The sequence below is a fragment of the Apium graveolens genome, chromosome 3, assembly GCF_009905375.1.
Source record: "Apium graveolens cultivar Ventura chromosome 3, ASM990537v1, whole genome shotgun sequence".
Lineage (NCBI taxonomy): Eukaryota > Viridiplantae > Streptophyta > Magnoliopsida > Apiales > Apiaceae > Apium > Apium graveolens.
Genome location: NC_133649.1, coordinates 1,423,809 through 1,557,184, shown reverse-complemented (window position 1 = coordinate 1,557,184; position 133,376 = coordinate 1,423,809). Strand labels below are relative to the sequence as shown.

At 34.3% G+C, this 133,376-nt stretch overlaps 11 protein-coding genes and 1 long non-coding RNA gene across 16 annotated transcripts; 9 read left to right on the top strand and 3 right to left on the bottom strand.

Moving 5' to 3' along the window:
• The first annotated feature begins 945 nt into the window (after positions 1 to 945).
• LOC141711351 (uncharacterized) lies at positions 946 to 4,130 on the top strand. 2 transcript variants are annotated; one of them, XM_074513749.1, is made up of 6 exons: positions 946 to 1,319; positions 1,731 to 1,826; positions 1,935 to 1,976; positions 2,068 to 2,197; positions 2,972 to 3,073; positions 3,188 to 4,130. In XM_074513749.1, exons 1-6 carry the CDS (start codon positions 1,020 to 1,022, stop codon positions 3,277 to 3,279), a joined length of 762 nt encoding a protein of 253 aa, XP_074369850.1. In that variant the 5' UTR covers positions 946 to 1,019; the 3' UTR covers positions 3,280 to 4,130. The 2 variants fall into 2 exon arrangements, with proteins under 2 accessions (XP_074369850.1, XP_074369849.1); XM_074513748.1 differs by having other exon boundaries at positions 2,957 to 3,073.
• An 816-nt stretch (positions 4,131 to 4,946) lies between these two features.
• LOC141711350 (pyridoxine/pyridoxamine 5'-phosphate oxidase 1, chloroplastic) lies at positions 4,947 to 12,749 on the top strand. The gene is made up of 14 exons (XM_074513747.1): positions 4,947 to 5,205; positions 6,215 to 6,418; positions 6,499 to 6,537; positions 7,066 to 7,233; positions 7,324 to 7,429; positions 8,052 to 8,206; positions 8,335 to 8,577; positions 8,758 to 8,846; positions 9,671 to 9,721; positions 9,830 to 9,920; positions 10,389 to 10,493; positions 10,579 to 10,649; positions 10,933 to 11,028; positions 12,323 to 12,749. Exons 1-14 carry the CDS (start codon positions 5,041 to 5,043, stop codon positions 12,387 to 12,389), a joined length of 1,650 nt encoding a protein of 549 aa, XP_074369848.1. The 5' UTR covers positions 4,947 to 5,040; the 3' UTR covers positions 12,390 to 12,749.
• Positions 12,750 to 18,198: 5,449 nt separating this feature from the next.
• LOC141711349 (transport inhibitor response 1-like protein) lies at positions 18,199 to 21,415 on the bottom strand. The gene is made up of 3 exons (XM_074513746.1): positions 20,535 to 21,415; positions 19,778 to 20,273; positions 18,199 to 19,669 (listed from the first exon to the last, which is right to left on the bottom strand). Exons 1-3 carry the CDS (start codon positions 21,086 to 21,088, stop codon positions 18,902 to 18,904), a joined length of 1,818 nt encoding a protein of 605 aa, XP_074369847.1. The 5' UTR covers positions 21,089 to 21,415; the 3' UTR covers positions 18,199 to 18,901.
• A 30,338-nt stretch (positions 21,416 to 51,753) lies between these two features.
• LOC141710498 (uncharacterized) lies at positions 51,754 to 54,235 on the top strand. The gene is made up of 2 exons (XR_012570950.1): positions 51,754 to 51,934; positions 53,561 to 54,235. It is a non-coding gene; the product is annotated as an uncharacterized LOC141710498 (long non-coding RNA).
• Positions 54,236 to 72,636: 18,401 nt separating this feature from the next.
• On the top strand, positions 72,637 to 73,745 carry LOC141710497 (zinc-finger homeodomain protein 1-like). Its single transcript, XM_074513062.1, has one exon. It carries the CDS (start codon positions 72,754 to 72,756, stop codon positions 73,492 to 73,494), a length of 741 nt encoding a protein of 246 aa, XP_074369163.1. The 5' UTR covers positions 72,637 to 72,753; the 3' UTR covers positions 73,495 to 73,745.
• Positions 73,746 to 80,026: 6,281 nt separating this feature from the next.
• Positions 80,027 to 81,825, top strand: LOC141711238 (protein FAR1-RELATED SEQUENCE 5-like). Its single transcript, XM_074513644.1, has 4 exons — positions 80,027 to 80,136; positions 80,220 to 80,391; positions 80,488 to 81,072; positions 81,175 to 81,825. The coding sequence occupies exons 1-4, from the start codon at positions 80,027 to 80,029 to the stop codon at positions 81,823 to 81,825; spliced, it is 1,518 nt and encodes a 505-aa protein (XP_074369745.1).
• Positions 81,826 to 84,082: 2,257 nt separating this feature from the next.
• Positions 84,083 to 85,105, bottom strand: LOC141710496 (ubiquitin-like-specific protease ESD4). Its single transcript, XM_074513061.1, has 3 exons — positions 85,034 to 85,105; positions 84,561 to 84,926; positions 84,083 to 84,475 (listed from the first exon to the last, which is right to left on the bottom strand). The coding sequence occupies exons 1-3, from the start codon at positions 85,088 to 85,090 to the stop codon at positions 84,179 to 84,181; spliced, it is 720 nt and encodes a 239-aa protein (XP_074369162.1). The 5' UTR covers positions 85,091 to 85,105; the 3' UTR covers positions 84,083 to 84,178.
• Positions 85,106 to 93,953: 8,848 nt separating this feature from the next.
• LOC141711348 (transcription factor bHLH94-like) lies at positions 93,954 to 96,696 on the top strand. Its single transcript, XM_074513745.1, has 3 exons — positions 93,954 to 94,552; positions 95,500 to 95,937; positions 96,317 to 96,696. Exons 1-3 carry the CDS (start codon positions 94,082 to 94,084, stop codon positions 96,404 to 96,406), a joined length of 999 nt encoding a protein of 332 aa, XP_074369846.1. The 5' UTR covers positions 93,954 to 94,081; the 3' UTR covers positions 96,407 to 96,696.
• A 7,442-nt stretch (positions 96,697 to 104,138) lies between these two features.
• On the bottom strand, positions 104,139 to 105,817 carry LOC141711347 (RING-H2 finger protein ATL54-like). Its single transcript, XM_074513744.1, has one exon. It carries the CDS (start codon positions 105,617 to 105,619, stop codon positions 104,525 to 104,527), a length of 1,095 nt encoding a protein of 364 aa, XP_074369845.1. The 5' UTR covers positions 105,620 to 105,817; the 3' UTR covers positions 104,139 to 104,524.
• Positions 105,818 to 106,653: 836 nt separating this feature from the next.
• Positions 106,654 to 109,450, top strand: LOC141711346 (uncharacterized). Its single transcript, XM_074513743.1, has 4 exons — positions 106,654 to 107,061; positions 107,181 to 107,347; positions 107,827 to 108,026; positions 109,139 to 109,450. Exons 1-4 carry the CDS (start codon positions 106,874 to 106,876, stop codon positions 109,229 to 109,231), a joined length of 648 nt encoding a protein of 215 aa, XP_074369844.1. The 5' UTR covers positions 106,654 to 106,873; the 3' UTR covers positions 109,232 to 109,450.
• A 5,386-nt stretch (positions 109,451 to 114,836) lies between these two features.
• Positions 114,837 to 121,273, top strand: LOC141711345 (uncharacterized). Of its 4 annotated transcripts, none has more exons than XR_012571315.1 (5): positions 114,837 to 115,190; positions 115,271 to 115,446; positions 116,785 to 116,984; positions 118,366 to 119,932; positions 120,086 to 120,244. XR_012571315.1 is itself a non-coding variant. In XM_074513741.1 (4 exons), exons 2-4 carry the CDS (start codon positions 120,130 to 120,132, stop codon positions 121,036 to 121,038), a joined length of 396 nt encoding a protein of 131 aa, XP_074369842.1. In that variant the 5' UTR covers positions 119,022 to 119,932; positions 120,086 to 120,129; the 3' UTR covers positions 121,039 to 121,273. The 4 variants fall into 4 exon arrangements, 2 of the variants coding, with proteins under 2 accessions (XP_074369842.1, XP_074369843.1); XR_012571316.1 differs by having other exon boundaries at positions 114,838 to 115,190; positions 115,271 to 115,434; XM_074513741.1 differs by lacking the exons at positions 114,837 to 115,190; positions 115,271 to 115,446; positions 116,785 to 116,984 and adding exons at positions 120,397 to 120,596; positions 120,958 to 121,273 and having other exon boundaries at positions 119,022 to 119,932.
• Positions 121,274 to 122,980: 1,707 nt separating this feature from the next.
• Positions 122,981 to 125,871, top strand: LOC141711344 (28 kDa ribonucleoprotein, chloroplastic). The gene is made up of 5 exons (XM_074513740.1): positions 122,981 to 123,455; positions 124,556 to 124,654; positions 124,747 to 125,037; positions 125,189 to 125,386; positions 125,572 to 125,871. Exons 1-4 carry the CDS (start codon positions 123,105 to 123,107, stop codon positions 125,342 to 125,344), a joined length of 897 nt encoding a protein of 298 aa, XP_074369841.1. The 5' UTR covers positions 122,981 to 123,104; the 3' UTR covers positions 125,345 to 125,386; positions 125,572 to 125,871.
• Positions 125,872 to 133,376: the final 7,505 nt, after the last annotated feature.

Genomic DNA, 133,376 nt, shown 5'->3' with positions numbered 1-133,376 from the left:
TAAATAATTTACACAATGTATTTTTACTCTCGATGCTAAGAGAAATGAACCAAAATATCACTTTGGGGTAGAAAAAATGGTTTAAAATGTCACTTCTGAAAATTATGGCAAAAAAATGTCACCTACATCGGGCACCGTTTTGAAAACAAACTAAAATGCTACACGATGTTTTTTTTAAAGGTTTAATATCATGATGCTAGATGAAGCAGTGTTTTGGGGTCAAAATGCTATATGATGCAGTGTTTTGGGGCCAAAACGTTACATTATGCCAGTTTTGCACCTTAAAAGAAAATGTTGCACAACGCATTTTGGGTCTTTTACCCAAACGCTATAAGTAGCGTGGTAAAATAATATTTATGGGTCATAATTTTCGAAATGATATTTTGAACCATTTATCAACTAAAAATGATATTTAGGGCCCACCTGATTTTAGAGGCTAATAGCAACACAACCTTATTACTTATAGAATCTCCAATAGTTTCTTAGTTCATTACCTAAATTTAATATAAAATATTGAATTTTAGTAACTTAAGACTTCAATAATTATTTTCAACTCCAATAATATTCCCTATATTCATTTCTTATACAATATTTAATCATTAAAAAGTAACATTATTACATAAAGTAAAGAAAGAGAAAACATAAAGTAAAGAAAGAGAAAGTGTTTCCTTCAAATATATATTTTTAAAATAAAAGTTAGAAGATGAGAAATGTTAGCTAAAGATAAAGAATGAGAAGAAAATATTAGTAAATCTTAGTGATTTAAGGAATCACTAAGATAGTGTTGTAGTAGTTTTTCTCTCCATATTTCTTATATTTGACTTTAAAACTCCAAACAGTTAAGCTATTGGAGTTGCTCTTAGTCAAACTTTCTAATTTTGATCGGAACTCGTGTGAACAATAAATAAACCTTGTAAAATAATGCTTCTGAAGAAAGTACACAAACTGTGAAAAATGATTATACTGTCTCGATTATTAAACCATTTTTTCTCTCCACGTCATTCTTATTCTTACTAAAAATGATAAATTCGTTCAAATTTCTCCCCACAAGAATCTGTAAATTCGCAGCCTTGAAGAAATACTACAGTACAATGAGTAGTGAAGCTGTGATGAAAGAAACAAGAAAGCCCAAGTTGTTGTGTCTACATGGGTTCAGAACAAGTGGTCTTATACTCAAAACCCAGCTTCAAAAATGGCCTCAATCTGTTCTTGATCAGCTTGATTTGGTTTTTCCAGATGCTCCTTTTCCATCTATTGGTAAATCTGGAGTTGAGGGGTTCTTTGATCCTCCTTATTATGAGTGGTTCAACTCTAATAAGGTCAAACTCATCATTTAAGTTGTGTGTGTGCGAGAGAGATAGAGCAAGTGGGAGAGATAGAGAGAGGGGAGAGAGGGAGAGAGATAGAGGGAGTGGGATAGATAGAGAGGGGGGAGAGAGATAGATAGAGTTGTGTGTGTGAGAGAGAGAGGGGAGAGGGAGATAGATAGAGAGAGAGGGGAGAGGGAGAGATAGAGTGAGAGAGATAGAGAGAGGGAGTGGGAGAGAGAGGGGAGAGGGAGAGATAGAGTGAGAGAGAGAGAGGGAGTGGGAGAGAGAGAGGTAGAGGTAGAGGTTGTGTGTGTGTGTATGTGTGTGTGAGAGAGAGAGAGAGATAATTGTGTATTATTTGACAGAGAAGTTGTGTTTTCTAGAAATGAAGATAACCTTTCTTAATGTTTTATTTTGCAGGAATATGTGTATACTAATTTTGATGAGTCTGTTGAGTACATTGAAGAGTGTATGATTAAGCATGGACCTATTGATGGTCTTCTTGGTTTTTCGCAGGTACATTTTACTTTCTTTGTTTAGATACTTAATTTTCTGTTTAAATTTGTGTACATTCATGTTTGTTTGTGATTGAAATGTATGTGCTATGGCTGGTTTTTTATTAAGGGATCCATGTTATCAGCTGCATTGGCCGGATTACAAGCCAAGGTATGCGATACATTTTTCATTGATGTCCATTTTTTGTTTGGGAGCACTAACTTATGGCGGAGATCAGTTACGGTGTTTGAATTGTTTGTAGGGATTGGCTCTTACAAAAGTACCAAAATTAAAGTGCTTAATCATAATTAGTGGCACTAAATTGAGGAATGAAGCTTGGGCTGAGAAGGCATTCTCAAACAAAATTTGTTGCCCGTCTCTACATTTTTTAGGTACATTACATTTTTCTTTTCGATTTTGTTCTTTGGTCTATATCCGCTAATACTTATCTGATGGATAATTTTATTCGATGCAACTTAAATGATGATGTTTTAAGTTCAATGCATCCCGGATGAGGATACATATATTTTGAAAAAGGTTGATCAATTGATATTGAATACTTTAAAATTTTAAAATGAAATACATGAAACTGGATTGAGTTCGACCTTGTAATTCAGAGTTGACAGAGTGGTATTCTTTTGAGTGAATGTAAAAGACACCAGCCATGGTACAACCTGTCACCGACTTGGCCTATAAACAGTGTCTGAAGCAAATTGCGAGAACCACTAGGGACTAGCAGCCCTACCTTTTCTCAGTGTTGTAAATAGCATTAGCAGTCGTCTAGCACTTCATTCTTGTAATCCGATGTTTAAGCAACATTGAAGAACCTTAAGCGTTTCAAAGTGAGCCAGTCCTTGTGTTTAAATAGCATTAGCAACAATCTAGCGGTCGGGCACTTAGTTCTTCGAATCAGAGGTCTAAGCAACATCGAAGAATCTTAAGCGTTTTAAATTGAGCCGGTCCTTTTGGCGCTTGCGCATTTCAGATTGTCCATACGTTCGTTAGTTGTCATGTATGTTAATCAGACATAGTAATTGAAGAGTGTCCAACCTTCTCTGAGAAAATATGGCTGTATATTGTCATGAATTAGTAGCTGATTTTTGGTGTATCGCGCTTATCTTTTTAGCTTTACTGATGCTTGAATAAACAAGTCTTTTTATTTCCAGGCGAGTTGGATTTCCTTAGATCAGGTGGGGCTTTACTCCTTGAATCATTTGTAGATCCTGTGGTGATTCATCATCACGAGGGGCACGTTGTACCAAGACTAGGTATTATTTCAAAATATGTGCTGTCTGAACTCTGAAGAGATTCAAGTCCTTCTCAAAATAATGTTTGTCAAGGTTATAATATAACTATAATCAAATCGGGAATTCTTATTTCAGATGAAAAGGGTTTAGAGCTAATGCTGAGTTTCCTAAAAAAGATACAGAATGAAGTTACCAACCAGGGAATACAACAAAAAAGCTCCTTATGACACGGAAAGATGTGGATACGTAGTTAAGCTTAATTCAAAAGCCTGTGTACTGTCTTTTATCTTAGTAGATATTAACCGCATCTTGCACCATCTTCTTTGGATATCTAATAGGGTAACCTTCTGGCACTTGATTTTTCTGATTGAAGAACATCATTAAAGCGGGTAACCTTCTAGCACTTGATTTTTCTGATTGAAGAACATCATGAAAGTGGCTTAAGTTTTTTTTTTGGCATTTTGAGTCTGTTGAGGACCTTTCAGTACTTGAACAGATAATGGTCTAAGCAGAGATATTCATCACAGTGCTTTCTCTGACAATTAAAATTTTAGGGGGCGTTCGGATGCATTATTGGAATGAGAATGGGGAATGGGAATGAGGGTTGGAAAGAGAATGAAATGGAAACCAAAGGGCTATGATGGATTTGATTTTCTCATCTAAAGGGAATGAGGTTTCCATTCTACACCACTAAAGTGCTAATCCAAACACTATTACTTGATTTTGAGGTTCCGATTTCAGTTAACAGGGCACATTAACCATGAACCAAACACCCCCTCATACGTTTCATATGAGAAAAGTTCAAAGTTAGTACTGAGCTTCCTTGAAATGAGGAGAAGGAAGTTAGCAACCAGAAAACAATAGAGATGTTTAGAGGAAGCTCCTTAGATGATGGAAAGATATACAGTTCACCCCTAATCTGAAAGATTGTGCAGAATTGTATTTTCAGTCCCCCATTTCATGTGGTTCTTTAGACTTGAGGTCTTCATCTGTATAACCTCGGTGCAAATGGCCTCAAACCATTGTTCTAAAAAGCGGAAATCGGCATTATTCGATAAAGCAATTTTTTAGTGATTAATCGGATAATTAATAGAATGTATTTAATAAAATATAATAATTTATTAAACTAAATATATAAATTTAAGAAAAAAGTGCAGTGATTAATCGAATTATAAAACAAATCGACGGAGCTATTGGAGTGATTAGTCGGTAAAATCGGTGATTTTTAGAACAGGGTATGAAACTGAGGTTTGGGAGTGCTGTTGAAAACTGCTGTGTTGGTGGAAAAAGTGTTGTCAGAAAATTAGATAACTATTTGGTAACTTTTTTAATTTATGCATATTTTAATATATAATTTAGAAAAATAATATTTTTGAGAATGTTTGATGATGAAACTGATAATTACTTCTCGCAAAAGCCGAAGACATCTTTTTTCAAAAGCACGAGGGGATATATTTTTGCTAACAACAACTTTTGAACCAAAAGCGCTTTTCCGGACAGCAGTTTTTGGAACCTACATAACAACATTCTGATAGTTTTCAGCAAAAAGTTGAAGTAACCGTCTGCGACAACAATACCAAACGGAGTCTAGCTATTACACTTCTACTTATTTTTAATCTGTAATTTGTCATAAACTGGACCTTCATCACTGGATTAAACCGCCCTGAAATATATAAAGCCCTTGGCAGTGATAAACCGAAAACTCAAGCGAAATTTCATATTAAGATAGTTTTCATTTTCTAAAATGTTGTTATAATATAAAAAAATTAGGTGGCGTTGAATTAATAAAAAGTCCAAACTACAGAAAATTAACGAATTTCACATTAAAAAATTCAATATTATCCAAAACAATTAGGTGATTTCATTATTAATTTGAAAAACTAAAGATAAAATAAAGGGGGAACCAGTGTCCGCACGCAGAAACACGCAAAACTGGGTAGAAATGAAGAAAAAAGAACAGGAGGGGTGATGGTGATGGTGGTGTTAAAATGCAATTGTTATTGCGGAAATGCAAAACTATGACATGTATTAGTACTACCACTTGTTTTCTCGCTCAATTACTTCTTCTTCCCGGCTCTTCCTCCTCTTCTGCTCTCAACTCTTCTCTTCCCAAATCTCCCCCTACTTCTCTCTCCGTAATCTCTCCTCTCTCGGTAATCTCTCTCTCTCTCTCTCTCTCTCTCTCTCTCTCCCCCCCTCCCTCCCTCTCCCTCCCTCTCCCTGCCTCTCTCCCTCCCTCTCCCTCCCTCCCTCTCCCTCCCTCTCTCGCTCTCTCTAATCTCTCCCTCTCCTCTCTGTCTCTCTTTCTAATCTCTCCCTCTCTCTCTCTCTCCCTCCTCCTCTCTCTCGGTAATCTCTCTCCCCCCCTCTCTCCCTCTCTCTCTAATCTCTCCCTCTCCCGCTTGCTCTCTCCTCCCTCTGTAACTCTCTCTATCTCTCTCTCACTCACTCTCTCTCCCTCCCTCCCTCCCTCTCTCTGCACATATGTTTGTATATAGGGTTTATTATCCAATAATTACCGTCTTCGTGTGAGAAATGTGATTTATGTAGTTGAAATTGGTGATTTCGATTCAATTCAACTCGTAATTATTATTATTATTATTATCATTTTGTGAGCTCGTGATTGTTGATTTGCATTATGTTGCTTGTTTAACCATTAAAATTAATGATTCTCATTTTAAGTTCCAATTTGAGCACAAACTTATATATATTGTCTGAGTGATTCAATTGCTGCTAAGGACTATTATCAATTAGGTAAAACCTTGTAAGTCGTGGATTATGGGCGTAATCACGCTTAAATGAAGCCAAAATTAAAATGAAAACTTATCACAATTCACAAATGTTTATTATTGGTGATGAGATGGTTTTAAGTGAATTGTATTATTATGATCAATAATTTGCATTATTGTACCAGGTGAATCGTATCTGGTGTTTACAGATCTCGCGCTAAATTGGTTTTTAGCCTATAATGATTAACGACCCTGTGTGTGAGAGAGGGAGGGGGGGTGGATGGTTTCATTGCCACAAACTACAGTATTAATTTTTTGTAATTCACTTTGTCTATATGTATTATTTGGTATTTGCACTCTTTCCACACACATGTAGTATTATATCTGTGACGGTTTGATTGTCGTTAACAACTATCTATTTCTATAATTGTAGGGTTTTTTAGGTAAAACTTCCCGATTCGAAACTCGAGGTTTCTGTAGGAGTTCCGGTGGAGGGAGAGTTATGGCAAGTAGAATGGTTTCGTCACTGCAAAGTATAGAGAATTCGGATGCCATTTCTTATTTATGCCAGAAAGAAGCAGCTGAAGTTGATGAGATTCTTATGGGCCCTTTAGGCTTTAGTGTTGATCAGCTAATGGTAAGTAAATTTTTGTCTTTTGGCCTTGCTAATACGATAATCAAGTCTTTTTCTAATGATTAAGTGCTTCATATTTGTAGGAATTGGCTGGTTTAAGTGTTGCCTCAGCAATAGCAGAGGTAAGGGGTGAATGAATTTCACTTCATGTTTCCTCTTAGTTTTAATATGATAACATGAAAACGTTAAGGTAAACAAATTATAGTCCGGATATATGAGAAATAGAGAGAAAAAAAATATTTTGGTTAGTTTCATTTTTCAATCCATGCTGTGGATATTGAGTCCTTTCCAGCATAACAAGTCTTTGCGGATACATGTCATCTATTAGTACGGGTAGAGTATATTTGATGCTTAAAGTACAACTTAAAAAATTTGAGTAACTGTCACTTGATAACCTGTTATTAAATCGATACATGTTACACTAGCTGCTTTAGGTGATCTCTTCCGGATAATCAAATTCTATGTAGAGTTTGGAAATATCTGTGACACTATGTGTCATAGAAACACAGTATCTCAAATATTTTACTTTTAAGGACACCATTGTCGATTCACCGGAATCTTTGAAGTTATATGATCCTAAAGGATGCGTTATACCTTTTTTCATTAAACAGCATTGATGAATTATAACGAGATCCTTTTTTTCCCAAAAGGTCTATACAGCAGACAAATATAACAACGTACTTGTAATTTGCGGTCCCGGAAACAATGGTGGTGATGGTCTTGTTGCCGCTCGTCATCTACATCACTTTGGATATAAACCTGTTATTTGTTATCCAAAGCGCACTGCAAAGACTCTTTATACAGGTTTGGTAACTCAGGTATAGAAATTTAAAATCTCAAATTACAAATCTTATGAAATCCATTGTTTTAATTATCTTAAATGTTCATTTATTTCAATAATTTTGTAGCTCGAGTCGCTAGGAGTTTCTTTCATCCCAGTGGAAGATCTGCCTACGGAGTTATCAGATAACTTTGACGTTCTGGTGGATGCAATGTTTGGATTCTCATTTCACGGTGATTCTTCTTTCTTTATTACACGATGCATCTGTATGTATTTATTACCTTGGAATGTTTCCTGAAAATAATTTTTGGCTTCACATATCTGATTACTAAGTCGACAAGGAAATCTGAAATTATTTTAATAAATTTCGGGGAAAAAAGGGCATGTTGAAAATTAAAATAAGAAAACAAAAAACCAAAAGAAGTAAAAGGAAAAATGTCACCTATAGTATTAATATGTAAAGCGAGCCCTAGTTTATTGTTTTTACACTCTGGTCCATGTCTTGCAACGAGGCCAAAGATTGTTGTTGTGTTCAAGTTAATCCATTTAATTTGAGACGCTCACTCTCTTTTTTATAGTGATCTATATGTAAACTTATTATGATTGCAACCTTACTCTAGTTGGATTTTTCTTGGTTGAAATTATTAATTATCTCATATATCAACTTAAATGATCTGTTGTGCCAGAGTTGCTATACTGTGATGGAAAACTAATACTATATGCAGCCAAAATAAAAATATTGCTATTAGGGCTTCGTACAAAATACAAATTAAGTTGCTTTCAGTACAAGATACACATGGGCACCTTTCTTAGTAGTTTTTATTTCATTAGACCTTATTGTTATCTAATTTTTAGGTACCCCGCGTCCACCTTTCGATGGGCTGATCCATAGGCTGGTGCATCAACGAACTGTAGGTCATGGTTCACCTGTTATTTCTATAGATATTCCATCTGGTTGGCATGTCGAAGATGGAGATATTACAGGGGAAGGCATAAAACCTGACATGTTGGTGAGTCTTTGAGGAATTTATTTAGTATTTATAGTCAACATTTTTTAACGTTTAGACTATTTCTGTTAGTACTCATATGGATAAAAGTTTACAATTATTGTTTTAAGTGTATCATGTCCTTTCTTTAGGTTTCCTTAACTGCTCCAAAGCTCTGTGCAAAAAAATTTGAGGGAATGCACCACTTTCTTGGCGGGAGGTTTGTCCCTCCTTTGATTATCAACAAATTCAACCTAAAGCTACCCCCATATCCTGGCACTTCTATGTGTGTTCGGATGGGTAAAGCCCTCAATGTAGACATATCAGCTTTAAGAGAGAACTATATTTCTCCAGAGTTTCGTGAGGACCAAGTGGAGGCTGACCCTTTTGATCAGGTAGATCTATGTAAACGGTAATTTATCTTTACCGTCTCTAACAGTAAATGGTGCCCCTTCTCGTGATGTACAGCAAATTTCATCTAAATATTAGCTGCTATAATCTTTTCTAAAACTGCAAATTATTTGAAAGCATCTTCGTTGCTTCAGTATTGAAACACTCAATTCTCATTTTTACAGTTCAAGAAATGGTTTGATGATGCAGTGGCAGCTAGCTTAAAAGAACCAAATGCCATGGCATTGTCCACTGCTGGGAAAGATGGCAGACCGTAAGTATTTCTTTTTTTCTGATTTTTTTTTGTGTGAAAAGTGTCTTAATTGAAGATCAATTCCCAGGAAGTCGACACCAGACTAGCAGTCCTTTACGTTGCCTTCTATAGTTTTCATATCGAAACTTTTGTTCCTTTTAAAAGCATCATTTATGGTCTATGGTCCTTTCTTGTGATGAGACGTACTTTTTTTAAATAATATTACATTGATAACTATTAAAGAAGGTTAAGTCATTGTCGCCCCTCCCCCCAAAAAAAACCCAATCCTCAATCTACTCAATGACTGATGTAATTACTCTCTTTTCTCTTCATGTCAATAACTCTCTCGAGGTTCACTCTCCTTCGCTCCTGAATTCTCTTTAATCTAGTGAAAAGGAATCTTGATCCTAGAAAATCATCATGTGACAAGTTAGGATTAAGTACCTTCCTGGCGACATTGCAGAAATTGAACAACATATATGTTCTTCAGCAGAAACCTGCATTGCTTTAGTGCTATATTTGAACATGTTGCAAGAAAAAGCTTTTAGGCCTCGAGGCAAACAGAAAGGTGACAGTCTGTGACTGCAGGGGTTATAAGAGGCCTGTAATTGATCATAACCAAACAACTTAATTTTGTTAAAAAAAGAGTAGTTGTACGCTCATTGCGATTGGAAATCAGACGGTGTCTTGACGATGGCTATTACAGTTGGTGAATTGTAATGAAGACCGCAGACATTTTGAGCAATGTATTAATTTGTCAACATCTCTAGCTCCCCTGTTGTGCAGGTGATTGCTAGTCGTTCTAATAGAAGCCACTTACCTTATCTTTTATCTTTTTGCTGCAGTTCTTCTCGAATGGTATTGCTGAAAGGTTTTGATAAGGATGGCTTTGTCTGGTTAGTCATCTGTTGTAGCTTGTATAATGGAATTAGATTAAAGTTTTAAGTAGCTTAATTATATTACTCAGTATCTTTGTTTAGTAAACAACTACTGTTTATATGCAGGTATACTAATTACGGAAGCCAAAAGGCTCGTGAATTATCTGAAAATCCTCATGCGGCACTTCTTTTTTACTGGGATGGTTTAAACCGTCAGGTAAATTTCTAGTGTTCAGCTGGAGACCGTAATGCATAAGAAGCAATGGCTCCCTACGCTTTAGACTCGTGTATACTTTCTTATGAAATTTTTGTACCCCTGTTAAAATTATTTATTATGATCCTTGCACTTTGCAATACTTCCAGATTGGATTTGTTGAATCAATACCGTGATACTTGTATGCTGGGTAGGCTGGATACTAAAGATAGAAGAGCTTTATCTAAAAATGTTAGTAAAATAGATCTCCAAAATATGTGAAAAATGTAAATATGTTTCCCAAAAATGTTTAGTACAAAAGTCACATTGGAACGCCAAACAGTAAGCTAGAAAACTTTTGTGTAAAATTTTATTCACTTAATTCTTTCATAGAAAAATTCAACCTCGTATGTCATCTAGTGTAAGTAGAATCAACTTCGCAACTCTTCTTTTTAAATGGATTTTAAATCGAGAACGCTACTCTTTTTCCAGGTGAGAGTAGAAGGTTCGGTGCAGAAGGTTTCTGATGAGGAATCTGAACAGTACTTTCATAGCCGTCCTCGTGGAAGTCAAATTGGGGCTATAGTTAGTAAGCAGGTATTGCTAATTCCATTTTGTGTAAATATAGTGTGTCCACCAATAGCAGTCACATCACATCTTAGTCTTGTTAAATATATTTCAGAGCTCAGTGATTCCTGGACGGGATGTTCTCCAGCAATATCACAAAGAACTAGAAGAAAAATTTTCTGACGGGTCAGCAACTAAATTCTCTGATCTTGTGTGGCTTGCTAACGGCATTTATTTTACAAGGCTTACTAACCAACTTTAGTTCAAGAAAAATAGCGACATTTTTAGATATTAGTTTCTTAGAAGTAGTGTAGAATGTAGATCCACATCGAGTTATTGCTAAAAATATTTCCACTCAGTTCTGGTTCTGATTTCTTATGTTTCAAGTGAAGAACAATTTCATAATGGTATTTAGATTCAATTTGAATTTCAAACTGTCTATTTAACAATGTATGTTGTTTATGTGCAGTAGTACGATTCCCAAACCAAAACATTGGGGGGGATACCGGCTTAAACCGAAGGCTTTTGAGTTCTGGCAAGGACAGCAATCTCGCTTGCATGATAGGTATTCCCGGATGTCTTCTATTTTATTCGTCTCATACTTGTGTATGTTATATCCCATCTGATCTGTTTTTATCCAACCATTTTATGAAATTAATTTTATAAGAGAAGTGGGCAGGGCTATGTAATTTGAATCGAAGAATTTGATAATATGGGCTCAAGTTAAGTTGAAGTTAATTTTGAGTTCCCGCTGAAACAAGCATTTTCGCTCATTAAGGAATTTGAGTCGACTTGAGTTTTTAATGAGCTCGACTTAACTGGCCCAAACTTGATTATATTCACATGGAATGTAATGGGTCGGGCTGGACTTAGTAATATTGGGTTAGGGATTAACTTTGAATTTTGAGTAGCTCGAACTCGACATGTTTCATATATGAGCCGAACTAGAACCATCTCAACTTAATAAGATGAACCTCGAAATCAATAATCAAAAACTCAACTCATGTTTCACAGGCTAAAGTAAGGACATTTTACATCAAATGTTGATTGTGATTGAACTAGATTTTAGGGCCATGTTTGTTAAATAATACCTCTTCCAACCAAGAATTAGACTCTAGGACCATGTGGAGGGGATTAAATGATACCTCTTCCAACCAAGTATTAGAGTGGATTATAAATTTATAATCCTATCCCCTATTCTAACATAACAAACATGAGATAGGAATAATTTAAAGGATTATAATCCTTGGATTAGGGGGGGGGGGGTTTACAAAACAAACATGGGATTGGAAAATTTAAAGGATAATAATCTTATCCTATACTTAATACTATGAAACAAACATGGCCTAGGGTTATGCTTGTATAGAAGCTGGCATAGATTTAACTGCAAAAGAGAGTTATAAAATTATGGAGAAAAGAAAGGAGGATCACAAACCTATAATTACCTGACAAAAGTGTGTAATAACTGTCTTTCAAAGAGAATCACAGATCCCTATATTACAATTACATGTCTTGAGCTTTTTTCATCATTGTGAATTCCGGTATGAAATTCGTGAAAACTGAAAATTTAAGTTGCTAGATCGTTGGCATGGCTGCATGAGATTTCGTAGTGTTGAACGGTGTCTTAGGGCTTGTACCCCCAAATGATGTACATCTTAGCACTGTAAAATATGCATAGATATTAGACAAATATGATTTCGGATCTGCTTTGACATGCACTATATAATAATATCATACCTGAACATTGAGATTTTAGTTCTAGGAATGAGCTGCTAAGTTCCATTTCATCAAACAATCAAGAAAAAGACCATCTAAATTATTTGTTTTGGGATTTTGTTGGGTGTCATCACTATCAACAGGTTACGTTATTCTCCAGAAGAGATCGACGGGAGAATGGTGTGGAAGCTTGATAGGCTGGCTCCCTGACTAGCATCTACGTCTTCTTCATTGTGAAAAATTACTGCAGAACCGTTCAATTCTCTTCTGCTGATTGCACGGTCATTATATCTTTCGTACATGGAAGTATACAATTTGTTTTCTGGTCATGAATGATTTGAAAGAGAAGCTAGGAAAATAAAAAATCTGAAGCTATGCTGAGCAACGGGCATGATCACCTCTCCATTGTAACTCAACAGATGTACTTTAATTTTTCTATAGTACTGTTAAAAGTTGGTCAAACTGTTTCAGTTTCTGATTTAAATATTACAACCATGTGATAGATAAGACCGAATTATACATGAAAATTATTATTATTATTTTTAGTATTATTATTATTATTATTATAAATTATACCAGATATATATACTTTAGAATTCGAGTTAGTTTTCCAGTATAGTTCTAGTCTAGTTAGTTTTCCTGTATAGTTCTAGTCTAGTATCGGCCCTGCCGGTATCTTCTGAACGTGTTGTGTTGATCAAAAGGCCGTCAAAATCAAACAGGAAAGGCAAGTGTTATGTGGCTGCAGACTTTGATGTGTTTTGTATCCGTTTGAAAGTGTGACAATATTCGATTTAGATGGTATTTTTCTTCAATATCTACATGTTTGATAGGCTCTTCTGTGAAAGAAACACGAGCAAAGTAATAGTTATTTGCTCTCAAAAATGTGTTTGACCACTTCCAAAGCTATACATCTTTTTCAACATATATTATATGTATGGTCATCACTCATCACTCCACTTTCTTTTAGTTTGGCAGAAGATGACAGCACGTCAGGAGCCAACATCCCCACCACTTTCATCCATACTGTTTTGAATATCCACTTTCAAAAGCTCTCTTTATCACTTCATATTTTTATTTAATAATATAATAGATTTATTATTTGTAAAAATGGCTTCTACGATCGGTGGATTAAAGAAGATAGGCTCTTTTGAGGATGAAGTTTCATTTTAATTTTGATATGTTTTGTTCAAAATCTTATACATCACGGCACCACGAGTTAAAAATATAAAATAATTAATAAATAAGTTAAAAATACAAAATTATTAATATCAAAGTGTATAAGTATAAAAAATACACTTAAATATTAGATTATAAATTTATACTAGATAAATCAACAAACATATCATTCTTCAAAAAGAAATTTAAAACAATTTTGTTTGAGAAATATCATACATTCAAATTCATAGCCATTAAGAATTAAGGACAATGATTAGAAGAGTCTTTTGTGCAATTATGCTCTACCTCCCCCTAAATTATTATTTACAAAAGATTTAACATATATCCAACTTTATCTCTCATTCTTCTGTCCAATCAAATGAATGCATCTACAATAGCTCATGGCCCATAATGTAAGGTTGGTCTTTGAAGGCTGTGTTTGGATGGATAATAAGACTAAAGTGATGAAACTATTTGACAATTATTTCAATAGGTGTGAATTCAAAACAAATGAAGATCATTTACTTAGCTATCACTCTTTTAAAGTGGCCAAAGGAAAACTGTTAATGGAGGATGACTAAATTACTATCTACTGATCATGAATATGACCATTCAACAGATTCTTGATGAGTATTTATATAAAGAGATACTATACTAATTATTAATACTAGTAACAATTTGAAAAATTCCAAAAAATATTTTTTCCGGATAAAATGAAAATTGGATTCATGACACCAAAAAAAAGATTCATATGAGACTAGATCATTAATATGGATCAAAATATTTTAACTTCACAAAGAAAGAATGTACAAAGCATTACATGCCAATTTTTTTCCCATTTTTCATAGTAAACTCACACATATCTCAACCTATGTAGTTCAAGCACTACATTACACAGGCATATGTAGGAGTCAAATTCCTGACTTTCCACAATAGATACAAAGACTCAACCACTGCATTAACGCTTCGAACAACTTTTGTATGATCCATATCATGTACATCATTATATAAATTACAAAGTTTAACAAATTTACAACTTAATTTATATAGATTATTAATTTATTATATTTAAAATTTACATAGTTAAATTGCTTAACCCTTTTTAAAAAAAATTATCAGTTATATCTTGTTAATTTAAAAAACTTACCTACGATCACTACAAGAAAACAGGACAAAACCGACCGTAAAAAACGGTCGTTTAAGAGGCAAAGCGGTCGGTTAAAAGGGTTATAACCGACCACAGGGCGTGGTCGGTTATAACTTTTGGTCGGGTTTAACTCTCGTAATCGACTAACACTGTGGTCGGTTAAGTGCCTGGGCATTTTACTGAAATGTGAGGTCACTGTGTACACGTGTGCACACGTGTCAGCACGTCACTGAGTCATAACCGACCATTGGTGGTCGGTTATGCCTATTTTTAAAAAGTTGACTAGAACTAGAGGTGGCCAAACGTGCGGGTTCGAACCGCTCATTCGGGACCGGCTCGTACGGAAACCGTAAAATATTCGGGTCGGTTCAAACCCGCACAACCCGCCAAAAGAAGCGAACCGAATACGAATTTAATTTTAAAAAACCGGGACCGACACTAACACGCACGAGCCCGCACATGCGAAACCCGCACGAGCCGCACGAACTATGCAGACCGCATAACCCGCACAGCCCGCACGAGTGTGCGTCACGCACTGTAGAACAAATATTTAATGTATTTTTTTTAATGTTTTAATATTATTTGATTTGTAATTTTTTTAATGTTTGATACGGTTTGTTCCATTTTTTTAGAGAGGAGACCTCTCACATCATTTGTAATTTTTTTAATTAATAAAATTTATAAGAGGTACCGTCCTCTTTTTAACCAAAAACTTAAAATAAAAAAATTATTAAGTGTTACATTTTATTAATTATATTATGAGCTTATATTTTAATAAATATTGATATACTAATTTCGAATAAATTATGTAAATAATTTCGAGTTTTCTCACACATTTAATTAAAAAAACAGATTATGTGACATGATGGATAGGGATGCATTTATTCGGCCCGGGGAGATGATGAGCTTATATGTCACATGGACAGCAGATGTCAGCAGACAGCAGATATAAATAAAATCAATTCAAGTGTCAAGCCCGTGAACCCGTGAGCTTTCAGCCCGTGAACCGAGTAACCCGCCAACCCATGAACCGCCTGGCACGCACACGACTTCAGTGCCGAATCCGAGTTACTTCCTTTAAGTTCACGCACAGCACGGCCCGATTCGGTCAGTTCAGTGTCCAGGTTTCCCGGTTACAACCCGCTTCCAACCCGGCCCGGACCGCCCGACCCGCACGGTTGGCCACCTCTAACTGGAACTCATAACCGACCGTGATCAAATTCTGCATATCGGTCGGTTTTACACCAGAAGCTGACTTAAATGTCATAAACGACCGTCCTAAAACCGACCACCCTTTAAAGGAGACGGTCGGTTTTATGAAAAAGGTGGTCGGTTATGTCACCTGACGGTCGATTTTCTGATTTTTGTAATGGTCAAAAGTGGTCGGTTATGTCTATTGTCGGTCGGTTTTAAGGTCTGATTTTAAAAAAAAATTGCAGGTTTTTCTGCAGTACCTATACAAAACCAAATTAAACAACCGAACAACCAAACAATATTCACAACCAAACAATATTCACGACCAAATCTCCAATTCAATCAATAACCTATACTACTCAAAATCATTCCACCAAACTAGTAAATTTAATGATTAAATAATAGTAATTAAATCCAACGAAATCATTTATAAACTCCGATAACCGGAGGATCAAACCATATAACCGACCACTGACGTCGGTCGGTTTTAAGGTGACCAAATCGACGTCGGTCGGTTATGTCTGGTCGATTTTACCCTGTTTTCTTGTAGTGTATATCGTTCATCAAAAAGGATCATACAAATATTCTACATATCTGTGATAAGATTTATATACATATGGTGAGGTCAAATAGATAAAAAGGAAGGATATATTTTCTCTCTCTATCGAGGATGAAAGAATTAAGGAATTATTAATTAAGTGTATAAAAGTGACAAGCATTAAAAGCCACTAAAATGAAATCAGAAAGTGCAGCAGAAAAGGTGAACACAAAAGACATAGATATAGCAATTAATTAAAAACTAATAATGGGAAAAAGTAGAGAAGTGGAGCATCACTTGCTAGTAATTAAGCATTATTTACTGCTTAAACTCTTGCTTACTTCATCCACTGATTTGCCTCAACAGACTCTCCGCAAAAGGGCATAACTCATATTTTCACGTACTCCCTCGGTGCCATTCATCGTGGCCACATTTCCTACTCTGTCTATCCTAAAACTATTGTCCACTTTAAATTAATATGGTAATTTAAGTGTTTGTTATGTTAATGTTTTAGAAAAGTAATACAATTTTTTGGTAACTATCGATTTGTTTAATATGATTGAATAAAAGGTGGAAATATGATCGGTGACAGAATAAGCGAGACCTGATTAAGATGACAAACTAATGGCTGTATATAGAACGAAATGCTGATGGATAGTTCAAATTATTGTTGTATACTGGTGTTCTAAAAATTCTTGATAAATCCCCGATTCACCCGATTAATCTCCTACAAAGTATTCGACCGATTCAATCTTTGAAATCCGATTAATTTTTACGAATTTTTCTTTATTGGAGTATATATAATTATTTATTAAAATTAAACTACTATATTAATTTAATTATGAATAAGTACAGAAATTATGATATAATAAATATATATTTGTAAATAAATAACTAATATAATGATAATAATACATTAAATATAATTTAATATTATAATACATCCGATTTTTACTCCGATTAATTTTTCTGATTAATCCTCGATTTTAAATTAATCCTAAATTGGTAGTTCGACCGATCTTCGCCGATTCCCGATTTTTACAACACTAATACTAGAATAGAAATAGTTATGAAGCCACAATAATATCCCAAGGTTGGCAAGAGCCAAGAAGAATATGAAAGATTAGGATTTGGCCACTCATGACTCACCAACAAATGGTTAGACAAGAAAGGAAAAGCAAAGCTTGCTTCCCATCAACAATTCAATCTGTATATTCAGATCCCACTTGCATTTATAACCTTTGCTTTTACCACTCTTGACATTCCCCATCTGTTTTTATTACTACCTCCCCATTTTCATACAAGACAAGTGCTTGACAGAGGTTTGAGCTGCCCTCTCCACAAGGCAAATACAAGATTATGACTAATCATACAGTATGATGAGCCTTTACCTCAGGAGTATGACATCTCATACCAGTATTAGTACACAACTTCATGCAAGCATATACAGAAATGCGCAGTATACATACATTATACAATACTACAAACCATGCTGGCGAGGACGGTAGAAATCTATCCAGATCACCGCGATTATATGCACTTTTCTTTTTATAAACATATGATGCTAGCTAAAAAGATCGAAATCTATCCAGATCAACACAATTATATGCACCATACTTTTCATAATCACAGGCTTCTCCTTCATTTAAGATGGGGGTGGGGGTGAGGGAGAGTTATCCACACTGCCTGAAAAGTTTCGGAAAATCTCATCACCTAACAAATGGAACCCACATAGTGGAAAAAGGAAGGGCCCTGAATTTTGTACTTGTATGATGCTTTCTATACATTATTAATGGTCCTCACTATCAAACTGATTATTCCAACATTTAATGGAAAAGGGAGGGGAGACACATACATACAGTCACATTAATACACATTGTCCAGATATGCATATTTGGGACTATTAGCATCACATTTCTAACAAATAAAAATAACATGCCAGGAGAGTACTACCAACAGCAAAAAGTAGGCAGAAACAAACATTAGAAAAAGGAAGGCTAGATAGAAGAGAATGCATCATCAAAGTTCTCACCTGCTACAACTTATAATCTGAAAACTAATATTTAAACCAACAAGGAGGCATCACACTACTTCACCTGCTACAATTTAGAATCTGAAAACTAGTGTTTGAGCCAATAAACAGACTTAATTAGGGATCACTATACCATTCTAACCTTGTATGCTTCGATGAATAGACCAGTATAGACCAAAACCACAGGTGTGATCATCTGCACTATGTCGGGATTCAAAACTAATCAACTTCCGCCCTTTGATGACATACATGTACAACAACATATGTGTAACCCGCCTGGCCTGGAGCAGTAAGGCAACTCAACAAGCCTTCCCCTAGGTATCCTCGGAGCCTTCTTTTATTAAATGAATATTGAAAAACAAAATGTAGCTAAGAAATTTGAATTGTACCAATACAACAACAATGGATTCCTCAAACGAAATCAAGATAACACCTCATTCTGACCGTTGTTCACAGGACCTGTGCCATCCAAACGATTTTTTGGGCTTCACTGTTTATTGTCATTCGATAACCCATGTATGGACACAAGGTCCGCCACCGCTTAAAGGCATTTAAGGCATGTTAGAGAAAAAAGTAGAGATTTTTGGATCAATACACCTCCTTGCAGAGAAGAGCCGATCCCGAACAGCTGAAACATTACAAATCCTGCAGAATCAGAGGATATTCACGAATTTTGGTGCATCAGCCCTGGGACCTTCAAGTGACCTATACAAGTACAATGTGTCCACAAGATCAGAATTCTCCCCTTCTTGTATAGACTGATTCCATCTAAATACTTCCACAATCACCCGAGGAACTTGTTGGGCTATCTCCCTGCAACCCTGGCTAGTTACCCTGCAAGTTGACATCCAAAGGAACCTCATATTGTGATAGTGATGCAAACCAGATCGCAAAGCTTCATCTCCAAAAGGGCAATCCCTGATCTCAAGCTTCTCCAATTTAGAGCAACCCTCAAGCACGTATTTCAGTCCCATGTCACTGTCTCCCGCGAAAGCAAATGACAATGTCCGAACCAGTTTCCCATATTGTCCGATATAACTGAAAGCCCTATCAGTAAGTAAACCAGAAACAGCTAACCTTGTAAGCTTCTTACAATTCTTCACAATTGCTCCAAACCCCTCGTCCATTGGTTCTCCAGTACTACGGTCCGGGCGGTATCGCCCAATAATACAAAGTCGGAAAACTTCAAGATCTGGACAGTTAGTAGACATGGATATCACAGCTGCATTAGTCATCTGCTGACAGAAATACAAAATTGACTGCAATTTCTTGCACCCTTCAGAAATAGCTTGAAGACCCACGTCAGAAACAGGACCATCATTAACCTCCGAAGCATCTAAAGGAAATACCCGAAGCTCTCGAAGATCCTTACATGTAGCAGCTACTGCTTGTAATCCTTCATCGCATATAGAATCCAGTACCTGAACACCAAAAGTTTCTTAGGATTAAAATTGAATAAACATATACAAACCAATATAAACGTAAAAATAAAGATTGAAGAGCTCAATTGTAGATGCTTTATTGGGTACCCAAAAAATCTGGAGTTTATGGCAATTTCTTATGACTGGCTTGAGTTCAGCTGCAGTGATGTTTGCATAGCTAAAGTTAAGAGAAGTGATGTTAGCACAGACTGGATACACTGCAGGTAGATAATCTGGTACAGTTTCCCTAAACCCAGAAAGGCAAACCAATGATCTGCAAGCAGCAAAGGCAGATACAAGATCCGGCTCCGGTTCAGCAGGATTCTCCGAAGGACTGAATGAGCCAGTCCCCAAATGAGTCAATTGCGGGGCACGGACCATCAATCGATGAAGCTGATCTAGTGTAACATACCTGTTCACTCTAAGTTTTTTCAAAGCCGGCGACTTCGCAACTATATTCTCCAATGCCTCAAAATTTATAGGACATTCAACACAATCAAAAATCAGAGACTCAAGACAAGTTCCACTCTCCGGGAAACAAGAAAGCCAATCCACTTCATCATCCGATACCTCGGCCTCAATTAGATCAAAAACTTGAAGTTGCCTAAAGTAAAACAACTCCATCAATTACAACATTAAAATAACTTAACCTCAACACATTTACAGAGTATCAATCAACCATTACCATTTCACACCTTTAAGAACAACATTATACAAACCAAATCAATAATTCACAACAATAACAGATCTAAACGCAAATCAATATCAAACTTAAGCAACTAAAATGAACAACAAAACACATCATAATCCACAATTAATATTAACAGATCTAAAAAACATTCGATATCGAACTTAATAAACTCACTTGCACTTAGAAGCAACAACAGCAAGACCAGTAGTACCGAACCCTTCACAACAAACAAGCACAAGCTCCTTAAAATTCACAAACGAATGAGCCATTACCGAGAGATCATCATCCGTAACACTCATCCGTTTCAAATAAAGTTTTTCGAGTCCACAATAAGCATTGATCATTTCCATAACCCACGGTTCAAAGTGAGCGCCCCAATCCGGAGGCATCAAACTAAAATCAGCAAACCTTGGTTTCCCCTTTAATACCACGGACCGGACTCGCTTAAACCGGTCCGTGGCTCGTCTCGGCGAGACCGAGTAACAATTACCGATATAGAGTTCCGATCTAGTGAGTGCTTCTGCACGGTACCATGATTTACACACTAACGACACGGCGTTCCGGTCTCGCCGTGACGTTAGGAAAATAAGCACGTTTTCTAGGACGTTCTCGAGGACTTGATCTGGATATGGAGATAAGTAGTCGGTGGTGGTGCGGATGTTGACGACGGCGGCGGCGGCGGCGGCGGCGAGATCCGCGTCGTCTTCTGACATTTGAGCTTCACTCATGTGATTAGGGTTATGAATCTAGGTCTAATTTATATAATTCAGACACGAGTATAGATACATAAATCTGTATGTATATACGAAGAGAGAGAGAGAGAGGAGAGAGAGAAGAGAGATTGGAGAATCTGATTGTTTTTTAGATCACAGGCATAAGAGGAATCAAAAGAGATTTTTATACATCTGAGACAGAGAGAGAGATAGATATAGAGAGAGAGAGAGATTGGGAGAGATTGAGAGGGAGAGAGGAGAGACTAGAGAGAGAGAGTGAGAGAGATGAGAAGGAGAGAGATGCAACTAGTTGAACTGTGTTGTGTAGTAAGTGAGAGAGAGTGTATGTATAATGTAAGTATAGGTGTGTACTGTACACATTACATACTCAGCTGTCTATGTCCATCACTCTACAGATCAATCTCTTTCTAATTTATTTTATTTTATTGTTTTAGATTTAATAAATAAAAAATGACTGGTAGAAAGATTAATATGTATTATCTGTCCGAAAAGATTCGGTATGCCTCCTCGCAGTGTCTATAGGTCTGATAAATTAATACTCCCTCCGTCCCAATATACGTTGCCTAATTTGACTTTCGGTACTGTTCACGGTAAGCGATTGACTACTAATTTACGTATAATCTATAATATCAAACATAGTCATGAGTGATCTCGTTGGATTCGTATTTATCAGTACTTTAATACAGTGAAATTTTTAAATTTATACTAATACGAATTTAAAGATATTAACGATCAAAAGTGTGCATTGGCAAACGTGTCCAACACAAAGAGGAAACGTTTTTAGGGACGAAGGGAGTACCGGTGCTTTTTGAAAAAAAGGTGATGATGGCATAAATACAGGGGAGGATAAGCCTCCATCGTGGCCGAATTTATGTTGTACATAAATTTTGAACAATGTTTTCCAGAATTTTAAGTACTAGCTTTGTATGTATGGGATTGATTATCATTTCTTTATATAATTTTTTTAAATATTTATTCTCTATTCAATTAATTTTTAATAATATTAATTTTATTTTGTAAATAAATTTTATGTTTTTCATGAAAAATGTAATTTTTTAAAAATTATACTTTTTGTACTTATATATTTAGTTATTATTATGTTTTTATTATTGTATTTGATATTAATAACCTAAATATAACTTACGTGTTATAATTTATTTTATTTCTTTCATTATTTGATTTTTTTCACATTATAAATTTTTAAATAGAATATTTTAATCATATTATATATTGTGTTTACGTAATTATTTTTTATTTATATATATATTTTTTTAAACTTGTGGAGTTTGATAAAAAAAATTAAAAAGTTGTTTAGAATTTGCATCTTGCGGCGTTTATAATAATATTTTACAATTTTTTTGTATTTCTTCCTAATTTGTAGGGAAATTATGAATAGTACCCTCTTTGTTTTGCTTTTCTAAGTGTTACCATTTGACATTGACTTGTAAGTTGTACTAGGGGTGAGCGCGGTGCGGGCGGCGCGGTTTTTTCCTCAAAGCGTAAATCAAACCGCACATGTGGTTTGCTCAAATTTTCAAACCGCAACCGCACCGTGTACACTCGAAAACCGCATAAATCACACCACGAAAATGCGGTGCGGTGTGGTGAGGTTCACTGCGGTTTATACTTTACAAGTTCAAAAAAAATTAATTAAATACAAAACTTAAATTTAATCAAATTTTCGAAAAAAGTTTTAGTCAATCAGAATGCAACATCTTAGTTCACTAGTATAATTACTTGGATTTTGGTTTTCCTAGTGAAGAAATACTAACAAGAGATTGTGTAGTCTCTTTTTTATTTGTCAGAAGATCGTGTGGTCCATTTGAATTCCTTAATGAATTTAACATATAATTCTAACTAATAAGGATGCTATGGCCATCTGGTGAAATTCAGTTTAACTAAGAATATAAAATGGTTCTTTATATTACCCGATAGGAATATAAGTGTGTTTATATATATATATATTAAATAATGCGGTGCGGTTTTAACCGCATTTCAGAAATTTAAAACCACAACCCGCACCGCACCGCGCGGTTTATTAAAAATTCAAACCGCAACCGCACCACAAAAATTAAAAATCGCATTTTGCGGTGTAGTTTGGTGCGGTGCAGACGTTTTTTGCGGTTTTCTGCTCACCCTTGAGTTGTACCATTGTATATAGGATCCATCCATCTAATAGCACTGTGTGTACAAACGTTAAAGGAACGTTATAAAATTATGAATTAAATCATTATAAAATTGACTTTTTTCATTTGGTACCATTAAATGTTTTTAACTTTTATGTTGTGTCGTTAAATATTTTTTACTTTTGTGTGGTATCATTTTTACTTACTAAAATCATATAATCTTTCATTTCACAATTTATCTATATATTTCTCCTACTAAGGAATTAATTCTCTTAATATTAGTATTTCATATAATTTAAATGTGTTCCTTATTTTATAAAATAAAACTAAAAATAATTTAATCAAAAATAATTTAAATCAAATTATTTCATGTATTATATACAATATAATACTTTTAATATTATTTAATCGTATATAATTATAGTTTACATAATATGTTTACATAGTTATTTTTATTTTATTTATATATTTTCTTTTCTTAATATTTTGGAATTTGATAAAAAATTGCAAAGTTTTTTGTCGTTTGCATCTTGCCAATATTTCATATTTTTTTTGGTTTTAGCAATGATTTTGAAAAAACTATTTTACATTTTTTTGTGATAGTACTTTTAAATATATTTTATTAACTTGTTTTTCAATTTTGATTATAATAGTTTTTTATGTTATTATTATATTTCTTCCTAATTTTTGTGTTTTATAAAATTCATGCACTCAAAATTTTTTAAAAGCTAATTCATAATTTACCACTTTTACAAAATGAAACAAAACGCCAGTAATATATATACGTAAATATAATTTCAATATTTTTCTTATTTTAAATGATAAAAATTAAAATGATTTTTTTATAATTTTTTTAATCAAACTCACCCATTCGGATTATTTTTAAAAAAAATGATCGACTTTAACACGATTAACAAATAATTCGTTAATTCTTACTTAGATTTATTTTTATTACGATAATTGTTGTTTGTATTATATAAATATAATATTTTAATATGATTTTATATCAGTTTATAATTGTAATAATAGTTTAATTTCTTAATTAATTATCTTTTGTGTTTATTATACATATTATTAAGTATTAAAATGGAATATTAGAATAAATGAAATAAATATAATATATTTTATATTTTATTCTATTTGCATTCAATTTGAAATTATAATAGTTTTATTATTATTATTATTATCATTATTAAATTTCTTTCTTGTTTTTATGTTTTATGGGATTGATGATGTACTCTAAATTTAATTTTTTTTAAAAACCAAAATACATGTAATATTTATACCTAAATATAATCTAAATGGGTTTTTTTATATTATAAGATAAAAAAGAAAGTATATATTCAACAATATTTTAAATCAAACTTGCACATTTCAATTTTTTGTAAAAAAAATGATATTATTTTAACCCGATTAATAAATAATTTATTAATTTTTATTAATTTTTATTTTTATCAAGATAATTGTTGCTTTTATTACATACACACACGTATATATAATATAATAATTGTTTTATTTTTTTATATTTATAGTTCAATTTCTTAATTACTTATTTATTGTGTTTGTTATACAATTTATTAACTATTATAATAGTATAATAGAATAAATAAAATAAATATATTATACTTTGAAATTAAAAATTATTAAAATTTTGTCGATTTTACTCAATATAATGTTAGTACAATCCAAGAGCGTGTGTGTGAAGTAGAGCTGACAATTCGTTCGTTTCGTGTACTTTCGTGTCGTGTACTTTCATGTTTCGTGTAATGAATGTCTAACCCAAACCCAAACCGTTAAGGTTTCGTTTCGTATTCGTGTACTTTCATTTCGTGTATATGTTTCGTGTCGTGTTTCGTGTAATTTAAAAATAATAATAATAAAAAGATTAAAAAAATATATATTTAAATATTAAGTTTTTATTAGTCGAGTCTTAAGTCAATAAGTCATAAAGACTCAAATGCAGTCAAGTCTTATGAAATTTAAATTTGAATCTATTTTGTATCTATATTTTGTAAATATTATATGTAAACTATTATTATAAGATATATGTATTCATATAATTTAGATAAATTTATTTAAATATTTATTTATTTCGTGTATTTTCGTTTTATGTCGTGTACACAAGTGTAAACCCAAAACCGGCACTAAATTCATCCATGTACTTTCGTGTTCGTGTACCAAAAATGTCAAACCAAACCCGTGTACTTTTCGTGTACTTTCATGTTTCGTGTCATGAATATCTAACTCAAACCCGAACCGTTAAGGTTTCGTTTCGTATTCGTGTACTTTCATTTCGTGTACGTTTCGTGTAATTTAAAAATAATAATAAAAAAAGATTAATAAAATATATATTTAAATATTAAGTTTTTATTAGTCGAGTCTTAAGTCAATAAGTCATAAAAACTCAAGTGCAGTCAAGTCTTATGAAATTTAAATTCGAATCTATTTTGTATATATATTCTGTAAATATTATATGTAAACTATTATTATAAGATATATGTATTCATATAATTTTTATAAATTTATTTAAATATTTATTTATTTCGTGTATTTTCGTTTCATGTCGTGTACCCAAGTGTAAACCCAAAACCGACTAAATTCATCTATGTACTTTCGTGTTCGTGTACCAAAAATGTCAAACCAAACCTGTTATTTTTGTGTCGTTTTCGTGTCGTGTACGAAATTGACGGCTCTAGTGTGAAGTGGATAGTTAACTTTAGTTTTTAAATGACCTTATTAACCCTGACGACCAAACCATCTAGTTGTACCATTTTAAGTGTCTTACACTAATTTTATATAGGATGTAATTTTAACCGATTAATTATCTTTTTGCCAGATTTTTGACCGATTTTTAAAATTATTATTTTTGAACAAATTTCTTCTTAATCGTTACGGAGCACATATATATCGCGATTAATCAAATTTATCGGGCTCTTTTGCTCTCTCCATCCCATAATTTTCATTTTTCTTTTAAAATTTAGAAATTTCATTCAGCTTTTTGGTTGATAATAAATATTAATTTTTTATTAATATTTAAAATTCTTCTTATTAGAAGAATAGTTATAAATTTCGCCCTCTCAAAAATATATATAAATTATATGAATATAGTATTAAAACTAATGATATTTACAATAGTTATAAATTTAGATACGTGAATTCAAGTATATTTATATATTAAAATTGTTAAAAAAAATATTAATTTATTTAATATAAAATAAATTAAAATATATATATTAGTTACTGCTAAAAAAAATTCACCCCCGCAACCTCCGATTTCTATCTCCGCTTATTATCTTGTTGAGATTATTTGGATCGAACTTTATTTCATTCTTAAGGATTACTCCCTCCGTGCCTAAAAACGTTTCCTATTTTTGTTGGACATATTTGCCAATGCACACTTTTGATGGTTAATATCTTTAATTTCGTATTAGTATTTAATATAAATACTTTGTTATATTAAATTACTTATACATACAAATTCAACATAATCACTCATGTTTATGTTTGATTTTATAGATTAGACGTAAATTAGTAATTAATCGCTTACCATGAACAATATAAAAAATCAATATGGAAACAACATTTTGGGACGGGGAGTAATAATCTTAATAATCATCTTTATCTCTCATTAAAAACTCCTTATGATGATCTAAATTGGTAAAATACATTGCTCCAATCACATCACGTCATATTTTTAAACATCTTTCTATTACTGTTGATTTTTTATAATTCCTCTTAAAATAATCAATATGATAACTTAACCATTCTTATATTCTCTTAAAATGTAATTATGAAAGTAAATATACTAATTTAGAGGAGTTTACAAACTTTTTTACCAAATGATCTTAACCATTTTGTGTTTGGATTATTAATTTTTCACAAATATTAATCTTTCAAAAATAAAAAATCGGATTAAACAAATGACCCTATAATATTCTATGGATGGATTTCTTTTTTACATGTATATTGAATTTTATTGTCTCTTCTTACAAAAGTTGGTATAAATTTGTTTCAATACCTAGTATCGTAAATATGCATGAGTTTGTTATATCGATTCATTAATTTGAATTAACCGAGATTACAGTTATGATCGATTGGTTTAAATTTATATTTTTGTAATAAATATACATTGTATACTTGTAAAAATTTATAATATTGATTCTTTAATTTGGATGATCTGAGATTGTAGTTACGATCAATTGTTCGAATAAGTTTTGAAAAATTATGTATCTATATTTCTCACAACTACAACATATGTTACATGAGATGTATCATGAATGATCATCTGGTCAATATGATAGGCGTACCAAGCACGATTAACTTCACAAAAATAGGATATTATCCGTTATGGTCTATATCTACATTTAATTTTTGTCAAAACCCAAAAAATCTCATATTTATGAAGTTGAGTAACTGCTTATTGGCTAGTAATATGTGATAATTCCAGAACACCCCGGGGTCCTCTCCTTATCCTATCCGGACTCAACCTCCATTTGAACAGAAGTGACAGTGGTCTGTGGTGTAGTTGTAGGATGGACTCCTGTAAAACGTTACCGGAGGGGGGTGGCGTCCCTGCGGCACCTCCGATGTGAGAATGAAAAGGAATATCGGAGAAGAAAGGGTATCGAAGAAGAAAGGGTAAAATAGGAATTATACAGATATATGTGGTGTGTGTAGGTGTTTAAATAGAAAAGATTAAGTAACCCCCAATACACCTTTTGTCCAGCCTTTTATAGGCTTCCCATTAGGGTTTAGGGGTTTGTACATTTGATTAGGGTCGTAGGTGAGTTTTTGGACTGAAGGACGCGTGGACGTCTGTGATGAGCCAACGTACCTCCGGATCCGGACCGTTGGAGGTTCTGGATCCGGGTCACCTGGACGGCGGTGATGTTGTCACGTGTCCCGGAGTCTCCTAGGGTTATTGCCAAATTGGGCACTGGGCTCTTGTTAGGAATGTATGTGCATTAGTTTGATGATATGTTTAACAAAATACTTAAGTAGAAATTTAGTGTCTGTAGCCTCAACGGATAAGACCACTTTGGCTATCCGTTGATGGTGTAGCTTTACTTAGAAATAAGTCTAGTGTTGTAGCATATTTCAGTCTCTGTATTTAAAATGTAATTCTTGGAAGTTGAGAGAAACTATGAGTCATGTTGACTACTAGATGATATGCAGATAGGAAGGCCAATTGTAAATACTTCATGCCTTGTAATTTTGTATAAGTGAAGTGGTATCAACGGATGACTTAAAGACCTTCAACGGATGAGAAGCTAAGCTTCAACGGATGTCTCTAAAGCTTCAACGGATAAAGTCATCAACGGATAACATCCTTCAACGGATGATTGCATCAACGGATGAAAGCTTCAACGGATAACATCCTTCAACGGATGAGTGCATCAACGGATGAAAGCTTCAACGGATGTTCTGATGATTAGCCGTTGATAAGGGGTAGTTGTACCTACAAACAGAGGCACATGGGTTGATAGAGACAACTGAGATGTGGTAGCCGAATTTCAGGAACAACAGAAAAAGCAACCGTTCTTCTCTAGTACAAAGATGCAATAGTCAACAAAGTACTGGAGTGAACAGGAAAAGAAGCAAGTGAAGATCTTATTTTATTACTGTATTTTATATTGTTCTTCACTTGTACACTTGGTAATATATAAACCAAGTAGAAGCTAGTAATTAGGTGTGAGATTTTCCAGAGCTGTTTAGAAAAATATTGAGAGAAAATTCATCTAGTTTGTACTAGGATGCAGCTGTGATCAACATTGTTTAATCACAGATTTTCTAAAATACCATCTCTGGTGGAACAACAAATCCACCAGAAAAGTTTTTAAGGTCTGTTGTGTTCTTTACATTTGTGCTTGAATATATATCTGTCTGTATTAGCTTAAAGCAATTCACACACTTGTTCTTCTTGAACACACAACTTTCATAAACTGCTCAAAACTTGAAAAAGTTTTGAGATTTACATTCAACCCCCCTTCTGTAAATCTCATTGTTAGTCCACTAGGAATAACAATTGGTATCAGAGCAGGCTCTTGACATACAAAGAGTTTAAAGATCTTGGAATCTAACAAAGATGAGTAAGAAGGATATTGGAGTAAAGATCCCAGTTCTTGACAAAGACAGTTATCACCATTGGAAGGTGAAAATGCACCTTCATCTACTCTCCCAAGATGAAGGTTATGTAAACTGCATTGAGAATGGTCCTCACATTCCCCACAAAGTAGCAACAGTTGCTACAGCCACAGTTGCTGTTGGTCAATCCATTCCAAAACCTAGAGCAGAATGGACAATGGAAGACACAGAAGAAGTCCACAAGGATAAGAAGGCTATGAACATCTTATTTAATGGTCTTAACATGGATATGTTTGATAATGTGATAAATTGCACAACTGCCAAAGAGGTTTGGGACACAGTTCAACTACTGTGTGAAGGTACAGAACAAGTGAAAGAAAACAAAATGCAGCTTCTCATTCAACAGTATGAATACTTTCATTTTGAAGAAAATGAATCTTTAAATGAAACATTCAATAGGTTCCAAAAGCTGTTGAATGGACTGAAGCTGTATGGAAGAGTGTACCAGGTGAAGGATTCAAATCTTAAATTTTTAAGATCCTTGCCAAAGGAATGGAAACCCATGACTGTCTCCTTAAGAAACTCTCAAGATTATAAGGACTTCACTCTTGAAAGATTGTATGGAATCTTGAAGACTTATGAACTAGAGCTGGAACAGGATGAGGTATTGGAGAAGGGGAGAAAGAAAGGAAGTTCAGTTGCATTGGTAGCTGAAGATGAGAGGAAATGCAGACAAGAAACTGCGAGATCTACATCAAACTCCAAAGATGGTATAAGAAATCAGGAATCTAGCAAGGGGAAAGAGCAAGTTGCTGAAAATGAAGACAACTCCAGCCAAGATGACTCAGATGGTATTGATGAGCATCTTGCATTTCTGTCCAGAAGATTTGCGAAGATGAAATTCAAGAAAAACACTAGAGCCACTAAACCTCACAAAAACACTGTGGACAAATCCAAGTTCAAGTGTTTCAATTGTGGTATAAGTGGACACTTTGCAGGTGAGTGCAGAAAGCCAACTTCTGAAAAGAAGAAATTTGAACAAGTAGATTACAAAAAGAAATATTTTGATCTACTCAAGCAAAAGGAGAGGGCTTTCATTACTCAAGAAAGGGACTGGGCAGCTAATGGAGATGAAGAGGATGAAGATGTGGAGTATGTCAACCTTGCTCTCATGGCTGATTCTGAAGAAAATGAAGTTAGTTTATCAAGCAATCAGGTAATCACTACTGACTTAACACAGCTTACTAAAGAAGAGTGCAATGATGCTTTTAATGACATGTCTACCGAATTGTATCATTTGCGTGTGTCTTTTAAATCTCTTGCTAAAGAAAATAGTAGGATTAGAGAGAACAATCTGTTTTTAAGTAATAGAAATGCTTTGTTAGAAGATAAGATGATTGACCTAGAGAAAACAAAGTTGCATTGTATATCTGTTGAAAATGAACTAGCTGAATCTGTTAAGAAAGTAGAAATACTTTCCAATCAATTAGAGAAAGAGCAAGAGGTGATTAAAGCCTGAAAGACATCTAGGGATGTAAGTGCTCAAATTGCTAAGGTCCAAGGAATTGAATCATTCTGTGAAACTGCCTGGGATAAAAATAAAAAGAAACTGGAATTAATTGATGGGCTGTCAACGGATGTGGAATCAACGGATGATGAAAGTTATCCGTTGAAGGAAGAAAAGGAGCATCCGTTGAAGGTTCCTCAATCAAAACAGGCAGATGTTTCTAAAAGAGAGAATCTAAAGAAACTCAACAAAAAGTTTGGTTCAACTTCAAAGAACTTTGTCAAAGAAGAAGCAAGCACATCCAAAGATGTCAGTAAGGTGAATGTAGGGCACATGACCTTAGAACAGTTAAATAATAGGCTCAAGATGGTTGAGGATAAAAAGGAATCTAAAAGAAAATCCAACAGAAATGGGAAGGTAGGAGTTAATAAACACAACAATTACACACCTGATAGGTATGCTCCTAGAAAAAGCTGTGTGCATTGTAGTAGTGTTAATCATCTATCTGCTAGTTGTAAATCCATTAAGAAGACTCCCATAAATGTACCCTCTTCTATGCCTAATATGTCTGCATCACCTCTGCATGCTATGCCTGTTATGTCTCAACAAAATCCTTATGCACATTTTGTAAACATGCCATATTTTAACAATCCTTATCTTGCTGCATTTAGTATGCCTCAAATGCCATACAATATGCCCATATGGAATAACATGTTTGCACAATCAATGCCTAATAATTTTACAAATGTGCTAAATGATTCTGTGACTAACCCTACACCTCAACCAACTACATCTAAGACCAAGGTTGACTCAAACTTACCTAAGTCTAAAGATGCAGGAGGAATGAAGTCTAGGAGAAAGGCTAACAAGAATGGACCCAAGGAAACTTGGGTACCAAAATCAAATTGATTGATTTTATGGTGTGCATGGAAATGGAAGAAATCTATGGTACTTGGACAGTGGTTGTTCAAGACACATGACAGGAGATTTCTCCCTGCTCACAGAGTTCAAGGAGAGAGCTGGCCCTAGCATAACCTTTGGAGATGACAGCAAAGGGTTTACTATGGGATATGGCTTGATTTCAACAAGGAATGTCATCATTAATGAAGTTGCATTAGTTGATGGTCTCAAGCACAATTTACTGAGCATCAGTCAACTATGTGATAGAGGGAATACAGTTTCCTTCAATTCTGAAGCCTGTGTTGTCACTAGTAAGAAAGACAACAAAGTGGTTCTAACTGGAGTTAGAAAAGGAAATGTGTACATAGCTGACTTCAACTCTACAGATGCAGAATCCATTACTTGTCTCTTCAGCAAAGCAAGCACAGTTGAAAGTTGGCTATGGCACAAGAAGCTATCTCACTTGAATTTCAAGACAATGAATGATCTAGTCAAAAAGGACTTAGTTAGAGGAATCCCTCTAGTTGAATTCTCAAGGGATGGTTTGTGTGATGCTTGTCAGAAAGGCAAACAAAGGAAAGCATCATTCAAAAAGAAGCTTGAAACAACAATTGATGAACCATTACAGCTGCTACATATGGATTTGTTTGGACCAGTCAATGTATTGTATATTGCAAGAAAAAGATATTGCTTAGTGATTGTAGATGATTTCTCAAAGTTCTCATGGGTCTATTTTCTTGGATCAAAGGATGAAGCAAGTGAAATCATTATCAATCACATCAGGCAAGTCAACAATCATCCTGACTTGAAGGTTAGAAATATCAGGAGTGACAATGGAACTGAATTCAAGAATTTGACATTAAGGCTGTTCTGTGAAGAAAATGGAATCATGCATGAGTTCTCAGCTCCAAGAACACCTCAGCAAAATGGGGTTGTTGAAAGAAAGAACAGATCTTTAATTGAAGCTGCCAGAACAATGCTTGAAGAATCAAAGTTACCAACATATTTCTGGGCTGAAGCTGTTAATTCTGCCTGCTTCACTCAGAATATTTCTTTGATCAATCAAGCTAAAGGCATGACTCCTTATCAGTTGTTCAAGAGAAGAAAACCAACTCTAAACTTTCTTCATGTCTTTGGATGTAAATGCTTTATACTGAGGAATCAATCTGACCATAAAGGGAAGTTTGATGCAAAGGCTGATGAAGGGATATTTGTTGGTTACTCAGCTGGAAAATCTTATAGGGTCTACAATCTAAGAACCAACATTGTTATGGAATCTGTGCATGTTGTGTTTGATGATAAAAAGATTGATGGACTAACAGATGAGGGACATAATGAGAGACTCAAATTTGACAATATTGAGATATATTGTGATGATAGTGAAGAGGAGACTGATGGAGATGACACTTCAAAAGGGATTCAAAACATGCCCTTGGATAATGCACAAAATACTGCATCCGTTGATAGAGGCAATGCAGTATCCGTTGAAAGACATAGTGCATCATCCGTTGAAGTACAAAATGAAGCATCCGTTGATCATAGTTCATCAACGGATAATCGATTTACATCATCAGTTGATAGAACTCCAAGTTCCCTGCAAAGGACCAACAACTCAGGGGGAGTTTCAACTAGTCAACACTCTGTCTCACATCATGACAATACTGAGGCCACCTCATCTAGAGCACATCTTCCACCACAAAGGAAATGGACCAAGAATCATCCCTTTGAACTGATCATTGGTGATGCATCATCTAAAGTGCAAACAAGAAAAGCCACTCAAGATGAATGTCTGTATAGTAGTTTTCTGTCTCAGGAGGAACCTAAGAAAGTGGAAGAAGCTCTATTGGATCCAGATTGGATATTAGCTATGCAGGAAGAGCTGAACCAATTTGAGAGAAACCAAGTATGGAAGCTGGTACCCAAACCAAAGAACAAGAGTCCTATTGACACAAAGTGGGTATTCAGAAACAAGATGGATGAAAATGGCATTATCATAAGGAATAAAGCCAGACTGGTTGCTAAAGGCTATTCTCAGCAAGAGGGAATAGATTTTGATGAAACATATGCTCCTGTTGCAAGACTTGAAGCCATCAGAATATTTCTAGCCCATGCAGCCCATGCCAATTTCAAAGTCTATCAAATGGATGTCAAGAGTGCATTTCTAAATGGGAAATTAGAGGAAGAAGTCTATGTAAGTCAACCTCCAGGATTTGAAGATCCAAATTTTCCAGACTATGTGTATTATCTGTTGAAAGCACTCTATGGACTGAAGCAAGCACCTAGAGCCTGGTATGAAACCTTATCAAAATTTCTTTTGGAGAATCACTTCACTAGAGGTACTGTTGATAAAACTCTCTTCTTTAGGGATGTTAATGGCTCTAGTATACTTGTTCAAATTTATGTAGATGACATAATATTTGGCTCTATAGATGATAAACTTTGCAAAAAGTTTGCTAAGCTAATGCAAAGTAATTATGAAATGAGCCTAATGGGAGAACTAACCTATTTTCTTGGTTTACAAGTTAAACAAGTTAGTGATGGAATTTTCATTAGTCAAACTAAATATATTTATGATCTTTTAAAGCAGTTTGACTTAATGGAATGTTCATCTGCAAAAACTCCCATGGCCACTGCCACCAAACTTGAATTAAATAAGACTGAAAGGTCTGTGGATATTACAAGTTATAGAGGCATGGTTGGTTCACTTTTATATTTAACTGCTAGCAGACCAGATATAATGTTTGCTACATGTCTATGTGCTAGATTCCAAGCTGATCCTAGGGAGTCTCACTTAATTGCTATCAAAAGGATTTTCAGATATCTCAAGGGTACACCAAATTTAGGTATTTGGTATCTTAGAGAATCTGGCTTTGATCTAATTGGTTATTCAGATGCAGACTATGCAGGTTGCAAAATAGATAGGAAAAGTACAACAGGCTCCTGCCAATTCCTGGGAAACAAGCTTGTATCATGGTTTAACAAAAAGCAAAATTCAGTCTCTACTTCTACAGCTGAGGCTGAATACATTGCTGCTGGAAGTTGCTGTTCTCAAGTGTTATGGATGAGGAACCAACTCCTTGACTATGGACTTCATGTTGATAGAATTCCTATCTTTTGTGACAACACAAGTGCCATAGCCATAACAGAGAATCCTGTGCAGCACTCAAGGACCAAGCACATTGATATCAAGTACCACTTCATTAGGGAGCATGTCATGAATGGTACAGTGGAACTACATTTTGTTCCAAGTGAACAACAAATTGCTGACATATTTACCAAGCCACTTGATGAATCAACATTCACAAGATTGGTAAGTGAGCTAGGTATGCTTAATTACTCTTAAAATTCATGTCTTTATTGCAATTTGAATTGAAGCCTGAAATATATTAGTTGCTAAGAACAAATTTGACTTTTAACATAGTTTATTCCATCAACGGATGTTCCCTATCCGTTGAAAGTCAAAATTGCTCTATCAACGGATAATCATTATCCGTTGAAAGACAAATACATTTCTGGAATTTTTATCCGTCAACGGATAAAACTGAAGTACCTTTCAACGGATGACAATTTGCCTTATCCGTTGAAATGTCACATCAATCGATTCAGGTGTTTAACAGCCGTTGATTCTATTCTCTTAACCGTTGATACTCATACATACATCTGTATGTATTGGTTTTAAAGGTAGTTTTTAGAATACTTACAGTTTATTCTTAAAACGGCTGAAATTCACTAACGCATATTTATTGATAAATCTTTATTTTATATTTTTGTTTATTAATTTGATAAAGCATATAAGTCCTTCTGATTGTTCATTTTTACTTTACGCTTTCTTAAAATTTCAAGCATTTACCATTTTCTCTCTGCAAAAACTTCAAGTTATTCTCTGCAATTTCTACTCACAACAATGGCACCAGTCGTGAAGATTATGTCTCAATCTGGGTTCATCTATGAAAAGAACAATTTCATAGCTTTGGTAGAAAAGAATGAAGCCCACTCAGACTATCACAAAATGATGGACTTCATCAAAAACTGTAAACTTAGCTATGCAATGCTGGAAGCCCCAACAATTTTCTGTGAAGTAGTTGAGGAGATTTGGACAACTGCTGAGTTCAACTCCATGGATATGACTATCTCCTTCACTCTCAAAGGTAAAACTCACTGTATTAACTGTGATGATTTACAAGCATGTTTTAAATTGCCTGAGAACAATGCCATGACACCACACACTGATAGTGATGTATCCAGCATGTTAGATTCCATAGGTTATTCTCTTAACTCTGCTAATTTAGGGAGTATTAGAAGAAAAGGCCTTAGGAAAGAATGGAGTTTCCTTGGGGATGCCTTTATAAAGGTTTTCTCTGGGAAAATTAGTAATTTTGATGCCATAACTTCATCTCTGGTTAATATGCTCTATATGCTTGTTTCTGATAGGTATTTTAACTTTAGCAATTATGTGATGCTAGAATTAGGTACTAGATTAGGTAACAAAGCTAATAGACCTAATAACATCTATTATGCTAGATTCTTTATGTTATTGGCTAACCATGTTGCTGAAGGTTTAGTCATAATCAATGAGAATAATAAACTCAAGTGCTGGGCACAAGAGAAAAGAGTTCTTGCAGACTTGATGAGAATGGATCTTAACAGCAGTGTGTCATTGGTATATTTACCAATCATGAATGCACCTCAGGTAGGTGAGGTAATTGCTTCTACAACTCCTACTTCTTCCAACCCCTCTATTTCTTTATCTTCTAGTGTGGCCATGAAATCTGTGATGCCCCAACAGATTTCTACCAAGGTCACCAAAATTAACTTTCAAAATCAAAGACAAAGAAATCCACCTCTGTTGTTTCTCAAAAGACAACAGTTGTAACACCAACTATTAACCCTGAGGTGAGTGAACAGGGTGTGAGTGGTGAGGGGAGGGGTGAACTTCAAAGAAACCCCCAGGATAAGGAAGGAAAGTTGAGTGCTTCCCAAGCTAGCCAAGCCACAGTTTCTCAAAAAGCTGTGGTGGTTGAAAAGGTATCTAGCACATCCCTAGTAGCATCCTCCCAAAAGGATGTTACTATTGAAAATAGTTTCAAACCAGGAACACAGAACAAACGAGGGAGGGACACTAAAGCCAAACACTCACCAACAAAAACCTTTATTAGAAGAAAGAAGGCTAGAACCCAATCTTCTACACAGGGTGCACACACTGCACAGATACATCCATCTGTATCTATGCCTTCTCAAACTCAGTTTGATGTGACTCCAATAAATGTGGAGTCACAGCCCCATTCTCTCACAATAATCACACATCAATCACCAAACACTTCATCACCATCTCTGGATGTGGATATGTTATTCCCATCAATTCCTGATTCTCCCTCTTTACAACTCAGGGAGAAGCCCCACTCAAATACAGGTGATCATCATCTCTTGGATGATTTGTTGGATCACCCGCAAATTCTTTCAGATATAATTGAAGGATCTGTGTCACCACATCTCAAATCAATCTACACAGATTCAACAGTTATATCACTTTCAATTTCAACTTCTTTTCCTTCTTCAACGGATATCACTCATCCGTTGACAAGTGGTTGTTCTTCAACGGATAAGCTTAACAGCAGTTATCCATTGATAACATCAGTTTCACCTTCAACGGATATTCCACATCCGTTGACAGTCTCTACACAAATAACTGAATTAATCCCAAGTGTAGAAGACATGAATACTGTGCAATCACTCTTAGGATTGAGGGAAGGGAGTGACAATTTGAGTGAGAGGCTGGGTTGCTCCCAGGCAAAAGGAGAGATTGAGAGCTCAAAAATGCATGCTATTTCTTCCAGCATGGCAAAAGTAAGTGAGTGGAGTACCACCTTAGTAGGTGAAGGTGAGGGAGTGAGTTGTGTGAGCCAGGGGGAGCCCCTGATGCAAGAACATAGAGAAAAAGAGAGAAAAGCAGGTACAGTAGATACAAGGGTGGAACCAGCCATTGCTAATGAGTCAATGATTGTGGATGATGCTGAAAAGGAAAGACAATTTCAGCAACATTACAAAGCTGTAATTGATAACATTTCCTTGGATGCTGACACTTTTACTCATCCTGTGACAGCCTATCAACTGTTGGCTGCTCAGGGCAATGAGAAAGCAGAAAGGTCACTACATCTAGTGCACACAACAGAATCTCTTCAAAGGGATAAAGCTGCCATTAACAAAATGCCTTCTACAGCTGGTGAGCCATCTGAGGAATTTGGAGCAAATTCTGATGATGATGACTCTATTTCTTTTGATGGAAGCATGAACTTAGGGGGAGATGAAGGCCCTAGTTCAATTCCAAATCTACCTGAATGGGCCTTGACTAAGGAGTACAGATCAGGGGAATTCAATGTCTCTTTAGTCAAACAAATCAACACTATTCAACAGGCCATTCAGAATACTTCACATGCAAGTATCAAGGCTATCCTTCAAGCTCACCTGGACTCACTGCATCTCATGAAGCTGCAGCAAGTGAAGCAGAATCTGAGTATGGATGATCTCAGGAAGGATATTGCTGACTTGAAAACCTATACTTCAGAAAAATTGGATTCAGTCATGCCCTATGGTACATTGCAGGACTTGGTTTTGAGATTGAAGAAAGAATCTGTTACTGAAAAACGGTTGGCCAAGTTAGAAGATAGAGTTCAAGTTATTGAAAATTCTGTGGCCACCATTCTTCACAATCAACAATCTCAAACCAGTCTCCTAATGCAGCTGGCAAAAGCACAAGGCTTGACCCCTCTCTTTGATGATAACAAAAAGGGGGAGAGTAAAAGGGAAGGGGAAGGAGAGCCATCTACAAAAGTCAACATATCTAAAGTGCTAGTTCCTGCCATCACTACTTCTCCAATCATTCAAATCAAGGGCAAGCCTGATGGAATTGATTTGATTCAGCTAGCAGCAGCTGAAATTCAAGTGAAAGAGCAAAGGAGGAGAATTGATGAAAGGTTGCAACTGTTGTTTGGTTCTACACAAGACAAATCAACATCTGTGAAATACAGCACAAAAATTGAACCAATCAACATGGAGCTCATGCCAGTAGGGAGTCATAAGGATGGAGAAGCTTCTTCCAAAGAACTACAAGCTATAATTCTCAAGCCCAATGAAAGATCCAATAAGGACTCAACAAAGAATCCTTTAAAAGAAGTGGACTTTCCTCCTCCAAAAGCTGATGAGAACAAGATTTTAGGCAAAAGTATTGCTTATCTCAAAAAGACCATGGATGAGGCTGTAAGGAGAAATAGAGCTATTATCATTAGAGAGGGAAAAAGCATATGTGTGATGCAAGGACATCCCAAATTCTCAATAGCCAAGAAGGAAGAAGACAAGCAATTAAAGGCTGACAAAAGAGCACAAGCAAAGCTTGAACAACAGCTAAAGTCAAGTCTAGTTGAAAAAGAAAAAGGGATTGAAGTCAGGGGTGAAGACAAGACTACAAACCTAGATGAGGTTTTAGGGAGTATATTTGGTGAGAGTGTGGAAGAAAGAGAGGAATGGCAGAAGGAAAACAGAAGAAAGGCCAAGGCACATAGAAGGAGTGGAGATAACACTGAAGTAACCAAATCTATATCTAAACCACTACCTTCCATACCTGAACCCCTTGTTGCTGATCCCACAATAAACATCCATGGTGAACCAATCATTCCAAAAGAGGAACCTATTGATTGGGACACTATCAAATTGCCTACCTTTCTAACCACTCTTCCACTACCAAAGAAACAGAAAAGAAAACCAAAATCTACACCTCCCATAACCTCTAAGAAATTCACTCAAAAACAAAAACCTAAGCCTAAGTCACCCATTTCTAAAGATGATTATGTTCACATCTGTGACATAAAAGAAATTTCAGACATTGAACTCTATCTGGATGAGCTGGAGGATGTAAGGGGAATAGCTGCCTACAGACAGTTACCAGAGAGATTAGTGTTCAGATATAAAGGAGCTGGGGAAAGAACATGGCCTCTCCACAGGATTCTGGATGAAGGCTACTCTACCTTGATTAGAGTCTATTCAGCTATACAAAAGGATTCTGGCTTTACCAGAACTGCCAAGACTGAAATTCTCAACAAGATAGCCAATATAAGGAAAACTTGGAGGGAGCCCAATGCTTTACCCAGGACTTTACTCATTCAAGAAAGGGAAATGAAAATTCTCAAATCACCTCATTGGTTGATGGAATTTAGAGATGATAAAGGAGTCAGAAGATTTTTCAGACTTGAAGACCAACTCAAGATTGCCAGCAATGAAACTCTCAAAGAAATGCAATCTAAGTTGGATGTCAGTGTTGAAGATGAAGCTGAATTCTTCAGACAACTCCAACTCCAAATTGAGGAAAATGACAAAAGGCTAGGAAAGAAAACCAGGGAACAAAGAAGAAAAAGATGATTTGCTCAGACTAAAGGAGTGTCCTTGGAAACACTGTAAATCTTCAATTATCTCCTAGTACATACACTTTTGCAGCATTTTTAAATTTCTACTTAGTTTCAATTCATATATCTGTTAAGTGTTTTGTTATCATCAAGTTAACCCTGAATTTATGCCTACAATTCTTATAGACATAAATAGGGGGAGATTGTTAGGAATGTATGTGCATTAGTTTGATGATATGTTTAACAAAATACTTAAGTAGAAATTTAGTGTCTGTAGCCTCAACGGATAAGACCACTTTGGCTATCCGTTGATGGTGTAGCTTTACTTAGAAATAAGTCTAGTGTTGTAGCATATTTCAGTCTCTGTATTTAAAATGTAATTCTTGGAAGTTGAGAGAAACTATGAGTCATGTTGACTACTAGATGATATGCAGATAGGAAGGCCAATTGTAAATACTTCATGCCTTGTAATTTTGTATAAGTGAAGTGGTATCAACGGATGACTTAAAGACCTTCAACGGATGAGAAGCTAAGCTTCAACGGATGTCTCTAAAGCTTCAACGGATAAAGTCATCAACGGATAACATCCTTCAACGGATGAGTGCATCAACGGATGAAAGCTTCAACGGATAACATCCTTCAACGGATGAGTGCATCAACGGATGAAAGCTTCAACGGATGTTCTGATGATTAGCCGTTGATAAGGGGTAGTTGTACCTACAAACAGAGGCACATGGGTTGATAGAGACAACTGAGATGTGGTAGCCGAATTTCAGGAACAACAGAAAAAGCAGCCGTTCTTCTCTAGTACAAAGATGCAATAGTCAACAAAGTACTGGAGTGAACAGGAAAAGAAGCAAGTGAAGATCTTATTTTATTACTGTATTTTATATTGTTCTTCACTTGTACACTTGGTAATATATAAACCAAGTAGAAGCTAGTAATTAGGTGTGAGATTTTCCAGAGCTGTTTAGAAAAATATTGAGAGAAAATTCATCTAGTTTGTACTAGGATGCAGCTGTGATCAACATTGTTTAATCACAGATTTTCTAAAATACCATCTCTGGTGGAACAACAAATCCACCAGAAAAGTTTTTAAGGTCTGTTGTGTTCTTTACATTTGTGCTTGAATATATATCTGTCTGTATTAGCTTAAAGCAATTCACACACTTGTTCTTCTTGAACACACAACTTTCATAAACTGCTCAAAACTTGAAAAAGTTTTGAGATTTACATTCAACCCCCCTTCTGTAAATCTCATTGTTAGTCCACTAGGAATAACAGCTCTCTTTATTGGACCTGAACTAATATGGGCTATCATTTGCCTCCCACTCCCTTATGCGGGTTTCCCGGATGGGGGAGTAGATTAATCACCCTTAAAATGCGTAGAAGAAAGAAAAATTTTGGGGTTTTTTTTTGATTTGTTGCCCCCTAACCCCGGGATTTCAAGAATATGAGATCTCGGGGTTAGAGCTGGCCAAATGGGCGGATTTGAACCGCTCATTCGGGACCGGTTCGTACGGAAACCATAAAAAATTCGGACCGAACCGGGCCGGTTCAAACCCGCACAGCTTGGTAAATTAGGTGAACCGAACACGAATACCAAGTTTAGAACCCGAAATCGCACGAGCCCGCACGAGTCGCACGGCCAGCCAACTCGCACAACCCGCACGAGCCCGCACAGCACGCCTGCGGGTGTGCCCCACGCGCCAACGTCTTCCTTCCTGCTCTGCTTTCTGCCATGGTTCCAACGTTACACTCTGATTTCTGCAGGTTAACATTACACCTGACTCCACCTCCAACTTCAAGGCTCCAACGGTACTCTAATTTCCTTATAAATATATACATACAAATAACACATTTATTCACAGTTTCTTCGACCTCTCTGTTTCTCTCAATCTCAATTTCTCCGACTTCTTTCTCCTTTCTCCGACTTCTTTCTCCTTTCTCCGACTTCTTTCTCCTTTCTCCATCTACAAACATAACCCATTCGAATATAAAATTTACATTTCAATCCCCATTCGCAATTTTCAATTCAACAACAAAAATTCGAATATTAAAAAAAGGTAACAGATATTCGCGAACAGGAAAATGGAACAGGGAAGAGGGAGCATTTCTTCTCAAGGTTCAACCCCATCGGCTTCGATGCTCCCGCCTCGACCCGGATCCACGTTTAATACTGAAGAAGGTATGTTATTTTCTTGTCGATTTTAACCAAAAACTATGGGTCTCTGCTTCTGTGATGTTAGATTTTGTGTGTTTTTGATTATATATATAGGGCGGCGCCGCGACGGTTTTGATGTTAGATTTTCTGCTTCTGCTTCTGCTTCTGTTTATTGCCTTGAGTTGTTGTTGTTGGTGTACTGAAATTCAGCATTTCAGCTTACTAGTTATTACTAATTCAGCTTCTATAGTTTTATTCGTGTATTATATATATAATATATTGTTTATTCGTTTTGTAAATTCATTTTTTTAATTGATGGTTGTAATTTCGTTTTCCATTCGTTTTTATTCGTTTAATTCATGATTGTAATTTTTTTAATTGATTATTGTAATTTTTTTAATAGATTATAATTTTTTTATTCGTTTTTAATTTTATTCGTTTTTTAATTTATGTTGGTGCTACGAGTTCGAGACAATCATCGCACGTGTGGACATATTTTTCGAAAGAAGCTATGTCGGATAATCCGAATAGATTTAAAGTACATTGTTTGATTTGTGTACAAAATGGTAGACCACAGCCACCATTTAGTTATGCTCGAGGGACCGGCACGGGAACACTAAGCCGACATTTGGAGAATATTCACTCTATTACGAAGGCGGGTCACGAAAGCGGAGAAGCACAAAGAGGTCCACAACAATCACAACTCGGTGGTTTTATGACATCAACGGAAGGTGGAGGTATGCCTTTTTCCTATAGTAGAGATAGAATGATATAAAGTTTTGCTACTTTTGTTACACTAGACGAGTTACCATTTTCTCACGGTGAGAGTGATAATTTAGAATATATGATGAAAACTACGATAAATCCGGCATTTAGAAAAATTCCTAGAAACACACTAAAACGACACACAATAACGCAATATCATTGCGCTAGAGCACAAATAATTGAATTTTTTCGAGAATTTGATGGTATGGTTTCGTTAACTAGTGATTGTTGGAGTTCGAGTCAAGGTGAGCCTTATATATGTGTTACCGTTCATTAGATTGGTGTCGATTACATGTTACAAAAACGAATTATTGCATTTGATGTTATGGACGAATCACACACCGGTTATAATATTATGTCTAGAATTTTAGATACAATTAAAGAATTTAATTTGTTTAACAAGGTATTCATAATTTCCTTAAATAATGCTGCTAATAACAACAAATGTATTAATTATATTAGGACCGAAATTCCTTTAGTTTTAGATGGAGTATTTTTACACATTAGATGTTGTGCTCACATAGTTAACTTAACGGCTCAAGTAGGAATTCAACAAATAACTAATTTATTAGAACCTATTAGGAAGGTAATTAAGTATCTACGTTTGGCGGGTAAATATAGGTCTAGGTACAAGAAATTGTGTAAAGAAAATGGACTAAGGCCGAAAAAATGGGGTTTCGATTGTCCTACAAGATGGAGTTCGACATATAAATTACTTGTTGAAGCAATTAAATATAAACCCATTATTACCATCTTATATAACGACGATCCAATTCACCAATACGAAGGAGGAATTATTACCGAGGAAGATTGGGAATTAGCATCTACCGTATGTGACATACTTTATTGTCTTGCGCATGCTACTAAAGTTTTTTCTTATGTTTATGAACCAAATGTACACCATTGTATCATTGAATGTGTTAGTATTGTTACTACTTTAAAGAAATACGAAGAAAATGATAATTTTAGTGATATTATTAAGGATATGAAAATTAAATGGATCGAATACTTTACCGAATTTCCGTATATTTATGGTATTGCATGTTTTCTTGATCCCGGTGTTGGGAAGGAAGGTTTAGAAAATATGTTAGAACATTATTATGCTGTGTTAGGAGTTTCATATAATCATGTTTTATATGTAACTAATTGTTTAAATTTGTTGTTTCATCTTATAGATATGTATGCTCCAAAAACTCAAAGTACTATACCACCAAAGAGTAGTAATACTTCTAGTAGGTTTAGTAGTACCATTTCATCTATACTAACTAAAAAACAAAAATGTAGAATTTTCGAGTCATCTACCGTACCTTCTTCTACCACTAGTATGGTTCACGAATTTTTTTCATATAGTTATGAGTTAAATGATGATTTTGATATACTAACATGGTGGAAGAATCATGAGTTACAATTTCCGGTTTTAGCAAAAATTGCAAAGGATATTTTAGTTATCCCAGCTTCTACAATTGCGTCCGAGTCCGCTTTTAGTGCAGGCAGAAGAGTTTAGATGAGAAGAGATCCAGTCTTGCGCCAGACGTTGTAAAAATTTTAGTTTGCAAAAAAGATTGGGATCAAGCCGATAAAAGACAACAAGGAAGAAAAGAAGACTCCGACGATGACGACGAGCCATGGATGACAATGGATACTTCATCCGAATCGGGAACCTCAACTAGCGAACAACTTTAGAACAAATATTTAATGTAATTTTTTTAAAGTTTTAATATCATTTGATTTGTAATTTTTTAATGTTTGATGCGGTTTGTTCCGTTTTTTAGAGAGAGAGGAGTCCTCTCACATCATTTGTAATTTTTTTAAATTAATAAAATTTATAAGAGGTACCGTCCTCTTTTTAACCAAAAATTTAAAATAATAAAATTAATTAATTACAACTATAATATTTCGAATAAATTATGTGACATAATAGAAAATAATGTTACATTTTATTATTTATTTTTTAATAAACATTGATATACTAATTTCGAATTTTCTATTAAAAAATACAAGTAATTATTGCTCGAGTTCAGGAAGCCTGGAAGCTGGAACACACAATTCAACTCGCACAGGCCCGCACACACAATTCAACCCGGCTCGCCCAGCTCGCGCACAACAGGCCCGCACACACGGCTCGCCCAGCTCGCGCAATTCGTTCGGTTCGGTTACGAGTCTTGTTTTAACGGTTCAAACCCGGCCCGAGCCCGGTTCGTTATTAAGCAGGCCAGTTCGGTGTTTATATCTCCAGTGCTCAACCCGTGTGCGGCCCGGTCCGGCACGCACGGACCGCACAAGTGGCCAGGTCTACCCGGGGTTGACTTGGTAAGCCTCTTTGATTTATGTCCAATACGGGGTTCCTTAAACTGCTGGATTTTTTTTGGGGTTTTCTTTGATTTGTGCCCCCTAACCCCGGGTTTTCAAGAATATGAGACTCCGGGGTTGACTTGGTAAGTCTCTTTGATTTGTATTCAAGGTGGGGTTCCTTAAACTGCGTAGAAGAAAAACTTTGGGGTTTTTCTTTGATTTGTTGCCCCTAACCCCGGGGTTTCAAGAATATAAGACGTCGGGGTTGACTTGGTAAGTCTCTTTGATTTGAAATTTGAATTGGGGATACGGTTGGATGGATAAGGACAAGCTGACATTTGATTTGACCGGACTCTGAAAAGTGGATGCGGAAAATTCGGGTTGTCAGAAGTCTGTTGGAATTCCAGCTGGACTCACGGGTGTGTATACATATGTATATGTGTATGTATGTCTGCGTGTATTATTCTCCAAACCCCCCTTTTCCTTTCTGAAAAGACTTGTAATGTCATAATTACCTTGTGGTAATTATTAAAGTTTACAGCCGGGCAATAACTGCTATGGCAGTTACCATTCCAAGGCGAATAGGAAGCGGCCACGTGGCCATATTGTCCCTTCACCCTCCAAAAACTGTTCACCTTTCTCCTCTCGCCTATAAATAGCCTTATTCTCTTTTCCTTTTTTCTTTTACACGAACATACAGTTGAGAGCAAACAAGAAATAGAGATTTCATTAGAGATTTTTGGAGCTTTTTGACTTGAAGCCTTTGCGTTTCTCGTGCTACTTGTAAGTTCTTTACTCCTCCATGCTTTTTTTCTTGTTCTCTTTCGTTCTTTCGCCATGCATGCCATCGTATTGTCCGAGTTTTACTTCGATATTCTCTAGCTTTTTGATCGAGTTTTGTAACAATTTTGTTGTGGGCTTGGAGTTTTTGGTGTTGATCTTGTCTTATTGTGGGTTTGTGTAGTGTTTTGGCATTGGTTTAGTGTTTATTTTGTGTAAACAACATTGATTTTGCTATATTTGTGTGCGGTAAAATGATTTTTTGTTAGTGTAAAATGTTGTTGAGCCCGGGGTCTATTCGTGGTTTATATTTTTGGCAATAATTGTATGTATATTGCATAGATCTTGTTTTTGATCTTTGATTTGTGTAATATCTGTTTATGAGTTTTTCTTGTTTTGTTTTTGTTTTTGTGTTTGGGTTCGGGTGTGGCATTAACTCCGGGGTGCGTCTATATTTATGTATAGTATATGCACAGTAGAAGATTTAAGCAGACAGCTAACCTTATAATTCGGTATCCGGAGAGTCCTGATTGTTTAGGTGCCTTGTTTTCAAACCTTTCCTCTTCTTCCTCTAGTAGCAGTTCTTTAGAAATGCCTCTCAGAGAAGAGCGACCGGTCCAAGTTTTAGCCGAGACATTAGTTTTGGGTCCCGGGGGTACTTTGTCCAACGCAGATGGGCGGGGTTTTGATTTTTTTTTTGGAGGATTTGAAGAAAAATGGATAAATTATAGTGGGGAAGTAGAAAGAGATTGAGATGTGTGAAGGTGAAGGAGTGTTCATCATCTTCATCAGTGATGAATGGTGTAAAATCTGAAGAAGAAAGTGGTGGTAATGGTGTTATTGTTAAGAAGAAAACCGCATCTAGAGTTTATAGGAGAGTTGTTGTAACTGCTACTGCTGCTGCACCTGTTGCTCCGAATCATCTTAATGATGATAATAACAATGATACTACTAATCCTAGTAGGCTACTTCAACCTTCTTGCCCATGTCCTCCTTTTCAGTCCCCGAATCGCCTTAACAGTTTAGGCCCAGAAAGAGGAGCCCGGGGCCTAATTGGCAATAACCCTGGGGGACTCCTGGACACGTGGCAACATCACCGCCGTCCAGGTGGCCCAAATCCAGAACCTTCCAACGGTCCGGATCCAGAGGTACGTTGGCTCATCACAGACGTCCACGCGTCCTTCAGTCCAAAACTAGCCTACGGTCCAAATCCAAGGTACAAACCCCTAAACCATAATGGGAAGCCTATAAAAGGATGAACAAAAGGTGTATTGGGGATTACTTAATCTTTACTATCTACACACCTATACACACACCACATATATTTGAGTAATTTCTATTTTGCCTATTCTTCTCCGATCCCCTTGCTCATTCTCACGCTGGAGGTGCCGCGGGGACGCCATCCCCTCCGGTTCTATTTTGCAGGAGCCCATCCTACAACTACACCACAAACCACCGTCATTTCTGCTCAAATGGAGATTGAGTCCGAGTAGGGCAAGGAGAGGACCCCGGGGTGATATGAAATTATCAATATGCCCCTAAAAAAATATGACAACTCATGACATTGTTCTTTAGACTCGACATATGCCTCCTGATTGTTTGAGATGACTCTTCTTAGACCCATAGCATAAGCCCCGTATATTTCCCTCACATAGACTTACTATAACATCTAAACCCACAACTGAATGTATATTGGTCCCAACAATCCACCACATGTAATTTCGAAAAAATTAGCGATTTGGTACATATTAGTTGTTAACTTGTACCTATAAAAATCTCAAACACTCTTATTTTTATCGATGTGGGATATTACAAATACCCTCTTTTATGGGATCGACGTTCTCGTCGATCTCACAAACACACGTACGGAACCCGGGCAGTGTCTCAACACTTTCGGCTGGGCAGAACTCTGATACCATTTAAAACATCCAAATCCACAACCGAATACATACTGACTAAATAATACATCACATGTAAGTCCAAAAAGACTAGCAGTTTGGTACATACTAGTTATTGACTTGCATTTATAAAGATCACAAATACTCTTATTTTATCATTGTGGAATGTTACACTTGCTCTGTCCTTAGGCTCATTTTAGCCTTCCCTTAGACCCATAGACTTGCCATGTTCTTACGCTGAGGGTCGCTCCTGAGTATTTCTAGTCCCAGTGCAAAAAAAATTGGACCCCCGTATAAAAATGTAAAGTCAAATTTGATAAAAGAAAATTATAAAGGGTTTGCAACCAATCCAAGTGCAATACTAGAAGTCTTATCCCAGACCTTGAATTTACATCTAATACATGTAAGTTTGTTACAAAAACAAAATAAAAACAAAGTATCTCTAAAAAGTAATAAGTTTGGTCAATAAAATCCTATAAGCTACCAAAATATTTGGAAATATATCTATTTTCTATACAAATGCCATCAGTTTAATAGAATTTCAAGGACTTTCATCTTCATAAGCTTCAATTGGAAGCATTTCATACAATATCTGTAATTCTAAAAGTAAACTATTGCCATCAATATCATAATTTACAATGTCATCCCTTCATCGTCCAGTGAAATCAATCGTGGTGCATCAAATAAAAAGCCAAGTATATATTTTAAAAATTCCATATGTTCAAATATAGTCTTCAATTGAGAAATTATCGTATCAACTAACACAAGAAAATAATTCGTTCTGAAATTTTCTTGAGCAAATTGTTGTTCTATCTCACTATCAAGATTTTCATCAATGACATAATTCTCTCAATCCTACGTTTTAGTTGAAACATGGGTTTGATTTTCATTTCATCAGCAATTTCCTTGACATCAATCATAGCAGAAGTAAAATCATTTTATCTATATATATCAAAAAATAGACTAATCTTTTCAAAACATCAATAGTTACATCAAGAAGCATGTCTTCAGATTGTAAATTTTTGCTCAACATATTAATTTTGTGTAAAATGCCATATCAAATAAAAAAACTCAATAAAAACCCAAAATTACATAGCTTGTTTTAACCTAACTTTTTAGCATCACAACATATTTTAGAATCATCGAAAACTTCAGTTAGTTTCATCAAAACTACTCTAATTTAGGTGCTTGAATTTTAAATGCTTTAATACATATTCATATAAAAGATCTCATCGCTTGATTGAATTAACAAACACACTATATAAAGCCTATGCTCCAAAATTTATGGGGCCCTTGATCTTAGCGAGTTCAGTGCGCCTGCACGGCTTGCACCGGATCAAGACCAGCTATGCCTAGACTAATTTCGAATTGTTACGACCATAACTTTGATTTGAATTATTTGATAATACATATTAAATATTAATTATTTTTACAGATAAAAGTATAAATTATTAAAGAATTGAAAGTGTTTTCAACAAACTCTTAATCTTTTTGTATAAGCATGCCTCTTCAATGTTTTCAAGACACAAAATCATTCATCATATATCCAACAAAATTTTCATCATTCTCCCTCTTAAATTTTGTTATTTGAGAAATGTAGTTAAAATGTATAGAGTAAAACCGGATATTAGCATTAAGCTGAAAAAAATCAAAAAAATTTAGAAGTTCATTTAAAAAAAATAGAGTTCATCAAGTTTCATGTTTATTACGACCTCCTCAAATTTTAACCAGACCACATTTAGAAAGGGAAAAATACTTTTTAAGTAAGTTACATTTTAATAATTTACAAAAGTTGCAACCATGTATTTTAGTTAAAAACTTTTTATAGCTCGCCCACTTTAGATGAGTGCGCACAAACAAAATTTTGTAAAGAAAAAAGATAATAAAATAGCATGTAGCATGTAAAATCTGTTCAAAAAATAGCATGTAAAATTTAATTTTTTATTGGTTAAAACAACTATTTACATATGAGCAACCCAATATTCTAAATCTTGCTCTTGAGTTTTTTTTTTTAATTAAAAAAAATATTTTATATAGTTTCATCTTTTTTTTTGAGAAAATTTGTACATTTTTATCTTATTTTTGGAGTTAAAGCATTGATGTAAAAATATGAATAATTTGCACTTATTATCATTTAGTTTCGTTACTTTTTAAAACTCATGAGGGGATAATTAGAAAAAATATATGATAAAAATAGTGTTTCTTTTAGAATTTGTGACAATAATACCATTTATGAAAATTTTGGTCAAAAATATCATATTAATACATATTTTTAAGTTGAGTATTACTAGTACGCATTTTACAAATGAATAATTTGTGTGAAAAAAGTGTTAAAAAAATAAAATAAAATTTTAATTTGAGATACGCATTCAAGTAATGCATATCATATATTTGACTTCGGTGATACGCATTTGGGACATGCGTGCCTCTTGTGATGTTTTTTTTTTATACTTATTTTTACATAATACCCATTTCTCAAATGCGTAATAAACTTACTCATTTCTCAAAAATATATAAGTGGAAATTTTTTATCATAAAATCCAAAAAAATAATATTTTTTTTATTATAATTTCTAAAAAAGGCATTTTTGACCATCTCCCAGATAATTAAGAGGCCAAGTGATAATTTAGTTACTGCCGATTTCTTTCCTATCTAAGCAGGGGTAAATTTCATCGTTTCTCTAAAACAAAGCACCTGAATTCTAGCGTGTAAGGGTTGGCTTAGAGTAAATAATTATCCTCTTAGTCAGAGTTCGAATACCAGAATTCATGTCGATTGAATACGGTTTACCTTGATTCACATGCAGGCTATTGCGTGGGAGGAGAACGCATTGTTCGTGCTCACGGTTCAACTCCTGGAAAACAAGAAAAACAAGAGTTCGTGTTCGTGCTATGCTATTATGGGGCGGCTGAGCCATGAATTCGACTTAGGGTGCCAAATTCTTGGCTCAGAATTTTTTTGCTTTAAAATCAATCATTAGGCAAATTTACATAATACAGTACTAGCTTATATGTAGTTTAGTGGTACTTCTGATGGACTCAAGTCGAGGCCCAATTGTGAAAATGTATACCAAGGCAAATCATTCAATCCAGTGCAAAAGAGTCAAATGAGAAGGGAAAGAAAGTACAAAGGGAGAAAATAAAAGGGTTTGTGGCATGCAATTATTGTATATCAATTTTCGAAAGTTTGGGAGTGTGCGGTCATTTTCCTTTTCTAAATTATTAAGTTGTACGAAACACTCTTTTTAATGTGACTTGTGCTAAGATGCAGTTGAAGTAATGGATCAGTCGATTTGTGTGCTTGAATATGGGTTTGTTACTCTTGTGCCCAGTCCAGAAAACAACGCATTACATGTTTACCTATATGTATTATCGGTTTTTCTACGGTGGCACATATGAAAATTTTTAAGTTTGGGTCATTTTGATTGATTTAATTTTTCCGTATGCAGGGGTCCACCACTGTTATAAAAAAGTAAACAATCAAAATGACTTAAAATTATACTTTTCGTATTTATTATGTGTCCATGACACATAATAGAAAAACTATTATATTATTTATACTCTTCTCTGACTTCTGACTTCTAACATGAGCACACAATAAACATGGAAAATTTTAAATTTAGGTCATGTTAATTGATTTAATTTTGTATGCAGGGGTTCCACCACTATTATAAAAAAGTAAATAATCAAAATGACTTAAAATTATAACTTTTCGTGCTTATTGTGCGTTCATGTGCACATAACAGAAAAATCGATATATTCTATTGTTTCTCCTCTTCTCTAACTTCTAACTTCTAGGGCAGCATGTTGATCGTTTCCTGCCTTGCTTGACAGGCTAAAGATCTACTACTTGCAAAAATTGGGCATAAAGAGTTTATGATATTATTCCTTGAAGATTGCAGTGATTGGAGCAATGCAATCTCAGTTCTCAGGTAGTTTGTTATGTTCTTCAGAGTTGATCTTATTTCTAACCAATTTAGAAAAACTAGACTATATCCAAAAAACAGTAACATAACCCATAGTACTTATCTCAACGTGTTAGTAATCACAATGATGGAGTCATGTAATTAGTTGATATTATAGAACAACATATTTTAAGGTGAGTTTTATTGAAACTTTTATGCTGAAAGCAAAGGCTTGATGATTTCACTAAGGCTTCACTGATCGATCCTGAATCTGCGAGTGCTGTGGTTCAGTGGTTGTCTCAACCAAGATTGATACCATAGAAGTTTTCCTTTCGCTGTAATTCGGGCTGAGCAAGCCGAGCTTCGAGCCGGGCGTAATTCGGGCCGAGCAAGCCGAGATTAATCGAGTCGAGTTGAGCCGGCTCGTTTAACTAAACGAGTCTAAACCTCTACCCGAGCTTGACTCGTTTAATTTCACGAGTCGAGTCGAGCCGGTTTTAATGAGTCGGGCGAGCCGACTCGTTTAATTTTAGACTTAAGCCTAAATCTCTACCTGAACTCAGCTCTTTTAGTTTCACGAGCCGAGCCGGTTCGAATAATTAAACGAGCCGAAACCTCTACCCGTTAAACGAGCCGAGTCAAGCCCCCATAAACAAGTTCAAGCCGGGCGAGCTCGCGAGCCGCCCGACTCAAATTACGGCCCTACCTTTCACCTTTTGTCTGCGTTCTTAATGTATTATGTTAGGCGAATTTCCAAAACTCACCTATGTGCCTTTGGGAAGAGTTTATAGATCAAATATATTAACAGGTACACTATTAGCTGACTTTTGTTCACGGTGCCATGTACAACCTTACTTAGAGAAGAAAGATTTTGTGTAGCGTAACAAGTTCTTGTCGAACACAATTTATCAAGGTAAAATGAAAGATATGGCCGTTGTTGTAGGACAAGCTGGGTAGGTTGCTAAGAGAGATTTAAAATGCATAATAGAAGTACCCATGTTCTTGTTGGCTGTTGCTCTATCATTTTAATGGTGTAATAGTTAGAAGATGTAAAGAATTAAGACTCATAGTTTTAGCTATAGATTACAACTAGGTAAGGGCCTGTTGGCAACGAACTTATAAGCTACTTATGGCTTATAAGTCCGTAACAGCTTATCAACGAGTTGGATAGAGCAGGAGTATGTTTCTCTTCTCTGTTTCTACTCTTGGACAACCGAGTCTCTGTTGTTATTCAGATGGAAATTACAACTCTCAAAATCTGACTTGTTTTCCGTTCAAGGGTTATAACCTTTCCTGGAATCTGTGATTCATTATATTATTATCTATCATCAAAATTTCGCTAGGGAGGTAGTTCGTTCAGTTTCTGATTTAAGGTGGCTTCGACGGATTGATTTTTTCTAGATTAGGGGGTCTAGAAATCAGGGACCTTCATGACTTGAACTCTCTTGCCTTCTCATATTTCTTTACATATATGACCTTCTCTCTTGCCTTTTTTACTGTAATATCATTCTCATATGACATTTTCAATTACATTAATTTATCTTGAAGCTTGAACTGAATCGAAGCTTTCTTGCACGAATTTGCTTAATAAAATCACTAAGTTCCACTTCAGCTACTGATGCTGATTGATTAGCATTGAAATTTGTTAATTAGGTGGTGATTAGTGTATATCCGTTGAGGATTACCCCCACCATTGATTCAACAGCAGAGGCGACGATAAATTTAATTGCTGTGGCTGTTTTCTAGTTCATTGCTGGTTAGTAAAGTCTCTTGTTCATGTGCATATGGATGTTTGATGGTAACGCAACCTTCAACGAAATTAAGTCGATTGTCTGTACTTGTACTGATCACTAGCATGAACACTAGAAATCAAGAACATAGTAGAAATTTTAATAATGCTTAGACACTCATATATGATCAAATTCTTGAGTACAGAGACTTCATATTAAATTTGCATACATAGATACCGAAATGCTTAAAGTTTGAAGCTCAATCACGGAGGCCTTGGAAATAGCTTTTAGGGGAACTCTCAAAGGCTTGCCTCGAGATGAAACCATCTTTGCCAGGCGCCTTCATTACTTGGCCTGCAGATCCATTGACCTTTGCAGCACTTACTTTAGTTCCAGAAGACGACGAACCTGCAGCGTTTTGAGAGCTCTAGCATTTCTCGTAAAAGAAATAGTCATGTACGTGGTATAAAGTGGGGTTTTTTTCTTATGTTAGCGGTAAATTCATTGGATGGTCCAATTTGCCGAGTCATAGCTAATTCCCACGGAAAATTTATTAGAGATAATTTGGAAAGTTAACTTGTGAATTGTGCGCCATTTACTGATTTACCCTTCATTTACATACATAGTTATCTCTGATTTTACAATGGAAATTCTAGGAAATTGTTATTTCCATAACTATTTTCATATTTACAGATAAAAAAAAGTGAAAAGACAAAACTGCTCATAAATTCACAATAAACAGTCTTTAAAAAAAATTAAACAAGGGTACTTTGGTAATTTACACTCTTTTATCCGGGAAATAAAAATTGACTCTAAAAATAACATTTCCCAAATTTTATAAAATATTAGGTTTTAATCCTTTTTTTGAAAAACATAATTGATTTTTTATATGTTTAAATGACAAAAATATTTGTAAGTTTTCTCGTTCAAAATTAAGGCTAACTTACTAAAACTCAACTTAAAGAAATGTGCAACTTTATTTTGTGCAAGTGCGCTTTTTAAACTTTTTTCCTGAGCCAAAAAAAAGGAAAGGAATGTATATCAGAGAAATATACATTCAGGCTATCTTAGTGGATAATTACGAAATTTGGTTCTTGGGCTTTGTGGATAATCCTGACATGCTAACAGGTTATAGGTGGGCTCAGGCCCATCTTAAACATCTCGGGAGCATTGGGCTCAGATTGGGTGCTATTTTTTTTACACACATTGAATAAAAAAAAAAATGTTTTTAATAATTTTTTTGCCAAGTATGTTACTAATACTTTTACTAGCACTTAAATAAGTAATGGTTGGAGCACGGTTGGATGATTCAATTGGTTAAGAGTTTATCCTCTGTCGTCTCAGGTACTGGGTTCGATCCTCGCTCACCCCGAGAATTTATGAGAACAAATAATCATTTGTAAGACTATAATCGATATTTATCAAAAAAAATAAAATAAGTAAGTTGATTTTGGATTTCTAAAACGACCCTGAGCGATTTAATTAGGGGGTGTTTAATTTCTAAGATAGCTAAAGTAATGTAGATAATTATACAATTATATAAAAGTCGAAACAGTAAATTTAAAGTTGATATTTAAACATGCGAACAAGGTTTTGGTACTTAGCGACACTACGAGCTATTTGAATTGTTGTAACATTAAACGTTTTGAAGTTGATATTTAGCGACGTCAACAAGGTTTTCGTATTCATGTAAAGACCAATAGGGACACGTGCCCTCGCATAACAAATAATTAGATGTTTTTATTAAAATTTTAAGGTATAAATATTTATAATTTATAAAGTGCCCCTATTAAAAAAGTTTAAATGTCCCTATAATGTTAGTAAATCGTTCATAATTTGAGTCATATTCAGTCTTATTTATAGTTATATGATCAAAAATTGAAAATTAAATAATTGAAAATTTTAATAAAAATGACCAAAATATGAATTTGGACCAGTAACACGTAACATAGTTACTTATGCACGATGCCGGACGGCGGACTCTGGTTCGCCCCTAATTAGGGCCGTATAATCTATATTATACTATTATAAGCAGAACACCTTCTATTTGGTAGTCAGTTGCTCGGTACAGTTGTTTGGTACGACAAATAACAACCGTCAGATCTAAAGTCAGAAAGATGAGAACCTTTAGATGCAATAATAAATTATTATTATATTAATATTTAAACTGCTTTCATGAATTCAGGGTTCGAACCCCGTCAACAACTTATTATATTTAAACTTTTATATTCTTTATTTTAACAATTTCTACAGGTTCAGGGCTCGGGTCCTGTGAACAACATATTATATTATATTATTTATTTTTAGTCAAGTCTCAAATTATTATAAAATATATATTGTTATAATTTATTCTATTTTTTAATTTATTTTTCAACTATTGAAAATTATATTATAAAATATATTATTAAAAACTATCGAATATTAAAAACAATTCGTGCATCACACGGGTTATAGGCTAGTATCTTCTTATATGAAGCACAATTCATCCTTGTTTTACTGTCCGCATCATTTGAGGAGCTCATACTGTATCATTTTTTTGGTTATAAAGAATGTGAAAGACATTGGCAAGTGAATAATAAGGCCTGAATTTTCTGAGATTGATCGTGAGGGCAGCAGGGCATAGTGGGTTCGTTAGTAGGTGAAAAGATGATGAGCTCCAAGTAAGGTGATGGGCCCAGATTGATTGTCGATTCTGAAACTCGTGTCAGGGCCAGCTTGCTCTGTTAATAACGTTCATGTCAACTTTTTAATCCCAATATTTTCTGTGGGCCGTCCAAATCTGCATCTCCCTCATCTGCCAATCTTGGTCGGAGAGAGAGCTTTAGGGTTTCTAAACTAAACTTGTTTAGCCCTCATCTTAAACACCTGATTAGCATCACATTTTACTCTCTTTTGTTTAGCTTGAGAAAATATTTTTCATTATTTGAGGAATTTTTTTTAAAGAAAATGTTGACATTTCCTTGAGAGAATTTTGAATGTTGTGGATTTTAGGGAGGAGATAATCGAACATGTGACATATCGTACATATGACCTCAGTTTTCGTTACTAGATTATAAACTCATCGGTAGAATGTAAGAATCTTTATTCTCAGCCGAACAATAGCGCGTATGTTCTTTATAATCTTTGGATCACAAATAAGATTGATAACATGTTGATCCACTTGACCTCAACCATCTTCACCAACTAACTATTAGGAGACGTTTGGTTCATGATTAATGCATCTGGTTAACGGGAATTAGAACGTTAAATCAAATTGATAGTGTTTGAATTAACAATTTGACGGCGTAGACTGAGATTGTGATACGAGAATCCCATTCCCTTTATGTAGGTAAATCAAACACATCATATAACTTGAGTTTCTAATTAGTTCCCAACTTCATTAACTCTGATTCTTGTACCTTCGATTCTCATTCCCGATTCTAAATGAACGACGTTAAATTCGAGTATCCTGGTTTAATATTTCTAACTAGAACACCACATTTATCATTTCTTTAGTTACTTCCCCAATCCCAGAGCATATAAATTGAAATAAATATACGACTTTAAAGTGAAAAGTTAAAACTGATTATTGAGGAGAGTTGTAAGACAAGCCTGACAAGAGAATAGTAGGGACAAGAACAGACGAGAGACCCCATATGCGTAATAATATTGCTAGGGCAATTGCAGGTAAAAGAGAGGCTAAGATTAGATAGGAGGGAGAGGAATGATACTTTAGTAGCGATTGATTGGTTTGTTTGATTAGAAAATGGGGTGATTAACAAACAAAAAAGCATGAAAAGGCTGCGAAAATACTTGGCATGAAAATGAATATCAGACTTTTTCTACCATCTCTCTCTCTCTTCCTCTCTCTCTCTCTCTCTCTCTCTCTCTCCCCCTCCCTCTCTCTCTCTCTCTCTCTCTCTCTCTCTCCCCCTCCCTCTCTCTCTCTCTCTCTCTCTCTCTCTCTCTCTCTCCCTCTCCCTCTCCCTCTCTCTCTCTCTCTCTCTCTCTCTCTCCTTCTCTCTCTCTCTCTCTCCCCCTCCTTTTCTCTCTCGTCTTGTCAACATCATTACATACACAGTGAAGGACTGAGTGAGTGAGTGTCACAGAGATGACAGAAGTTTTTGAACACGAATCTTTCTGTATTACAGAACGGTTACTTTACTAAATTACATGCCATGATATTCACTAAATTACTACTGTACGTACTTGTGTAAAATTTGTGATAGGAACAGGACTGGAGCATGGAGTAGGCATTGGCTAGGCTCTCACTCTTGAGTGAGTTGATTACTGACGAGTTCTGAGTAGTTCAATGTGTAATACAGCTATTATATTCTCTAATCTTTCTAGTTCTTGTCATGGAAACAGCCCAGAACTTATCAAAAATTCATTTTTAGCATAATAGAAGATACTGGATACTACATCATAAGTTCTAAAAATCAGTTGACTCGGACAAGTATTTGAAAATCAAATATCAACCGGTTTAAATTTAAGTGAGTACTCGAAAACTGAATAAGTACTTGAAAAATCTGCCGATTATTCAAATTTTGAAGACGTAACTGAGTATAACCGATTTCTGAGTTTTATAACCTTCCTAAAGAGACGTTGGGTGTTCGAGTTACATTCTAGTTCCGTGTGTTAAGTAACTAGTCTGTCCCGAACATGATCTTATACTCTTTAACACCGTGAATATATTCCCGGATTTTAGATTTTTTTTCAATTGACCTAACAAAGACTAAACTGAAATCAAGTGCTACATTAGTACATTTACAGTTGACATTATCTTATTAAGAGGGCTAGCTAATTACACTGTAGGACTTACAAAGTTGCAGGTTGCAGAGATGTTTGAGTAAGAAATACAATTTCAGTATGATGGACGTAGTAGTTTACTGTACTGTACTCTATATACAGGACCAGAACTATAAATAATTCTTATCTGAGCGATCTGTTGTCCATCAATTATCCACGGTTACTTTATTTTTTTCACGAATAAACTCTAGGAGTGGCCAAAAGGTCCCAACTTAAATCTAAATTCACCGCTAAATCTCGGTCAAAATTTGAACCGATATTAAAAGAATAATTTTTAGATTATTTACTTTGGTTTATTCAGTGTTAAATATTTCGAAAATCGGAATTATTCGGTTGAGGTACTGATATACGATTTATCGGACGATTTTTAAAAAATCGGATGATTTATCGGCAATTTATCGGAAATCGGTCAAATCGGAAAAATATTTTTGACCGATTTTTGAGTGATTTATCAGTAATTTTTGAAAAATCGGCCGATTTCTATAACAAGGGGTTGTTACATATATATTTGATCTTTTATATTTATCAATGTGTTATTAGTCAAGATCAAGTTTCGGTGAACAATCTTTAATAAAACTCCATTGATGAACTCAGAAGAACATAGTTATATACAGAAGATGAAGAAATGTACTGTATTACAAGAGAGAAGACTAAAACTAGAGAGAGAAAGTGAAAGTCTGTATATTCTAACTGACTAACTAATTCTAATCTATATTATATAAATAAGTTCTCATCTATTTACAGTTATACCCCAAATGATTCTGTTATGTGATTGCTGATGTGGAAGTATCTGAAATGACAGCTGTACCAGCTGGCTGAGCAGCAAGACTCTGTAACTCAACACCCCCCTCAAGATGGGGATGGGAATGCACATACCAAGCTTGGACTTTAACTCATTGAAATGTGGAGATGGTAATATCTTGGTCAACAAATCAGCGAGCTGATTAGTAGTAGGCAAATTAGAGAGTTCGATAAGGCCTTCCAACATTTTGTCACGAGTAAAATGACAATCGATGTCGATATGCTTCGTACGTTCATGGAAGACAGGATTCTTCACAATATGCATTGCTGATTGATTGTCACAAAACAATGTAATAGGCTGAAGATTAGTAATACCAATGTCACCAAGTAAACGTACTAACCAGGCAACCTCAGAAGCTGCAGCAGCCATCGCACGATATTTGGCTTCTGAGGAAGATTTGGAAACCGTGGTTTGTTTTTTTGATTTCCAACTTATTGGAGTACCAAGAAGCAGCAAATATCCAGAAACTGATCTCCTTGTGTTGGGGCATGCCGCCCAATCCGAATCAGAGTATGCCTGTAGAGTTAAAGCATCTGATCCCTTAAGAAAAATTCCTTGACCTGCTGTACTAGCCACATAATGCAAGACATGCTGCAGAGCATCAAAATGATGGAGCTTGGGAGAATGCATGAATTGACTAAGGGTTTGGACTGAATATGATAGATCAGGCCTAGTATTGGTCAAGAAATTGAGTTTGCCAACAAGAGCTCGATAGAATGCTGGATCAGAATAAGGCTCACCCGTGTCTGCAGAAAGTTTTAAATTGAGGGGTAATGGTGTTGCAACTTTCTTAAAGACAGAGATACCAGAATCAACTAGAAGTTCCTTAGTAAACTTGGCTTGTGTAAGAGCTATTCCAGAATCTGTATAACCAACCTCAAAGCCCAAGAAGAAATGCAGATAACCAAGATCCTTAATACCAAAACATTTGTGAAGGTGTTTCTTGAATGCAGTAATATCAGCAAGATTGGTACCTATAATAATGATATCATCGACATACACAGCGGAAATGGTGATATTATTACCAGATTTTTTGATAAACAAGGAGTAGTCATTTTTTGATTGAACATAACCCTGACATTTCAATTCATGAAGCACTTTGGCAAACCACTCTCGACTGGCTTGTTTTAAACCATAGATTGATTTCTTTAAATGACATACTTTGTTTGTAGGATTTGGAATACCCTCTGGCATGGTCATGTAGACTTCTTCATGTAATTAACATCAAGCTGGAAAATCTTCCATTTTTTACTAGCAGCAAGTGAGAGGATACTTCAAACAGTAGCCATTTTTATGACCGGGGAAAAGGTTTCGTGATAATGAATGCCATATTTTTGATTAAACCCTTTTGCCACAAGACGTGTCTTAAACCGTTAAATAGAGCCATCTGCTTTTAGCTTAGTTTTAAACACCCATTTGCATCCAATAGGTCTTTTTTCTGGTGGCAAGTCTACTATATCCCAAGTACTATTTAATTCCAAAGCATGTATTTCAAGGTTTATAGCTTGCACCCAGTTAGGATCGAGGGATGCCTGTTTATAAGAACTAGGTTCTTTGATAGAAGAAGTATGTATTAATAAGGCTTGGTGAGGTTGAGGAAGTAAATCGAATGAAGCAAGATTACAGACATAATCACGCAAGTGAGATGGTGTATGAGTTTGTCGAGTAGATCTTTTAACTGGTATTTCAACTATAGCAGAAAAATCAGTGAAGGGAATAGTGGTAGAGGAAATACGAGGCTGATAAAAAATGTCTGGAACATCAATATGGTGGTATTGATCAGATGTGGCATGTGTAGGCAGAAAAAATTGAGGAGTAGGAAAAGTAGGCAACTGTGACATATGAAATGGAAAGTTTTTTCATGGAATTTGACATCTCTAGAAAAAAAAACTCTATAAGTAACTAGATCAAGTATCTTGTAGCCTTTTGTAGCTGCCGGATATCCAAGAAAAACACAAGGATGTGCCATTGGGTCGAACTTAGTTCTGGACTGTTTAGAAGTAGAAACAAAACAGAGGCAACCAAAACAATGAAGGGAGGTATAGTCAGGAGGGCAGTGAAATAATTTCTCATATGGTGTGATGTTACCCAACTGTTTAACTGGCATTCTGTTTATGAGAAAAGCAGCACATTGAACACAGTGGTCCCAATATTGAGAAGGCAAATTAGACTGAAAAAATAAAGCACGAGCAGTCTCCATGAGATGCTTGTGTTTGCGTTCGACCACCCCATTTTGTTGGGGTGTGTCTGGACAACTGGTTTGATGTAATATTCCAAAGGACTGATAAATTTCTAAAATATTGCCTTGACATAATTCTAAGGCATTATCTGTACGAATGATTTTCACACTAGCACTAAACTGGTTCTGAATATGTTTAAGAAAGGTGTGTAGAATAGAAACAATGTCAAGCTTGGATTTCATAAGATGAACCCAGGTGGCTCGACTGAAATCATTAACGATGGTCAGAAAATATTTGCAACCAGTGTGTGTTGTGACATGATACGGTCCCCAAACATCAAGATGAAGAAGTTCAAATATTCTTGTAGTTTTTGTTTCACTTGAACGAAAAGAGAAATGATGTTGTCGTGCAGCAGGACAAATAGTGCAAATACAATCATTTAAAACCGTAAAATCAATATGTTTTACAATTACACTGAGTTTAGAATAAGGCACATGACCTAGACACGGATGGAGTAATTTGGCCTCATCAATGTGAGAACTAACAGTGGCATGAGCCATAGGAATAGAAACAACAGACGGTGAATCTTTGTTCAACACAAGAGAGTGAACTGCAGTAGTGGAAAAGAGACCTTCATCAACAAAATAAAGACCTTGAAACAGTTTACCAAGAAGCTTGGGTGGACTCATTGAATGCTCCTGAAGCAAACAAGAACCAGAAGTAAAATATATTGAATAAGCAGTATTGTAGACAAGTTTGGGGACTGAAATCAGATTAAATCTGAAGGTAGGAGCAAATAAAACATCAGTAAGTTCAATAAAGTTATTTAACTTGATGTTGCCAATATGTGTCACTCGAATTTTAGTGCCATCAGGAATGGTGATAAAACTACTATATGAGATTTCCTTAACAGTGTGAAAAAAATCGATAGATGAACATATGTGATCTGATGTACCACTATCTATTATCCATTTGTTGGTATGAACTGAGGACATCAAGCAATAAGAAGTACCTGCTAGTAAAGCATTGCCAGAAAAAGAATTGTCCTGGTCTGTATGGTTACTCTGTGCCAAAAGAGACATGAGCTGATTATATTGTTCCATGGAGATAACAGGAGGAGAAGGATTCTGAGAACTAGTGTCAGGTGAATCTTTGATCTGAGACTCTTCAGTATTATCAACTGTTACACATGCTGCAAATTTTCTCTGCTGATTCATTTTAAACCCTGGTGGATAACCAATCAGCTTAAAACATCTTTCTCTGTTGTGTCTTGGAATCTTGCAATGATCACAAAAATAAGTAGGTCTCCTTTGCTGCTGGAATCCTGCAGAATTATTGGTATTGTACCCAGAATAAGGCCTTCCAGTGGAGCTCCTGTTGATTTTCTGTGAAGCAGGCAATTGTTTGAAATTATTTTGAATCCTATCCATGGCAAAAGCAACAGATTCTTGTGAAGTAGTAGTCGCTTTGGATATTTCCTTATGTCTCTGTTCTTGGAGCAACATCCTATAAGCTTGTAGGAGATTAGGAAGATTATCCATCATCAGAATGTGAGAACGAACATTAGCAAACTCATTAGACATCTTCATAAGAAATATCATCAGTCTTTGATCTTGTTGCAATTTCAGCACCTTCTGAGTAATGTGACATGTGCAATTGGCACATGTACAAGCAGGAAGTGGCTTCAGGTTATCAATTTCATCCCAAACCTTCTTCAACTGTGTATAGTAATCAGAAATTGAAACATTGTCTTGCGAGATTTGTAGAATTTCTTGCTCCAAAGCATATAGTTGGGTTGAAGAAGCCTGTCCAAAACGTTCCTCTAAATCCAACCAGATATTTCTCGCAGTGTCCACATAGAGTATACTACCAGCAATCTGTGGTTCTAGAGCAGTAATTATCCAGCCAGTTATCATACTGTTACACCTAGACCAAGACTTGAATTCAGGTGCACTAACATCTGGTTTGAGCAAGGTTCCATCAATAAAACTCATTTTATTCTTAGCAGTGAGTCCTATAACCATAGAACGCTTCCAATTTCCATAAGCAGTTCCACCAAAAGGTGTGGTAACTAGTTTCATTCCAGTATTATCCGAAGGATGCAAGAAGTACACACTAGAAGGATCTAGTGTCAAATCTGTTTGAGTATTCTGATTTTGATTCTCAGTTGCCATTGGAACAGATGATGAAAAGAGAAGAAGAAAGAAAATAAATGATAAAGTTTTTTTAGATCTAGATCGAAGAGATAACAATATATCAGAGAGATTTAGTTATTTAGAGAGATTTTAGATCGATTATTCAGAAATGTGGAATTGAATTTCAGAGTGATAACAAACTCAGAATGAAAGAAGTATAATCAATCAGATCAGTATAAAAACTGCAGTTCCGTACAGTTCTTCATCATTCAACAATTACACAAATCATCATGATTCAGCAATTACACAAGGCATCAAAAGAAAGATCAAGAACAAAATGTAAAATCAACAAATTGTAAGATCAATTATCAAGATACGATTGCGATCACGAAAAGTCAAATCAAAGAGAGAATGTAACGATCTTACTTGGTATGGAAAGGCAAAACGAACACAATTACAAGATCGTACCGCTATGATACCATGTTATTAGTTAAGATCAAGTTTCAGTGAACAATCTTTAATAAGACTCCATTGATGAACTCAGAAGAACAAAGTTATATACAGAAGATGAAGAAATGTACTGTATTACAAGAGAGAAGACTAAAACTAGAGAGAGAAAGTGAAAATCTGTATATTCTAACTGACTAACTAATTCTAATATATTATATAAATAAGTTCTCATCTATTTACAGTTATACCCCAAATAATTCTGTTACGTGATTGTTGATGTGGAAGTATCTGAAATGACACCTGTACCAGCTGGCTGAGCAGCAAGACTCTGTAACTCAACAAATTAACTTAAAATTAGGACATTTATAAATATGCCTGCATTTCTTAAATTCAAATTACAAATACACTCAAACAGTAAATTAAGAATTACGATACATAAAACTTAATTTGAAACAAAATGTAAATGAAGTGTAATGTGAACTAAATTATAAATTTAGTTCGACAAATTTAATCATACGAGATAGTGTAATATATCATATAAAAATAATATATTTATTATTATAAAGACATAAAATATTAAAAATAAATATTTTAATATTTAAACCGAAATTCAGACCGAACTATTAAGTTGGAGAGGGGTTCGGTCTAAATTTGGACCGAGGTGTTGGAGTTGCTCTGGAGATTAATTGTTACTAATATAAAAATATTGAGTTGCACTTGCACATACTTATGAAAATTAGATTAAATGATTTATTGGTTTTTCAGATATGCGGAGACTATTCTTCTAACCGTTTTCAAATACTGAGTTGAAATAATCTAGTTGGATGCAAATCTTCATATCAAAATATAAATAGAGAATTGTTATTTTCAGTACAAAACAAGATTAAAATGACAAAATTGTTCTTACACTCACAATAAAAATCTTGAAAAAAATAAATTCAAGAATAATTTGATCATTTCGCACATTCTTGTTCTAAAAAACAGTGTTCTGCAATTAAATTTCCTTATAAATATGTACTTCGACAAACAATATTTGAAATTTTAAAACAATTTTAAGATCCATAATTAGTTAAATAGATAATTCAAATATTTGAGCTTACAAGTACAAGAAAATCCATATAGTCTCGCTCACCCTTGAAAATGAAGACAAACTCCATGGATTCAGAAATAATAGCTTGGATTTGAAAAGTTGTAGTAATTCAGTGTTTCGCAGGGTGCAGGCTAATTTTCCACTCGCATGTTTACTGAAAAGTTGTAGTAATTCAGTGTTTCGCTACTTTTACCCTCTTTGAGCTAATATTACAATTTAAAATAAACGAAATTGATTCTCGTTTTATTTAATGCGTCCAGAGAATGGTAGTACTATTTGTACTACGATGCTTCAACTATAGAGAATATATGTTCCCGGATATAGCCAGTTTCTTCACTATGTTTGTATTTGTATATTTCACTTTCGCAAAACCCCTTTGTTGTGAATTATTAGGTTATTATAATTCGTTTCGTTCTAAAAAAAGATAAAAGTCTATTAATATAGTTGGATGTTCTTAGCTCCTAGAGTTAACATAATATTGCGATTCCAATTTACATATATGATCGAGTTATGAGTTCGAATTATCATTTGAAGAGAAGAAATATAGATCATTATAACTAATTGCAGAATTTGAACCAGTCAGAATATGTATAAAAGATGCATTTTGATTTAATACAGATTGAGTCATAAATGTTTGATGAAAAGCTTGAATGAAGAAATATAATCGAAAGACATAAAAAATGAGAAACAAGAACAAAATATGATATTGATGCATATTCGATTAAAGAAACAAAGCACAATCACAGAAAGCGAAAAGAAAACGTTAAAATCACGAAAAAAACGAAAACGAAGAAACGAAAGAAGCTTCAAACCATAATTAATGGAAAAATTGAAGATATGAATGTGTTAGTCCTGCTCTGATACCATAAAATATTAATAAAGTTCTAGGCCCGCTTGGCTCCCTTAGGGAGCCATGTGTCGTTAGGGAAATAAGGAATGTCTATTAGTGTGGGAAAGATCAACTGATCAAGGAAATGATAGCTACCAAAGGTTGATATTGTGTCGTCGGTGATTGAGTTTCGGATAAATTAAAGGTTCGACTCCTGAACGTTCATCAATTGGTATATCATTGTGAAATTTCGTAGAACGTGTTCATCCTAAATTCTGCTAATATTAATTTACGATAAAAAGAATGAGAGAGTGCACGCTTGTAGAAAAGCGTATATTTTGGAATTATAAACTAAAAGGTATTCTTGAAAAATTATACTGGAATACTATTTTGAAATAATTATTTCTTCAAAAGTGAACTATTATTCCAAAACGAAGAAAGTACTTGTAAATATATCTCGTTTTTGGTACGGAGTAACATGGCATGTCTTTGCATTTCATGTACTCGTTTCTTTAATAAAAAGAAAATATATTATCAATCCTAAATTCATGTTTCTTTTATCTTATTTTACGGTAAAAAAGATACCGTATTATATACTTATTCTACCTTTAAAAAAACAAAACACACAAATTAATCAAATTATTATTATTATTATTATTATTATTATTATTATTATTATTATTATTATTCTTGTTGTTGTTGTTGGTGGTGGTGGTGGTGGTGGTGGTGGTGGTGTTGTTGTTGTTGTTGTTGTTGTTATCATTGTTAAAACCTTTTATTATGATTTCTTTAAATGAGCTCAATATTCGAAAATAGTATTGTTTATTTTCTATAATAAATGTATTTATTTAAACTTGCTATCTATATTAGTATAATCACAGAGTATATGATTTCTGTGTGTTCTATTATTATGCATAAGCAAAGTATATATAGTTACAAGGGTGACACGAATCCCTAAATATAAGGTCAATCAATCGCTAACAATATGTCCTAGAGATATCATTGAGATGGACCATGTAATGATAATATTTGCACACTAAGACAATATCAATCACAATCACAACGTGATAATACCCCCCCAACAAGCTCAAGTACGGGACAGAACTTGAAGCTTGGACCGTAAAGTATGAAATGAAGATGAGCTTATTGGCTTCGTGAAGATGTCTGCCACTTGATCAGCAGCAACTATATGACTTACTTTAAGAAGACCAGCATCTACACGCTCTCAGATAAAATAATAATCCAGGTGAATGTGTTTGGAGCAGGAGCCAATAACCGGATTGACTGACATGAAAGTTGTGCCAATATTATCACATAATAGTTGCGGTGGTTGTGACAGAGAAATGCCAAGTTCATTTAGAAACTGTTGTAACCAAACCAATTCAGCAGTTGTGTAAGCAAGGGCACGAAATTCAGCTTCAGTGCTACTGCGAGCCACCACACGTTGTTTACGTGAGGTCCAACTAATCAAATTCGGACCAAAGTAGATAACAAAGCCATACTGAGAACGACAATCATCATGATCAGATAACCAGCCAGCATCAGAGTAAGCACGAAGCCGGGGTTGAGTACAACGACGAATAAGAAGACCATGATCAATTGTGCCTTTGAGGTACCTGAGAATGCGCTTGGATGCCTTTCAATGCTCTTGCGTTGGAGAGTGCATGAACTGACAAACTCTATTGACAGCATATGCAATCTCAGGGCGAGTTATAGTAGCATATTGTAAAGCTCCAACAACCTGACGGTACAGCCGTGTATCATCAGCAGGAATGCCATTCTTGTGAAGTCGGGTATTTGAGTCGGCAGGAGTTGGTAATCATATTGCAGCGAGAAAGAATGTCCATTATGTACTTGGAATGGGACAAAAATAAACCTGAATCATGATTGATCACTTCAACACCTAAAAATAAATGGTGGGGTCCCAAATCCTTTAAAGAAAATGTTCTGTTAAGAGCCTCAATAAATCGAGAGATGTAAGATGGATCACTTCTTGTAATAATAATATCATCAACATAGGAAAGCAAATAAATAGTCATTGTGGGTGATTGATGGATAAATAATGAAGTATCAGAATAACATGAGCGAAACCCATCAGAGAGTAGAAAACTCTTAAGCTTATCAAACCAATCGCGAGGTGCTTGACGTAGTCCATATATAGATTTATTGAGTTTACATACATGAAGCGGGAAAGCAGGATCAACGAAACCTTTTGGTTGTTCCATGTAGATAGTTTCATGCAAGTCGCCATTGAGAAAGGCGTTGTTGATGTCAAGTTGGCAAATTAACCATCCTTTGGAGAGGGCTATAGAAAGCACAAGTCGGACAGTGGTTAGTTTCACTACGGGACTGAATGTATGAAAGTAGTCAACCCCTTCTTCCTGATTGAACTCCTTCGCAACAAGACGAGCTTTGTAACACTCTATTGAACCAACTGCTTTCCTTTTAATCCTGTAAATCCACTTACAACCAACCAAATTAATATCAGGAGGACGCGGTATAAGGGACCAAGTATTATTACGTACTAAAACACTATATTCAGCCTGTATAGCTTCTTGTCAACAAGAATGTTTGTGTGGTTGATGATAGGTTGTGGGTTATTTGTTAGAATCCAGGGTGATTGGGTGTCGTGTTAAGTTAAAAGTTTTAGGTTTCAAGATATGTGTTTGAGCTCTAGTGGTCATGGTATGAGAGTTGGTATATGAGGCACGAAAGTAGGAGGGTGCATTAGGATAAGGACGAGTAGATGATTGTGGGGAATCATGAATTAGAGGGGATGGTGGAGAAGTTTGGCTAGAGGAAGGCGATAGCGGAGGAGTTTGCATGTCATCAGATAGAGGTGGTTGTAAATTTTCGGTATTGATTAAGGACTGGTCAACTTGTGGAGATTTAGATTGGATTTTTTCAAGCATAAAATTAATTAGGAGCAGGTTTTGATTGAGATTTCATATTTGTGGGTGGCACCACATATGAGCTAGAATTATTAGCATAAGGAAAAACATCCTCATTAAATACAACATGACGAGCAATATAAAGACGAGAAAAGAGCACATGAAGACATAAATAACCCTTGTGCTTAGAGCTAAAACCCAGAAATACACACGGAAGAGACCGAAAATCGAGTTTATGTTTATTGTATGGTCATAATAGTGGATAATAGAGGCACCCAAATGTCTTAATAAGATTATAATCTGGAATTTTCAAGAATAATTTTTGATAAGGTTATTCATAATTTAGTAAGGCAGTTATAGTACGATTATGGAGAAAGGTGGCTGTGTGAAAAACTTGTTCCCATAATTGAAATGGTAATAAAGAATGAGCAAGAAGGGTTAAACCTTTTTCCACAATAATTATATTTCTACGTTCAACAGCACCATTTTATTCTTGAATGTGAGGAAATGATACACGGTGAGAGATACCATGATTAGATAAAAAAGTTGATACATTACGAAACTCACCACCCCAATCTGTTTGAAGAGACTTGATGTTACATCCGAATTGTGTCTGAATTATTGCTTGAAATTGAACAAAAATGCTAAAGACTTGAGATTTGTGGGTTAGAAAATAAATCCAAATAACCATGTAGAGTTGTGCGGGCTCCAAAAAGTGCATTCGGTGGAGGCCTAGCAGATTGGAATGGTGGCTGAAGACGGTAAATGCCGTGATCAACGACCCCCCGAAGAAGAGGTTTTCCTTGTAGAGTTTTGAGAACACAATGGTCAGGATAAAATTCCATGTAAGTGGGATTATCACGAGTTATTTTAGAGACACTAAGAAGACTTTTTTGTGAGTTTAAGAACAATGAGAATGTCTTTGAGACACACAGAATTAGGCATAACAGGATTAGACATAGCAGGTAAAGTAGTAGAGCCAAAGTGCGAAATAATTAATTGGTTACCGTTGCCCACGGAGAGTTTGTCATTACCCCGATATTCATCTGATATAGTTAATTTATTGAGATCCGGAGTGACATGATCAGTAGCTCCAGTGTCAAAATATCAAGAGAGGTCAGTGATAGATGATGGAAACTGGGGAGCTGGATAATTGTTGTGATTGTTGCGATTGAAGCAATCAATGGCGGAATGACCCATCTTTCCACAAATCTGACATTGAGTGCGACGACGAGGAGGTCCATAAAGTGTGTCAGGCGAGCGGTTATTGTCACATTGACGGTTGTTGTCACGACTACGAGAATCACCAGAGGAAGGAAGTGAGCGGTTATTGCGCGAGAAATTTTGATTGTAAGCAACCGAGGGAGCAGTAATCAAGGACGCTAGTGGTGAGGGCAAAATGGCAGGTTGGGCTTGTCTCTTTAAGAAGGAGCCAAATGAGTTCGTCCACGTGAACATCCTCTGTCTTCATCATAAATGCAGTGACAAAAGGGCCATAAGAGCTATCAAGGCCATTAAGAATATAACCAACTAGATCTTCATTCGAAACAAGGTGTAAATTTTCTAACAGATCATCAGCGATACTTCTTTTCTGCTCAACGTACTATTATATTGACAATGATCCTTTCATTAGAGATTGAAGTTGATTCTTTAAAGCCATACGACGAGCTCGAGTTTGGGCCTGGTACGTACGATCAAGAGTGATCCAGGCCTCATGCGCGAAATTGGCACGAACAACCAGCGATAGGACACGCTCTGTCAATGTTGATCTAAGCCATAGAAGGACAAAACGATCGCGGCGTCCAAACAAGAAAATCTGGGTTGATCTCTGGTGGAGTGGTGATATCAGCAGCTTGGGGTTTGAATTCAGAGGGAGGATTATAGTGCAGTACTGCGTCCTCCAAGTCAAATGCTTGAAGAGAGGCGAGAACAGTATTACACCATAGAGGAAAGTTGTTACGGTCAAGTTTGGCGGTAACAAATGGGATTTGAAAATTAACAGGGGAAACCGAGCTAGCAGCCAAGAGAAGCTGGCATGTTGTGTTGTTGTTGGTAGTGTTGGACATGATGGAAGAGTTTTGGGGTTAATCGGAAAAGAATTAACCTAGTTGTGATACCATATAATCACATAGTATATGATTTCCGTGTGTTTTATTATTATGCATAAGCAAATTATATATAGTTACAAGGGTGTCAAGAATCCCTAAATATAAGGTCAATCAATTGCTAACAATATGTCCTAGAGATATGATTAACACGAACTATGTAATGATAATATTTGCACACTAAGGGCCCATTTTTCAGTAGCTGAATAAATCTGAACAAATCATATATGATCGAGTCTAGTCATTCATGCTGTTTGGGCTTGCTCACTGTGCTGGCCGAATCATGTATTATCACCGAATGGTTCCGTTTCGAAATTCCTCTTGATTGATTCAAAAATGTATACATCATGCTTATTGTCCAAACTATTCCACCTACTATATTATGCTATCACCACAAGAGGAAGAAATGTGCACCTCTTAAATTATTTTTTTATACACGTTAAAATCCTTATATGAAAATTTATTTGGATTTTTAAAATTTTGTATATCACTATTGTTTATGTTGTGATAAAAAAATTCTTTAAATTTTTATCCTTATATATATAATATGATATTGTGGCAACACAAACTATCAAACATTTTGTCATATTAGACTTGTAAAATTGGATTGTCATAAAAAAAAGATGTGTAAAACTGGAAAAGAAAATGGCTTTCAGATAATTTAAATTTTTTCTAGCCAAATAATATTATTAATTCATGATTCAGATTTTTTATTCTTTCAAATAATTCAGATATATTAATCATTCACATATTTTTTATTCAGATTTGCCAAATAACCCCTAAGACAACATCAATCAGAATCACAATGTGATAATAATTAGAAGTTTTGCAACTTTAGGGTGCAAATTGCAAGCAAGTCCAAACTCCTAGTACAAAAGTGTTATTTCACTTGAAAGGAAATAAAAGAAACCAGAAAAAAAAGTTTGAAATGTAATTATGGTCGAATTTCAGGGAACAAATATTACCGGAAACAGCCGGTAAATAAAACACAAAAAATTGTCCATCCGGTGCAGTAGGGTAATTCACATCCACACCACCCCTCTTCTTATCTTCTGATCTACCCTCCTCTTTTGCTTATCAAATGGCATTCATTTTTTTAACTTCTTTTACACAAACATTATTAGCAGAATATATTCTTTAAACAAACTCCAAATTGTCTACATAACTATATACATTTATATGCACACATGTGATTAATTATTTTTATTTAACATATAAATACATTTTGTTGATTTGTATATTGCGAGCGGTAATTTATAATACCTTCATCATTTGTAAATGGATCGTGAAATTTATATTGATAATTTACAGTAACGTCATCATTTGTAACTAGTTCGAAAATTTTAGATTGGTAATTTATAAAATTGTCAACATTTGTAACTAGTTCGCAAAATGTATATTAAACTACATTTATATACCGGGTGAGTATATATTTTTAATTTTCCGGTCAAGTAAACTAACGCATGGGTTCAAACATTTAATCTTATGAGGCAAGAGTTTAACCACCGCTTTATTTTACATATAAAGCATTTTGTCAATTTGTATCACTGAGAGGATAAGTAATAGTAACGTCATCATTTGTTACATGTTCGTAAAATTTAAAACTAAAATAATTTTTGTAACGAACATAAATATATGATCTTTCATTTGTTACGGGTTCGTAAAATTTATAAACTAGAATAATTTGTAACGAACATAAATGATATGACCTTGTGTGTGTATATATTAAAGCCGACCAAGATGTTGGATCTGCTCAGTAGATAGTAGCTGGATATTACACAATTGTTCAAGAGTAAGAAGAGAGAGAACTAAAACCTTTTTCCTTAAAAAAAATACACAAAAAAATATGGATTTTGAGGAGCATGATGATCAAGATGAAGAAATTGGGATGCATATGCCTCCTACAAATTATGATTCTATGATGAGGCCAAGAATTGGCGGCTCGGGAGAGGGAGGTTCAATGGTTGCTGCTGCAACGAGTACTCGAAAAATCGGCGGATATAAGTACAAGGAGTGTTTAAAAAACCACGCTGTTGGAATAGGCGGCAGTGCTGTTGATGGATGTGGAGAATTCATGGCGGCCGGTGAAGAAGGAACCCTAGATGCGCTAAAATGCGCTGCGTGTAATTGTCACAGAAATTTTCACCGCAGAGAAAGCGAAGGAGAAGGAGCACTAGGCACACTAGGCACACTAGGTCATGTTCAGCAGCACCAATACTATCACCGTCCATCGGGGTACTTACACGTGACCCCGATGAGCCAGCAAAGGCCTTTGGCACTTCCTTCCAACTCCAGGGAGTTGGAAATGGATGAGGATATGTCTAATCCGAGTAGTAGTGGTGGTGGTGGTGGGGGTGGTCGAGGTGGTCCTAGTGGTGGTTTGTCTCCGAGAAAGAGGTTTAGGACGAAGTTTACACCAGATCAGAAGGAGCGGATGCTGGAGCTGGCGGAGAGACTGGGGTGGCGAATACAGAAGCAAGATGAGGCTCTGGTGCAGAATTTTTGCGCGGAGACTGGGCTTAAACGACATGTTCTTAAGGTTTGGATGCATAATAACAAGCACACTCTTGGTAAAAAGTTGCCCTAAATTATCAAATTAAGTACCTAGCTCCCCTTATAATTTATTATAATTAATTTCTAATATTTTATTTATAATTATGTATGTAATAAATCTTGATGTGGTAAGGGGAGAGGAGTGTGGAACATTAGTTTCCTTGAGATTTTAGGGATTATAATTATTATTTAATTAGCCTTAGGGTTGTTGTTCTACAAACTTTAAATGTACTTGATTTGATTTAATGTTAATGTTTCTATCATTGGTGCTGAATCACATGTGATTTAGTGTAAGATAATGAAGATGATTGATGTTAATGAGTTATACATACACTGTACATACATGTACACAAAGTATGTTAATTTTCTTGACATTGTGGAAGATCTGATTGCCTGACATGGTATATTAAACTGAGCAGCTTTGCATAATAAATAAAATGGAGGTCAGGATTTATGCAGTACTTGTACACAGTTGTGCACACATATGCTTACAAGTGCATAATTAATAGCAGAAATGTAGTGTAGTGTAAATGTCAAATGCTGTTGAGAATTGAGATCATCTGGCAACACTTAGCATCAGTTACAGTTTTAGAAATGTTAGTATTAGGCGGGGTTTCGCATGCAATTAAGAGGCCTTTCTGATCCATTTATCCTTATCTCATCTTCTTATTCTTCCTCCATTCTTATTTACTCCTTGCACCCATTCTTTACTTTATCCTCTTCTTTACTCTGGTATTCTCGAGGACAAACGATGTTTGTAACATACCATACTGCGATAAATAATCACGGTATGTTAAAGAGTATAAGATCCTTTTCAGGCCTTCTTTTTCCACATTAAGGTTTTAGACGGAGTTGTTACTTAACCTGGTATTTCGGACCTTCCTCTACCACCATAAGGTTTTAGACGGACTGATTACTTAACGCGGTAGTATGCTACAATATATGTTTTGTGCTCATTTTTCAGAAAATAAATATGTCTTTTTTAATTTCTATTGCTATGAAGTTGATGATATTATAGTTATATATGCATCGGAGTGATGCACATTGAACACTATGTGCAACAGTGCAAGTAGATAAATGGCAAATATTTAATTTACCTGTCCTTCATTTACATTTGTTACATTTACATCTATTTAATTATCTGCTATCAGAGTACCAATAGCTGCTGCTTCTGTTTGCATGCATCTGCAATTCTGCATTCATGATTCTAGATTACAGTACATATGATTTTACACAATATCAGTACATTGTACATTTATTACACATTTATGTGTTGTGAATGTCCAGGGAGTAATATTGAGATCCAGCTAAAATTACACTACAAGTAAACGTGAATGTACTCTATCCACCATATATGTGAATGTCCCGTTCCAAACGACACGAAATGAACGAATTGCAAGCGAACGAAACATTTTCGACTGAAATTGTTCTGATCAATATCAAAACCGAAAGGCCACAGAACTAATATACATGCAGGGTTAGAGCGACGGGTTACTTAACATGGTATCAGAGTTGTCAATCGCAGCGTACCGGGTAATTTATTTGTCATGTGATTAAAAAAATATAGTGACAGATATAGAGACTACAAAATAAGGAAGTGAAGTGAATGGAAGGAAGAAGGGAGACAGTGGGGTGACTTACTGTAGATGTTGGGGAAAGGCTGGTATACTAAGCTGTTGCAAACATGATTTATGAATTTATCTATATCTCTACCTAGACACACACATCACCAAGCTGGGAAAGAATATTGATGCTTTGATAATGTTTCGGTTTCTCTGCTATCTATTTGTATATGTGAATCAAAAACTCATATAGTTTGGTTGAAACATGTGGGCTCTCCAACATCACAGCTCTTTAATGTTTTTGAGTGTCTTTCACCTTGCTCTTCTTGCTCCCCACATCTACATCACTTGATCTGTATTTACTCTTTTCTTTCTCCCTTTACTTGCATTCATAAATCATAAATATGTACATTTGCTCAGCTCCTCATAAATCATTTTTTTCCTTTTTGTCCGGGGGCCTATTCTGTACTCCGGTCCTTCCTGAACTTGGATTAGTTCCGACTGTTTCGAAATTCTGGTTCCGACCCCGATTATAAAAGTATAATTAGCCCGACTGTTTTAGAATCCTGGTTTCTACCCTGCTTTTAGCAGTTTAATTAGTCCTTGTTGTTTCAAAATCCTGATTTTAACCCTGTTTATAACAATAATTAGTTCTGGCTGTTTCGGAATCCTGATTACGACCCTGCTTTTAGCAGTTTAATTAGTCCCGGTTGTGTCAAAATCCTGATTTCGACCCTGTCTATAACAATAATTAGTTCTAGCTGTTTCGAAATCCTGATTCCGACCCTGTTTATTTCGGAATCCTGATTCCGACCCTGTTTATAACAACTAAATGTGTGATCCATATATAATTAATGACATGTTACTTGAACTTATTCATGTACTATGTAGCTTAGTATAGATTTAATTCTATAGTAAGCAAACACAAGAGAGACATAAAGACAGAAAGGCCTGTTGTAAACAGTTGGTCCATTGTATGTGGATAAGTATAAGTCATATGTATATATTAATGAAGAATTGACTGGAAAGCTTCTGAGTTTGGAACTGATGCATGCATATATAGCACATGGAAGTCTTTACTACTGGTAATGTCGTTCCCAGTACTGCCAATTATATAATCGAAAGCTCGTTTACAATATTCGATGAACATAATTTAAGCTCAGAGAATCCTAATAGAGATCTCTGATCACTTGCTCTCACATTTATATATGCATTGCTGTTTGAAGCTCGTGATGCTAAGCTATAACATGATACGAAATGTTTCGTAAATGACCCGTTTTCCTACCAAATATGGGCCATTTTCAACTAAACGCATGGTAGGAAATGATCGTTTTCTTCTGATATCTAAACAAGTACAAGTAATTCTTAATGACACCAAAATTTTGTAGGGTAATTCATCATATAACTAACTAGTTGACTTCATTGGATGTACACCAGAATGCTTTACTTAAAAGGCTCATATTTAGAATCCAAAGCAAAACACTTACACAGTACAATGCACTAAAACCCTGCTCAAATACAATATATTTTCGTAATATTTATAAGTTCGTCGTAAGCCTAGTAGAATGATACCAAACTGAATGATACCTCCTGTTAAGATCATTTGTTTGATTAATATTTATGTGGAAGACACAAAAATTATTGTGGACAAAACAAGAAATTGTCTGGATGACTCCACCGAAAAAAGGAAGTTGGATGATACATGACCGTTCGTTGCGTTATGCGTATACCTATCCCGTTGCCTAATTTTTACTTTATCATTTGGTACTTTATTACTACCTCCATTCCACTGGATGTTTACGTTCAATAATTTTGAGATTTTTATAAAATATAGTTTCATAATATTTTTTATTTTTTTTAAAAAAACAGTTTAAACAAAAAACTTTTATTCAGAAAAAAATTAAAAAAAATTATGAAATTATACTTTAAACGAGTATTAAAAAGCGTGCCAAAAAATAATGTAAAGACTGAGGGAGTACATGCTTAATTATAAACAAAATACATTAGTACATACTTTAATATTTCATTTTTCTCAACGAGTAATTTCAACCAAAATAACCTTATCAATATAGTTATAAAACTAAAATTTTCAATAATTTTTAACTTTTTGCAGCAAAATAATTATAAAAAAATGTTCATTGTAATATCGCAAAACTATTTTTTTTCAATTACTTAATCAAAATAACAATTAACAACAATTAAATATATATTATCATTCAGAAATTTTTTATCAAACAATATTTGTTCATCCCGCGTCTAGAAATTTTTATCATTCAGAATTTCTAATGTTCTAGAAATTATCGTTCAGATTTAACAAATGACCCCTCAGAGTATCCTTTATGAAGTATATCAATAAAAAATGCTAGATTCATGTGCTACAAAATTTTTCACAAATGACATGTATGGGGTTTTGATTGAAAATAAGGAATATGATCCTAAACTTTAGTAGCTATTAGCATTCACTAAGCTTAATTATTTGGAAAAACATAACTTTGTGAAAAAATTATAAATTATTTACAAACCAATTTGTAATATTTTCAAAACTCGAAATTTTGTAAAGTGTTTGACAAACAAGATTCAGTTGAATTGTAAGAAGACTTTAGTGAAGAGTTCAATTTGAACTTGCAAGTGGATCCGGTTTTGGGCCTCAGCATAGTCCACCAATATACAGCCCTTATATGGGCTATATGTTGCTGCTTACTTACTGTTTGTAATTGGGCTTAATCGGTTGTTTGTAATTGGGCTTAATCAGTTGTAATTTTTGTGTTATTACTTGTTCGTTCACACAACTGGGATCACATTCGTTAATGGTTTTACAATGCTAAGTATAAAATCTTTCAAAAGAAAATTTTCTTTTTTTGGGGTTTATACGTCGTACATTAAATAAATGAAGTAAATAAGCATTTTTAATGGATACATTGTGCCTGTTTGGGAAATATTAGAATAAATAACTTATAATTTAAAATGAATAAGTAACTTATAAATAATAAGTAAATTAAAAATTATAAGTTATATAAGTGTTTGAATAACTTTACTTAAAAGTCAGAATTATTTTTATTTAAATGAACTAAAACAAATATTTTTTATATACAATTATCTTAATTCATGAGTTTTGAATTAATATAATATTTATAAACATAAATTTTAAAGTTAAAGTTAATAAAAAAACGAAAAATCAAAATAAGTTAAGAAAAAATATGTCGTTGTTGCCCGCACGGGTTGGCTCAGTTGGTTAAAGAGAGGAAAACTATTCTCTTGGTCACAGGTTCGAATGACACGGGAGAAGAATTTATGATTATGCATCCTAAGTCAAAGTCTGTCGCTTAAATGCGGTGTACCTTGGTTCACGTTATTTACAGGCTATTGCGTGAGCCCGTAGGATTTACCAAGTGCGCACCCGAAGGGTAGCGGCTGCGGGTTACCTACGATAAAAAAAAAGTATGTCATTACTAACATTCAACTTATGAACTTATAAGTTATAAAATCAACCTATAAATGGAGTCGACAAATACTCCTTAATAAACTCTATTACAAACTTATAAGTTGTCACACAAACAGGCCCATTAACCAACTATGCATCTTCTTCTCTTTTGGTAATTGATAATAAGTAGTATTTGGGATATCCAAATATGATTTCAATTTGAGTAAATTGCATACAAGTGTCCAAACTTTACCTAATTTTAATGATACCGGAATTTAAAATTTGTGATATATTAATCGAATATTTTTCTAATATTCGAGAAGGTAGCTATGAGTCACTTTTATGTGAAAAAAAATATTTTCAAAAAAGTAGTTATTGTAATCACTTTCGCGAATAATAAAAGTAATGTCTGGCCAAACTATTAAATTTAACCCCAAACTATTAAAGTGAAAAAGTTCATCGACAACTTTGTTATATCTTTTTTAATGAAAAATGCTAGTCTTTCAAAAATCATTTTTCGAAACGATTTCCGAACAATGAGTTGTCATCATGATATTAAATATTTACTCATAAATGAGATGTGCCCCTCATGTATTAATATGAAGATGACACGTGTCATTTAAAAAAAATGATAATATTTTTGGATATTTAATATTGCTCTTTTTTAATTACACCGCCGCTTAAAAAACTCATGGATTAATTTGGATTAATTTCTTAGTAACGTCCTTATTCTAAAAAGCGAAAATCAGCATTGTTCGGTATAACAACCTTTCAGTAATTAACTGAATAATCTGTGATTGATCGGAGTATTAATCAGATATATTTAATAAAATATAAAAATAATTAATATATAAAACTAAATATATTAATTTAAGAAAAATACAGTAATTAATCGAATTATAAAACCGAATCGACATAATATATTAAAATAATTGATCGAATGATTAATCGATAAAATCGATAATTTTTAAAACAGATTATAACACCATTTTACTTCACAGGACAATACACGTTAAGTTGTAGTAATAATTTATTTATCTCGATAGACAAGCATAAAGCATAAAACTAAGGGGACCAATATGTAGCAACTGTTTGCTATTATTAGGTTGTTACCAAACAGTTTAAGGGCCGTTGGATGGGGATTAACGGGTGAGATGATACCCGGACCGCGGAAAGTTTCAGCGGTTGGTCTGGACGGACCGCGGAAAATTTCCGCGGTTTGGTGCTGTCCCCTTATCCCCAGCATCCCAACAGCACCTCATTTCACCACAAAAACACCAAAATTTTCTAGAAAAATTCTACTCTCTCCAAGTTTACATTTTAGGCGATTTTGGGGCATTTTCATCAAGAACTTCAAGTTGTTTTGTCAATTCAAGATATATTTCTTGTCTTAAATTTCACATTTTCATGGCGGATAAATTATTTGCTCGTATGTTTCGTCATAAACGTCAAAATGAAAAAAAAAGAGGCTATTGATTGTAGTTTACATCTTGATAGTTTAAATAGTAGTGAAGAACCTAAAACCCCTGTATATGTTGAAGATGATGATTTTGTAGATAGAAATGAGGAATTTATTAATTTAGATGACGATTTGGTTGATGTTGAAGATGAAAGTGATGGAAAATGAGGTTGAAAATGATAGTGATAATGTTGAGGGTGAGGATGAAATTGATAATGTAGAGGATGCAAATTTGTATGAAAATGTTGATGGGGGGGGGGAGTTCCATATTTGAACCAAATTTTTCAAAGTGTGGATGAGGCCGGTCATTTTTTTAGGGCTTATGCTTTACGAAATGGATTTGCGATTAAAATTCAAGCTAGCCATCATAATAAAGACAACGAGATATATGGTCGTTTATATGTTTGTAGGCTTTATGGAAAAAGTGTCGTCGCCGAGAGTAGTCAAAATAAATGGCGTAGAGAGGTTCTTCCTAAAAGCGAGTGCAAGGTGAGGATGTATGTCAATTATCAAAAGAAAAAACGTCACTGAGAGGTAACTAGCATTGAATTGGTACACAATCACGGTCTTGTTTCCCCTATTAAGATGAATTTGGTACAACGAGAAAGACATGTCAACACCGCGACCCGTAGTTTGATAAAAACGCTTTATGGTTCGGGGGTTCGTAATTGTCAAGTGATGAATGTGATTGGTAACATTCATGGAGGTAATGACAAAGTTGGTTTCAATGTTCAACATGTTAGGAATGTGTTAAGAGACGAGAGGAAGAAAAGGTTTGAGATTAGTGACGCCCAAACGAGGTTGGACTTGTTGCATAGGTTGAATGAAGAAAGTGGTTCTAAATATTTTATTAGGACCGAAGTCGATGAAGAGAATCGCTTGAAGTGTCTAGTATGGATTGATCCGAGATGTATAATGGCCTACCAAAATTTTGGCGATGTTATGGCTTTTGATACCACTTATTGGACAAATAGGTATGCAATGCCATTTGTCCCATTTACCGGAGTCAATCATCATTATCAATCGGTAATTTTCGGGTTTGCATTGATGCGGGATGAACACGCGTCGACTTTTGAGTGGATTTTTCGTACTTGGCTTGAAGGTGTGGGGAATAATCCTCCATTGACTATAATCACGGATCAAGATCAAGCCATGGCAAGCGCTATTGCGGTTGTACTCCCGAATACTACCCATTTATTGTGTTCTTGACACATTAGTCAAAAATTCTCGGAGAAATTAGCTCATTATTATTCGGCTTTTCCGGAATTCAAGACGGACTTCAACAATTGCATTTATAAATCTCTCACCGAATGTGTTTTTGAAGCTAGATGGGCGTCGTTTGTGGAAAAGTATCACTTGCAAGATCATAAATGGTTAAAGGGGTTATATGAGTTGAAACACAAGTGGATTCCTGCATATACTAGAAACAAATTTTCGGCGTTTCAAAATAGTACATCGAGGAGTGAGGGGATGAATTCTTTTTTTGATAAGTATGTGAGTTCGGCAACGGGTTTGAAGGAATTAATTGAAAATGCCCAAAAAGCATTGGCAAGGCAATTTATGAGGGATAAGGAAGAAGATTATGTCACCATTAATCTAAAACGTCCCATGAAATTGCATACCACATTGGAGTATCATGCTTCTTGTATCTACACTAAGGAAATGTTTAGAAGATTTCAAGATGAATTGGTCGAGTCTTCAAAATACTTTGTTGAAAAAGACCGACGAGCTAGTGAAGAAGGGGAGAGAATGGGGGATGTTTATACGTACTATAGTTGTTATAGGCCCATGTCCGAGCCTACGAGAAGAAATGTTTATTTTGTGGCATTCGAGAAAGCAAGCTCTTTGGGAATGTGTACGTGTAGAATGCTTGAACATTCGGGGCTACCTTGTAGACACCTAATGGCGGTCTTCACTAAGTAACGGGTTTCGGAAATTCCCCCGTATTACATAAACCGGAGGTGGACAATGCATGCCAATAGAGTTGATGGTGTGTTGCCTTACAATTTGGATGTTGGACAAAGTCATGAGATGACCTCAACCGATCGATTTAATAGCATGACAATGTTAACCATGAGTTTTTATCAAAGTAGCATTGCATCCAAGGAACGGTATGATTATGCCGTTGGAGTGATGAATCGAGAAATACCAATTCTCGAAAAAATGAGCGTTGATGGAATTAAATCTTACGAAAGCAATTCGCAAGCTCCAAATGCAAGTGCTCATGAAGAAACAATTATTGACCCTATTATGTCCCAAACTAAAGGGAGGAAGAAGGACGTTCGTTTCAAAAGTCCAATAGAATCGATTGGTAAAAAGGATAAGCCGCCAAGAAGGTGCACTTATTGTCAAATGGAAGGCCATGATAAAAGGAAGTGTGCTAGTAGACTAGAAGATCTTAAAAATGTTCAAGAATCGCAATATAATTAGTGGTGTACCATTTTGTAACCGAATGTTGTAATCTTTAAATGGATTTCAATTTTAAGTGTTTAACATTGCTTTCTTTTTTGTTATGTTTTATTGTCATATAATTGCCAATTATTGTCATATAATTATGTTTTATTGTGATAGGTAACATGACTAGCGAGTATAGTGGTGAGAACAACTCCGATCATAGTTGTGATTCGGTTTCCCACGTTAGCAACACATTCTCGGACTCCCTACCGAGCGACTCGTGGTATGAGGATAATGACGAGGAAGATGTGGTCTCACCAACCTTTAGTGAGATGGAAGATGCATGTGCCGAGTTGATGCCCCTTGTGGATAATGACGAGCCGCCCCATGTGGAGGAAGAGGAAACGGACTTGTACCCACCCGATGAGGAGGCTTATAGGGTCAAAAATTGGATCGAGGCATGCAATTGGATGGAGGGTACTGAACCGTGGAGATTGGTGAACTCTCATCCGGATCCGTACTTCCTTCCCATCTTGAATTTGGGCAACAACACGCCCGATGGAAAATGGAAAAAATCCGGATGGAATGGCGGTAAGCTTGTTAAATGTGATCGGATTGTCGATATTGTAAACTTGAGGCCTCGTGAGGGTTGTAATATGGACCAAATACGCATCGAATATGTGAAGGGTTGGGTTTCACACCTAACGGGAGGGACGGAGAGGGAACGCGGGACATATTTTGCAAGATTTCGTCTCTACGATGGCTCGAATACGATTCCGGTTACCATTTGGAACGACTCCAACCCTTACCCTTGGAAACTTACGGAAGGCCATATCCGTGATGGTTGTGTACTTGTTCTCTACCATATTGCATGTTTCGTGGATAGTACGCAAGGAGTTGCTCAACACCGGTTATCCGGTGGTCTTTCTAATATACTAGGTATTTTTGGTTAGGACCAATATATTTCATAAAATTTAGTGGATTGTATTGATCGTCTAATTTTCATTCGAATCTATGTATTTTCATTGAATTTTATATGAATTTATATGAATCTTCTATGAATTAAAGTATGAAATTTGAGATTGAAAGTGTACCTAAAAATTTGAGATTGAAAAGTAAAATTTACAAGTCGAACTATACATTACAAATTGTTGTGAAATGTATTGAAAAGTTTTTTTCAATATTTGGACAAGCGTTGACTTTTCGTTGACTTTTTAAGGAATTTTCAATTTATCGTAAAAAATGAAAAATAATAATTTTTTTTAAAAATCACTTATTACCATATTTTAAGACTTTTGAGAGTAGTTTGGATTAGTGGAAGTTAGTTTAGGACTAACTTCCAAAAATTAAGCAATTTCAACAGAAGATTAATTTGCACATACTCTGTTTCCCCTGTCTTTTGCTCTGTTTTCAGGGGCAAAAAACAAAACTGATGGACCGCGGAAATTTTCCGCGGTGGGGCTGTAGACGGACCGCGGAAATTTTCCGCGGTTGGGGCCATTAAATTGTTTTTTTTGCAGATTGAAAACAGAGCAGCCAGGAAATTCACAACCAAATTCACAACCAAATCCACAACCAAATTCCACCAAAATCCCAACACCTACAACACCAAAATCCATCAAATTCCACCAAAATCTACCAAATTCCACCAAAATCCACAACAACCCAAAATGCTCAAAAATAACAAAAATCCAACAAAATTAAACAACGTCAAACCAAACAAACCAAATAAACCAAATAAAACCCGACAACATAAAATGAAATCCAACTACATAATTCTACAACCTAAAATTAAATGAAATCCAACTACATAATCCGACAACCTAAAATGAAATGCAATCCAACTACATAATCCGACAAACTAAAACACTATGAAATTCAACTACGAAGCCTCGTGACGCCTACGCATACGAATCCCGGGAATCCCCCTTGCCTTCCCTAACTGAAGCTCCCTGGCTATCCGATACCTAAAGGTATCCACCTCCTCCTGCGACCAATTTGGTACCTCAGCTAAGTCATATACTTGTGTGAAGTAGTCCATGTACTTCATCACATAAACACCACAATCATTAGAGTTTCGTTGCTTTGGCCTGGACGGTAGAGCTAGGACCTCGGCTGAAGTAGGGTCAAGCCCCTCGACTGGGTGTACCATATGCAATAGCCTCGGCAACAACCATGACTGCAATGAAATTATGATTCGAGAATGAATATAATATACAATTGGTAAGGACTATATAGAAGACAGTAATAGTAGAGGAACATACCACCACTCGTATATCCTCACGATAATCCGGCTCGTCATTCATTGAATCTATGATAAGACCTTCAAATCGTCTAGTACCGAACATGAACAAAACCCAATGCACATCTCCGACACAACATGGGATGAATATGTAGTCCGCCTCGAGAACGGAAGGACCAACAGTAGCACTGGAAAACCCGGTAAAGCTACGTAATGCTTTATTCCATGCCCTCTGCAATGTATCTCCACCGACCCTCGATGCTTTTCTGATTTTCTTCACATGTCCTTTCCCAAGAACCATGAAGTAGGGATCCATGAAATAATAGACGGGTTTCCTCTCCCATATACCTCCAGTGTGAATCTCCTCCTCCCGAGTCCTTAGCAATCCCTGCAAGTATATATGAATGCAACAAGTAAAATAAATGCAACAAGTAAAATTAATGCAACAAGTAAAATAAATGCAAAAACTAAAATATATTAGACAACGAACAATACCATATAAGTGTATATGATCCTGTCATCAACCCATGTTCCTGGAGCCAGACTCTGCATAGCTGATGCATGGACGTGATAATCCTGAACACTAAGACCACCGGGATTCCTCGGCGCCATCCCAAAGCCCCATCCCCAATCTGAATATATAGCATTCTTCTTTGTCATGCTGAGACTCTTAGTGATACTCCACTTCTCCTCTTTCATCCTGCGGGATGCAAGCTTCGCGGGCCTACTAGATGAGGCAATAGCCTGGGGTGGCTGAGACACATGCTGGGATGGCTGTGTCATGTCAACGACATCCTGGGCATGAATGGCTGGAATGTCAAAGTCGTCAGTCAAAGGTGCAATGAAATCTGATTTTATGTTCTGAAATGTGGGAGGTCTGTAGGCGGTTCCTTTGATCTTCTTCATCAACCGAGAGAATGGTGTGAGGAAGGTAGCAGAAATCCTCCCAAACTCCTCCACAAACTCAGGAGGAACCCTAGCATCCAACTGCTACAACATATTAAGCCCGACAACCATCTACAAACAAAAACAAGCAAACATTTTTTCATTAATTCCACAAGGATATCATATCATCAAGATGAAATACGTGTGAATGCAAATTTTATAGTGTGTGGGGGTGTAATGTGAAATATGCATATTTGTAAAACACTTACAACTTCATAGCCCTCGAGGCTATCATACAACTCCCTCGTCTTGTACTGCTGCTGAGGCTGTGGATCGGGCTTCCCTATGCGCATATAAGATATATCAGCATACCACGCCATGTAATCAGCCTCCGAAGCTATGTCTACCGAGTCATCAACAAAGCCATCCAAATCTGAACAGAACCTGGCCCATTTGCCAATATCAATAAACCACCGCACCAGCCAATCCTCCCCTGCAAACATGGCATCCTTAGCCCCCCTGTAACCAACCATGTTCACCGGTGCCCGTGGAATCTGGGGACTAGAACCAAACTGTCTCGACACCCTGTCCGGATGCTGCCACTCGACCACGTCGTAACATACAAGGGGAACTCGACCGCACCCAGCTAACTGTGCCTGTATCATCTCGCTGTCCATAACATCCTCGAACCTAGCATACGGCTTCCAGACCACCTCATCACCAGCAACACCATCAAACTCACCCCTATAGAACGGTAAGCTGTGGTGAGGGCCTGACATCCTGCGCTTCTTCGAAACCCCGACATGAGTATCACTAGCATAGGCCCATCGCTCAGCAACTGGATAATCCCCCTGACCGGGAGATCGTAAAGGCACGCCAATACGAGGAAATCTCTCGTAAGACCAAACCTGTAACACCCAGACACAACAAGCAATGCTCTTGCTGCCCTTCCTTGCAGTAATCTCCAAACCCCGGTATATATGAGCTAACACAGCTGCACCCCAAGCATAATAAGGAATCTCCCGCATATTAATCAACGGGTGCATATACCGAGCATGAACAAAAGAGCGGTTGATGCTGGGGAAGAGGATACAACCCATAATGAATAGCAGATATGCCTTGGTATGTACAATCGTGACCCTCATATTATTCTTCTCAGGCTTCTGTGCACCATATCTCTCAAACAACCACCCCAACTTGATGTTATTCCGATACAAAGCCTCCTTCACCTCCTCCTCGGTCAAAGGCTCAAACCAATTATTAGCAAAATACGTCGCCTTGTTCTCTATCACCCCACAAGTCAGCGCATCCCCCTGAACTGGCACCCCTAAAATAAACCCCACACCCTCCAATGTAACAGTCATCTCGCCCTGCCTCGTGAAAAAAGTGTTAGTCTCAGGTCTCCAACGCTCCACCAAAGCAGATATCAACCGAGTGTCAGTAGCCAAGACAACAGCAGGGTCTGCAAAAATCCCAAACCCAAGCATGTGTAGCAATTCCCGCTGTGGTCTCCTTAACTTCCACAAGTGCAATGACTTGTTCCCCGAATAGCTCTGCAACTCATCTCTCCCTGCACCATCCCAAACATTCTCACTGACGTGATACCGATTGTCCCAAATAATATTATGTGCGTTAGGACCCGACAACATATTCTCGAAATCATCAAAATTATCCATACCTGAAAATATTGCCAACAAAATTCATCAATCACCACAATAAAAACACCACAACGTACACAATAAAAACAATCATATTACGTTAATTCAATTTTACATACTAAATTAATTCTAAATTAACACTAATTTATCCTAAAAATCGAATTAAATCAATTCCAAATTATGAACCCTACAAATTCTAAAAATTCGAATTTAATCATATTACGATTCATATGTTAATTCATACATTATTTAACCCTAAAATTTTTAATTACATACACAAAATAAGATTTACAACAAAAGAAAAACATAAGTTTATATCCTAAAAACATAAGTTTAACCCTACATATTCGAATTATCACTAAAATTGTATTGTAACACTAAAATTCGATTTATAAATAAAATAAGGTTTAATAATTCGCATTATCCTAAATATTATCCTAAAAAATGGATTTTACTATTTAGCACTAAAATATCACGAATAATTCTAAATGTATTCATAAATTGTCACGAATTTATCCTTAATTTATTCCAAATTTATTCCAAAATATCCTAAATTTATTCCAAAATATTCGAATTAACACTAATATTCGAATTAAAATTAAAAAATCGAATTTAATACACTAAATTAATTCTAAATTAACACTAATTTTAATTTCACAAGGATATTAAAATTTCGAATTAAAATTGTAAATTCAAATTAAAATAATAAATTCGATTATTAAAATTTCGAATGGAAATTGTAATTTCGAATTAACATTAAAAATTCGAATTTAATACACTAAATTAATTCTAAATTAACACTAATTTATCCTAAAAATCGAATTGAATCATGTCCAAATTATGAACCCTAGAAATTCTAAAAATTTGAATTTAATCATAGTACGATTCATATATTAATTCATACATTATTTAACCCTAAAATTTTGAATTACATACACAAAATAAGATCTACAACAAAAGAAAAACATAAGTTTATATCAATAAAACTGTAAAGAACATAAATGAATCGATTATATACCTTAATAACGGAAAAGGAGAATGATTTAAGGTTGGGTTGCTGTGATTGTTGCTTGTGCTGGGTCTGCTGGCTGTGTGTTTGTGTTTGTGTTTGTAGGTTGCGGTTGTGTGTTTATATATATAAGTTTGAGAGAGAATGTGTTTGTCAAGAACTAGGTAAACAAAAAACGCTACCAACCGCTGAAAATTTCCGCGGTCCGTGCGGAGGGGTATTTTGGTAATTACCACGGACCGCTGAAAATTTCCGCGGTCCCTTTGGTGCTGTTTTAATTACCAACCGTTAGATCCACCATCCAACGGTGGAGAAACTGTTTGTTGTATACCGGTCTACAACAAACGTTTGTTGTAGACCGGCCCCCTAAAACTAATATTTTATTTGCTCATACCTAAAAGCTGTCCCCGAAAATTCCAATTCACATATTCCGTAGATGTCTTGAACAAATCAACGAATGTTATGTTTTCTTACAATTTGGTTTAGATTAGACGAATAAATTTAATTAGACCTCTTATTATATATTAAAATCCTTGGATTAACGGAATAATGCAATATTCCATCGATATCAAAGCCTCTGGTCTCTCACATGTCGAGGTTAAATTAGGTGATGCAAAGCGCGTTTTCAGGTCTAAACACATGCTAAACTAGTAATTAAGTACATAACCCTGGATTAGTTTTGCCTAGGCATGAGTTGTAAGTACAAGGACATTTGTTTTAAAATTCTACTGATTGATACGTATAAGACGTACATGAACTGATTTTATACGTCTGTTCATAATGTATATACATTTGTTTTAATCAGATTTTTAAAAAATATGTGTCTTCCTATAACATATTTATATAATTCAAATATTAAACGACTCCTCCATAAACATCTAGAAAACTCATACACATATAAGCTTTCTTATAAGACACATATGACATAATACTAATAATCAAATCTGAACCTAACGTTAGTGACTAAAAACAAATATGAACCTAACTTTAGTAGACAAAAGAAAAAAAATAATAGTTGAATGGTAAGTTTTTAAAAACACGATAAGTTGGGTGACGAAAAAAATCATTTTTCCAAAAACAAATATACACTTACAAATAATGCCTAATTAAACTCGATACTTATTAATTTTTTATTTTTATTATTATTTAAAATACCGATAAGCGTTTACATACCCATTGATAGGCATATCTGCTGAATATGCATTCCAGATTTTGTTATCATTTTTTTTAAATTCTGCTGATTGATACGCATATGAGAAATGAGAATAGAGTACCAACACAAATTTCAGTAACGAGTATTTAAATTTTGTTAATATGAACACCACGTATGTCATTCATGCGTATATTTTGAAAAAATATATTTTGAACAGTTAAAACCCAAAATTAAGATATTTTGGACATTTTCTCGAGTTTATTTCCCAACTCCCTATTTTTATTTAAGTGTTTACAACTATGTCCACAAGGAAAAAAATATCGAATAAAGAAAAATATGTAATACAAACAATTATAAACAAATTAACATTAATTTAACACAATAGTTACATTCATTAAAAATTAGGGAAAAATTTGAAAAACAAGACATAACATTATTGACCACACAATACAATAGAGTTGGAAAAAAACATAGAAACATATATTTGCAAAAAAAATGTAATGATTTTGTAGAAAATATAAGACCGTAAATGTATATGCAAATGATAATTTAAAAATTACAAAAAATGTTAAAATTCCAGGAAAAATCTTAAATAACGATTTGTTGACATTTTAGTATTTTCTATATTTTAAATAATACTAGCATAAATTCGGTGCGATGCACGGGTTTCCATTAATATTTTAAATTTTTATTTATCAAGTTATATTATATTTTTAAAATATTTATATAAATATATATAATGATTATAAATTTTTAATAAAAATAATAGAATCACATGTGGTCGTAATTTAGTAAAATAAATAGAATATTTCTAGTAGTTTAACAATTTAGTAGTTTAACAGATATGTAACATTATTATTTATATCTTTTAATAATATGATAAGTTGTATTCGTAGTTTAGTAGGATAAGTATACTATATTTAGTAGTAGTTTAATAATTTAGTAGTTTATTAGATATATAACACTATTTATCTATTTTTGTAATAATCAAAATTAGAGAATTATTGTTGAACAAAACCGTTGAACCAAATTATCTCTATTCCGGCTATTATAATATAGTATAGATAAGCAGGAATGATTAGTCACCGATATACTCTCTCCGTCCCAAAATGTGTTTTATGTTTTGACTTTTTGTACTGTTCATTCATGATAACCGATTGACTATAAATTTACGTTTAATCTATAAAATAAAAAATAATCTTTGTTGGATTCGTATTTATGAGTATTTTAATATAATAAATATTTTATATTTAATATTATTACAAAATTAAAAATATTAACAATCAAAAGTGTGAATTGACAAATGTGTACTACACATGAATGTTTTTAGGGACGGAGTACTATTAGTTTTCCGGCGATGGCATCTTTTTGGGGCCTTTGGCGCTAGATAAGATAATAAATTTACCGATTACAGAATGTTTAACGGTTGTTTCGCTCAAAAAATACGCTGGAGACAACATCTTTTTTTATTAACAAGGAATAACGAAGACTGTTCCATATTTCAAAGAGCATATTCCAAGATCTATATTTAATTTAATTTATTCGAGTAATTACTAAACAATTACAAACCTATAAATATGATAATTGATAAGGACATGCGAAAAGCGATGGGCTATATTATAAATATAATATAATATAATTTTACAAAAATTTATGTTTAAATAATTATGTTATCATAAATATAAAATTGTTTTAAATATGAATATTGTTTACTTTGTGTCATATCCAGTTCGGATAATATATTTTTCGGTCCCGATCGGTTCCAAGTTATAATCAGATCTAGTATTTCGGATTATTTTCGATTAAATTTTCAGTTCGGACAATTTTTAAACCTGTTTAAATTGGGTTTCACATATTTATCGAATTAATGAATTTCAGTTTGGTTTATCGGAATCAGATCCTTTTTGCCGGGTCTAGACATAATATAACAAAGTATTTATTGAACATGCTTCCCGGTGAGCTTGATGAGATAGCTCTAGGTAATGATACATCATTTCTCGTTCTTGTCCAAAAAATGAGAAGAAGGGACACAATTGTATAATGATATCTCTGTTATAGAAATCGGCCGATTTTTCAAAAATCGCCGATAAATCGTTCAAAAATCGGTTAAAAATATTTGCCCGATTTAACCGATTTCCGATAAATCGCTGATAAATCATCAGACTTTTTAAAAATCGTCCAATAAATCGTACATCGGTACCTCAACCGAATAGTTCTGATTTTCGAAATCTGTAACACTGGATGATACTGAGAAATGTTTCTCCTGCTTTATCATCTGTGGGGGAGGCAACCGCAGACATGTTGAACACACCTCGCTCACTATCCTGAAGTGAGTATCTAAAAGTTTCCATAGTTACCGTGTGAACATCTATTAAAAGTCGGTATTCTTAAAATCAGTGGATTACTCTGCTACAAAACGGAGGCGAATCTGTTTGGATCGGAAAATCGGGCGATTACTTAAATTTTAGAAATGTTAGTTAGTAGAATTGATTTTCGAGTTTTGTGATTTTAATTTTAAAATTCTTTAATTTGTGACATATATGTACATTTATATATATTTAAAAAATTGAAATTTTTTCCGGACATTCATATATGCTCACACGACACGTGTCATGTCACGTCATTTTGTAACCTTAATTAAAAAAATCTTTGATGGATGACATATATGTGCAAATCTATTTGCTCTAACTTTTTCTTAAAACACACTCTCGGTTAATATTCGAACTCTCGAGAACGAGCGAAATACCGCTTGATCAAGAAATCATTGGCATGATTTGTTGTAGCTCCCAGACAAATGTTCATAACATTCAATTAAAACTTGAACGTAAAATGAATCAGGCGTTCGTTCATGGCGGTGGGATGATATACTAGCACTCTCGTGAACAAGTCGAGGTGAACGTAAACTTGTCGGGAAACCTACATAAGTTGCAGATGGCAGAAGGCAGAGCTTTTAGCAGATATGTCACCAGAAAACCCTGAGGCCACTGCAATCAACTTTAGGGGGGGGGCATCATTGCCTCTTCTTCTGTGCCAGTGGATGGGATCCGACCTTATAATATTACTACTAGTATGGATTTGGAAGGCAGCGTAGAGTTGAGTCACTCACTCACTCATTCACGAGATTCAAATCTGACTAATAATACTGTGGTGTTGCAGTACCAGCCCTCTTTCATTGTCTTTTTGTGAATAATGGTGACTATCTTTTGTGAATTAGTGTAGACTACCCTCGACTCAACGCCTTGACGCTAGTTTTCAAAAAAAAAAACATGTACTACTACTTGGTTCTCTCTTTCTGGCCCTACTCATAGCCTTTTACCTTCTTGGTGAATCCAAAGGCTTCAGTGTAAAATTGTCTAGTGCTCCATTTCATGTTCTTTTTCATCTCTCTCTCTCTACACATGCAAACTTGTAAATCTTATCTCAGATATATGATCACAGCTAAGATTCAACTTGTTAAACATTCCAAAATTATAAGATGGCCATGCTCTGAAGATTTTATAGTTTTTTTGTTTTACTGATTCTTGCAATTTATGCTTGGTACGCAGTCTAATCCGTGACGGAATCAGGATTTTATAAAAATTACACTATACATAAATTTAAGTTTTTTTGTCGATGCTATAGTAGAAAAATTCAAAATATTCTACCGATACATAGATTGCACCCTAGTTCCTACCGGTCACGAAGAATGTTTATGTGTCTCTAGTATTGCTCTTTTGTTAATAAACAAGTACGTTAACTTAGAGTTTTTAGAGTGAACTAGAAGTTAGATTAAACATGATATTTAAAGAACTTTGCGAATTTAGTATTTTTCTCGTATAAAGCATCTCCAATGGTGTTAGCTATAATTAGTTAGCTAAATTGGACCTGTAAAACAATATGTAAAATTTGTTAAACCTGTAAGGTATTGTACTTCGATGATATTGGCTATATTGGTTAGTTATATTTTAAAAATAGTATGTTATTAAAATTGTATGTTGTTATAAATAGAATATATTACTTCAATATAGTAATAAATGATTAAATGTTTTTTTTACAGATTTCTTACAGGTCTGTAGTGGTTCAACAAATATAGCCAACATCAAGAGGTTATATTTATAAATAAGGGGAATGTACCATTGGAGATGGATTTTTTTTACATAATCTCTATATTTTTTATTTATAATATGTATTAATGATTTTTAGCTAAGGTTTCTATGTGGTTGGAGATGCTCTAAACTTGCTTCTTTCTTTCTTTTCAAATATTTATTTTAAATAATTAGTGTGACTTATATTTGATGATCAAAACATTCATATTTTCGGCAAAAGATCTGACATAAAATAAGTAACATTTCGGAGTGTCAAGTGTCCGACATGTCACGTGAGCGCGGCCGATTAAGAGTAGAAGAAACATAGCCTACCACTCATGAAGAATGTTTATGTACAAATAATATTGCCTTTATAATATAAAGGAGGATAGTGCACCTGCTCAGTAACTCAAAAGTGAAAATTGAAATCAACCTTGATTGTAAAAGGTACTAAGAAACTTAGAAGTGATGTGAAATACTGAAATACAATGCATTTGCATAAAGAGACCATGATGACTGGTCTTGCTCGCCTTGTCACGTGTACGTTTTCTGTAGCTTTGTCTGGGATTTTTGTTTGAAGTCGGCCTCTCCTCTATTTTAATATTAAAAAAAATAAAAATTTCATGTGTATAAAAACACTCTTTCACTTCCTTCCGCCTAAACAATTCTCTTGTCTTAATACTTCTTTATTTTCCGGAAAAGTCTTTACACTTTCCAAGTGAAAAACACTGTTACTGGAGAATTTCGTATAACAGTGCTAACAGAGTTGCGAAAATGGCACTCGAAAATGTGTTGTTCCCACAAGATTCATTTTGTTATGGTGGCAAGGAGTTCCGGGGGTGTGACTATATTTCACAACATAACGATTTTTCTTTAATCTCGAACGTGAATATTGAGTCGAATGATTTACAGTACGAGATTAGTACTTTACATGAGTCCTGTTCTTCAAAGGTGATGATTCCAGATGTAAACAATGATCAGCTGTATTCGCCTGACGGGGCGAATAGTTGCGGGACTAATGGACAGATAGTGTCCGGGGAGATGTCACTGGCGCCTGAAACGCTTCAGGCGCCAGTGACTCATACGAATCGGAAAAGAAGGAGGAGAACGAGAAGTTGCAAGAACAAGGAAGAAATGGAGAGCCAAAGAATGACTCATATTGCTGTTGAGCGGAACCGGAGAAAACAGATGAATGAGTATCTTGCTGTTATCAGGTCATTGATGCCTACTGCTTATGTTCAAAGGGTAAGTCATACACATCTCTTTTAGCTAGTTTCATTGATATTACTAGCTCTCAATCAATCTATTTTGATGAAAGCACTAACATCTGTGTATTCGCTTGACTTGTTCAGCTGTTCCTTGTTTTGGTTTAGTAGTCTGTATAACTTGGATAAGCAAATTCGTAATACCATTATATGAGGTGTATTGGATTGGTTCAATATGTTTCGTCGGATATTTGGGATTAAACTTAAATAACATTATAATCGTAAGTTTAGACTTTAGCATCATTCTTTTCTTCATACATTGATTTGGTTAAATGTGTTTCGGCGGATATTTGGGACTATACTCAAATAACATTATAACCGTAAGTTTAGACTGTAGCACCATTCTTTTCTCCGTACATTGATTTAGTCAAACGTGTTTTAAACTGAAATAACGTTATAATCGTAAGTATACACACTAGCACCATTCTTTTCTCCATACACGGATTTGGTTAAATACGTTTCAGCAAATATTTGGGACTAAACTCAAATAATTATTAAAATCGTAAGTTTAGACTATAGCCCCCTTCTTTTCTCCATACTTAAATATGTTTCGGCGGATATTTGGGGCTAATTAAGATCAAATAACATTATAAGCTTTAGTCTACATTCTAGCAGAACTCTAGATTCTAGGAGTGCCATTCTTCCTCTTAATATCATATTCCATAGCATAGCCTTAAGAATTTTAGCTACGTACTATTCGACTGTGAATTGAATATATATTTAAAAATTTTGTCATAGCATTGCTTGTTGCTATTATACTACTGGGAATTGTCCCTATACAAGTGTATTTAGTTTATTTATTTTTCTTTGTTTGTTCCAAATAATTAGCCGATGCTGTCTTATTTTACCAACCGACATGGATTAGCCAATGTTTTGGTCACATCATCTGCATTTTTTAATCAAATTATTCATTTTTCCTATTTTCAGAATGATCAAGCTTCAATAATTGGAGGAGCCATCAATTATGTGAAGCAACTGGAGAAACAGCTTCAAACCCTAAAAGCACAGCAAAAAACAACTAATCAAAATAATTCAGAGGATTATTCCACCACTGTTAATTCTCCTCGTTTGTTCTCGGATTTCTTCACATTCCCACAGTACTCAACATGCACTTCAACTAAATCGACCACTTCATCCGAGAATGATCAAGCAGTGACGGAACCAGAGAGGCGTGCTGCTGTCGCGGCTCACGGGGAAATAGAAGTCACGGTGATGGAAAGCCATGCAAACGTGAAGATGCTGACAAAGAAACGTCCCAAACAGTTGATGAAAATTGTAGCTGGTCTTCAGAGTATGTGGCTCACCATTCTACATGTTAATGTCACAACAGTTGAAGATATGGTTTTCTATACCATCAGCCTTAAGGTAATTAATTAATTACCGAGTAAATTGGTGGTGACCGAACTTAACCATGTCCAGCATTTTTGTGACCGAAATTTCAAATTCGTAATAATTTAGCCTAATATTACTTTTATTTTTTAAAAGGCGGCCAAAATCCACTTTCCTAAAAAAAATCACTATTTTTCTCAAAAAAGTAGCTCCTGGCCAATTTTTCGAAGAATAAAAGCAAAAGTGTGGTTATCGTAATTCAAATTTGAAACTCCGGTCACCAAATTGCTACAACCAGTTAAGTTCAGCTACCACTTCGTAATTTACTCTTCATCAATCAATCAATTTGCGTCGTGGAAAATTTAAATTACATTTTTTTTATTCTATTAATGTGTATGTTTAATGCATGTAACAGATTGAAGAAGGTTGCCATATGAATACTGTAAACGAGATAGCTGATGGAGTGAATCAATTGCTGGCAAAAATTGAAGAAGCTGATGTTTAGTTGAGCGCTTTGTATTTCTTTTTCTAAAGCCCAGAATTATCAAGTTTCTAAATCTTTTTCTCTTGGTTCAGTTTTTTTGTACTAGTAGGGTAGAAGATATGCATGACAATTTATATAATAACTATATATGATGTAATAATAATGCAATAGTTTTGTATTGTAGGAACAACAAAAAAATGATGGATAAATATATATTATCCTGAAATTTGAAGTAAATTAATATGAAAGTTCACTTATATCCTGTATAGAATTAGGCGTTGATGAATAAAGTAATCATCTCAAATGGAGTATTATTAAGTGAAAAACAAAGGTTTGACTATGCATGTATTTATTACGTGAAAAGCCAATTATTTACAAATACAAGCCTCAACTTAATATTAGAGTATTTGTGTCATATAAAAAATAATGTTTGGGATGTTCATTACGGTCGTATTGGATCTAAGTTTCGAATATTAGAGTCGTATTAACGAGAAAAACGCGTTTATATTTAGGTAAGTCACATGTGAATAACCATGGGCTCATGTACTACCTCGATCAATTCTACAATTATCTGAATAGATTTATGTTTATTTGAAATTGCTACTTCGTTTTGTCAAGTATTCGATTTATCGTTATCTTTCCCTTTTTCACGATGTATGCATGCTCATACACAAATCGGGGTCTTTTTGAAAACAGTCTCTTCAGTATTCGAAACGAGGAAAAGGCGTACATTTAACCCCTTGCCAAACTCTATTTAAACAAGATTTATCGGATATGTTTTCTGATTTGATTTATAGGTGTAAATTGTACATTTACGTAATGGGCGGGACACGTGAATAAGTTTTGGATATGTGCACATTATGCAAGTGTGATCATGGTCGGAGCATATTAATAGTTTCCATAAAATGAGTAAAATAAGAGCTTCGGACAACATACACATATTAGTAACATGGTGTGTTTGGCATTGCAATGTACAAGCCAAAAAGCTCTAGCTAGCTAATAAGATTGAACAGGGTGATGCTTCCTCCGTCTCTTTTTAATTGTCATATTTGACTTTGACCTAGTCAAATTGACTAGAATTTGACCGAGATTTATTAATATTTTATAATTGAAAAAAATAAAAAAAAATTAGATCACCGAAAAGTAATTTTAATCTACCTTATATGTAATTTTTAGTTTTTTAAATAATATAGGAGTAATGTTTAATCTTAAGTCAAAAATTGGTCAATTTCACTTATATAACAGGAAATCTGACAAATAAAAAGAGACGGAGGTAGTACTTAATAGTTAATATGTAGGCTAGCCGAGAAAATTTACATGTTATATGGGATAGATCCAATTTTTGTTTATGAAAGAATAGTACTCTACCATTGAATTAATCTGGTGCAGGAAAATTGTTGCGAGAGTAGAAATATTTTAAAAATAGTGTCAGGGTTAATGATTGAGTATCAAAATTTGTTATTTAAATGAAGTGATGGTGCTAGACGTAAAATTGAATACCAAAATATGTTATTAAATGACGTTTTGGGTACTAATTTGAGACCACAATCATTATTCATTTTTTAACAAGTTAAAATGAAATAAAACTAAAGTGTTTGTCAAGAAAAGAAAAAAGAAAAAAAATGAAGCTATTGGGCTTTACCCTAAAAAAAGAACAAAATTGACACTACTGGGCTTTCATTACTGAATTGAGCCCATAACTCTTAAGGTCAGACCTGCTTCCATCTGGACCTGCTGAATTCATAATTTCAATTAGGCCTATTAAATTTGATATAATTGCTACTACATATTAATATATTTCACGTATAAACATTTTTATTTTTATTTTTTAATTTTTTATACGAAAGAGGATTTCTTTACAGTGTCACTCTAAAAAACTTACTCCCTCAGTCGCAAATCTGAGCAAACATAAACAAATTTTATTAGATACACAAATTATGAATTTTTTATGCTAAAAAGGTAAATTTGATCCATTATCATTTTAACTTTACATTTGAAAAAAATTATAAATTAATAATATATAATATACGGTCAAACTTTAGCTTGTTTGACTTTTGGAAATGTTATATCGTCATTGTTTGTGAATCGGACGGAGTGAGTATAACGTTAGAATGTTTTTTTTGAAACATTAGAATGTTAGAATTATTCATAAAGATATTATTCTTATTCTTTAAGTATTTATAGAAATGTTTTATTGCAGTTGCAGTTTGGTTTATGTAATTTACAAAATTACATATAATTTGAATAAATTGTACCTCACTTTTTTTTTATGCTCATAAATTATACACTCACACGGGAGTTGAACTTAATAAACGAAGAATTCCGGCTGATTTTTAGTGCACTGAATTTGTTGGAGTCTGCATTATGTCAATTATTTGAAATAATCTACTTCCTCATGATTCATGACTGTCTAGTCTCACCTAATTTTTCTTAAATAAATAGTAAGTTGCTTGTGTTGACATGATAAAAAGGAGGAAAGTAAAATGGTCAACAGAGAAGCAACATCAAACCAGGTTTTTTTATAGTAGGCAATTTGCAGCCGTGTTATTCTTCGGTTGCGCATCGGGTAAACTTTACGGGTTTAAGCAATAACATGCAAAGCACGTGAATCAAGTAAACCGCATTTAAGCGACCAAAATAATAGTTATCCACTCTTTAACCAACTGAGTCAATCCTTGCGAGCTCAAATTGGGTATTCGACATATATTGTAATGACTATTTGCTTAACAATTTTGTTGATCCTGTTCTAAAAATCGGTCGATTAATTGATTAATCAGAGTTCGGACGATCTCATTCCAATTAATCCGAAATCGGGTTAAAGTACATTTTTTTAAAAAACTGATCAAAAGTGAGACTATTCATCGAAAATTGGCCAGTTTGTGTCAAAATCGGTTAATTCAGTTAAATGGTAAAAATTAATAAAAAAATATTTTTTAAATAAAAATTAAAATTTTAAATAACCGTTAATATTTAATAATCATATATTAAATTTTATTAACTATCATATACCCCATATCCTAATTTCGAATAATTGAATAAGTTTGTCAATTAAATTACTCTTGATTTTTTCACAATCTCATGTAATTAGATTTATTATGTAACTAATTTTAGCACATCACGAATTTATTTCTAACTTTCAGACTTTTCAAACTACAAAGCAGTGAGTATTAATTATTATGTAATGATTAATTATAAAAAAATGATGTATATTTCATTTGAATACTAAATATGGACTAATGATAAGTGGTATTATATTTTTAAATTTTATGAAAGGTTAATGAAATTTAAATAAAATAATATATTATTATTTAATTAAATAATTACTTCCGATTAATACTCCGATTAATCAATACGATTAATCATTGATTATGTGATTAATCACTTAAAATTCCTTACAACAAACAGTACTGATTTACGAATTGATATATCCGAATTTTAGAATAACTAGCCTCTAACCCGTGCGATACACAGACTGATTATAATCTTTATAATTTTATTATTTCGTAAAACTAAATTATGAAAATAATGGTTATATATTATTGAGATTAATGAAGTTAAAATATTTATATATTATTTTGTATGTATTATATTATTGAAGAATTCAAAATTTCAATAGTTAAAATTTTAAAAAGTCTTTTCTTTTTCAACAACATATATGGCGCGTGCATGACCTATAGAAAAGTGGGAGTCTTGAATATTAGTGTATATGGATGATTTGTTATTGTTTTTTTTCTATTTTTTCTTGATTTAATAAATATTTTATTATATTATAATTTAAATTAATAAAATTAATTTTGGAAGTGTTTGATTTCACACTAAGAAAGAAGTTGAGTGCGCTTAGATATCAAGCTAAATTATAATTTATAGAGTTTGTAATTATAATAGATACATAATTTATATTAATACTAATTTAAAACTCGTGCGATGCACGGATCGCACAGATTTTTTTTAATATTATATATATATTTTTAAAAATTTGAATTCAATTTTGATTTAAATTATATGACTTCATAATAAATATATTCGTATACCTATATGTTCATAACTTTTTTGAACATTTAAACTTATTTAAAGTGATAGCATTGGTAAGGAGGAAAATGTTATTATAACGAAATTATTATTTTATTGAGGGTAAAAATATAATGTCTTCGTTATGTTGGGACATTAAAAAATATTATTTTAGCATGTTTATTACTTAATCGATTGACAATAATTTTATAAAAGATATTTGAAAAAGACAATGTTACTAACTGAACGATATAGTTGTATTGATAATTCTATGTGTATTTTTTTTATAAAAAATATTTATATTTTTAATTAAAATTTGATTTTTAGTTCACATCAATAGGATACGAATTATACTTAGTCTAATATTAATTTGATTTATTTCGGATTAGTGGTTTATATTATTTTATTTTAGAATACACCGACCAAATCAAACTAATTATTTTTAGTTTAATATTATATTTTTTAAGTGTGGATCAATAAGATAATTTAGTTTAATTTTTAAGTCTGAATCAATTATATAAATTGGGTACGTTTGTATTGGTGGATTGCTGGGTTTTGTCCCTTTTTTAATTTATTGCGTTTCAAAAAAAAATGTATAATATATTTTTTTTATCCTGGATAAATAAAATATATTATTTTGTTTATCCAAATTCATTTGTATAATTTTTTTAGGAGGACCGATAATATTATTATTTTATCTTAACGTGATTCACATTACATATCAACTAAATCTTAATAATTATACTTAGTTTGCTTATTAATTTAGCCTGAAGTAATAAATTAGAATAATATAGAACTCGATATGAATTAAAATATAAATTGGTAGAAGAAGTTGAATTAAATATAAATTATAATAATATAGAGTTCGATATAAAATCGAATTTTGGTAAACAATAGAGGAAGTTGACTTCAATATCAATTAGAATTATAATTGATCGACCTAATAATTATAATTGAAATAATTAAGTAATGATAATTAAGTAATTTTACCAAGTACCGACCGACTACCAAATTTTTAATATTTCGTATATTATATAGTACTAGCTTAAAACCCATGCGATGCATGGATCGTACAATTTTTTTTAATATTATATAATTTTAAAAAAAATTAAATTCAATTTTTAATTTTGTTCATTTAAAACTTTTAATGATATGCCTTCATAATAATTATATTAGTAGACGTATATGTTTATAACTTTTTTGAACATTTAAACTTACTTAAAGTGATAGAATTGGTAAGAAGGGAAATATTTTTATAACGAAATTATTATTTTATAAAGGGTAAAAATATAATGTCTTTATTATATTGGGGCCTTAAAAATATTATCTTAGCATGATGATTACCTAATCGATTAACTATAATTCTATAAAAGATATTTGAAAATGACAATATTAATGATTGAATGATATAGTTTTATTGATAATTTTATGTATATTTTTTCAAAAAAAAATATTTATGTTTTAATTAAAATTTATTTTTTTAGTTCCCAACAATGGGATACGAATTATACTTAGTCTAATATTAATTTGATTTATCTCGGATAAGTGGTTTACATTATTTTATTTTAACCAGATGCAAAGTACACTGCCCAAATCAAACTAATTATTTTTAGTTTAATATTAATTTTTTTAAGTCTAGATCAATAAGATAATTTTGTTTTAGACTGAATAATTAGTATATATGATTTTATTTTTATTTTTAATCAAATTGTATTTTTATTTTATGTTTGTGTTAGTTTAAATCAATTGTATAATGTAATTTTTTATCCTTATTATTTTATTTATCCAAGTTCATTAGTATAACCTTTTTAGGAGTATTGATAGTATTATTATTTTATCTTAGCCCGATTCACAAAATATATCAACTGAATCTTAATAATAATATTTAGTTTGCTTAAATTTAATTTAGCTCGAAGTAACAAATTAGAATAATATAAACTCGATATGAATTAAAATATAAATTGGTAGAAGAAGTTGAAATTAATATTATTATAATGATATAGAGTTCGATATAAAATAGAATTGAAATTGATATGAATTAAAATATAAATTGGTAGAAGATGTTGAATTTGATATAAATTAAAATGATATAGAGTTCGATATAAAATATAATTGAAATTGGTAAATTAATAGAGGAAGTTGACTTTAATATCAATTATAAATAGAATTGATCGACCCATTAATTAGAATTAGAATAATTAAATAAGGTTAATTAAGTAATTTCAACAAGTACCGACTGATCGACTACCAAACTTTTAATATTTCGTCTATTATAATATAGTATTATAATATAGTATAGATAAATGTTTTGTCATAATAATTTGTCAATTGCATGTTCCATAAATTCTTTCAATGCCTGAAACCTTTTTTTTTCCCTTTTTTTATCCTCTGGCTCAATCACAATCACCAGGTATTTAGCAGACAGGCCCCCGATCCTTGCCTTTTGGAGGGCTTTGACAAAATATTAAATGGGACCCTTTTAAAATAATATTAATCCTATATTATTTTTTAGTTGTTACATTTAAAATATAATTGTACATATTAAAAAATATTTAATTTCCGATTAAAAAAAAGAATGTTTAAATTTTTACTTTGTTTACATATTTACCCTTAATTAATATATTTAAAGGTGAGTTTTGAGTTTTTACATTAAATATAGAGTTAAGCATTAAAATTAGATATATGAGGATATAAATGAATTTGTTTTTATAAATATGCATTGTAATGATAAGTGTGATAACTATTTAGAGACGAAGGGAATAATATTTTATTTAAGAATAATTTAATAGGCAATGTAACTACAAGAAAAAATCCAAAATTTTCAAAGTTCTAATGCATAATCTAACAATTTGTAAAAGATGTGTTGCCCAAGTTTTCAAAGTTTTAATATTAATAGTGATGAACAATTCAGACGTAACTAACTTTATTTAAATTGCAAAAAAAATCACGCTCTTATAGTCGAACGTTGTTCAAAATTTGAATGAGGTTTAATATTAATAATTGCTAATTTTTTTTTTAAAATATTTAATTTGGATGTGTTTAATGATAAATGAATATTATTTTGAGAATGATAAGAGTTTGAAAAATAATTCATTTTGTTAAGGAAAATGCTACATATCTTAAATATTGTTATAATTTTTTTTTCAAACACTTTGAAAATGATGACTTTACTTATTATTATAATAATATGGAATCCAGTTGTGTTACCACGTCATTTTATAACTATTTTGATATAAATTTTGGGTTATAATGAACAATGGTAAAATTTTGAAAAAATGGCCCATTAATCCTTATAAGTTGGAGTTCAGTTGCCGTTCTAAGAGTATCTCCCACAGCTTCTTAGTTCATTACTTAAATTTAATATAAAATATTGGATGTTAATAATTTAAGACATTAATAGCTATTCTCAACATCAACAATATTCCCTATATTCATTCCTTATATAATATTTAATCATTAAAAAGTAACATTATTACATAGAGTAAAGAAAGAGAAAGTGTTTATTTCAAATATATATTATAAAATAAAAGTTAGAAAATGAGAGAGGTTAGCTAAATATAAGAAATGAGAAGAAGATCTTAGTGGATCTTATTGATTTAAGAAATAATTAGCATACTATTGGAATAATTTTTTTGTCCATGTTCCTTATATTTGATTCTAAGAGGCGGTTGAAGTTGCTCTAAGCTGCCCTCGGAACAGGAAGTGTTGGCACTTAGCAGACTAGTAGGTATACCAACTACAAACAAGTGAAACAACTAAATTATTTTTCCATTTTAAAACAAACAGCTTTAAACCAGAGGTTTACCTGATACTAATGAAGCCAGAAACAATGAAAGCAATCATCAAAATTCAGGAACTAATTAACAAAATATGGACCACATTTGATTTCCCAAACAAACATTGGCTGGACTTAATTATTTTTGTACAACAGCCCAACAATGATCACACATTCACTATTTATCCTGCACTGCATTTTCAAAATTCCTGAAACTACTAATCACCAAACATCAGATTGTACTGGCACACATTTGCGGATTGAAGCCCCCAAAATGAACCGCTATTAATGTATATAAGGGTCCTGGTCTCTGACAATCGAGGACTCGATGTATTAGAGAAGAAAATCTTCAAATTTTACAATGGAAGAACAGCGCTTTGGCTTCCAAAATGCCTCGACAAGAAAGATTTGCCACTGCAAGAAACTGATCTCTTCATTCTCGCGGGAAGAGCTTCTGCAACAGATGATGATCTTTCATCGAAATTTATCAGAAAAGTTTCTGCAGTCGAATTTAAATCCACTGAAAACGACCTCTTCATTGTTTTTATACTATTGCTTGAATTTTCGATTATCTCAGGAGTACTATTCCTATCTGAAAACATATCTGCTCTGATACTCTTAATCTCCTTTCTTTGATCACCAGTCTCACAATTTTCGGTTCCACCATCATCGACGACTTCCCTACTTGCGATAATCTCATTTCTCACCTGATTAAAATCCATAATTCCACTAACATTTGACACATTTTCCAAATGTGATTCTTCCCTTCTCCCAGAAACACTTGAATTTTGATCATTTTGAGCTAAATTAGAAGAAATATTTACATCGTTATTAGGCACAATACCAGCACGACACAACGGACATGTTGTATGTGACCTTAACCATGTATCAATACAAGGTATATGAAATGCATGGTTACATTTTGGCAACAATCTTAATGTCTCATCATCTTGAAACTCAGTCAAACAAACAGAACAATCCGTACCTTCAATCAACTTATCAAATTTTTTGTACTTAAAAATCGTGATCGAGTTAATAACAGAAGACTGTAAACCAACAGTGGTGATGTACCATATCGGATGATCAAGTATCGGGCCATGAATCTCATCAAGAAACTCCTCATCTCCATCTCCAATAGTACTGTCTGTTGTTCTCGTTCTTCTTCTCCTGAACCTGCTACAATTCCTGCAATATTTTACGATGATCACATAATAGCCTACAAGTAGAAACAAGCTAGCAAGTAAGCTGATTATGATAATCACATAAGGCGACACGTGTTGGCTAGACTTGTTGCTGATAAAATATGATTCGAGTGGTGGAGGTGGAGCTAGCGGTGGTGGAAGGACATCAAAATCAGGGTACGGAACAATAGGGTCACAGATATCAGAACAACCATCAAACGTATTGTTTGGTGATGAAGATGGAAATAGTTTTCGGTGTTTGACAGCCATTTGAGTGTGCACGGGGGCTAAAGTCTAAAGAGTTCTAATTTTTCACATTTTCTTGGTTTTGACAGAAGGGGAATGAAGCTTTGGTTGTGACACCTTCGCAATCTAGAAACATACCAATATAGACTTGGAGATTACATGATTGGTTTGCGAAGAATGTGAATAGATTTGTGTAAAAAATGTTTGTTGTTTAAGTTCATGGTGGTGTTTGGTATATAAAAAACGTGATACTTCTTTATCAGATGTTGGTAGGACATTGACATCTTGGTACGTGTATGTGTTTTATGCATAGCTAGTGTATGTGCAAAACAGTTCAGGTTTCGCAATCTGTCAACCACAAACAATTGTGTTTATGCTGAACACACACTCATGGCAAGTCACTGACTTTAGGTGAAGCAAGGTCATATTATTTCTTCAACATCTTGCTCATTCGTAAACGTTTATTCAGGTTTGAAGAGTAGATCACCCGGTGTTCGTTCCTTTTGTGTCTAAGAGCATCCATAATGGGAGTACCCTTTCCGGTTTTTCTTATGTGTCATGTAGGTATTTATCGTCCTTTCTAAAATAAATTGCCACTATACTCCAACGCTGTCAAGCCCGGTTGAGTAATAAAATAATCTAAATTATAATAAACTCTTATTAAATATACGTACATGAATATGAGATTAAGTGTACAAAAGAATAAAAAAATATAAAATAATACTTGTCGTACAACAATGTCAGGAAGTGGCAAGGTCCGCCACAGAGGTCCTGCCCCCTTTTATTTAATATCCTCTGATACTAATTTGCTTCGAAAGTTCCATTTCACGGATCCCTGTGCATGAACAGGGCTCCCATTGTGGGTGCTCTATAATGGCTCTTTTCGGCCAACTAAACATGGGCCTAAATGGACAATGGAGACTACAGAGACCATGATGACTTGATATGGAGAATATAATACACCATTAGTCTCCTACTTCCTCAAAGCCTACATTCTGTAAAGCCCTGCATGAGTTTTATGGGCTTTTTCTTGTGATCACATACTTCCTCAAAGCCTACATTATGTAAAGCCTTATATGAGTTTTATGGGCTCTAATTAAACAGCTACAGCATGGGAGATAATAATTGACGGAAACTTTTATGATTTTTTTGCTAACTACCCAGATTTCAATACTCAACAACTAGTCTATCTAACTAGTATTTTATGCACATACAATACTCTCGTCAACATTTCTTAACTTTAGTAGCATCCAGCTAGAGTTCGAACAATCTCAAGACATGTCTATCAAACAATCACTCGTCCACAATTTTTCGACCAAGACCACCACCCCGTTGCCTAGATTGCAGACTTTAATCTTCAATCCGATCTCCCAAATACGGATACCAAAACACTGGAATAAATCTTCATGCTCGACAAATCGGAGACTCCATTATTCGATATGGCAACACGACACGAAAGTGAAGAGGTAAGTGCAACTCGAATCAAGCTGCAGTGCTCAGAAAATTCACAAACAGAACAAAGTTACATGTAATTTTACTATTTTCTAGTGAAATCTTTTATTGAAAAGTTGTGCATTTTTTGTAGGAATTTTGTCGTCTGCTCGAGTAGTGGTCCACCGGAACCTCCAGCTTCTTCGGGTGGACTTCCGGGAGGAATTCCAGGTTCTTGGAAGAAATGGCTGCTGGGGATAGCCGTGACAGTTATTATACCCTTGATGACTAACAAGTGGGGAGCTTTGTTAACCTGGACAAGTAAGACACATGAAGCTTCATACTTAATTACTAAGCTAATTACGATTAATTTGTGCAACCCTAATTTTACATAGGAACTGATCTCAGATTTCTAAAATATTTGGTAACTCCCAAAATTTCTGCTCAAAATCGCCAACTTCTCCTGTACTTCTTTCCATTTTCTGTGATAGTTTCTAGTAATGATACATGTGAGTTTACGTATAAATATCAAATATTATGATCTGGAAGCCGATTCAAGTCATGACCGGTAATATGTATGAATTAAGAGGTCGTTTGGCTCATGAGGTTCTATTACATTTTTGTATTGAGATTTTATTCTTATTCCCGCTAACTGAGTTGGAATCCCGTCCAATTAAACAGAAACCGTAACTGAGTTGAAATCTCGTGATCCAAATAGTCACTAAGTGTGTGTGTTACCGTATATCACTAAAAACTGATCCTGAACTAATCTCTGATTTTGAAATGAATCGATTTTACAGAAAAACTAGAATCGGCAGTACAGACGGTGGAAGACCTAGTGGAGGAGGTGGAGGAAATGGCGGAGAAGGTAGACAAATTTGCAGAAAACATAGCAGATGACTTGCCGGAAGGGAAGCTGAAGAAGGCACTTGAACGGATTGAAAATATAGCTGAAAGAGTTGCCAAGGAAGCCGACCAACTTGACAATATGATCGATAAGGTCAAAACCTAACTACTACATCCCTTGATCATCATTTTCTTTAACTAATCTAATCAGTATTTAATTCATTATTATATAAACTGTCTTTGTAATGTGTGTCTGGTCACTAACTTCAATAAAAATGAGTTTTTTTATTGGTGAAATTGATGTGAATGCAGGCGGTCATTAATATTTATTATTCAACCACCAATAAGAAAAGTTCATTTATATGGGAGTTAGTGACTATTATGTACGATTGGACACACCATACAAAATCCCTTATACGAACCATGTCATCACTTAAACATTGTTTATGGCTTTATGCTCCATAATTGCTTGCTTTCCACCATTTAATCCGCTGCCCTCGTGCTTACATTTTTTAAAGAGGTAATTACGTGGCCGTGAACATATTTTACATTAAATTCTGATTAAGTTGTCAATATTTTGAGTTTGCAAATTAGTAGTTAATTTTAGGCTTCCGCAATTTTTCTTTTTTTAAAAAAATCAGATTTTATTTCAATTTTAATAGTACGAGTCATTTTTACGTTCACGAAGTAGCATGAGCCATTATCTTAAAAGCCGAAAAAAATTATGAATTTGAAATTTGACAATTTTTTTTTAAAATTTAACATAAAATACAGCCATCAGCATCACATTCCGTTTACTCAGGATCTTTCTAATGTGTGTCCAGAACATATAATAAGTATTAATTTTAATGAATTTAAATATTTTTATTGATGAAATTATTATGCATGCAAATGTTCATTATATTAATAATTAGAGGTCGTTAAACATGGTCAACACTCGAAAAAAATGATATTTATTGTGTGTTCTTAAACACGTATTAGATAAACTGTTTTTGAAGTCCATATGTATTGCATTGCATCTGAGCTGTATTGAATAATTTGACCATATCCATGCACGTTCATAAAATTAATGGGCATGGTGGGAAATTAATGCATTATTTTAATTTATATATTTGACAAACGCACATGTTTATATAATTTATCTAAACTATAAATACTGTAGGTCTGAGATTGATTTATGGATGTTGTTTATTTGTTTTATTTATAGTTGAGAGAATTATGAATGTAGCAATTAATTAATTGGTGGTCATTTAAAATTAATTGCAGGTTCAAGAAGCAGAAGATAAGTTAGAAGCTTATATTGAAGAAGAACAACGCAATTCAGCTGCCAAGAAAGACAAAAACGGAAAGAAAAATTAATTAAAAATAAAAATTGAGATTTGTAAAATCAAATTATGATTCATTTGCAGAGCTGATGTTTAATTTTTTTTTTTTATAATGTCGTATCTTCTAATGCGAAAGGTATATCGGCGCAAAGCAACTTGCAGAAGAGATTAAGAGATAATATTATTTCAATCTCAAGTTAATTATGTATTGCAATTAGGTTTTATTATTAGCAAAGTAAAATATTACAGTGAATTGCTATTTTCTGATTATAACCGGTGTCAAGCACGGGCGAATTTAGTCGGGCGAACTTAGTCTGCTTTAGTATTTTTATGTATTACTGTTCTTTTGTTTTATGATATTTTTAAATTATTTTTAAATTCTTTACATACATTTTATATATATTAAAAATGACAGAGAAACTATTTTTTTAGAACTTAAATTACTTAAAATTATTTATGTAATCAAATAAGAAATATACATATATTTAAGTATTGAAGTGTTTTGGTATTTACTAATTAATGTCATCCAAGCTAGGATATTATTACAAATGATAAAAATTATCTAAGTTGATGTTTTGGTAAAGTACATAAAATCAAGTAATAAGTTTTAGATAAAAATTAATATAAGGTTTACGAACAATTTCCCTTTCTTAAAAAAAATATGCCCTCTTAATAATTTTTCCTTTTACTTTAATTATAAATTTTAAAAAAATAACTAAAATAATCCTCAAATTGAATGTGCATTCAAAAATTCATTTAAACCGTTACAATCTTTGTGTACAATACATGACATGCATATGTGCTTAATATTTTAAAGACTTAATTTATCATAATACTTCCTCCGTCCCAACCATTTGTTTACATTTGGGTTGGATACAGAGGTTAAAAAAAATGATAAAAAATTAGGGAGAAAGTTAAAAAAAATGAGTAAAGTGATGAGACCAATTAATATTTCATGTATAAAGTGGTATAGTGGAGGTAAGTAGTGGAAGCGTTTACTTTTTATATTATAAAAACTTTACTACTCTTGGAAAATTTGAAATGTAAAAAATTGGAATGGACATCACAAAAAGAAAAGTGTAAAGAAATGGTAAGGAAGAGGGAGTATATAATAATAGGTCAAGTAAAATAAGAATTAAACGAAGGAAAAAGGGATGTATGGAGTCAACTTTGGGAGCTTATGTATCCTTAAATGGTAACATATGTATATATGTATGTAATATGTAAAATTTTCAATAAAATAGTGATGTTCGTAGAAAAATAATATGTTTTATAATATTTTTTAACTCATGATGGGTTAGTTCTATGGAGTCCCCTATTTCATTTGAGTCCTTGGAGTCCATTTATGTTATGCAATTAAAATATAGCTTAAATTGTTGCAAAACGTATTATTTTTCGAATGATATTCTACAAATATCACAATTTTATTGAAAATCTTGCAGATTGTATAAATTTTACTAGTAGAACGTTGCAAAATATATTATTCCACAAAACATGCTTAGTTTGCAGAACATAAATGTTCATGTTGCAGAACATACATATTGTACTTGTAAATATATGAGATTTGCATGATTTTATTGAAGTAATGATATTTGTGAAACATATTTTGCAAGATATAACACGTTTTAGAAGATATTTTATTTGCAGAACATAGATGGACTCGATGACTCCAATTAAAAGGTGGACTCCATAGAACTTTACTCTCTCTCTCTCTATATATATATATATAGTAAGTCGCTCTACCATCGGGCTCTACTTCCTTAGTGTTATGTTAGAATAGATGTGTAATGGACTTGTTGGCTTGTTCACCATGTGGGCATTATTGATGTTGTTGACTTTGTTGAAGTGTATTTGGACTTGTCGGGCTTGTTGATCTTGTCAACCTTTTGATCTTGTTGAGATTGTCGACCTTGTCACCTCCAAGCTCCCTGAAAAGGAAATGCTCGCGAGGGGTTATGAGAATATGTATTCAGTAGGAGAGATCATAATATAAGTATGTGATTATGTGTGTATTTCTAGAGAGAGAAAAGAGAGAGAAGGTAGAACAAACTTATCAGAAATTGAGTGGAGTAGAAATATAATGAATTTGTGAACCATCTCCACTGAAGTAATTGTGGGGTCTATATAGGTACATGTCATGTGCAAGGCACATGACATTTTATCCACGTGGGGGACAAAGGCTATAAATTAGAATCTTGGTCGAGGGTCAATGTCGACCTTGTGTCAGTTGTGTTTGTCCCGATGTCTAGATCATGTGCTTGTATTAGCTTTGCTGTACGTATTGTCCATTTCCGTTTTGTCTTGCACCATGTCTTATCCTTTTACATTTTGTCTTGCTCGTACATGTCTACATCTTGTGGACCTTATTTGTTATCTGGACCTTATACGTTGTGTAGACCTTGTACGCAATGTGGATCTTATAAGCCTTGTTCTTGTTAGGAGTTGTTCCACACGTTTGTGGGAGGGGCAGTTTTCTAGAATATAAGCAACCAGATAACTCCAATTAGTATGAGGCCTTTTGGGAGGTGCCCAAAAACAAACTCGTGCGGGCTCGGCCAAAAGCGGACAATATCATACTAATGTGGAGTTAGGCCTGCTCAGCAAGCCCAACAAGTGGTATCAGAGCTTCAGGTTGAGACGGTCCATAACAATCTCACGTGGGCTCCAGAATGGACCTAGGATGAGGCAGATGGGCTTGCCCCAGAATGGGCTCAAGTAAAAGGCGGGTGGATCTTCCAATTTGGGCCTAGGGGGAGCAGATAGGCAGATGGACTTCTAGTATGGGTCAAGGGGGAGCCAGATCACGCAATCAGGAGGCAGAATCGACAGGTGTCGGACCCGATGTGTGAAGGGGAGATTGTTAGGAGTTGTCCCACATCGTTTGTGTGAGGGGCAGTTTGCTAGAATATAAGCAACCAGATAACTCCAATTAGTATGAGGCATTTTGGGAGGTGCCCAAAACCAAAACCGTAAGGGCTCGGCCCAGGGCGGACAATATCATACTAATGTGGAGTTAGGTCTGCTCAGCAAGCCCAACAAGTGATATCAGAGCTATGGTTGTGACGGTCCATAACAATCTCACGTGGGCTCCAGAAGTGACCTAGGAAGAGGCAGATTGGCTTACCCCAGAATGTGCTCAAGGAAAAGGCAGACGGGCCTTCCAGTATGGGCCTAGGGGAGCAGATAGCCAGATGGACTTTTAGTATGGGTCGAGGGGGAGCCTGGTCACACTGAAGGAGGCAGAATCGACAGGTGTCGGGCCCGATGTGTAAAGGGGTAGATTGTTAGGAGTTGTCCCACATCGTTTGTGGGATGGGCAGTTTGCTAGAATATAAGCAGCCAGACAAACTCCAATTAGCATGAGGCCTTTTGGGAGGTGCCCAAAACCAAAACCGTGAAGGCTCGGCCCAGAGCGGACAATATCATACTAATGTGGAGTTAGGCTTGCTCAGCAAGCCCAACAAGTGGTATCAGAGCTTCAGGTTGAGACGGTCCATAACAATCTCACGTGGGCTCCAGAATGGACCTAGGAAGAGGCAGATGGGCTTGCCCCAGAATGGGCTCAAGTAAAAGGCACGTGGATCTTCCAATTTGGGCCTAGGGGGAGCAGATAGGCAGATGGACTTCCAGTATGGGTCAAGGGGGAGCCAGATCACACAATCAGGAGGTAGAATCGACAGGTGTCGGGTCCGATGTGTGAAGGGGGAGATTGTTAGGAGTTGTCCCACATCGTTTGTGGGAGGGGCAGTTTGCTAGAATATAAGCAACCAGATAACTCCAATTAGTATGAGGCATTTTGGGAGGTGCCCAAAAACAAACCCGTGCAGGCTCGGCCCAAAACGGACAATATCATACTAATGTGGAGTTAGGCCTGCTCAGCAAGCCCAACAGTTCTGGACTTGGGCTTGACAATGGTTTGAAAGTTGGGCTTTTTACAAATAATATGTTATCAATATATATATATATATATAATTATAATTTTAGAATTATTACTTTACATATTACTTGGACCATTCAATGATATTTTAATTTTTGTATTATCTTACACTTTTAGCGAAAATATTACTTTACATTGGCTCAAATTGAGATCGACAAAATTTATTAGTTAAGAGTAATTATTACTTTATCAGATATTATTTAATCGAGTTTTAACCATATTGAAGTGTACAACTGTAATTTAGTTACGAGGCCCACGAGGCCAAGACTTTGTTCGTATTTTTTAGTAGTACTAGTTGATAACCCGTGCGAAGCACAGTCGAGATCTAAATATCAATGCTAAAAATATTTTTTTTAAAATAAAATTTAAATTATGATTATAATAGATTATTAAAAAAATATTATTATTGTAATGACCAATTTTATTTTGAAATTATAGGTAATTTTCATTAACTCAAATTTTATAGAATATCAAACTAAACTTTATTATGTATTCCTAACGAAGTAGTTCCTCCGAACAAACATAACTATTATAGGCGTGAATCTATGAATTACAATGTAAATAGGATTCTGTTTATTTTATTAAAATTAAAGAAAAAAGTTAATTAAATTCTTTAGTTTTTAATATTTTGTATTTGGAAAATCGATTTAACTATTCCACTAAGATTGTCGATCATCCTATTAAAGATATTTTGGTGTAAATTTAATTTGAGATAATAATTGAGTTATTAATTACAGTTAATATTAAACAAAGGTAATTAAAGTAATTAATTAAAGTAATTAAGGTAAGATTCCAATCTATAAAAATAATATAAATATAAGGCATAATTATATATCATATAGGAAATAATAAATTATAAAAAATAGTACATTACATTTAGAGTTATAATGAGATTCAAAAAGGGGTGAATGGTTAAAGAGAGGAAAACTATCCTCTTGGTCACAAGTTCGAATACCACGAGAGGAGAATTTATGATTATACCTTCTGAGTCAGAGCATGTCGTTTGCGGTTTACCTTGGTTCACGTGATTTGCAGGCTATTGTGTGAGCCCGTAGGGTTTACCCAGTACGCACCCGAAGTGTAGCGGCTGCGGATTAACTACGATAAAAAAAAATTGATGAACCAAAAAGTAAAAAAATTAAAGTAACACCAAAAAGAGTTATCTCTTATAAAAAAAATATTATTATTTTTAGTTTTTAATATTTTTGTATTTGAAAAACCGATGCAATTATTCTATTAAACTTGTCATGAACATCATATTAAAAGCTATTTTGGCGTACATTTAATTAGAGATAATAATTGAGTTATTCGTTGATTAAACAAAGTCAATTAAAATAATTAAGACAAAATTCCTATCTATAAAAAGCAATATAAATATAAGGTATATAAGAATTGAAATTAAAAAATCGGTAAAAAGTATGTATATATAGAATTATAACTTATATAAGAATCAAAAATAAATATAAAATTATATATCATATAGGAGTTATAAAATTAAATAAGACGATTCAAAATGGGTGAAATTAAAAGTTAATAGAACAAAAATTAGTAAAATCAAATTACCACGAGATTTCTCTTAATCAACTTTCTTCGAACATCACAACGGAGATCAACGATATAACTTATCCAACTATTAGAATCTTCTAACCGAATGGCGTGTACGAATATAAATGGGACATTACCCTTTATTTGGAGAACGATCATTGACGACGAAACTTCTGCAATTTCTTAATTAGCACATTTTAACAACTCCTCCACCATTTAGTAGACTCATTTTTATATATATACGTTTGCCTCCATGCACATTTCTTAATTCCTAGCAACCAAATTAGTTCAAACCTTCTTCTCCATACTATACTTGATCATAAAGAATCTTATACTCTTTAACATCTGATATGTCCATCACACAATCAATCGTTCACAGTTTCCCCGTCACGAACCAAACGCCATTCACAAAATACCGAACTCTCATCTTCAATCCTATCTCGGAGTTACGTATACGAAAACACGAGAACTTGCTGTATTCAACATGGCAACATGACAGCAAAATGAAAAGGTACAATATATACAGTTTCAAATCAAATGTGTTCAGCTAAACAATTTACAAGTACGGAATTTGACTTGTTTTGAATTTAGGAATTTTGTGGTGTACTCGAGTATTCCACCGGATCCTTCGATATCGTCCGGTGGCCTTCCCGGAGGGCTTCCAGGTTCTTGGAAGAATTGGCTGCTGGGGATGGTGGTAACAGTTCTTATACCCTTGTTGACTAACAAGTGGGGAGCTTTGTTAAAATGGACACGTAAGAATAAAGGTTCAATTTCATTTCCCAATTTAAATTAGCATTCCTTAATCGATTTCAAAGTTGTTTTCATGTGAGATTGTGCAGAGACCACATAGAGCGTAGCGGGCTTATCGTTTTTTCACCATTAATTTTTTGAAATATATGAAAATGACTTTACAAAAATTTAAAATTATAGGGACGTCTGTCCAGGGCATAACCAGCCTTTGGATAGTGGGGTTAGTTGATTAGTCAACTTAAAATTATGTATAAATTTTTATTATATTAGTTACGGTCAAATTTCATATGTAATATTAATATTTTGACCCACTGAAATTAAGTTTATACACTAAATTTTCAAATTATTGAAAATTTTCAATTTTTGATCCCGGTAATTTCAATTTCTGACTACACTCCTCCGTCTGTTCAAAATATACTCCGTGTTGTCCCGAGAAAAATTTCGTGGATCCGCCTGTCACTGATTGACTGTATATGACATTTTTCATACATAACTCACAAGTAACTATGACATTTTTTATACAGTTGAACCTCGATTAAGTAATAATCGTTAGAATAATAAACTCATTAAAATAATATTTTTTCCGGTCCCAATATAATGGACACGGTGTATTTTTACTCCTGATAAAGTAATAAACTCGCTAAAGTAATATTTTTTTTCGGTTCCAACCCTATTACTTTAAGGGTTAAATATCAAAGTGGTCACTCAACTCAAGGTCATATATCAGTTTAATCATCAAACTTAACGGGGTATCATTTGAATCACTAAAGTCATCATAAATATCAAACAGATACCTCAAAATATGTGCTCGAGAATTAAAATTTATTTTATGAAGTTGCTAACATTTTTATTAAATCATATTACAACCAAATGAAAAATTATGAATTCATAGTATTTTAGATGATTTTGTAAGATTTTTAAAAATTTATCTACTAATTATTTTTATTTAAATAAAGAAAATAACTACAAAATTTTAAATAAATAGTAGATAAATTTTTAAAATCTTACTATATTATATAAAATACTATAATTCATAAATTTACATTTGGTTTTAATAGAATTCAAGAAAAATATATAGAACTCCATAAAAATAAATTTTAATTCTCGAACACATATTTTGAGGTATTTGTTTGATATTTATTATGATTTTAGTGATTCAAATGATACCCCGTTAAATTTGATGATTAAACTGATATATGGTGTTCAGTTGAGTGACCACTTTGATATTTAACTTATTACTTTAAAAAGATTTAACTCATTACTTAAAGAGATTTAACTGTACATAACTCACAACTAGCTGACGAATGTAAAATGATTATGCTAATTACTCTGAAAACGAATTTGATTCTCAGAGCAAATAGAATCGGCAGTACAAACGGTGGAAGATATCGTGGAGGCGGTGGAAGACGTGGCGGAGAAGGTGGACAAATTTGCAGAAGGCATCATTGAGGACTTACCGGAAGGTGAATTCAAGACAGCACTTGGTCGGATTGAACATGTAGCAGAAAAAGTTGCTAAAGACGCCAAGCAAATTGACAATGCCATTGATAAGGTCAATATTACCTAACTACTCGTTAGATCGCTTAGTCTCACTGAATTCTTTACATTACATTTTAGTATTTTTTTTAATAGTTATTTAAAGTATAATTCAATAATATTTTTATAAAATTTTATTTTTCTGAATAAAATTTTTTATATTTAAACTTGTATTAAATAAAAATTAAAAAATATTATAAAATTATATTTTATCTGAGTTTCGAAATATATGCAAACAGTGAATGTAAATATTCTAGTGGGACGGAGGGAGTGATTAATTTATATTCTACTTGCTAATTAGTTTATTGATCAAGCATGTGAGCATCTGACTAATCAACTTGACCCAGTCGTGCTTAATTATAATATAGGTTAACCGATCATTTTGAAAATTCAAGTTGCTTGTGGAATCAATTCAACGATAACAATTGTATAATTACAACATGCACGTTAACAAAGTAAATGGTTTTGGTGAAAAGTTTTATGTTTATTTATACAAAATTTGGTCACAACTCGCAAGCACGTGTTTGTGTGGGCGTATATTAATTCATTAATTTTGTCTCAAGGGTAAAACAAAAGTGAATATTTGAATAATAATATGATTGAACCGTTCATTTTATGGGGAATTGCATTTTGCACCATTAGATTAAGTCAAAATTATTTTATATATCTATTTTTAGAAATGACGGTTCGCATCCCCTATTTTTAAAACAGATTCAAGTTGCACTTTATTAACCTAATCCCGTCAATTGTTTATTCCTAATTATTATCTTCAACAATATATATTTATTTATTTATTTATTTTTAAGAAAAATGATAAAATATATCGTACTCCCTCCGTTTACGTTTTTTAGAGAGTGTCCGACACGCATTTTAAGGTACATATAAAGTATAGTTATATAACTTTTTTTTTATAATTTTCTTTTTCTGAATAAAAGTTGAATGTTTTAATTATTATTCAGAAAAACAAAATTGTAAAAAAATTTTACAAAACTATCCTTTATATGCACCTTAAAATACGTGTCGGAGACTCTATAAAAAATGTAAACAATCGAAAGGGACGAAGGGAGTAGTTGACAATAATTAGAGTTACAAATTATTAGGCAAAAGGATGCACGTCAAATCGGATTTTAGAGTAGAGAAATACAAATTATAATTTCCAAAGTAGGTATATAAAAATAAAATATGGCCAAAGCTAAGGGATTTAAAATGCAATTTTCTCATATATTTTTTGCAATTTTATGTTATTTTAATAATCTAAGAAAAAGTTAATTTCATGTTAGTTAGGGTGATTGCAAATTAAAAGATTAAATTACAACTTATATATTAAAAGAATCTCATTCGATTATGCATTTTGTAGTATTCACATATGACCCAATTACAAATTATTATAATTTCAGTTTCAGGAAGTAGGAGATAAAGTACATGCTTATATCGAAGAAAAACAAAGCAACAGGACGGCTGAGAAAGACAAAGGCGAAAAGAATGCAGATGAAGTAATAATAAATAATAGAAATAATGATTTGTAATTCTAATTTTGTTTTCAATTTAGCTATGACACCCATGGTTGTAAAAATTGGTAATCGGTACTAATAGGTTTAGGTACCGATTAGGGATTAATCGGTAAATCGGGGATTAATCGGAGAGATTAATCGGAACAAAAATCGGATATATTTAAATATTTTAATAATATTTAATATATTTACCTTATTTATTATGAAATATATAATTAAAAAATAATTTAAAAATATTAATCGAATTTCAAAAAATAGATCGGCTAAATATTTTTTAAAGATTAATCGGGAATTTTTAAAAAAATCGAGAATTTTTAGAAAACTGAATTGACACCCCAAATTTTATGGGGCCTAGCCCATTGTATATTTGAACATTCCTTGGACTTGGGCCAAGGTTAATGCCCAGGCCGCCACTCTATGAAATAATTTGACTGCCTTTTGAGCAAGTTAAGCATAAAGAGAATGTGCATGCTGAGTAAAAGATAATTGAGTAAAAGATAATTATGCAAATTAAAAATTTCTAGTAATTTAGATGTATACATGGATTAAATAAAAGAGGACAAGTAAACACAAAGCAAGTACTCAAAACGTAGTCAACAAAGAGTTGGTGCAGTGGTTGAGCTCTTGTACCCTTACGGGAGATCCGAAGTTCGTCTCTCTACGTATACTTAGCAAAAAAAGTACTCAAAAGTACCAAGCTCAATGCTCTTATGGGCAATACAAACCAAATTTAATCAACTTAAATAGAAAACGTCCAAACGCGATGAGACAACTCAAGTGAAATACTAACAAGCTCTCCTCCGAGTTTTGTTGCCCTCCAGGGGAAGCCTTCCTGGTGGTGTTCATTTTCCAGTACGAAGCTGCAGGGACCCCAACATTCATATATGTACTCCGACAACTATCATTCATCATTAACCAACAATTTTGAACACAAACTCTTCTAACTACCAATGACCAAAAGCTAGGTTCCAGAACAGAGTGACAGCATGCAGTGACATCAGTAATTATCAACTGCATGTTCATTTGTCGTGCAATGATGTATAAGAGCTGTAATTTTTTTCCTCGTTCAACGTCCGGTACCAACTAGGAGTATTATATCTAATGCTCCCAAGCACATTTTTTAATTCCTAGCAGCCAAAGCTCGAAACTTCTCCTCTAAACAGTACTTTAGAGAACGATGATTGACGAGGAAAGTTCTTTACTACGTTTTCGACAACTGCTAACATTACTAACATTCAACTTATCAGCTTATAAATTATAAATTCAGCTTATAAGTTGGATCGACAAACACTCGTCAATAAACTGTTACGGACTTATAAGACATAAATGGTTTATAAGTGGGCTGCCAAACAGGCCCTATATCTGATGCTCCCAGGCACATTTTTTAATTCGTAGCAGCCAAAGCTCGAAACTTCTCCTCTAAACAGTACGTTAGACAACGATGATTGACGAGGTTTGATTCTTTACTACGTTTTCGACAACTGCTCTCCCAACTACTATCTTGTATTCTTGTCTATCCATATATAAAAATCCCCTCATGCACATTATTTCACTTATAGCAGTTAAATTAAAGTTCTAAACTTCTCCTAACATAAAATAACTGCAGAAATCGACGCCTAGAGAAAAAGCATAATTCTAGACTATCAAGATATGTGGATCATCGGAGGTCTTCCGAAGACTTGGAAAGGATGGCTGGTGGGGATGGTGGTGACAGTTGTTATCCCTTTGATGACTAACAAGTGGGGAACTTTGTCGAAATGGACAAGTAAGAAAACTAGTTCAAATTCACTTAAGCGTCTTGGTAATTCTTCATGGCCTAATTGCACGTACGTAAATAGTGGAGTGTCTATGTGATTATAAATTGATGACAAATTTTACTGGTCATGAACTTGCTGATCGTGAACGAATAATTTACAGAGAAAATAGAAGATGCAGTGCAGAAGGTGGAAGATATCGTGGAAGCAGTGGAAGACGTGGCGGAGAAAGTGGAGAAGATTGCAGAAGACATTATTGAAGACTTGCCGGATGGAAAACTCAAGACTGCAATTGGTTTGTTTGAACATGCAGCTGAAGTAATAGCAAGGGATGCCAAGCAAATTGACAATGTCATTGACAAGGTCAGAACAGAATAAAACTACTAATTACAACCTTAATCATAATTATAGGAAAATGCTAGAGTTCATAAAAAGAAAAAACAAATTTTCACATGCCGCACTTGGTAATTTTTCTAATAATCTTGTGCCTATACGGCTACAAAATTGAAACTTGTCATTTGCCGGTCAAGTTTTTGAGAAAATTTTCGGGTACCTTGGGAAATTTTCGGGTATCTAGGGCTACTCTTTCTTTCTTGTTGATCTAATAAGCAAGCGCGTTAAAGTTCACACATTATTTCCATTCGATCTTGAACAATTTCCACATTTGACTTAAATTTATATTGTAAAGCATTGCTTTAATTATTTGTTAATCTTAAAAATGCAGTTTCAGGAAGAAGAAGATAAGTTGCAAGCTTATATTGAAGAACAACGCAATGCGACTGCTAAAAAGGACAAGGACATGTAGCAACTTTTCTGAACTCAAGGGATTAGTAGGGCTTAGCAATTTAACGTAGAATTTATACGAAGGGGTGGGTCTCGGGTAACTGTTTTAATTAGCCTTCTTGGTGACTAACTTTCTCTTCTTTTCTACATTAAAGTACCTCGTAAAGTATTATTATTATTAGTATTCCTGATCCTGGTAGTACTTATAATATATTATTATTATTATTCAATAAAAATTAATAATTAGTTAATATTAATTGAATCTACAGTTGAGTAATAACTAACACTACACGTAATAATTGAACAGTTATATAATCATGATTAATAAGAACATGTAATAAATTAAGTAACGAGACAAAACACAAAGACAAGACAAAAAGATATAATGAGTAACTGAATTGACAAAAAGATAAAAGAATCAAAGAACATTTAGTCCTAACGGAAATTTTAAAAAATTTGAAAGAACAAATAACAGCTTAGTCGCCTAACCTTCGAGAAGTCTAGACTGTTCTTGAATAGATTTTTTTTCACTTACGTTGTGTTGGGTTGTAACAATATCAATTTCAGGATAAAACAGCACAAAACAATTCGTTCACATTCACGTAATGCTTAACACTGATCTATACCTCATTTTGCCCAGAAAACCAATGCAAGGATCTGTATAAGGTGGATAAGAAAAATAGAGAAGAAACGACTATGGTTTTCACAAGTTTCCTTCTGAAACGTTCAGTTCTGTACACATAACAAAACGTAACTGAAAATATTCATTAATTAAAATAAATATTATGACTTAATATGCATTTAATAATATATATCTCAGAATCAGAAACATAACAGTCAGTATCAGTTTTTGTCAAATCCTGATACAGACAACCCAGCCCATCAGTAGCAAATCCTAATACAGGCTTCAAAATTTATTCAGTTTCAGCAAATCCTGATCCAAGCGTCAAGATTTTATTCAGGTCAGGATTTATTCAACAAATCCTGATCAGTATTTGTTCCAGCCATATCAAATTTTGTAAATCCTGATAAGCAAATACTGATATTTCCTGTTACACAGATTCAATATTCATATTAAAACAATATAATAAGTTAGTAAATATTTTAAATAAATAAGCAGTAAAATTTCTTACCAGGTCGTCTCGTGTACGCGAGACGCCGAAACATTCGCCCAAATCGACCCGACCCGACCCCTGTCGTGATATGGCGAGGCGCAGCAGCGGCACGTGCGCGAGCCACACGATAACACCATGCACACTTACATGCCTTAATAATTGTACATTACAATTACATATAATCTCTCTTTGCCTTATCACCGTGGGTAAACCCAGACAACCCTTTTCAAAATACAAATTTCAACTCAATTTCTATATAGATTACATTCAAAAAATTATTTAAATCCTCAATATAAGTAACAATTTTAAACAATTAATTTTAGAAAATTACATGAAAAACGTGTCTCTCAAACTTTTCATTTCTAAAACATACGGACAATAAAGTATAACTCAGCGAGGCTTATAAAAAGTAGGATGATGGTCAAAAATACCACTTTTTTTTGAAATCTGTAATCAAAATAACAAATTTGAGAAATGCGGCAAAAATACCGACGAAATACGCTTTCTCAGATTGGGTATTTGGAAAATTTTGTTTTTTTTTTAAAAATGTTTTTTTTACAAAAATAAAAATAATTTTTTTTTGAGATACCCAATCTGAGAATGGTTATTTGATTGGTAAAAATGGCCAGGATATTGAAAATAGGTATTATTGTCACTTAGTCCCAAAAAAATGTTATTTTTGTCATTATTTCTAAAAAGTACTCTATAACTCAATGAAATCTTTATTTATCAACAATTCCAAACACAATGAAATTCATTAATATTTTACCAAATTCCAATATTTTTTATTCATAGAAAATAAGAAAAAATATGCTTGACACAGAACAAGCCAACATGGAAAGGCAGTCACATTCCTAAACCCCTTATCCAAATTCCCAACTTCACAATCTTGAAATCCCTGTATCTAAATTCTCTATATCTTCCTCTACATGAACTAACAAAAAGCCATTTTTAATTGTTTAAATTCTCAAAAATGGCTTTACTTCAAGTTAAATCATCTTCACTTTCATCAACCTCCCATCAAAAAGTCTTTTTTTGCCCATCTTTACCCACAAATTTCATAACTTTCCCACCCTCTCTTTCTTTCAATTCTCTATCTTATATTACTCCTAATGCACCTCTCTTTAAAACCCACAAATCTTTATTTTTAGCTCAAGCTGCTGTCGAAACCCCTGTTGAAATTGAGGTGGAAAAAGATGAAGAGGAGGAGGAGGAAGATGAAGAATCAAGAACTAGAGTGTGTGTGCAAAATGTGCCATGGGATTGTAGTGCAAGTGATGTTAGGCCTCTTTTCGAAAAGTTTGGGACTGTTGTTAGTGTTGAGGTTAGTTCTTGCTTTTTTTAGTTCTTGAGATTGTGGATTGTATTGTTTTTTATGATTTGGGTTTGTTTTGTTGTTGCATTATGTGAAAGATTTGATTTTTTTTTATTTGTGATGGTGGTTTTCGAAAAGTTTGGGACTGTTGTTAGTGTTGAGGTAAGTTCTTGTTTTTTTAGTTCTTGAGTTTGTGAATTGTGATTGTATTGTATTTGATGATTTTGGGTTTGTTTTGTTGTTGCATTCATGTGAAAGATTTGTTTTTTTGTTTGTGATGGTGGTTTTGTTGATTTTTCGTGTGGTTTGATTTGAGCAAGTGCATTGCAATATTGCATAGCTTTACTGATGCTATAGTTGAATGTGCTATGGGATTGTAGTGCAAATGATATTAGGCCTCTTTTTGGAAAGTTTGGGAACGTTGTTGGTGTTGAGGCTTGTTCTTGTTTTTTTTGGTTTTGGTTTTGGGTTTGTGAATTGTGATTGTATTCTTTTTGATGATATGTGTTCGTTTTGCGGTTACACAATGTGGAATATTTGATTTTTTTTATTTATTTGTGATGATGGTTCTTCTTGATTTTTCATATCCATTTGGTTTGAGCAAGTGCATTGCAATATTCCGTAGTTATACTAAAAATAATGAACTTGATTTGTGTTTGTTTTATTTTTGCATAATGTGAAATGTAGTACATTAGTTTAGCCTATGACACCCATTGTAGCTTCAGTTATCCTTGCTGTATCACCAACCCAAAAAAATTATTGTAAATTTTAAGCTGGAAGGTTCTGTTTTAGAATCAAGCATTGGAGTGGAAGTCTTATTTAGACAACGAAAGTCGCTTTTTGGTGTCAACATATAGAGATGACTATAGCGGTGGAATTGCTCTTATATAGTTATATTTTTAGTACTGACTTGCTGCTGCTGCTCTATGTTTATCATTTTGCCTTTTCATACTTTTTAATGAGTTGGGTATTTTTCATGTTAAGCTTGGTTCACATAATCTGTAAAAAATTTGGTTGTTCTCTTTGGGTTATGTTGATTCTCGTGTTTGTTTATGGGTATTTATTATATTTGTTTGTTTTTTTGAAGTGGGTAATTGTTTTTTTGTTAGCTGTCGATGTACAACAAAACAAGGAACAGGGGTTTAGCTTTTGTTACAATGGGCTCACACGAGGAAGCTGTAACAGCTCTCACTAAGCTCGAAGCCTTTGTAAGAATTTTAGGACTTTTGAGCTGTTCATATCTTTATAATATCTCTTTGTGTAGAATCTGAAGGTAGCTAAGTTATAATGTATGGTACAGGAATTTGAAGGTAGATCTTTGAGGCTTGCATGGGCGAAGCCACGAAAGAAGAAGGTTATACCTCCTCCAGTACTACCAAAGCAGGTGCCAATCCACAACTTGTTTGTGGCTAATTTGCCGTTCCAGGCTAGGGCCAAAGACCTTATGGAGTTTTTTAATTCTGAAAATGCTAATGTTGTTTCTGCGGAAGTTATTTTCCGTGAAAATCCGAGAGGGTCTGCGGGCTATGGATTTATCTCCTTCAATACTAAAGAGGAGGCTGATGCAGTGCTCTCTACTTTTCAAGGAAAGGTAATACTGTGTGACAATCTGCTCGAATTTGTAATTTGGGTAAATTATATTACTTGTTTACTGTTTATTATTTGGAAGACTTGTGTTGATTTTTTGTGTATCATTTGATTTTCTATCCAAAAGGTCTTTTAAAGTTTATCATATCTCGCAGTTGTTTATGGGACGACCGATTAGAATAGCACTTAGTAAAAAGTTTTTGAGAAAAGAGACGAAGGCGAGTATGGAACAAGAAAGTACTCCAAGCAGCCAGTTAAACTCGGATGAGGAGCAAACAGTGGAGAAAACAGAGACATCTGCTGAAGTTTAAAGCATTATCACTAGGGAGCTGACGACTACTTATCATGTTTAAGTATGTCCAGATTTTGTTTTTTTATTGGAAACTAATATAAGCTTTATATATGTTTGTTAAATCTTTATATATGCATGTTTTATCTTTCAGTACTTGTTTTTAGACATTTTAGCTAATTAGCCTTACTCGAACAAGGGTATATCTCGTGTTACGAGCTCTTAATATGAAATAGTATACATTAACAGGCACTCCCATCCCATGTCTTTCAAGTTTCAACTACTAAGGGATGTTAAGAACTTCTTGCTCAAGAGGGTGAATTGTGTTTCCAAACCAATTCTTTGAGATATCAGATAATTCATCTTTTTGCTCTGAATCTCAAAGTTTTCACCAGCTCAGCCTTAGATTTTAACCAATCGAAAATGCTTGATCAGCTGAAAGCTTATTAACCAAGGGCAAAGCAGTTCTTGGATACATTGCTCTATTTTGTTGTTTTGTATGTTTCTTATTTGTACAACTTCTTGATGATAAACCAGTTTCAAAATCTATATATATGACTTATCTTATGTTATGATACTTCTAATGCACCTAGTAGAATTCAGTAAACGGTTCTGGATATTTTTTTTGACATATATTGGCTTATATAGCCTTTCAAACGAGAATCGGTTCTAAGAAATTCCCGGGGTGAACGAGAATCGAACCCATGGGACGACAGAGGTTGTGGATATTTATAGATTAATATTTTAGAAGACTTATATTTGTGATGAGTTTATACTTTATAGTGATTATTACTATCAAACATAATTACTGAACTAAAATAGTAAAAGTAGGCTTTGCAGATGGAAATATTATTTTTTTTGGACTACAATTTGCAGATGGAAATTGAAAATTTAGAATACTGAAATATACAAGGCAGCCTGTATTTCTTTGACTTATTGTACTGATTTTTATATATAGTAAGTTTTTCTTTTTTTATAGTTCTTGCTTGACAAAAAAGTTTAATATATCATTAAACTTCCTCCAGGGGCACTAATTTAAAAAGGTAATTTAACTTTCCTCTCATTCTCTGGTAGCATATCAGGAAACTGTAATTTTATTTTGTAAGTTTGGAAATAATTGATGTTTGATTTTCTTACATATAATTTACGACGTTTGACCACATAGCTAAAAAAATTTAATTATGAAACTAACTATTTTATAACAAAAAAATCAAGTTTTCGAAAATCACAAGGGTTATGATATTATAAAAAATATACTCCCTCCGTCCCACAGGATTATTTACACTGAGAGACGGGGGATCGGTACGCATTTTAAGACTACCGTAAAATATAGTTCTCTAAATAATTTTAAATATTTTTTTTATTTTAAATAAAAATATAATATTTAAACTTTTATACACAAAAAAAAAATTTTAAAAATAAATTATAGAACTATATTTTATAGTTGCATTTTAATGCATGCCTAAGTATGTAAAGAATCAGTGGGAGGGAGGGATTATCATTTTTCAGAATGTAAAGCCTCAAATATAATTTTGGCAGGGGAAACAACTGTTTCCATAATGGATGTGAAGCAAGCAAATTACATGTATAAATATTGCCCAAGGCCAAATCCTTCGTGTGTCATTACATAACGAATTAACAAACACAATGGTGACACTTATATTTGTAGTTACATGTTTGTTTTTGGCTACAATTTCAAGTTCTGTGGCTTTGGATTACACTGTTGGGGACTCTGCTGGTTGGGGACTTGGTGTTGATTTCTCATCCTGGAGCACAGGCAAGACCTTCAATGTTGGAGACAACCTCGGTAAATTTGTTTGATTTCGTATGACCGTTTGTCTAGTGTTTTTTTTCCGGATAATTGTAGTGTTCAAATATGTTACATATTATTTATTTACTGGAGTTTTTCTTGTTAGAAAATGGAGTTATTAAGTTCATAATTTTATTATGTTCTTGTTGTTAATTCCATAATCTAATGATTGGAAGTTGGTTCTAGATATCGGGACTTAAACTTTCATGTATGGGTTTAAGAATTTTCTTAATGAAATCCATAAGAGAAATGAAGTTGAAGTTAGTAGCTTGGAAAAGCTTGTTTTGAGAATGTGTTTGTCCCACATAGAAAGAAATAAAAGGGGTGTTGGCTTTATATAGTATAACACACATGGGTAGTGCATAACTACTAAGGTGTGTTATGGTGCGTGGTGTTCTCACGAGCCCACGCGCGCGCCGCCGCCGCCGCCCCGCCCCGCCACGCCTCGCCACGTCACGGGACGGGTCGGGTCGAAGGGCGAATGTCTCGGCGTCTCGCGTACGCGAGGCGACCTGGGCGGGGAATTTTATTTCGTATCGATTTAATATAATATTTTAATTAGAATTTATTTATCAGTTGGGCTGGGTTGTGTCTGTTGGGCTCAATTGGACTGGGTCGGATTGCATAATTGGGCTAAGTCAGATACAATGAACCTAGACTTGTAACTGATGATATATATTCAGAAATTAAAGTATATATATATAAAACGGATGGTTTAATGTGTGGATTAATATATATCAGCTGTTACATTATAATAAATCAGCTGTTACGATTTATTTTAAATGTGCAGTTTAAATTCATATATTAAATTTGGGTGGTCAGTTACACTTAGCCTCTAGTATAAATAAAGGACTAAGCTGCTGAGTTTCACACACCACACCCTACATTCTCTTCTCCTCTTCCTCTCTGCTCTCTCTCCCAAACACAAGTCAGTCAGCAGTTGGTTTTCCGGCGAGTGAGGAGCTAGTCGTGGTTGAGCTTCGAAGGTGCTGTAATTCAAAGCTCTGAGCTGTTTTATCCTGGAGGAGGTGTTGCAAGCATTCCCAGTGCAGCAGGTGGGGGCAATAATCTCTTCAAGAGCAGTCAGGTCTTCGTATAAGGCCTGACGACTCAGCTGTTCTTGTAATTTTCTTGTTGTACATGTTTTTGCCTCAAGCTATGGCTACTGGTACAACTTCTTTCCTTCCTCTAGTTTTACAGTCACTGACATGCATGTATTTTACCTTCACGTTTTGTTTCAACTTGCTTGGCCTTGGCTTGTTTAATATGATATATAACTGCCTCTATGTTGCTATAATAATCAGTATTTCCATCATTCTTGAAGAGATTACGTGTTATATAATATTTAGCATAATGTCGAGCGAAACTGAGGTTCCCGTTGTTGGTGGTGGTAGTGGTTCTGGTGCATCTGTTGTGGCCATTGATTGGACCACTTACAGTTTTCCACAAGCCGTTGAATTAACTGGCTTGCCAGAGAAGTTCAATGGTGGTGTAGGCTTTTCTCGCTGGCAGAAAAGAATGAAATTGTGGTTGACTGTAAAGGGTCTATGGCCTGTTGTGGAGTATGAGAAACCAGTGGTGGATCAAGAGAAGGCTGAAACTGTTAAGGGTTTTGCGAAGTGGGCTGAGAAAGATGGTGTGGCCAGGGCGGCCATTCTGGCTGCTCTCACTAACACATTGTTTGATGTGTATTCTTCTGATGCCTACTCTGCAAAACTCTTATGGGAGAAGCTGGACCAGACACATAATACTGACTCTCAGGGTCTTGAGAAGTATTCTGTGGCTAAGTTCCTTGAATTCAAGCTGGTGGACAACAAGTCCATGACTGAGCAAGTGCATGAATTCGAGATGATAGTGCATGCTTTGAAGGAGTCCGGAATGGACCTCCCTGAAAAGTTCAAGGTTATGAGTGTGATTGAAAAGCTTCCGAAGTCTTGGGAGGAGTTCTCTCTATCCCTGAAAAGACAGAAAGGAGAGATCACCTGGACCAACCTTATGCTGGACATCTCGGTTCAAGAACAACACAAGTCCAAACAAGGACATGTGATGCCAACTGAGGCCGGGAGCTCGAAGGTAAATGTAGCAACTGTAGGACAGAAAAGGAAGGGTGTGGCTAAGAAAGTTAGCGCTAATAAACCTAAGAGTGACAAGGACAAGGCCAAGAAACCCAAGGCAAACAAACCGTGTTGGTCTTGTGGGCAGGTTGGGCACTGGAGTAAGGACTGCCCTACAAAGAAGGCGAAGAAGGCTGAGGTGGTAGCACAAGCGAATGCTGTGCTTGCAACTACAAGTGGGCCCGTAGTGAACATGGTTGTTGGTGAGGCCACGGCTTCTGAAACCAACGCAGACCGGTATGTTTCCTACAACCCTGTATTATTTTCTACCTATCTGTCAAATGAATGGTTGATAGATACTGGAGCTAATGTGCATATTTGTGCTGATATTAGTCTATTTGTGTCTTATCAACAGAGTCATAGCTTGACAGTGACGATGGGGAATGCTAGTGCTGCTCAAGTACATGGAATAGGAAACGTAGACTTGAAGTTCCCTTCTGGACGTATTCTATCCCTAACTAGAGTGCATTATGTTCCCGACATGCGTAGAAATATAATAAGTGGAAGCTGTTTAGTTTCCAATGGCTTTGAAATTTCCTTCAAATGTAATAAAGTAGTTCTTATTCACACTGGTACATTTTTTGGCAAGGGTTACTTGTCAAATGGTTTATTTGTAATTAATGCTGAACCCGTTTTGGGTACATTAAATAATGTTATTCTTCCTTCTGTGAATTGTGTTGAATCCTCAAGTTTATGGCACGCTAGACTAGGTCACTTAAACTTTGGTGCTCTTAAGAATATGATGAACTTAGAGTTGATTCCAAAACATACCATAGAAAAGAATTCTAAATGTCAAGTATGTGTGTCTGCTAAACAGATAAGGAAACCTTTTCATAACGTTGTTAGGGATTCAGACTTGTTAGATTTAGTACACACTGATATTTGTGAATTTGGTGGTGTGTTGACCAAGGACCAGTTTAGATACTTCATTACTTTTATAGATGATAGTAGTAGATACTGTTATGTTTATTTACTTAGACATAAGGATGAAGCACTTAGTAAATTCATTATATATAAAACTGAAGTAGAAAAACAAACTAGTAAGCTACTTAAAAGATTGAGATCTGATAGAGGTGGTGAGTATACGAGTAATGCTTTTAATGAATTTTGTGCAAACAATGGTATAGTTCATGAAGTTACTCCACCATACACACCTGAGTCTAATGGGGTTGCTGAGCGAAAGAACAGAACATTTAAAGATATGATTAATAGTATGCTTATTAACTCTGGGTTGCCTAAATACATGTGGGGAGAGGCTCTAAATACGGCTTGCCATATTTTGAATAGAGTCCCTCTGAAACACATGGATAAAACACCCTTGGAGTTATGGAAAGGCAGGATGACTAGTCTTAAGTATCTTCGTGTGTGGGGGTGCCTTGCTAAGGTGCTTGTTCCTGAACACAAGAGAAAGAAACTAGGTCCAAAGACTGTTGACTGTATCTTTCTGGGCTATCTTGAAACCACTACAGCTATGAGATTTTTAGTGTTAAAATCTGACATAGATGGTATAGTGGCAAACACGATAGTTGAATTTCGAGATGCGACGTTCTTTGAGGATGTCTACCCTATGAAGACTGGAATACCTGAAACGACTTCTGAGGAAGATCCTACTCACACATCAAGTTCTATTCCTGATCATGTGGAAAAGATAACAAATGTGGGGGCGGAACCTAGTAGTAGCTCTAGTCCTAAGGAACTAGAGGAACCAAGGAGAAGTAAGCGTGCAAAGATAGTCAAGGATTTTGGAGGTGATTTCATCACTTACAATATCGAGGACGAACCTTTAACTTTCCGGCAAGCTATGGATTCTTCTGAGTCAAGGCACTGGAAGGGCGCTGTCAAGAGTGAAATTGACTCTATTGTTTCCAATGGAACATGGGAGTTGGTTGATCTCCCTCCTGGGTGTTCTACTATTGGGTGCAAATGGGTCTTTAAAAGGAAGTTGAACCCTGACGGCTCAATAGATAAGTACAAAGCTAGACTGGTAGCTAAGGGTTTTAAGCAAAAGGAAGGAATTGATTATTTTGATACATACTCTCCGGTTGCAAGAATGGTAACAATCCGAATGCTTATAGCATTGGCTTCAGTCCATGGTCTTATCATCCATCAGATGGATGTAAAGACGGCTTTTCTTCATGGTGAACTTGAGGAAGAGATATATATGGATCAGCCTGATGGATTTGTTGCATCAGGCAATGAAAGGAAAGTATGTAAGTTGATCAAGTCCATCTATGGCTTGAAACAAGCTCCCAGAGATTGGCATAAAAAGTTTGATGAAACTATATTGCCTTTCAGTTATAAGATTAATGAAAGTGATAAGTGTGTCTACACTAAAGTTAAAGGTAATGAGTGTGTTATCTTGTGCCTATATGTGGATGATATTTTATTGTTTGGAACCAATATTGAGATTATTAACGAGACTAAAGAATTCTTGAAAAGGCATTTTGAAATGAAGGATATGGGTGAGGCAAGTGTGATTCTTGGAATCAAATTGATTCAGTCCACTGAAGGAATAACCTTGACTCAATCTCATTATATAGAGAAATCTATACTTGAGAAATATGGTTATTCACAGTGTAGAATCGCTAGTACACCTTATGATTCGAAAGTTTCCCTTGTCAAGAATACTTCAGGAGTGCCTGTGTCTCAGTTAAGGTATTCTCAGATTATTGGGAGCTTGCAATATCTTGCTAACTGTACTAGACCAGATATTTCATATTCTGTGTCTAAATTGGCTAGATATACAAGCTGTCCAAACAGAACTCATTGGGATGCTCTTGATAGAGTACTTAGATATCTGAAAGGCACAATGTACCTTAGTTTACACTACAGGAGGTTTCCTGGTGTACTTGAAGGGTACAGTGATGCAAGTTGGATAGCTAAGAAGTCTGGTTCCAATGGAGTGACTGGATATGTGTTTACCCTTGCGGGTGGAGCAGTATCCTGGAAGTCGACTAGACAGACTATTGTGACTCGGTCGACATTTGAGGCTGAGCTGTGTGCACTTGATGCCACTGGGACGGAGGCTGAATGGCTACACGGGCTTATGTCCACGTTACCTGTAGTAAGCAGACCGCTTCCTGCGATTGCTATTCATTGTGATAGTCGAACAACTATTGACAAGATTAGCAGTAAAAAGCATAATGCTAAAACAAAGAGACACATCCAAGTTAGACTTAAGTCTATAAGGGGGTTAGTGTCTGACAGGATTATAGCTATAGAGTTCATAGGAACTCAGAATAATATAGCTGATCCTTTGACTAAAGGACTGGAACCTGCAGTAGTCCTTAAGTCAAGGTTGGGGATGGGACTGTCAACCCATCATAATTCATCAACAGTGGGAACCCAATACACATGAGAGGAGATCCCTCGAAGTGTATTCAATGTGGTAATAACAAGCTGTAAGGGTGAATTGGTAGTACCTTTGCTACATAGATGATACTCATGTATCTGAGTCTATCCCCTGTAAACCTAGAAGGTACTGTGACTGCTAAGAAAGTAAGAGTGTTACAACTCTGAATGGGATCAAGTCGTTAGACGAGATATTAGCAGTATATCTCTGGAGATGCCCAGCTAAGCGAATGTAATTGTGTGGTCGCAATTAGAGGAAAGGGTTATTCCTTGAAGCATTCGACGAACAGGATCGAGACATGACCATTAATGTCTCAAAGCCGTAGATTGGCTCCATAGCCGTTGATTTGTTGTTGTCTATGGAAAGTGGTAACACCCAACGGATTAAGATTCAAGGTGCAATATTCCATCTGAATCCGGTAGCCATTGAAGTAGAGAACTTAGGAGGGTTCAAACCCGGAAGGGTACCGACTCTGAAAAACAAGTCATGATGAGAAACCTGAAACGCATTTCTGTATGGATTTGTGGGGGATTGTTAGAAAATGGAGTTATTAAGTTCATAATTTTATTATGTTCTTGTTGTTAATTCCATAATCTAATGATTGGAAGTTGGTTCTAGATATCGGGACTTAAACTTTCATGTATGGGTTTAAGAATTTTCTTAATGAAATCCATAAGAGAAATGAAGTTGAAGTTAGTAGCTTGGAAAAGCTTGTTTTGAGAATGTGTTTGTCCCACATAGAAAGAAATAAAAGGGGTGTTGGCTTTATATAGTATAA

Coding starts and splice junctions, on each gene's coding strand:
- LOC141710496 (XM_074513061.1), bottom strand. CDS start 85,090: ATGCAGAGTCTGGCTCCAGGAACATGGGTTGATGACAGGATCATATAC. Junction 84,927..85,033: donor GGATCATATACACTTATATG/GTATTGTTCGTT, acceptor ATATACTTGCAG/GGATTGCTAAGGACTCGGGA. Junction 84,476..84,560: donor GTGAGGATATACGAGTGGTG/GTATGTTCCTCT, acceptor ATTTCATTGCAG/TCATGGTTGTTGCCGAGGCT.
- LOC141711344 (XM_074513740.1), top strand. CDS start 123,105: ATGGCTTTACTTCAAGTTAAATCATCTTCACTTTCATCAACCTCCCAT. Junction 123,456..124,555: donor GGACTGTTGTTAGTGTTGAG/GTTAGTTCTTGC, acceptor TTTTTTTGTTAG/CTGTCGATGTACAACAAAAC. Junction 125,038..125,188: donor TCTCTACTTTTCAAGGAAAG/GTAATACTGTGT, acceptor CATATCTCGCAG/TTGTTTATGGGACGACCGAT.
- LOC141710497 (XM_074513062.1), top strand. CDS start 72,754: ATGGATTTTGAGGAGCATGATGATCAAGATGAAGAAATTGGGATGCAT.
- LOC141711345 (XM_074513741.1), top strand. CDS start 120,130: ATGTGGATCATCGGAGGTCTTCCGAAGACTTGGAAAGGATGGCTGGTG. Junction 120,245..120,396: donor AACTTTGTCGAAATGGACAA/GTAAGAAAACTA, acceptor AATAATTTACAG/AGAAAATAGAAGATGCAGTG. Junction 120,597..120,957: donor TTGACAATGTCATTGACAAG/GTCAGAACAGAA, acceptor TTAAAAATGCAG/TTTCAGGAAGAAGAAGATAA.
- LOC141711346 (XM_074513743.1), top strand. CDS start 106,874: ATGTCTATCAAACAATCACTCGTCCACAATTTTTCGACCAAGACCACC. Junction 107,062..107,180: donor CACGACACGAAAGTGAAGAG/GTAAGTGCAACT, acceptor CATTTTTTGTAG/GAATTTTGTCGTCTGCTCGA. Junction 108,027..109,138: donor TTGACAATATGATCGATAAG/GTCAAAACCTAA, acceptor AATTAATTGCAG/GTTCAAGAAGCAGAAGATAA.
- LOC141711238 (XM_074513644.1), top strand. CDS start 80,027: ATGACGATTTGGTTGATGTTGAAGATGAAAGTGATGGAAAATGAGGTT. Junction 80,392..80,487: donor TTCCTAAAAGCGAGTGCAAG/GTGAGGATGTAT, acceptor TCCCCTATTAAG/ATGAATTTGGTACAACGAGA. Junction 81,073..81,174: donor CCATGGCAAGCGCTATTGCG/GTTGTACTCCCG, acceptor CCGGAATTCAAG/ACGGACTTCAACAATTGCAT.
- LOC141711350 (XM_074513747.1), top strand. CDS start 5,041: ATGCAATTGTTATTGCGGAAATGCAAAACTATGACATGTATTAGTACT. Junction 9,921..10,388: donor GGGATGGTTTAAACCGTCAG/GTAAATTTCTAG, acceptor CTCTTTTTCCAG/GTGAGAGTAGAAGGTTCGGT. Junction 10,494..10,578: donor GGGCTATAGTTAGTAAGCAG/GTATTGCTAATT, acceptor AATATATTTCAG/AGCTCAGTGATTCCTGGACG.
- LOC141711351 (XM_074513748.1), top strand. CDS start 1,020: ATGATAAATTCGTTCAAATTTCTCCCCACAAGAATCTGTAAATTCGCA. Junction 1,320..1,730: donor AGTGGTTCAACTCTAATAAG/GTCAAACTCATC, acceptor TTTATTTTGCAG/GAATATGTGTATACTAATTT. Junction 1,827..1,934: donor GTCTTCTTGGTTTTTCGCAG/GTACATTTTACT, acceptor TTTTTTATTAAG/GGATCCATGTTATCAGCTGC.
- LOC141711348 (XM_074513745.1), top strand. CDS start 94,082: ATGGCACTCGAAAATGTGTTGTTCCCACAAGATTCATTTTGTTATGGT. Junction 94,553..95,499: donor CTACTGCTTATGTTCAAAGG/GTAAGTCATACA, acceptor TCCTATTTTCAG/AATGATCAAGCTTCAATAAT. Junction 95,938..96,316: donor TCTATACCATCAGCCTTAAG/GTAATTAATTAA, acceptor TGCATGTAACAG/ATTGAAGAAGGTTGCCATAT.
- LOC141711349 (XM_074513746.1), bottom strand. CDS start 21,088: ATGAGTGAAGCTCAAATGTCAGAAGACGACGCGGATCTCGCCGCCGCC. Junction 20,274..20,534: donor GTTGTTGCTTCTAAGTGCAA/GTGAGTTTATTA, acceptor GTTTTACTTTAG/GCAACTTCAAGTTTTTGATC. Junction 19,670..19,777: donor ATAAACTCCAGATTTTTTGG/GTACCCAATAAA, acceptor TTTGGTGTTCAG/GTACTGGATTCTATATGCGA.
- LOC141711347 (XM_074513744.1), bottom strand. CDS start 105,619: ATGGCTGTCAAACACCGAAAACTATTTCCATCTTCATCACCAAACAAT.